At 42.9% G+C, this 127,054-nt stretch overlaps 1 protein-coding gene and 2 non-coding genes across 4 annotated transcripts; 2 read left to right on the top strand and 1 right to left on the bottom strand.

Annotated features, from left to right (window-relative positions):
* The first annotated feature begins 18,831 nt into the window (after positions 1 to 18,831).
* Positions 18,832 to 18,903, top strand: TRNAF-AAA (transfer RNA phenylalanine (anticodon AAA)). Its single transcript has one exon. It is a non-coding gene; the product is annotated as a tRNA-Phe (tRNA).
* Positions 18,904 to 36,290: 17,387 nt separating this feature from the next.
* GNPTAB (N-acetylglucosamine-1-phosphate transferase subunits alpha and beta) lies at positions 36,291 to 120,404 on the top strand. Of its 2 annotated transcripts, none has more exons than XM_005898601.3 (21): positions 36,291 to 36,668; positions 68,448 to 68,533; positions 76,638 to 76,757; positions 77,806 to 77,847; positions 80,346 to 80,551; positions 88,469 to 88,533; positions 88,802 to 88,936; positions 96,018 to 96,179; positions 96,773 to 96,952; positions 97,172 to 97,342; positions 98,727 to 98,850; positions 99,880 to 100,083; positions 100,730 to 101,811; positions 103,870 to 104,069; positions 104,289 to 104,508; positions 105,174 to 105,287; positions 108,395 to 108,480; positions 108,727 to 108,825; positions 112,443 to 112,610; positions 114,587 to 114,677; positions 119,011 to 120,404. In XM_005898601.3, exons 1-21 carry the CDS (start codon positions 36,552 to 36,554, stop codon positions 119,086 to 119,088), a joined length of 3,750 nt encoding a protein of 1,249 aa, XP_005898663.2. In that variant the 5' UTR covers positions 36,291 to 36,551; the 3' UTR covers positions 119,089 to 120,404. The 2 variants fall into 2 exon arrangements, with proteins under 2 accessions (XP_005898663.2, XP_070226355.1); XM_070370254.1 differs by having other exon boundaries at positions 36,291 to 36,601.
* On the bottom strand, positions 44,980 to 45,052 carry TRNAG-UCC (transfer RNA glycine (anticodon UCC)). The gene has a single exon. It is a non-coding gene; the product is annotated as a tRNA-Gly (tRNA).
* Positions 120,405 to 127,054: the final 6,650 nt, after the last annotated feature.

Consider the following 127,054-nt stretch of genomic DNA (forward strand, 5'->3'; position numbering starts at 1 on the left):
TTAATAAATATTTTGGAATAATTTTAGATTATGGGAACGTTACAAAGATAGCACGGAGCAGGAATTTAAATCAAGGGAAAAAAAAAAAAAAAACAAATAGTCCACATGGTCATTTATTGAAGTCAATAAAGATCTCTTAAAGAAACACGCCTCTTTATCTAGTGTGTGGCTGGTAATATGTTTATCTCAGATGGTGATCCTTGGATGCCTTGGTGACCAAATCTTAAGTCAGGGGACTTCCCTGGAAGTCCAGTGGTTAAGACTCTGCACTTCCACTCTAGGGGCATGGGTTCAACTCCTGGTTGGGGAATGAAGATCCTGCATGCCGAGTGGCAATGGGCAAAAAAAAAAAAAAAAAAGAATCAAGCTCTTGCATCACAAAAAAAAAAAAAATGGTCAGGGCTTACAATACACACCAGCACAAAATAAATGGTTAATAAATGTTTTTGAAAAAATGTGTACTGATGAATGCTTGATACTAGTTTAATACTGTTACCCAGAGAACCTGGTCTTTATACAGTCGTACATACTATCAGGACATTAACGACTCCTAAGAGACACTACTTCCATAAGCCTCTTATCCTCATCCATCAGAGGGCAGACAGAATGAAAACCACAATCACAGAAAACTAGTCAAACTGATCACATGGACCACAGCCTTGTTGAACTCAATGAAACTATAAGCCATGCCATGTAGGGCCACCCAAGATGGTCGGGTCATGGTGGAGAGGTCTGACAAAACATGGTCCACTGGAGAAGGGAATGGTAAACCACTTCAGTATTCTTGCCTTGAGAACTCCATGAACAGTATGAAAAGGCAAAAAGATATGACACTGAAAGATGAACTCCCAAGGTTGGTAGGTGTCCAATATGCTCCTAGAAAAGAGTGGAGAAATAACTCCAGAAAGAACGAAGAAATGGAGCCAAAGTGAAAAATGCCCAGTTGTAGATGTGACTGGTGATGGAAGAAAAGTTTGATGCTGTAAAGAACACTATTGCATAGGAACCTGGAATGTTAGGTCCACAAATCAAGGTAAATTAGAAGTGATCAAACAGGAGATGGTAAGAGTGAACATTAACATTTTAGGAATCAGTGAAAATAGACTGGACTGGGTGAATTTAATTCAGATGACCATTTTATCTACTACTGTGGGCAAGAATACCTTAGAAGAAATGGAGTAGTCTTCATAGCCTACAAAATAGTCTGAAATGCAGTACTTGGATGCAGTCTCAAAAATGACAGAATGATCTCTGTTCGTTTCCAAGGCAAGCCATTCAATATCACAGTAATCCAAATCTATGCCCTGACCAGTAATGCTGAAGAAGCTGAAGTTGAACAGTTCTATGAACCCCTACAAGACCTTCTAGAACTAACACCCCCCAAAAGATGTCCTTTTCATCATAGGGGACTGGAATAGAAAAGTAGGAAGTCAAGAGATACCTGGAGTAACAGGCAAATTTGGCCTTGGAGTACGAAATGAAGCAGGGAAAAGGCTAACAGAGTTTTGCCAGGAGAACACACTGGTCATAGCAAACACCCTCTTCCAACAACACAAGAGAAGACAGACTTATCAGACACACACATGGACATCACCAGATGGTCAATTCCAAAATCAGATTGATTATATTCTTTGCAGCCAAAGATGAAGAAGCTCTATACAGTCAGCATAAAACAAGACCGGCTCAGATCATGAACTCCTTATTGCCAAATTCAGACTTAAATTGAAGAAAGTAGGGAAAACCATGAGACCATTCAGGTATGACCTAAGTCAAATCCCTTACGATTATACAGTGGAAGTGACAAATAGATTCAAGGGATTAGGTCTGATATGCAGAGTGCCTGAAGAACTGTGGTCAGAGGTTAGTGAAGCTGTACAGGAGGCAGTGCTCAAGGCCATTCCCAAGAAAAAGAAATGCAAAAAGGCAAAATGGTTGTCTGAGAAGGCCTTGCAAATAGCTGAAAACAGAAGAGAAGCAAAAGCAAAGGAGAAAAGGAAAGATACACCCATCTGAATACAAAGTTCCAAAGAATAGCAAGGAGAGATAAGAAAGCCTTCCTCAGTGATCAATGCAAAGAAATAGAGGAAAACAATAGAATAGCAAAGACTAGAGATCTCTTCAAGAAAATTAGAGATACCAAGGGAACATTTCCTGCAAACATGGGCACAATAAAGGACAGAAATGGTATGGACCTAACAGAAGCAGAAGATATTAAGAAGAGGTGGCAAGAATAGACAGAAGAACTATACAAAAAAAGATCTTCTTGACCCAGATAACCATGATGGTGTGATCACTCACCTAGAGCCAGACATCCTGGAACGCGAAGTCAAAGGGCCATGGGAAGAATCACTACGAACAAAGCTAGTGGAGGTGTGGAATTCCAGTTGAGCTATTTCAAATCCTGAAAAGATGATGCTGAGAAAGTGCTGCACTCAATATGCCAGTAAATTTGGAAAACTCAACAGTGGCCACAGGACTGGAAAAGGTCAGTTTTCATTCCAATCCCTAAGAAAGGCAATACCAAAGAATGCTCAAACCATGCACAACTGCACTCAGCTCACACTCTGGTAAAGTAATGCTCAACATTCTCCAAGCCAGGCTTCAACAGTATGTGAGCCATTAACTTCCAGATGTTCAAGCTGGTTTTAGAAAAGGCAGAGGAACCAGAGATCAAATTGCCAACATCTGCTGGATCATTGAAAAAGCAAAAGAATACCAGAAAAACATCTATTTCTGCTTTATTGATTATGTCAAAGCCTTTGACTGTGTGGATCACAACAAACTGTGGAAAATTCTTCAGGAGATGGGACTACCAGAGCACCTGACCTGCCTCCTGAGAAATTTGTATGCAGGTCAGGAAGCAACAGTTAGAACTGGACATGGAACAACAGACTGGTTCCAAATTGGGAAAGGAGTACATCAAGGCTGTATATTGTCACCCTACTTATTTAACTTGTATACAGAGTACATCATGCGAAATGCCAGGCTGGATGAAGCACATTCTGGAATCAAGACTGCTGGCAGAAATATCAATAACCTCAAATATGCAGATGACACCACCCTTATGACAGAAAGAGAAGAACTTAAAAGCTTCTTGATGAAAGTGAAAGAAGAGTGTGAAAAAGTTGGCTTAAAACTCAACATTCAAAAAATGAAGATTATGGTATCCGGTCCCATCACTTCATGGCAAACAGATAGGGAAACAGTGGAAACAGTGACAGACTTTATTTTCTGGGGCTCCAAAATCACTGCAGATGGTGACTGCAGTCTTGAAATTCAAAGATGCTTGCTCCTTGAAAAAAAAGCTATGACCAACCTAGACAGCATATTCAAAAGCAGAGACATTACTTTGCCAACAAAGGTCCGTCTAGTCAAAGCTATGGTTTTTCCAGTGGTCATGTATGAATGTTAGAGTTGGACTGTAAAGAAAATTGAGTGCTGAAGAATTGATGCTTTTGAACTGTGGTGTTGGAGAAGACTCTTGAGAGTCCCTTGGACAGCAAGGAGATCAAACCAGTCCATCCTAAAGGAGATCAGTCCGGAATATTCATTGGAAGGACTGATGCTGAAGCTAAAACTCCAATACTCTGGCCACCTGATGCAAAGAACTGACTCCTTGGAAAAGACCCTGATGCTGGGAAAGATTGAAGGCAGGAGGAGAAGGGGATAACAGAGGATAAGATGGTTGGATGGCATCACCGACTTGATGGACATGAGTTTGAGTAAACTCTGGGAGTTGGTGATGGACAGGGAAGCCTGGTGTGCTGCAGTCCATGGGGTCACAAAGAGTCGGACATGACTGAGTGACTGAACTGAACTGAAGAGGTACTACTATCCCCATATCACTAAATGCCGAGATGGGAAAGTCTCAGTAAAGGTTTAGAAATTCTGGTTACTCAAAGAGAGAGAAGCCAGAGCCCTTTGTGGGAGTGATATCTGCTCATTACAAGTTACTACAGGTTTGGGCAGTGGAACCAGAAACTTCATCAGTTTCATCATACTTCCTAACAGGTATTTTTAGGCTTCCAGACATAGAGAAGAAAGAATTTGAGAAATTTGGGGATTTCCGTTACAACAAAGAGAGTGAGAATTTCTTAAAAATTTTAAGTCTTTTTTTTCCCTCCTTCCTCTTATGAATAGTTTCTAAATTAATTTACAAATATAGGAACTCATATGATCTGACTTTCTCAAGTTCAGTTCAGTTCAGTCGCTCAGTCATGTCCCACTCTTTGCGACCCCATGAATCTCAGCACGCCAGGCCCCTGTCCATCACCATCTCCTGGAGTTCACTCAGACTCACGTCCATCGAGTTGGTGATGCCATCCAGCCATCTCATCCTCTGTCGTCCCCTTCTCCTCCTGCCCCCAATCCCTCCCAGCATCAGAGTCTTTTCCAGTCAGTCAGTTCTTCGCATGAGGCGGCCAAAGTACTGGAGTTTCAGGTTCAGCATCATTCCTTGCAATGAACACCCAGGACTGATCTCCTTTAGAACGGACTGGTTGGATCTCCTTGCTGTCCAAGGGACTCTCAAGAGTCTTCTCCAACTCCACAGTTCAAAAGCATCAATTCTTGGGCACTCAGCTTTCTTTATAGTCCAACTCTCACATCCATACATGACTACTGGAAAAACCATAGCTTTGACTAGATAGATCTTTGTTGGTAAAGTAATGTCTCACCTTTTTAATATGCTGTCTAGGTTGGTCATAACTTTTCTTCTAAGGAGTAAGCGTCTTTTAATTTCATGGCTGCAATCACCATCTGCAGTGATTTTGGAGCCCCCAAAAATAAAGTCTGACACTGTTTCCACTGTTTCCCCATCTATTTCCCATGAATGGGACCAGATGCCATGATCTTCATTTTCTGAATGTTGAGCTTTAAGCCAACTTTTTCACTCTCCTCTTTCACTTTCATCAAGAGGCTTTTTAGTTCCTCTTCACTTTTTGCCATAAAGGTGGTGTCATCTGCATATCTGAGGTTATTGATATTTCTCCCAGCAATCTTGATTCCAACTTGTGCTTCTTCCAGCCCAGTGTTTCTCATGATGTACTCTTCATATAAGTTAAATAAGCAGGTGACAATATTTCTCAAGTTGGTTAGTCTTAAATATTTACTTCAATAGTCCTACATAGATTTTTCTTAGGAGGTGTAGTTTGTGCTTTAGTTGTCATAATCTATGAAAAACTAAGGTATATGCTCATGTTTACTATGATCTCATGAATTTATTCTTGTACATAGTAAAGATATTATAGGAAAGGGGGGAAAAGATTTTGTCAAAGCTATTCTGCTTTTGATAGTCTGACATGAATTGGACAAGATTTGAAAATGGCTAGGATAATAGAAGAAATACTAGGACAGCAAACAGTTGTGTGCCTCCCACTCATTTGAATAAAAAAAAAAATGTAATTTCTCTTTTTTTGGCTATAACATATAGCTTTTGGGATCTTAATTCCCTGACCTGGGGTTGAACCTTGGCCCACAGCAGTGAAAAGTATCGAGTCCAAACAAGTGGACTGCCAGGAAATTCCCCAAATGTAATTTTTTGAAGAAGACAGTCCTTTAACAATTATTTTACTTACTAAGCTGGTAAAGAGTCCACCTGCAATATGGGAGACCTGAGTTTGATCCCTGGGTTGGGAAGATCCCATGGAGAAGGGTCAGGCTACCCACTCCAGTATTCTGGCCTGGAGAATTCCATGGACTGTATAGTCCAGGGAGTAGCAAATAGTCAGACACGACTGAGCGACTTTAGCTTACTCACTCAATGTCTTATTAAAGAACCAGTCACTCAAGATTTGTGGTTAATTCATTCAACATTGATTAAAGATGTACAAGTTGTCAGACATGCTTTGAGATTAATGATACATATAGTGAACTCTCAGTACCTGAAATTAATTATTTGGTGTTCAAATAAACTTGTTTTGCTTAGGGGGAAGAAAAGTGGTCCTGTGTGACTGGAACACATGAAGATAAGGCTGGGAGATCCTGGGATGACAGTGTGAGGGGATTTGCATCAACATGGTAAAGTGATTGAATATAACATGGAAAAAAAACTTTAAGAAAAAGGAGAAAGTTTATGAGTAGGATGGTTTATTCTTTGTGGTGAAACTCCTGCAGGCCTTGGGTGAATGGACTCCAGATAGTAGTGGGGATTAAGGACAGGTTGGTTCTTTTAGGAAATGCTAACCAGAAGAACTATACTAGAAATGTCTTAATGACCCAGATAACCATGCTGGTGTGGTCTCTCATCTAGAGCCAGAAATCCTGGAGTGTGATGTCAAGTGGGCCTTAGGAAGCATTACTTCAAACAAAGCTAGAAGAGGTGACAAAATCCTACCTGAGCTATTTAAAATCCTAAAAGATGGTGCTGTTAAAGTGCAGCGTTCAATATGTCAGCAAATTTGGAAAACTCAGTAGTGGCCACAGGACTGGAAAAGGTCAGTTTTCGTTCCAATCCCTAAGAAAAGCAATGCCAAAGAATGCTCAAACTACACACAACTGCACTCAGCTCACACACTAGTAAAGTAATGCTCAAAATTCTCCAAGCCAGGCTTCAACTGTATGTGAGCCATGAACTTCCAGATGTTCAAGCTGGTTTTAGAAAAGGCAGAGGAACCAGAGATCAAATTGCCAACATCTGCTGGATCATCAAAAAAGCAAAAGAATACCAGAAAAACATCTATTTCTGCTTTATTGATTATGCCAAAGCCTTTGACTGTGTGGATCACAACAAACTGTGGAAAATTCTTCAAGAGATGGGACTACCAGAGCACCTGACCTGCCTCCTGAGAAATCTGTATGCAGGTCAGGAAGCAACAGTTAGAACTGGACATGGAACAACAGACTGGTTCCAAATTGGGAAAGGAGTACGTCAAGGCTGTATATTGTCACCCTGCTTATTTAACTTGTATACAATGTACATTATGCAAAATGCCAGGCTGGATGAAGCACATTCTGGAATCAAGACTGCCGGGAGAAATATCAATAACCTCAGATATGCAGATGACACCACCCTTATGGCAGAAAGCGAAGAACTAAAGAGCCTCTTGATGGAAATGAAAGAAGAGTGTGAAAAAATTGGCTTAAAACTCAACATTCAAAAAACGCAGATGGTATCTGGTCCCAACACTTCATGGCAAATAGATGGGGAAACAATGGAAACAGTGACAGACGTTATTTTCTTGGGCTCCAAAATCACTGCAGATGGTGACTGCAGCCTTGAAATTCAAAGATGCTTGCTCCTTGGAAGAAAAGCTATGACCAACCTAGACAGCATATTCAAAAGGTGAGACATTACTTTACCAACAAAGATCTATCTAGTCAAAGCTATGGTTTTTCCAGTAGTCATGTATGGATGTGAGAGTTGGACTATAAAGAAAGCTGAGCATTGAAGAACCGATGCTTTTGAACTGTGGTGTTGGAAAAGACTCTTGAGAGTCCCTTGGAATGCAAGGAGATCCAACCAGTCCATCCTAAAGGAAATCAGTCTTGAATATTCATTGGAAGAACTGATGCTGAAGCTGAAACTCCAATACTCTGGCCACCTAATGCGAAGAGCTGACTCATTGGAAAATACCCTTTTGCTGGGAATGATTGAAGGTGGGAGGAGAAGGGGATGACAGAGGATGAGATGGTTGGATGGCCTCAGTGACTCAATGGACACGAGTCTGAGTAAACTCCGGTAGTTGGTGATGGATAGGGAGGCCTGGCGTGCTGCAGTCCATGGGGTCACAAAGAGTTGGACACAACTGGGCGACTGAACTGAACTGAACTAAACTGAACTGGTGCAGAATACAGCATGCGAAATGCCAGGCTGGATGAAGCACAAGCTGAAATCCAGGTTGCTAGGAGAAATATCAACAACTTCAGATTTGCTGATACCACTTTAATGGCAAAAATTGAAGAGGAACTAAAGAGCCTCTTGATGAGGGTGAAAGAGGAGAGTGAAAAATCTGGCTTGAAACTCAAAATTTGGAAAACTAAGATCATGGCATCCAGTCCCATCACTCCATGGCAAATAGATGGGGAAAAAGCAGGAGCAGTGATAGATGTCATTTTCTTGGGCTCCAAAATCACTGCAGATGATGACTGCAGCCATGAAATTAAAAGAAGCTTGCTCATTGAAAGGAAAACTATGACAAACTTAGACAGCATATTGAAAAACAGAGACATAACTTTGCCAACAAAGGTTCATATAGTCAAAGCTATAGTTTTCTAATAGTCATGTGTGGATGTGAGAGTTGGACCATAAAGAAGGCTGAGCACTGAAGAATTGATGCTTTTGAACTGTGGTGCTGAAGTAGACTCTTGAGAGTATTTTGGACTACAAGGAGATCAAACCAGTCAATCCTAAAAGAAATCAACCCTTAAAATTCATTGGAAGGACAGTTGCTGAAGCTGGAGCTCCAATACTTTGGCCAGCTGATGTGAAGAGCTGACTCATTGGAAAATACCCTGATGCTGGGAAAGATTGAAGCCAAAAGGAGAAGAGGGCAGTAGAGGATAAGATGGTTAAATAATATCACTGACAAAGGACATGAATTTGAGCAAACTCCAGGAGATAGTGCAGGACAGAGGGGCCTGGTATGCTACAGTCCATGGGGTGACAGAATTGGACATGACCTAGTGATTGAACAACAACCTAAGGTAGTGGATTGTAGATGGAGAAAAAGATTTGGTGGCCAATTGAGTGAATGAAATAAGAGAAAAGAACTGAAGATGAAAAGGAGTTGATTTCCTGCTTAAGAGGCTCAGTGCCTATGAATCATGAATTGAGCCAGGAAACAGCAGTATAATTTTGAGTTTGGTTTTAGGTACAACAACAGTTTAATGATTAGTTTAAGATGCTCCAGGAGGATTTCCCTAGTGGTTCCGTGGTTAAGAATCCACCTGCCAATGCAGGGAACATGGGTTCCATCCCTGGTTCAGGAACTAAGATCCCACATGCCTTGGGGGCAACTAAGCCCATGTGCTACAACTACTGAAGCCCTCCTGCCCTAGAGCCTGTGCCCCACATCAAGAGAAGCCACCGCAATCAGAAGCCCATGTGCTGCAACGAAGAGCAGCCATAGCTAGAGAAAGCCTACATGCAGCGATGAAGATGCTGCACAGCCAAAATTAAATAAATAAATATATATTTTATATATATATATATATATATATTTTTTTTTTTTAAAGGATGCTTCTAGGAAACCTAGGCCTACTAGGTAGGTAGCTGGAAACTGACTTAGTTGGTATCAGTGGACTGAGGCTGGGTGGCAAGAGCAGTACACTATTGAAATAGGTGAGATCACCAAGGGAGTAAATGACTCTGTGACACCAAGCACAAGAAGAAAAAGGATTGATTTGGGCAGATAAACTGTCAATGAACGTCTATCTCTATGAGAGAAATTTCAGACGTGTGGTACGAACGGAAGTTTGACTGCATTGAACTGAAAGTAGTAGGTTTATATTTCAGATTCTCAGATGATAGAGAGAAGTACTTGAATACAAAACGGGAAGATGTTCACATTGATGGGTTAGGACAGAATTCAGTCTGAGGGAGAATTTGAAGACTAATTAGCAGAGGAAGTAAGTGATGAGACGAGGTCTTGGTGGAGGAGGAGAAAATGAATAGGAGCAAAAGTATATTTCATTTCCAGAAATTGTTTGAGTTTCTCGGTTTCTGTCATGTAATTTCTGAGCCTGTGCTTAGATTGGGCCTATTGAAACCACGCACCTCATCTCAGATGGGACTGGATCTCAGCCAAAACTCAGAGTGGGACTTGAACCCAAGACTTGGAGTCCTCACTGCTGGACTCCCAGGGAATTCCCACGAACCCATCGTCTTTTAATTAAAATCTCACATATAGTCTCAGGAGTTAATGAAGCTTAGGTTCTTCATGTCTCAAAGGACAGAGTGATAAGAAGTAGATTTATTGAGAGAGATACACATTCCATGGATAGTGTGGGTCATTTCAGAAGCTGAGAGGCCCTCAAGTATGGGTGGTTAGGTTTTATGGGCTGAGTAATTTAATAGGCTAGCGAATGGGAGGATTATTCCAACTATTTTGGGGAATAGGTGGGGATTTCCAGGAAATTAGAAATTCACTGCTCATTTTTTGGCCTTTTATGGTTAAGACTTGGACACAACTGAGCAATTGAACTAAACTAAACTGATGTTTGGACTGTCTTGGGATCTGTGGGTGTGGCATTTAGTATACACTAAAGCATTACAATGAGCATATAATGGGCTTCCTAGGTGGCGCTGGTGGTAAAGAAAGAGAGAAAGTGAAGTCTCTCAGTCGTGTCCTACTCTTTGCCACCCCATGGACTGTAGCCTACCAGGCTCCTCCGGCCATCGGATTTTTCCAGGCAAGAGTACTGGAGTGGGTTGCCATTAGAATCTGCCTGCCAATTCAGGAGATGGAAAAGATACACGGGTTCGATCCCTGGGTCAGGAAGGTTGGAGAGAGCATGGCAGCCCACTCCAGTATTGTTGCCTGGAGAATCTCATGGACAGAAGAGCCTGGTGGGCTACAGCCCATGGAGTCACAAAGAGTTAGACGTGACTGAAGCGACTTAGCATGCACAGGCATATAAGGAGGCTCAAAGTCTACTGGAATTCGAATCTGCCACCATCTTGGGCTATAGTGGTTCTAACCAGTTTTCGTGTGTCCTTGAAGGAAGAAACAGACAGAGCTGGACTCCATCTTAGTCCAGGCTGCGAACTTTAGGTTACACACATGGTCACCCTCCCAATGGACTCTGAACTTTGTGCCTGGTGTCTATAGAAATGGCATACCAATAGAAAACCAGACCCCCCAGATAAAAGGCCTCAGGACTTGTACCTGGAGTCTGTTGCCTAAAAGTATATGCTAATTATCTCTGTAACAGAACAAAGTGATGGATTCCATTATGTTTATCTGGATATGACCACAGGCCTATTGATAAATATTCACTGTTTGTCTAGGCTTATGACACATGAATCATGGGTTAACTTTGATCATATCTCTCTTTTACCTTGTCCAGACTAGTTTCAAGGAATTTGGGGAGGTGGGTTTGAGTAAGTACACTTAGGGTGTATAAGGTTTTCACAAAAACTGCTCACAGTCCTTGGCTAAGAGGAGACTCTGTGTTGGGCCCGCCGGTATAATAAACTGCACTCCACTATCTGCATCATCCTTCTGAGTGAGTTTGTTTCCTGGAACGCGTGGCTACAACATTTGGTGCATTGGCCGGGAAACTCCTCACTTTGAGGAGACAAGTCCCATTGGGACTACTCCAAGGCCTTGCGGCTTGAATCTTCTAGAGGGGGGAAGGTGCCTCACCCTTCTGGAAGGATTCGGCTTCTCAATGCCCATACCTTTCACGTTAGCAGGTAGTGGATGGCAGCAGGGGAACTGAGCACTCAGGTGAGGAGGAACCCACCCGGCAGGGTGGAAGAAGGGGCCTGATCACCCCCCTGGGAGGGACTAGAAGGGGCACGGCCCCACAGGAGCCTGGAATAGGCAGGCAGCAGCGATTGCTTGGTACACAGGTTGACAAGCATATTAGGGTTTAGGAAGGAAATTTGTGAAGGTCATTTAGGAGGTGTGTCCACGCCATTTTGGGGAAATTATTACCAAGCAATCGCCAGGGGGTTTTTTAGGAGTAGAAACTTGGTCCTTGTGTGCTTGTATTCTACCCTCCCCCAGGAAGTGCCCTATCTGCTGCGAAACACCCAATCCCTCAAACTAGTTAAGGTAGAAAGAAAAAAAAAAAAGTATATCAGTACTTTTTGTACGAATTGGCTTTCCAGGAGAAGCCTGGGACGTGGGGTATCTAATTCATCTGTGTTTTTATCCTCATCCAATTAAGCCTGCCAGGACAAGAAAGACATCTAAAACATCAACGAGAAGGAAATCTTACAGGATCCAGAGGGGGAAAAACGCCCCCCGCCACTGTACTGGATGATGATCCCACCAACCAACGCTCCTGCGGTGCCGAGAGCTTCCCCACAGGGAACTGACCAGAGGCCAGTAAGCCTCCCAGAGCCTCCACTTTCACCAGTCCTCCCGACAGCCCCACAGGTTGTAGAGCCACCATTCTGGCAAGCTCTGACCTTAGTTGAAGGGGCAATAGGCTACAACCCACCGGATTCAACCGCTGCTGATGTCATACGCCCCAAGCTCTAGCCTCCGCTCCCAGTAAGTACTACCGTACAAGGGGAGGGAGACATTGGAATTAAGCAGAGACTGCACTCTGCCAGAGAGCTGGAAGGAAAGGCACCACTACAGATGCTTCTTAGAGAAGTCCAACAACCTCCGGTGCAAGGGGAGGATGGTAATTACCATCAAGCTCCTGTAGCCTTTCTCATCAACTGACATACTAAATTGGCAAAAGCATACCCCCGCTTCCTCAGAAGAGCCACGAGGTATGACTAGATTGATGGAAACCATCTTTTGCACCCATCGACCAACATGGGATGATGTCATTCAATTATTGACATCTCTCTTCAGTACTGAGGAGAGGCCCACCTTCTGGGTGGGCACTGACTTATTTGCTCTCTCTCTCAATACCTTCCCTGGCCCCCCACCCCCACCCCCACCCCACCGTCAAGATGAGCTGCATGAGCCTCCAAAGGAAAAACCAGGTGGACCGGAAGAACTTGAAAGAGAGCTAACTCAATTATTCCCCGAGGTCTGAGGGGAAGACAACCTCCCCACCCCCCAGGGGCTGGCTAAACATCAAGCCCTAGTGATAATAGAACTCAAGTCAGGCGCCATTCCGATAAGAAAATGCCAATACCCGCTACAGATAGAGGCCCGGGTTGGCATACTACCCCACATCAATAGATTGAAACAAGCGGGCATTCTAGTAGAGTGCCAGTCAGCTTGGAATACACCCATCCTGCCAGTCTAAAAGGAAGGAAGACAGGATTATAGGCCTGTACAGGATCTCAGGCTAGTCAACCAGGCTACTGTGACTTTACACCCCACTGTTCCAAACCCCTATACCTTACTTAGTCTCCTCCCACCGAGAACTAAAGTTTATACTTGCCTAGATCTCAAGGATGCCTTCTTCTGTATATGCCTCGCCCCAGCGTCACAACCCATCTTTGCCTTTGAATGGGAAGGTCCAGTTGGGGGCACCAAGCAACAGCTCACCTGGACTTGTCTCCCACAAGGGTTTAAGAACTCCCCAACTATTTTGGGGGAAGCCTTGGCTTCTGACCTGGGCTCATTCCATTCAGAAGAGTATGGATGTTGGCTCCTACAATACATGGATGACCTGCTACTGGCTGCCGAGACCAAGGAAAAATGCTGGGAAGGAATGAAAGCACTGCTCCAACTGCTGATGGAAGCAGGTTACTGGGTGTCAAAGAAGAAGGCACAGATCTGCAAGGAGGAGGTAAGGTATCTGGGGTTTGTTTTGAAGAAGGGCACAAGGTTATTAGACCAGTCCAGAAAAGAGGTGATCCTGAGAATCCCAACACCTAAGACTCATCAGCAGGTCCAGGAGTTTTTGGGAGCTACTGGGTTTTGCAGAATTTGGATTCCAGGATATTCCCAAATGTCCCAGCCTTTATATGAATGCCTGACAGGGCCTGAGGAAAATCCACTAAATTGGACTGAAAAACAACAAAAAGCCTTTGATGAACTAAGGTTGGCAGTTATATCAGCCCCCACTTTAGGGCTGCCAGACCTTGCCAAGCCATGTACTCAATATGTAACTGAAAAGGACAAAACAGCAATGGAGTGTTAACTCAGATTGTGGGAACGCGGGACAGACCTGTAGCCCGTCTCTCAAGCCAGCTTGGCAATTTCGCCACCAGGTGGCCTGGATGCCGGCAAGCAATTGCCGAAGTTGCCCTACTAGTACGAAGAGCTACTAAACTGACTTTAGGCCAAGATCTGGTGGTAAGAGTCCCACATGAGGCCAACACACTCTTACAAGGAGATCCCCACAAATGGCTATCAAACTCCCAGATTATTCAATATCAAGGGCTGTTACGTGAAAACCCTAACCTCCAGTATTGAGCCTTGCCAGACTTTAAACCCAGCCACACTCCTTCCAGTAGGAGAGGGTGGACCTTCTCATGACTGTGGGGAAGTCTTGGAAGACATCCACACTAGCAGACCCAACCTCCGAGAGCAACCTATTCCGGACCCTGATTGGGTCCTATATACTCATGGCACTGGCCTGATAAAACAAGGACAGTGCCTGTCGGGTTACACTATAGTCACAGAAAAGACTATCATCGAGGCTGGCTCCTTGCCACAGCACTGGTCTGCTCAACGAGCTGAGTTATGGGCCTTGATTTGAGCACTCCAGCTGTCAAAAAGCAAGAGAGTAAATATTTTCACCGACTCCAGGTATGCTTTTGCCACACTACATGTACACGGGCTCTGTATAAGGAGAGAGGCCTCTTGACAGCTGGGGGAAAAGATATCAAAAATAAGGAAGAAATTCTGACCCTATTAGATGCTGTCTGGGAACCAGAAAAGGTTGCAGTCATACACTGCTGAGGACATCAAAAGGAGGATACCCCCCAGGTTTGGGGAAACAGATTGGCAGATAAGACTGCTAAACAAGTAGCTGAGGGCATGGGGATAACAAGTGAGGCCCCTATTAAAGCGCTCGTATTGGCAGAACTGCCTGAGCTAGCATTGGACTCTCCAAAATACACTGAAGCCCAAAACCAACTAGCCAAAGCGGAAGGGTCTATTAAGACTGAAAAGGGATGGTGGGAATTGCCAAGTGGCAAATTACTGGTACCAGAGGAGCTGGCACGCACTCTGGTAAGCCAAACACACCAAGCGACCCACCTACGCCATGATAAACTGGAAGAGCTAATTCGAAAATATTTTTTGGTTCCTTGCCTCTCTTCCCTATGCAGAACAGAATCTCAGAACTGCACTGCCTGCTTACAGGCCAATGCTGCCTCTTGGCACAGACAGAAACCTCCAGAGATTCAACTAAAAGGCACGCTGCTCTTTGAACACCTGGAAGTAGACTTCACTGAAATGAAACATTGCCAACACTACCATTACCTGCTGGTCATGGTATGTACATTCTTGGGATGGGTAGAAACTTTTCCTACCTGGACTGAAAGAGCATCAGAAGTAGCCCCGTGCTTGCTTAGGGAGATAGTCCCCAGATTTGGATTTCCTACCAGCATTGGATCAGACAATGGCCCGGCTTTCATAGCTGATTTAGTACAACAAGTAAGTAAAACTTTAAACATCAAATGGAAACTACACGTTACATAGAGACCCCAGAGTTCTGGGATGGTGGAACGGACCAACCGGACACTTAAAGAGACACTCTCCAAGTGGATCATAGAGACTGACTGCTCCTGGGTGGACTTACTTCTGATGGCTTTACTCAGACTCAGAGTGACCCCATGGTCCCATGGCTACTCTCCATACGAAATTGTATATGAGAGACCCCCTCCCATAATAAAACAACCAATTTGCCTCAGGTAAGGGGGGATGGGATTTCACAGCAGATGGAGCAGTTCAGTTCAGTTCAGTCGCTCAGTCGTGTCTGACTCTTTGCGACCCCATGAATCGCAGCATGCCAGGCCTCCCTGTCCATCACCAACTCCCAGAGCAGTTAGGTAAGGTAATTAGTCAGGTAACTAAGTTTGTACAAGAAAGAGTGCCATTCCCCTTGGGGGAACAGATTCATGAGTTTATGCCTGGTGACTAAGTATGGGTCAAAGATTGGAGGCATGATTCACTAGCCCCTCAGTGGAAGGGTCCTTATATTGTTATTCTAACTACCCCTACTGCAGTTAAAGTTGCAGGTATTGTCCCTTGGATCCATCATACAAGGGTGAAGAGAGCATACCATGCAGACCCAGAAAATGCTGAGTGGACTATGCAGAGGGACCCCACTGGCCCTCAAGAGACTAAGGTCATCCTTAAGAAGAAGAAAGAAAAGAAGATCCCAGATGAGCCCCTTCAGGAGGAAGCCGCACAATCAACTCCTGCTATTTGGCCTCATCAACGTGAGTTTGAATTTAACTTCCATTTCAACTCAAGACGATGTTTTCATCTCATGAGCACATTCCTACACAGACTTCCACAACACTTCCAACTGCTGGGTATGTGGGGCTATGCCTCTGTCAGTGATTGATGGACTTCCTTGGTGGGTGTCACCGCTCTGCTAAGGAGATTTTAAACCACTCTGCTCTTTTCTGGGATGACAAAGAGACTTTCCTCTCTCTTGTCAATCATAACCTCTCCTTGCTCTCTTGGTGTAAGCTACATCTATAGTCAATAGACTCGGGTCATAGGGTTACATTTGATATAAATGCCAATGTAACAAAAGCCTAACCTACAACAAGCCCCAGTAAATCTACTTTATTTACATGCTAGGCGGACAAGATCTGTGTTTCAATGGTATGAGTATATTGCTGCCTTATTCGTATCCTCTATAGGGACCACAGATATTATGATTAAAGTAGAGGCCTTGACTAATTTCACAAAACAGGCCCTCCTAGATAGAACAAAAGCCATCCAAGCCTTAAATGAAGAGCAAATCCAAATGAGAAAAGTGGTAATTCAAAATAGCATGGCTTTGGCCATAGTCCCAGCTGTCTCAAGGAGAGACCTGTGCTATTAAGGTTGAATGTTGTGTATGCATTCCTGCCTTATCTGGCAATGTATCAACTGCGTTAGATGACATGAAAAACCAGGTAAAAGCAATGTGAAATGAAAACATTCCTTTCTGGACTTCGGTCCTATCTTGGGTGAAGGGCGATTGGTGGAAAACTATATTTACCATTGTTATAGTTGCCTTGATAGTTCTGCTTTGTGGACCCTGAATTTTACAATGTATTATGAACTTTGTAACCCAAAGGTTGATGTCATTCTCCCAAACTGGGGGTCGGAGAGCCAGGGTGCAACATATCCCTATGAATGATGCTCATAATATGAGTTAAGAGCATCAAGAGCGGGAATGAAGGAGGAAACAGACAGCGCTGGACTCCATCTTAGGCCAGGCTGAGAACATTAGGCTAAACACATGGTCACCCTCCCAGTGGACTCTGAACTTTGTGCCCGGTGTCTATAGAAATGGCATACCAATGGAAAACCAGACCCCCCGGATAAAAGAGCCTCGGGACTTGTACTTGGACTCTCTGTTGCCTGAAAGAATATACTAATTATTTCTGTAACAGAACAAAGTGGTAAACTCCATTATGTTTATCTGGATATGACCATAGGTCTATTGATAAATATCCACTGTTTATCTAGTCTTGTGACACAGGAATCATTTGATCCTATCTCTCTTTTACCTTGCCCAGACTAGTTTCAAGGAATTTGGGGAGGTGAGTTTGAACAAGTACACTTAGGGTATGTAACATTTTCACAAAAACTGGTCAGGGTCCTTGGCTAAGAGGAGACTCTGCCTTGGGCCCACCAGTGTAGTAAACTGCACTCCACTACTAGAAAGAGTATCAGACTTTATTTTTGGGGGCTCCAAAATCACTGCAGATGGTGACTGCAGCCATGAAATTAAAAGACGCTTACTCCTTGGAAGGAAAGTTATGACCAACCTAGATAGCATATTCAAAAGCAGAGACATTACTTTGACAACAAAGGTCCATCTAGTCAAGGCTATGGTTTTTCCAGTGGTCATGTATGGATGTGAAAGTTGGGCTGTGAAGAAAGCTGAGCACTGAAAAATTGATGCTTTTGAACTGTGGTGTTGGAGAAGACTCTTGAGAGTCCCTTGGACTGCAAGGAGATCCAACCAGTCCATTCTAAAGGAGAACAGTCCTGGGTGTTCTTTGGAAGGAGTGATGCTAAAGTTGAAACTCCAGTACTTTGGCCACCCCATGTGAAGAGTTGACTCATTGGAAAAGACTCTGATGCTGGGAGGGATTGGGGGCAGGAGGAGAAGGGACGACAGAGGATGAGATGGCTGGATGGCATCACCGACTTGATGGACATGAGTTTGGGTGAACTCCGGGAGTTGGTGATGGACAGGGAGGCCTGGTGTGCTGCAATTCATGGGGTTGCAAAGAGTCGGACGTGACTGAGATTGAACTGAACTGATCTGCATTGTCCTTCTGAGTGAGTTTGTTTCCTGGAATGTGTGGCTACAACATCCTCAACAGTTATGTCATTCTTTTAAAGATTGTGTCTTCGCATACACACACACACACAGACCTCATTTCAATATCATCCAGGGGTTCCTTCTGTTGCCCAAGGCAAGCCCCATGCACAGTGAGGCCAAAGGAACTGAAACATTGGGAGTTTGGAGTAGAGAAAGGTTTGCTGCAGGGTCAAGCAACAAAAACCTCAAACTCTTGGTTTTGGGGGAGAAGTGTTCATAGGTACAATTTGAAGTTAGGGCTCCTGGGTGATTTATTTCTGATTGGATGGTAGTAACAGGGCTGTGGCTCCAGGGATCTTGTGCTCAACCTAAAGTTACCATCCTCCACCTGAGTGGAGGCTTTAGTTCTTCAGAAGAGCTCAAAGATATTATTATGTATATCCCTTCAGGAGGAAACCAGACCTACACCAAGGCTTCACCATTCTTTTTGGACTGCTCCTCCTCTGTTCCTGCATTCCCTCACTTTCCTGCTTAGTAACTCCTGTTTGAATCTGCCCTTTAGTACTCGGAGAAGGTCTAGGAGGCCTAAACCTTTTTTCCTAAGAACCACAACAACAAAAGAAACAGGGGACATAGAAAGGATTTGAATCCTGCTTGGTTTCATAATTTCCAAATTGAAGATTTCAATTGTTCTTACTCTATAAGGTTAAACTAGTTAATATTTTTAAAGTACTTAAAACAATGTCAAGGTTATAGTCAGACACATAGGAAATACTACTTTATTGTTATAATAGTAATTGACCTTCCCTGGTGGCTCAGATGGTAAAGCGTCTGCCTAAAATGCAGGAGACCCGGGTTCGATCCCTGGGTTGGGAAGATCCCCTGGAGAAGGAAATGGCAACCCACTCCAGTATTCTTGCCTGGAAAATCCCATGGATGGAGGAGATTGGTTGGCTACTGTCCATGGGGTCGCAAAGAGTCAGACACGACTGAGCGACTTCACTATTCACTATAATAATAATTATCAGTATTTTGTTGAAATTTTATTATACTGGGGCTTCCCTGGTAACTCAGTGGTAAAGAATCTGCCTCCCAATGCAGGAGACATGGGTTCAATCCCTGAATTGGGAAGATCCCCTGGAAAAGGAAATGGCAAGCCACTCAAATATTCTTGCCTGGGAAATCTCATGGACAGAGGAGCCTTGTAGGCTACATAGTCCATGGAGTTGCAAAAGAGTCGGACACAACTTAACAGCTAAACAACAATAAGTTATTATTACTAGCTTTGTTATTATCATTACTGTAAGCAGATAGGTTAGGGAGTCCCCAGAGAAAGAGAACAAAGTGTTGACTAAAAAAGATGCACAACATGAGAGTTACGAGTTAAGCTTGTTCCAAAGAGGTAGTGGGGGAAGGTCAATATATATGATTTTGGTGAAGAGGGAGTTCAATGTAATCAAGCCCTTCTTTTATAAAAGGTTTTCTGCAATCACAAGGAGCGGATGTCACCATGAAAGGATTTAGTGCTTTTCTAGATAAGAGGAGATGCCAGACTTGGATATGAAATCAGCTCCTGAAAATATCTAACTATCTAAAAACCTATTCCACCAGTTTGCCTGGAGCACAGAATGCCTCACTCTTCACTCTGAACTCCCTTCAGAGCATGTCAAAGGTCAAGAGCTGCAACAGCACAGGGTTCACTCTCTGCAGAGGCAGACGGCAAATGCTATTGGAAAGTGCCGATTTGCAGTTGACACAAGAATGGCTTTCTTGACATAAGAGAAGCCATTTCAGCCTAAGCCATATTTTTAAAAATTTATTTTAGGCTCTGCTGAGGCTTCATCAGGACTTCCCAGGTGGTGGATCTTCATTGCTGAATGCAGGTTTTCTCTAGTTGCAGTGCATGGGCTTCTAACTGCAGTGGTTTCTCTTGTGGAGTATTGGCTCTAGGGCTCGGGCTTCAGTAGTTATGGTGCCTGGGCTTAGTTGTCCTGTGGCATATGGAATCTTCCCAGACCAGGGATGGATCCCATGTCCCCTGAATTGGCAGGCAGAGTCTTAACCACTGGACCATCAGGGAAGTCCTAAATGTAATTTAATGGTGAAGTGTTTAGGGATGATGTATACTGATCTCTGCAACTTATTTTATTTATTTTATTTTTATTTTATTTATTTATTTTTTTAACTTTACAATATTGTATTGGTTTTGCCATATATCAACATGAATCTGCCACAGGTTTATTTTAAAAAAAAAAAAAAAGGATAAATGAATGGATATTGACATAACTGTTTGAATAGATATGTGAAAAAAGCAAGTAAGGCACTATGTTAATAGTATTGTAGAATTTTAGGAACTAGATGAGAAGGTGGAGGATATGTATTGTACTTTCAACAATAAAAGCTTCAACTTTTAAAAAAAATAATTAAAATCTGAAAAAAACAATCGTCTGGAAAAATATGCATCCTGTTGTTAACAAGGGTTACCCCTTGAGATTGGAAACAGGGCTTTGGAGGGAAGGAAGTCTTTAACTTCTTACCTTATTCAGTTATTGTTTTTATTTTTATGAGCATGAATTGTTTTGGAACAATAAATTTAAAGGTCAATTTGTGGGAATTCGCTGATAGAATAATAAACATCTAAAAAATAGATAAGTCAAAAACGAAGGTCAATATGCAAAACATACAAACAAAAAAGTAAGATGAAACATTCACAGAGAAAAGAAATTGTACCAGAGCTATAGGAGATTTTGTCTTCTTTGACCTACTAAAAACATAATACTTTTATAATAAGAAAACCAAACTAAGATTTACTTAAAAACAAAAAGATATTAAAATTCATAGAAATAGGGACTTCCCTGGTGGTCTGGTCTAGTGGTTAAGAATCTTTAGAATTCATCTTTCAAGATGGTAACGATGACCATATATGCAAGACAGCAAAAGAGACACAGATGTAAACAATAGACTTTAGGACTCTGTGGGAGAAGGCGAGGGTGGGATGATTTGAAAGAATAGCATTGACACATATATTACCATATGTGAAATAGATCGCCAGTCCAGGTTCAATGCATGAGACAGGGCGCTCAGGGCCAGTGCACTGGGATGACCCTGAGGGATGAGATGGGGAGGGAGGTGGGGGGAGGGGTTCAGGATGGGTGACACATGTACACCCATGGCTGATTCATGTGAATGTATGGCAAAAAACACTACAATATTGTAAAGTAATTAGCCTCCAATTAAGATAAATTAATTCATTAAAAAAAAAAAGAGTTCATCTTTCAGTGAAGGGGATATGGGTTCAATCCCTGGTCGGAATCCAAGATCCTGCATGCTACTATCAACTACAAATTGGCACTTACCAAGAGCATTGCCAATGACTGAACAACAATGGCATTTGCCATCTGCCTCTATGGAGATAGAACCCCATGCAGCTATAACTGTTGACCTTCAACAACCCCTGTGGGAGCTCAGGGAGGAGTGAGGCACTCTGTGCTCCAGGGAATCTTGTGGGACAGGTCTTTAGGTAGTTGGATGTTTTTAGGAACAGATTTTATGATCTCAATCCTTGCATCTCCTCATATCTAGTTCAGTTCAGTTCACGTTCACTCGCTCAGTATGAATCTTGCAACCCCATGGACTGCAGCACACTAGGCTTCCCTGTCCATCACCAACTCCTGGAGCTTGCTCAAACTCATGTCCATCAAGTTCATGATGCCATCCAACCATCTCATCCTCTATGTCCCCTTTTCCTCCTGCCTTTAACCTTTCCCAGCATCAGGGTCTTTTCTAATGAGTCAGTTCTTTGCATCAGGTAGTCAGATTTTGGAGCTTCAGCTTCAGCATCAGTGTTTCCAATGAATACTCAGGATTGAGTTCCTTTAGGATTGACTGGTTGGATCTCCTTGCAGTCCAAGGGACTCTCAAGAGTCTTTTCCAACACCACAATTCAAAAGCATCAATTCTTCAGTGCTCAGCCTTCTTTATGGTCCAACTCTCACATCCACACATGACTACTAAAAAAAACTATAACTTTGACTATATGGACCTTTGTTGGCAAAGTAATGTCTCTGCTTTTTAATATGCTATTTAGGTTTGTCATAACTTTTCTTCCAAGAAGCAAGCATCTTTTAATTTCATGGCTGCAGTCAATCACTACATCTGCAGTGATTTTATAATCAGATTGATTATATTCTTTGCAGCCAAAGATGGAGAAGCTCTATACAGTCAGCAAAAACAAGACCAGGAGCTGACTATGGCTCAGATCATGAACTCTTTATTGCCAAATTCAGGCTTAAATTGAAGAAAGTAGGGAAACCCACGAGACCATTCAGGTATGACCTAAATCAAATCCCTTATGATTATACAGTGGAAGTGACAAATAGATTCAAGGGATTAGGTCTGATAGACAGAGTGCCTGAAAAACTATGAAGGGAGGTTCGTGGCATTGTATACGAGGTGGTGATCAAAACCACCCCATGAAAAAAGAAATGCAAAAAGGCAAAATGGATTGTATGAGAAGGCCCTACAAATAGCTGAGAAAAGAAGTTAAGTGAAAGGCAAAGGAAAAAAGGAAAGATATATCCATCTGAATGCAGAATTCCAAAGTACTGACTTGATTAATGATTAAGAAAATGCAGAAACAAAGGAAAAGCAGTTGAGCAAGAAAAGCAAGAATATTGGAATGCAGACTTCCCTGGTGGTTGAGTGGCTATGACTCTGCACTCCCAAAGTAGGAGGCCTGGGTTCGATCCCTGGTCAGGGAACTAAATCCCATAAGCCACAAGATCCCACATTCTGAGACAAAGACCTGGTGCATCCAAAAAAGAAAAAAAAGGAATACTAGAGTGGGTTGCCATTTCCTCCTCCAGGGCATATTCCCAACCCAGGAATTGAACCCACATCTCCTGTGAGCCATTCAGGAAGCCTGAGCCTCAGTATACTCTCACTGTAACACATCAGCAAACTAAAGTGACACCCACCAGGGCCCTGACAGTTCTGAGGCCGAGTGAAAATGAAAGCATTAGTCTCTCAGTCGTGTCTGACTTTGTTGTTGTTATCGTGTTGGTCACTCAGTCTTGTCCAACCCTTGGCAACCCCATGAACTGTAGCCCTTCAGGCTCCTTTGTCCATGGAATTCTCCAGGCAACAAAGAAACCGTTTACTAAAGATTGGGACTTGAACCCACGTGCTGGGACTCAAACCCAGCCAAAACCCTGACTGGGACTTGAATCCACGTGGCTGGTACTCAAACCCAGCCAAAACTCACAGTATCTAGTCTCAGGACCTAATGAAGCTCAGGTTCTTGATGTCTCATCGCAGAAAGAATTCCATGAGAGACAAAGTGATAGGTTCAGTTCAGTTCAGTTCAGTTGCTCAGTTGTGTCTGACCCTTTGCAACCCCATGAATCGCAGCACGCCAGGCCTCCCTGTCCATCACCAACTCCCAGAGTTCACCCAAACTCATGTCCATCGAGTCGATGATGCCATCCAGCCATCTTATCCTCTGTCGTCCCCTTCTCCTCCTGCCCCCAATCCCTCCCAGCATCAGAATCTTTTCCAATGAGTCAACTCTTTGAGTGAGGTGGCCAAAGTATTGGAGTTTCAGCTTTAGCATCAGTCCTTCCAAAGTAAGAAGTGGATTTATTCAGATACAGAGAGAAGCACACTCCACAGAGAAAGTGTGGGCTATCACAGAGGGCAAGTGTGGCCCTGAAGTTTGGCGTGATTGGTTTTTATAGACTGGGTAATTTCATATGCTAACAAGTGGGAGGATTATTGCAACTATTTTGGGGACTTGAACCCATGAGGCTGGGACAGAGGATGAGATGGTTGGATGGCATTACCAACTCGATGGACATGAGTTTGAGCAAGCTTTGGGAGTTGGTGATGGACAGGGAAGCCTGGCATGCTGCAGTCCAAAGGGTCACAAAGAGTTGGACATGACTGAGCAACTGAACTGAACTGATTTTTGGGAAGGGGTGGATATTTCCAGGATTTGGGCCATCACCCACTCCCTGTTCTTAACAATCCCTTGGAACTGTCATGGCACCTCTGGGTGTGTCATTTCACTTGCTGATCAAGGATCAAGGTCTACTCTCCCATCTTGGTCCCATTCTTGGTTTATTTTGTGTCCTTGGGCTATGTCATTCTTTCAAAAGTTGTGCCCTACCCCTTCCCCTCCTGTTATAAGAATATTGGAGTGGGTAGTCATTTCCTTCTCCAGGGGATCATCCTGAACCAGGGATAGAACCCGGGTCTCTTGCATTGCAGGCTGATTCTTTCCTGTCTGAGCCACAAGGGTTTCCCTGAGGGCAACTATCACAGATCAAAAAGTGGGTGGTGGCCCAATTCCTGGAAATCTCAGCCTCTTCCCTGAAATAGTTGGAATAATCCTCCATTTATTAGCCTATGAAATTACCCAGCCCATAAAAACTAACCATGGGACTTCCCTGGTGGTCCAGTGGTTAAGACTCTGAGCTCCCAACAGAGGGGGCATGGGTTCAATCCCTGGTTAGGGAACTAAGATCCCCCATGCTGCATGTCCAATAAATAAATAAAATAAAACACTAAAAAAAAACAATAACAAAACAAATCTAACCATACCAGGGCTTCCCTAAAGGCTCAGTGTGCTAATGCAGGAGACACGGGTTCAAACCCTGATCTGGGAAGCTCCCACATGCCAAGAGGTCACTAAGCCCACACATTACAACTTGAAGCCCACACTATACAGTCTGTTCGCTACAAGAGAAGCCACTGCAATGAGAAGCCCGAGCACTGCAACTAGGGAGTAACCCCATTCGCCACAACTAGAGAAAGCCTGTGTGCAGCAAGGACGACCCAGTGCAGCCAAAAATAAAATAAAATAATAAAATTATTGGGAAAAAAAACTAACCACACCGTATTTTGGCTCCACTCTTGATGTCTAAGACGGCTCACACTCTATGGAGTGTGTTTCTCTAAATAAATACACTTTCTACCTGTTACTTTGTGATGAAACGCCAAGAACTTGAGCTTGGACTTCCCTAGTGGTTCAGTGGATAAGAATCTGCCCACCAACGAGGGGACTCAGGTTCAATCCCTGGTCTGGGAAGATTCCACAAGCCTTGAAACAACTAAGCCCGTGTGCCACAACTACTGAGCCCACTTGCTGCAACCACTGAAGCCCTGGAAGTTAGAGCCTGTGCTCCACAAGAGAAGCCACCACAATGAGAAGCCACAACAAACAGTCCCAACTTTCCGCAGCTATAGAAAAGCCAGCACAGCCAATAAATAAATAAATATTTTAAAAAGAAAAAAAAAGAGAACCTGAACTTCAGTAAGTACTGAAGCCTGGTGTGTGATCTCAGTTAAAAGACCATGGGTTTTGCCCGGGTTTGTGTCCCAATCTGAGATGCATGGTTTCAGTTGCTCCTGAAAGGCTATAGATAAATAGATACACAGATATATAGAACAATCTGATGCATATCCTGGAGTTGTTTTATGGACACCAGGACCCTCCTTGAATAGAAACTGCTAACCAGACTTGCTGGAACCAGAAAGTTGAGGATTGAGGTTTCAGAAATATTATCTTGTTACCTCACCACCACGGCTTCCCAGGTGGCGCTAGTGGCAAAGAACCCGCCTGCCAATGCAGGACAAGGAAGAGATGCAAGTTTGATCCCTGGATTGGGAAGATCCCTGGAAATAGGAAATGCAACCCACTCCTGTATTCTTGCCTGGAAAATTCTATGGACAGAGGAGCCTGGCAAGCTGCAGCCTATGGGGTTGCAAAGTGTCAGACATGACTGAGTACATGGAATAAGTATGTAACATGTGGTCTCTACCTCACTACCACCAACAATTAGAAGAATGTCCACAAGCTGATCACGCACCCTGCAACCTTCACTCTAATGTTGCCTTTAAAAACCATTGCCAACAGGGAGTACCTGGTCTCCTTTCCTGATGTCCTGCAAAATAAACTGTCTATAGTTTATTGTTGTAGTTTATAACTACAACCCAGAGTCAGTAGATTGGCTTTGTGCATACTGGGTGAGTGAAACTGAATTCTGTTCAGTAACAAAATGGGTCGAGTGTTTGTTCTCAAAATCTGTAATTTGGACAAAGGATTTAGGCAAGTTTTAGGCCCATGTCTGAGTCATTCATTTATTCTTTTTATAAACATTTCCTGAATGCCTACTCTAACAGAAACCTGATGGGCATGAAGAAGGTTTGAAGGAATATAGAGAGTAGAAGTGAAACTGAAAGTGTTAGTCACTCAGTTGTGTTTGACTCTTTGAGATCCCATGATCTGCAGCCTTCCAGGCTCCTCTGTCCATGGAATTTTCCAAGCAAGAATACTTGAGTGGGTAGCCATGCCCTTGTTGAGGGGATCTTCCAGACCAAGGGATGGAACCCGGGTCTCCTGCGTTGCAGGCAGTAGACCCTGCCCGCCACCCCCCCCAAAAAAAAGGTACTATCTTGTTCAAAAGAAAAATACACATGTGAGAATTACAATAAAATCATGATGCACTATTGAGTACCATAAAACCATGGAATCTCACATTTAGGCAGCATCTTAACCATTGTTTGATTCGACCTCATGAGGTGGCTAATGTCAAATAAGGAACAGAGAATTTGCAAGCAGGAGAGATCGCTGACTGAGGGTCAGAGTGATTTCTGAGGTGCTGGCCTGGGAGACTATGAGAATAGTGTACCATTGACAGAGGCACAGGAGGTGAAACAGGGAGGTGATGTAGGCGCTATGATGACATCTGTTCTAGACACTGCATGTGGAGGAACAATAGGATGTTATGTTGACTATTCTCCATTTGCTCCCAGATTCATTTCCATATCTTTTGCTGACCCCATAAAGGTCTTTCTTTCCCCAGACTCTTGTAGCTTCTGCCTGACTAGCTGCATCTGTTCTGATAGTATCTGCATCTCTAATCCATGACTGCAGCTCCTTTGAGCAGGTCCCCCTTCACAGCTTCACTTCTCACCAGATTCTGAGGACACCATTTCCTTGAAGATGTTGTTAAACACCTCCTTTCTTCTTAGATATTTCCTTAGGGATATTATAGTATTATAATATGCTATAGAAAAAAAATGGAAAAGGAGAAGAGCAGAGGGCAGAGATCTAGTCCATGTGATCTGAACCACCTAGAGAGGACAGGAGAATACCACCCAAAAAAGGAAATTATCAAAGACATTTGAAGGGAATTCCTTGGTGGTCCAGTGGTTAGGACTCTGGTTCAATCCCTGGTTGGAGAACTAGAATCTCACAAATCTGTGGCACTTGGCAAATTAAAAAAAAATACTTCATAAGTATCAGGGAAGTATTCTGTTATGAACATCAAAGTAAGACAACATTTCAAGAAGGAGGTTATTTGGGAATTCCCTGGCTGTTCAGTCATTAGGACTCGATGCTTACACTGTCACGGGCCCATGTTAGATCCCTGGCTAGGAAACTAAGATCTCACGTGGTACAGCCAAAGAAGGGGATTATTGAAGCTATTACTATATGGTGCAGAAAGGTAAGGTGAAGACGAATAAGAAAACACTTCTGGATGTGTCAAGATTCATTATTTCAGTGATATTTTATTGTTTCAGAGGGCAGTTTTAATAGCAGCAAGGATAGAAATCAGGTTGTCAAAGGTTAAAAAGAGAATCCAATTTAAGAATTGGTAAGGGGGACTTCCCTGGTGGTCCAGTGGTTAGGAATCTGCCTGCCTATGCAGGGGACATAGGTTTGATCGCTGGTCCAGGAAGATCCCACATGCCTCAGGGCATTCAGGCCCGTGTGCCACAACCACTGAGCCCACACTTTCGGGACTGACAAGAGAAGCCACTGCAGTGAGAAGTCCGTGCACCACAGCTACAGAGTAGCTCCCACTCGCCACAACTAAAGAAAGTCCAAGCACAGCAACGAAGACTCAGTACAGCCAAATAGAAATAAATAAATGAAAGTAAAATTTAAAAAAGAATTGGCAAGGGATTGGAATTGACATTTCGTCAAAGAAGACACACAAATAACTAACAAAGATCTGAGAAGATGCTAACATCATTAGTCATTAGGGAAATGCAAAGGAAGTACAAATCAAAAGTGTACTGAGTGACCATAATTAAAACAAGAGACCATGCGGCGTGTTGGAGAGAATGAAAGAAAACTGGAATCCTCTTGCTTAGATCCTGGGAAAGGAAAATTTGTATGCCCATTTTGGAAAATGGTTTGGGAATTTTTTCAAATGTCAACGTAAACTTACCACATAAGTCAGCAAGCCCATGCCTTTATATTTACCCAAGAGAAATGAAAACATAAGTCCATCTGAAGACATGTATGTGCATTGTTCATAGCAGCATTACAAATAATTAGATGCAATCCTAAAAACAAAGCAAAACAAATAATTAGACCCAATGCAGAAATGATTCAAATGTCCATGCATGCACATGTGCTGTCATTTCAGTCATGTCTGACTCTTTGGAACCCTGGGGACTGTAACCCACCAGGCTCCTCTGTCCATGGGATTCTCCGGGCAAGAATACTGGAGTCAGTTGCCATTGCCTCCAGCAGGTGATCTTCCCGACCCAGGGATCAAACCTGAGTCTCTTATGTCTCCTGCATTTTCAGGCAGTTTCTTTACCACTAGTACCACCTGGGAAGCCCTTCAAATGATCAGTGAATGGATAAACAAAACATGGTCCTGGAATACAATTGAATACTGTTCAGAATGGCAAACAAAGTCCAAGATTTTTTTTTTTTTTGCTGCTGTTCGTGGCTTGCAGGATCAACTTTAGTTCCCTGATTATGCAGTTTCCTGTACCCTCACATTGAAAGTGCAGGAGTCCTAACTGCTGGATCACCAGGGAATCCTCAAGAGAATTTTAGAGTAATGAAACTATTACAAATGCTAATTCTGGATTACCATAATGGTTGAACAACTCATAAATTTACTTAAATAATTGTTGACCTAAAATGGCTCAATTTTATGGTATGTAAATTATCCCTCTATAAAGCTGTTTTTTTTTTTTTAAATAATGTTAACTAGATAATATTCTAGGAAATCAAGGCAAAAGAAATCCCATCAGCAGATGAATGGATAAGAAAGCTGTGGTACATATACACAATGGAGTATTACTCAGCCATTAAAAAGAATACATTTGAATCAGTTCTTATGAGGTGGATGAAACTGGAGCCTATTATACAGAGTGAAGTAAGCCAGAAGGAAAAACATAAATACAGTATACTAACGCATATATATGGAATTTAGAAAGATGGTAACAATAACCCGGTGTACGAGACAGCAAAAGAGACACTGATGTATAGAACAGTCTTATGGACTCTGTGGGAGAGGGAGAGGGTGGGAAGATTTGGGAGAATGACATTGAAACATGTAAAATATCATGTAAGAAATGAGTTGCCAGTCCAGGTTCGATGCACGATACTGGATGCTTGGGGCTAGTGCGCTGGGATGACCCAGAGGGATGGTATGGGGAGGGAGGAGGGTTCAGGATGGGGAACACATGTATACCTGTGGTGGATTCATTTTGATATTTGGCAAAACTAATACAATTATGTAAAGTTTAAAAATAAAATAAAATAAAAAAAAAAAAAAGGCAAAAGAATTAGGGCAATAAATGGATACAGAAACCAAAACATTGTTCCATGATTGCTCAACAGACACTGGCTTTGACCCATAACTTTTTAAAAAAATGTGATCATTCTTATCTTTTTAAATTAAACATTCTTTTTTTGTTTATTTATTTATTTTTTGAGCACACCACATGGCTTGTGGGGGTCTTAATTCCCTCATCAGGGATTGAATCCACAGCTCGGCAATGAAAGAGTGGAGTCTTAACCACTGGGCCCCCAAGGAATTCCCAAGATCTATAACTGTTTATTTAATATTATTAGAGAGAAATTTGTCTTAATATAAAATAATGTTTCATTTTTTAAAAAAGGAATGTTCCTAGCTTATCTAGAAGAACTTCTCAGAATTAATTAGCAACAAATCTGCACATAGTGAAGTGAAAATAAAGCCAAGAAGAATAACTTAACTATCCAATTTAGATCAGTATGAGGTGGGATGGGAGACATGAACAAGACTAGCCCTATCTCATCTCAACTGAGGACCCAAAGAGGATACCAGCTTAGGGAGGAATAGAACTGTCTACATTGCAAGGGAAGGAGCTCAGAATGCAGCTTTTAGAAATTTTTTTTTTTTTTTTTGGTCACAGGAGGCATGTGGAATTTTAGTTCCCCAACCAGGGATCAAACCCATGCCCTTTGTATTGGAAGAACATAGTTTTAACCACTGGACCACCAAGGAAGTCCTAGAAATTTGTTTTGTTTTGTTATACATACAGTTTACAGTGAAGCAATAGAGCAAACCCTGCAGCTAGTTTGTACATGATGATAGAAAAGAAAGACAAAAGAAAATGGATTTTCTATTTCATGAGTTTCCCTCTATTCACACATAATGCTAATCATTATTAACTCGTTCCCTTTGTACCCTCTTGGCAGTCTTACCATAGTTATCTCCTAACCCTCTTGGCCTGAAATGTCAGAGGCAACCGTTATATTGCCTTCTACTGTGACATTTGCACTTTTTACTTATTTTTTAATTTTTTAAATATTTATTTGTTTATTTGGCTACATCGGGTCTTAGTTGTGGCATGTAGGCTTAGTTCCCCTGTGGCACGTGGGATCTTAACTCCCTGATCAGGGATCAAAACTTCATCCCCTGCATTGGAAGGTGGATTCTTTTTTTTTTTAGGTAATAAGTGGATTTATTTAGAGAGGAACACACTCCACAGAGGGCTTCGATGGTTGCTCAGCTGGTTAAGAATCTTCCTGCAATGCAGGAGACCCTGATTTGCTTCCTGGGTCAGGAAGAGTCCCTGGAGAAGGACATGGCAACCCATTCCAGTATTCTTGCCTGGAGAATCCCCATGGAAAGAGGAGCCTGGGCGGCTACAGTCCATGGGGTTCCAAAAAGTCAGCATGACTGAGTAACTAAGCGCACACACACGTGCACACACACACACACACACACACACACACTCCACAGAAAGAGTATGGCCATCACAGGCAAGAGTGGCTGGAAGGTGAATTCTTAACCACTGGACCACCAGGGAAGTCCAATATTTGCACTTTAAATAAACTGCCAGTAACTCTGAAATTTGGTGCCCATAATTTGGCATCAGTTGGATTTATACTGTTCCTAAACATTGGTTATAGTGACTATAATAAATTTAGAACCTTGCCAAAGCTTTGTAGCAAACTATCAGAGTACTCCTGACAGTTTTCTTGAAGGCAGGCTGTGCATGATAGAAAATTCTTCCTATTTAATTATGTATGTAACATGCAATAAATTAGATAATCAGGGTTTACATATTATCAAATACATACATTGAGTGCTCATTACTTTGGCTATATGGAGGAGAAAACCAGAAAACAATTTTTTAAAGATTGTGGAGATCAGAAAGTTCCAAAAGCGTGGGAATCAGGAAATGACACAACTTTCAAACAGAAGGGTAGGATTAAATTTTGCAAATAGATTCTGCAAAGTATATCATGGTGGGCTTGATAATGATCTTGGGAAATTGTTGGAACCTCTAGTTAAATGGATGGCTCATGAGAACTTAAATGGGGGAGTGTAGGAGCCAGGATACAGAGAGAAAGAGAGAGAAGAAGGGTAATACACATTCTTTTGGAGCAAACCTGAAACTCGCAAAAATTGACCATGTACTAGGCAACAAAGGAAGTCTATGAATTCCAGGGTGTCAACATCATATAGAATACAATTCTTTTGTTTTGGTCAAATTATTATTTGTAGACTAAAGAATTTATTCATTGATTTAAACAGAAAAGGATTCAGCTGGTTCATCCATGAACAATCAGGAGAGTTGAACAAAAAGAGACTTTAGGTTGAATTTGCAAGTAAGTGCTCCCCAACTCTGAGCTGAACTGAGCTCCAAGGGAGTTATGGATTCTGCCACGGTGGGCAAGGGAAGAGCAGACCAGGATGTCTGCTACAGAGTCAAGAAGCCACTTCCAGCAATGCTGGCTTCAGAACCACATCACATCTCCAAACGTCTCACTAGCAAAAAAACGGGGTTCCCTTTCCCCAGCTTCTTATCCCATGTCACTGCCAGATTAAAATGTTCTGTGAATTCACTTTACTAAAAGAATCTAAACTACACCCAGAACCCTAGTTTCAGGGATGTGCTGGTTAACAGTGGGTGCCTCTCAGCTCCAAATTTATCCGCTCAGAACTGTCTGTGTGTTAATGGACTTGAACTAAGCATTTCTCTTTCGTAGTGAGTGTGATCCTAAACCTTACCAGTAGAGGGCGGTGGAGGGCTATTGCAGGGAGGAAGGGGGCGCTTTCTGAGTCCAGCGTGTGGTTTTCTTTTCTTTTTTTTTTTTTCAGCGTGTGGTTTTCGCTTTTTTCTTCCACGTCCTGCGTGGTGGGTTAGTGTACCAGTGTGTGGAGATACAGTGCTGCTCTGCCCCAGCCATGCACGCCCAGAGAACCCAGGTTACCACCTTAGCCTCGGTCTGGAACCGAGCCCCAAGCCTCAGTGTACATCTGCATTTCATGTAGACGTTCATGGGATGAAGTAAAATTCGTACTTGAAGCTTATAGTTTTGGGACATTAATGGAAAACAGTAAACACTAAAAATAAAAATTGATCTAAGTATTACATTTGAGAAACCAGCTGAAGAAGCAACGAAGAAGGGAATTCCTTGGTGGTCCAGGAGTTAGCACTCTGCTTCCACTGAGGAGGTCCCTGGCAGAGAACTAAAATGCCCCACTGGCGTACTCTGAAGAAGAAGAAGGAAAAAAAAAAAAAAAGAGCAAGGGAGTAAATTAAGAGAATAAGAGGAAAGGAAATTACAAAGATAAAGGCACAAATCAATGAAATATAAGACCACACAAAAATAGAGAGAATGAGCCAAAGCATAAGGGAAAAAAATTATTTAGCAAAAAGTTGAGACAGTACAAAGTAACAAACAAAATGACACAAAGAGTAAATAACAATAAACATGACAGAGATTTAGAAACCTAGATGCTGCTGCTGCTAAGTCACTTCAGTCGTGTCCGACTCTTTGTGACCCTTCTGCATTGCAGACAGATTCTTTACCATCTGAGCCACACAGGGAATGCTAAGGGTAGGGATATAGTTATGAATAAGATAAGCCAGTCTCCTGCCTTTATGATGTCTATATTGCAGAGAGGTGTGTGTGTGTGTGCGCTCGCGTGCGCGCGCTAGTCACTGTCATGTCCGACTCTTTGCGACCCTGTAGCCCACCAGGCTCCTTTGTCCAGGGGATTTTCCAGGCAAGAATACTAGAGTGGGTTGCCATTCCCTTCTCCAGGGGATCTTCCCAATGCAGGGATCGAATCCAGGTCTCCTGCATTGTAGGCAGATTCTTCACCACCTGAGCCACCAGGGAAGCCCCATTTATGTGATAACTATGTGTATCTGTTTATACATGATATATTTGCATTCACAAAAAAATAAGCAGTGGGCCATGTTATGTTTTGGCTCTTGGAATTCTATCAGAAGCAATGATATTTCTTAATAATTTGCTTTAGTTATTATTTTGCAAAAATAAATAAAAGCTGTCTTGGCTTTCTTTTTTAGAAAAAAAAAAGAAAGGCATGAGGTCACTTACAATAGACTTGTGTTTTATGAACACACACTGTTTATCTTGAAAGGTAGAAGCAGGGGACAAAATTAAAGTATGTTTTCTGACAAAAAGCAAGCTTTTCTTTCTTTTTATTTTATTTTATTTTTAACAACCAAGCTTTTCAAGCCTAAAGCTGAAAAGTACAAGTATTTCATAATGTTAACATTTTTATCTTTTTACCTTGAGTAAAGCAAGGACTAAGCTAAATATAGACATATCAGGAGTTATTTCAAGTTTGCTTAAATCAACTTATTAAAGCTCTCTGTTTAGGGTCATTTTCTTATCAAGCTCAAGGTATGCCTTCAAGTACACCATGTCTATATTCGAGGTTTATATTTTGCAAGCCCAGGGCAAGAGGCTCTTCATTGTGTAGGATTGTTTGATTTGGTTGTTCATTTTTCATCAAGACTGAGCAAAAGGTGACTCAGAGATAGATGGTGTTTAGGTGCCCAACACTTAAAGCATTCTTGTTTCCTGAGTTTCAAACTCATTGAGAATATGGTGTAAGATACAGACAGATGGAGATGGATGCATCGGCTTTAGTGCTGATACAGTTAATTGAAGAATGTTTTCACCTCTTCGAACCAGCGAGCAGCTAATATTTTCTCTCTAAGTGAAATACACTTTCTAGGCCCAGGCCCAGGCTGGGCCCCAGCTGCTCCTATGGTTGGCAGATAGTGGATGAGAACTTCTGTCTCTGGCAGACAAGCTCAATTTCTTGCAACCTTGCCAGTCAGGTACCTCCCTCCTCTCTTGGGATGAGGGGTGGAAAGAGACACCAGGAGTGTTAATAAAATGTAGAAAGAGAAAACTGTGTGTCCTGATAGGAAATATTGTTGTTTCAAACCCCTTGAGACTTAAGTCCTCTGGTTTTATCCAGTTAACCCTAAAGGAAATCAACCCTGAATATTCATTGGAAGGACTGATGCTGAAGTTGAAGCTCCAATACTTTGGCCACCTGATGCGAAAGAGCCGACTCATTGGAAGAGACCCTGATGCTGGGGGAAATTGAGGGCAGGAGGAGAAGGGCATGACAGAGGATGAGATGGTTGCACAGCATCAATGGACATGAGTTTGAGAAAACTGCAGAAGATGGTAAAGGACAGGGAAACCTGCATTCCACGGGGGTGAAAAGAACTGGACACGACTGAGCGACTGAACAACGACAACACTGTTCACAGGCTTCCCAGGTGACTCAGTGGTAAAGAATCCACCTGGTAATGCATGAGCCACAGGAGACTCAGGTTCAATTTCTGGGTCTGGAAGATCCCCTTGAGTAGGAAATGGCAACCTACTCCAGTATTCTTGCTTGGGAAATCCCAAGGACAGAGGAGCCTGGTGGGCTACAGTCTGTGGGGTTGCAGAGTCAGACACAACTGAGCATGCATGCATGGATACTGTCCACACCCCCTCTTCTACCTGAAGGCTCTCTTAAAAATCATCTGGTGCCAAAGTAGAAATAACTGACCTCCTTCGTATGGGTTCCCATCCAATACATGGCACAACGTCTGTTGTAACAACGTTTTTGTTTTTTAAAATAGTATTTAGTGGTTTCTGTGTTTATCTTCCCAACTAGACTCTCTCTGGGAACAGTGGCCAGATCTAGTTCATTTCTGACTGTTTTTTTGGCCCTGCCTGAACAACAACAACGTGGGGGCCTGGGAGATCTTAGTTTCCCAACCAGGGATATAGACCTAGGCCACTGCAGTGGAAGGGAGGAGTCCTAATCACTGGACAGCCAGGGAATTCCCTCTAGTTCATTTTTGAATACCTGACACCAAGCACCCTGCCAGACACTGGACACTAAATACATATTTAATAAATAGATGAATGAATGAATGAATTTTTAGCACATTTAGTGGTGTTGGAGAAGGCTCTTGAGAGTTCCTTGGACTGCAAGGAGATCCAACCATTCCATCCTAAAGGAGATCTGTCCTGGGTGTTCATTGCAAAGACTGATGTTGAAGCCGAAACTCCAATACTATGGCCACCTGATGCGAAGAGCTGACTCATTTGAAAAGACCCTGATGCTGGGAAAGATTGAGAGCAGGAGAAGGGGCTGACAGAGAATGAGATGGTTGGATGGCATCACCAACTCGATGGACATGGGTTTGGTGGACTCCGGGAGCTGGTGATGGACAGGGAAGCCTGGAGTGCAGCGGTTCATGGGGGTCGCAAAGAGTCGGATACGACTGAGCGAATGAACTGAACTGAACTGAGTCCTTCAAATTCCTCTTTCAAAAATACGGTTAGATAGCAGGAGGGGAAGAGATCTATAACAGCGTCTCCTCTTGGCGTTGTGAAAAACCATGATTTGCCAATTATTGTAAATGCAGGAAGGGTTTTGTGCATAAAAACACTGGTGCCAGTGCAGCACTGTCTAGGGCACGGCCTCCTTACGAGGCCTGTCCTGTCCGGTTGCCGGCACAACTCAGTTTCAAGGATCCCTGCCAGGCCCGAAGAGCGCACCGCGCACGCGTAGTCACGGGGGCTCGCGCAGGTCCTCCGCCCCTCCGCCCTCCAGGTGGCGCTGCCGGCCCGTTCGCCGCCGCCGCCGCCGCCGCCGCCGCCGCCGTCTCTAGCCCGGCTAGACTGGGGCGGCGCCGGCTGCCTTGGGGGCCGCGCGACCGCCTCCGCCGCTAGGAGGGCGTGGGTTCCTAGCTCCCGGAAGCGGCGGCCGCGGCGTGGAGCCGAGCGGGCGTCGGTCCCCGGAGCGGCAATGCGCGGCGGCCGGAGGCTGTGACCTGAGCGCGGCGGCCCTGCGGGGGCCGCGGAATGGCGGCTCGTTGAGGCGGCAGCGGCGGCGTCTCCGACTCCCCGGGCACGGCGCGGCGTGGCGGCGGCCAGGGTGATGCTGCTCAAGCTCTTGCAGAGACAGACCTATACCTGCCTGTCCCACAGGTATGGGCTCTACGTCTGTTTCGTGGGCGTCGTTGTCACCATCGTCTCCGCCTTCCAGTTCGGAGAGGTGAGTAGCGGCGCGGGAGCCCTTCACAGGGCTCCCGGGACCGGCACGACCGCGCGGTGTCCCGGCCCCGGCGCGCTGCACTCTTGCCTCCCCATCCTCCCTGTAGACACAGGGATGAGCCCAGCGCCTGCCCTTCCCTCCGGGGCGCCGCCAGCTCAGACAGAGCACCTCTCCGGGCTGCGGCTTCAACATCTGGGGTCCAGATCTCGCCTCCCGACGGTTTGGGAGATCCGCGCTCCTTCTGCGGAATCCCTTTTCCTCCAGGTGCCTTCAGCAGGGACCCCGAGTCATTTGACTTTCTCCCTAAGGCCTTGTTCTGCACGCAGCCCCCCTCCCGGGACCCAGAGTTCCTAAATTTTACCGAATTCTCAGTCCTTGCCCCTCCTGCGGCTTCCTCCTCTAGTGTCACTATTATAACCTTTTCCCTTTACAGAGGCGCTTTATATTCTTAATCCCGTTTCTTCCCGGATCTCAAAACTTTGTCCAAGAGGGGTGTTTTCTTGGCCCGTGAATTTGCTGTGGGGAGAGTGTACTGGCCCCAAATTTGAAGGACTTACACGTGAAAGGTTTTTTTTTTTCCCCTTACATTTTTGCTCTCTTATTTGAGACAGCTTAATCTGTTAACCTTTAGAGGCTGTACTGGTAGATGTACATACACCGGTGTGGGAGCGCCCCTGACAGCTCCTGCTCTTCTCTATCATGAGATAGCTGAGGCTAGGGCTCCTTCATGTGACCATGACGCCCTTAACCATCTTGGACTCCAGCACCCGATCTCTTGGGAACCAGCACAAGCCTTCAGGTCACGGGATATGCTAATAACTTAGATTCGGGATCACACTAGCCCAACCTTTCCTAATCTGCTCACAGTTGATATTGCATAAAGTAACTCGGTATGACTGTAAACCCCAGAGGGTCCAAGCAACAGGTTTGGCAGGTTGAAACACCCAGGTTTAATAGATTTTGTGCCCCTCTGGATATGGACTTTAAACATTTTCTTGAGTGAAACAGCCCTTTGGTTGAGGTTGGATAGTTATTTCATGATTGACCATCCAATATAGTATTCTTTGTTGTAAACAAATGTGTAGGAGACTATGAGTAGGTGAGAACTGAAAGTGTACCTGGATGTGATTTTAGAGAACACCCCATTTTAAAATGTGGCCGTAGCAACTGGAAGAAAGTTGTGTTTTTAGGTTGTTATAAATCCATCTCTTTGTTTTAATATATATATATATTGGGGGGTGGGTGGGTGGGTAAGAGGTTGCAAAACGTTTTAAAATGAACAGAGTGCTGTTCAGAAATGCCACATTATACATTTGCTATGTACACAGAATATATGTACATTTCCAGCATGAAGTCTGGACTCCTGCTGGATTCTGGGCTCCATAAGAGAGGGTGCAGTCTTTAACCGGTGTGACCAGGCGCTGTGCCAGGTAATGCCAGAGTATACAGTCTAAATATTTGTCTGATGAATGAATAAATTATATGGGACAATTTCCAGGTTTTCAGTTTTAGTATTTCTTGGTCTAGGGGCTGATGAAAATAAGTCTTATTAAGTAAGGGTTGAGAAAGCGACCCAGACCTCTAAGTGTGAAATACGTACCTAATATTATACCACCTGCTGTTCTGTTTTGCTTCATGTATTGCATTTTAATACAGTGATCGTATGTGTACCTCGTTGTGTCCTATTGCTGATAGAAGATTTGTAAGGCGAGTGCAGAGAAAAAGAGAGTGAGTCGGGCAGTCAGGCAAGAAAAGGAAATGTATTAGAGGGAAAAGAGAGGGTGACTGGCTCTTAAGGAGAACCAGCGTTCTCCCTTTCGGACAGAGTCCTCCTTATACCCCACCAATGAAAAAGTCTCTGAAGGGATGGTCACAGAGCCGGAGGTCTGGAATCTGGTGGTCTTGCAGCTTTGAGAAGATAAGCGCCAGTGAGATAACGGGATGCCATTTGGGCAGTTTGGTTAGTCCCACAGATCACTGTGATTTTATTCTTTGTGCAAGGTCGACATAAAGAGCCATCTTATCAATGAGACCCCATGTAGGCCCTATCATTCCAGCCTTTTGATTTAGGATAAGGGCTGAAGGTCAGTCATCTGTAACTGCTTCCTGCAGGACAGGGGCTTCCTGGGGGTAAGGTAAGAAAAGGCTGGAATGCGGGTCAAGAGGATTTGTGTGGGGTCAAAGTATTTGATAATCCGAATGAGTTAGAAGTAGCTCTAGGATAGTTCAGTTGGTAAAGGCTTGTAAGTGGTCCTGAAGAAATTTTGAAAAAAGACGCATTAAACATGGGCTGAAAGTTAGAATAAGGGTAAGGAGAAGGAGAGGGCCTAGAAAAGGTAGGACCCAGGGCATCCAATTCCAATTGCTTACCCAGTTTTCCCATGAATTACTGAGGTGTTGGCCTATTCTCAAGGCCCTGTTTGTCAAATTTGTTGCTGCTTCCTTTACAACGCCTGATTTATTGGTGGAGAAACAGCAGGCTTCCTCCAAAAATAGGCATAGTGAGTGAAGTCACTCAGTCGTGTCCGACTCGTTGCAACCCCATGGACTATAGCCTACCAGGCTCCTCTGTTGGATTTTCCAGGAATTAGTACTGGAGTGGATTGCCATTTCCTTCTCCAGGGTATCTTCCCGACCCAGGGATCGAACCCGGGTCTCCTACATTGTAGACAGACGCTTTACTGTCTGAGCCACCAGGGAAGTCCAAAAATAGGCATAACCCTCCTTTTTCTGCTGTGAGAAGGTCTAATCCTCTTCTGTTTTGGAGGACCACAGCTACCAGGGAATCTAGCTGGTTTTGGATAGTGATGAGGCTGTTAGCTATTTCTTCTAGGCTGTCAGTGAGGTCTTTAAAAAGGCTTTGGTAGTAATTAAAAGAGGTTGTGAGTCCTGCGGTCCCTCTCCCAATCCCAGTGGCTATTCCTAAACCAATTAATAGAGGAATGAATTGAATTGCCCATTTGGGTCAGTTATGAGTTAGTGGGATAGGAAGGGTCTGATTGTTAGGAGCAATAGAAATATCTGGGGCCAGATATACCAGGGTGCATGTTCCTGTCTGGTTAGTGGGAAGACATAAATAAGTAGTGGTTCCACATAAGAAAAATATCCCAGGAGTAAGAAGACAACGGCTGAAATCAATAGCAAATAGGAGTCTTTCTGGGAAATTATTAGTAGTCTCCAAAACTGACAGCAAACTCACCAGTGTAGCCCCTGCAAGAGGAGTATTTACACCATATGCAGAAGGGAGTCTCCCTGAGAAAGTAAGCGAATGTCCTGCAGTTCCTGAGACATGATAGACAGATCAGCCTGAAGGGAAGGAGAGATGTGAAGTACCATTACAGAGGTGTGGCAGTATAGTTCCTAGCTGGGGGCAAGAATTGTTCATAGAGTTTTGTCTGGAAAAACAGAAAGGAGCCTGTTGTAGACCAATGTCAGAAGTGGTGGGTGTTAAGGAGCAGTAACCAGGCTAGAGGGTGGGCTTGGGATAGTAATTGAGGCTTTGAATTTTGAGAGAAGGTCTCTCCCAAGAATAGGAGTGGGGCATTTTGGGAGTATGAGAAAAGGATGGGAAAATGGGTTATCTTGAAGTGTGCAAGGTAGAGGCTCGGTTATTTGTCGTGTAGATATTAAACTGTCAACCCCCATAACAGAGACCTGAGACCTTGGTTTTTCTGGAGTAGGCAGGCATAGGAGACTGAGTGGCCCCCGCATCAATGAGAAAGGAGATTGGCTTACCTGCCACTGTTTAAGAGTTACCCTGGGCTCCGTAGAGGTGATGAGAGTCGGGGTCTAGGGCCCTGGGTACCTTCAGTCTAAAGTGGAGAGTCCGAGAAGGCTGGGCAGAGCTGGGTTGGAGGACTCCTGCCCAGGACCAGGAGGAGGGATCCCTGAAGGGGGATTTGGGCAGTCGACCTTCCAATATCCCTTTATGCCACAGCTGGGACATGGACCTGGAGGGGCCCTTGGCTTTAGGAATGAGCGGCCCCAGTGGCCTTCTTTGCCACATTTGAAGCAGGGCCCAGGTGGCTTCCTTTCTTTGTTGATTGATGAGGCTTGGAGCCATGTAGAGCAGTGGCTAAAAGGTGGTATTTGGCCTGATCTCGTTGGGCCTTCTCTAGCTTTGCCTGTTCTTCCCGATTATTGAAAATCTTAAAAGCTAAATTTAAAAGGTCTCGTTGAGGGGTTTGAGGGCCTTCTGCCTTTTTTAGTTTCTTTCAGATATCTGGGGATGACTGGGAGATAAAATGGGTATTAAGGACAATGGTGCCCCCTGCTGAAGTGGGGTCTAATTTTGTATATTTTTGTAGCACTTCCATTAACCTGGCTAAAAATTGTGCTGAGTTTTCATCTAGCCCTTGAGTTATTTCCTGGAGCTGATCAAAGTTGATGGCTTTATGCCCTGCCTTTTGAAGGCACACAATGAGGCAAGCAACCATGTGATTACCGGCTGCTCGTCCAGGTGTCCCTGCCTGATAGTCCCAGTTGGGATCTTCTGGGGACAAATGTCGCCCCTACAGGCCCAGTGTCACCTGTCCTGTGTATCTCATCAGCACGCGCCTGAGAGGCTTCCTTCTCTTCTGGGAGACGAGTGGAGGAAAGGATGATGCAAATATCATGCCAGGTTAAGTCATAAGACTGGGTAAGATGCTTGAATTCTTTTAGATAATTATCTGGGTCTGAGGAGAAGGAGCCAAGACGCTTTTCAATCTGAGATAGGTTGGTAAGGGAGAATGGGATGTGAACCCAGCAATGCTTTCTGCTCCAGCTACTTCCTGTAAAGGCGGGGTCGGGGGAGGGCAGGGGAAGGAGTGGGGTCCTGGGTGAAGTTTCCTATTTTAAAGTTGTTCAGACTGGGTACTGGGAGGGCGTCTAGGGAGGTCAGGGTAAAGCCTTGGGACCCTCAGGGTAGAGGGTGGGGCTGAGGTCTTAGAGCTTATCTCAGGCCCGGGCTAGAGAGTGGGGTTGGGAGCTGTGACTTGAGAAAGAGGGAGGGAGGCACGTAAGGTGGAGGTTGTGGAACTGGATCTGGAGTGGCTGCAAGGGGGTTGGGAGCGATAGGAGGTGGGCTGTGGTCCGAAGGGTTGAAGGAGGAAGAAAAGTCTGAACAGGGATCGGGACACATTGTATTAGGAGGATGTGGCCCAGAGTGGGCTAGGTGTATCTGAGAAGTAGGACAGAATTCACAGAGAGAGGGTCAAGAGCCAAGAGCAAAGCAAGACTGAACATAAGGGATTTCTAACCACTTGCCATTGTGGCAGCAGAAGTTATCGAGGTCCCATGCTGCTGCTGCTGCTAAGTTGCTTCAGTCGTGTGCAACCCCATGGACTGCAGCCCACCAGGCTTCTCTGTCCATGGGATTCTCCAGGCAAGAACACTGGAGTGGGTTGCCATTTCCTTCTCCAATGCATGAAAGTGGAAAGTGAAAGTGAAGTCGCTCAGTCGTGTCTGACTCTTAGCGACCCCATGGACTGCAGCCTACCAGGCTCCACCATCCATGGGATTTTCCAGGCAAGAGTACTGGAGTGGGGTGCCATTGCCTTCTCCCATCGAGGTCCCATAGAGTATTATAATCAAGAGTTCCATTTCTGGCCATTGGGACCTGTTATCAAGTCTGTATTCTGGCCAAACAGTGTTAGAATAGTAAATAAGTCTTTTTGGTCTTATCTCCCCGTGGAAGCCTGAAGCTTTTAGGTTTCGGAGTAGGCATCCTAGAGGAGTAGGTTTTGAGGGCTGGGATTGAGAATTTCCCATTGCAGCCGAATAGGGAGCTAAGACAAAGGCAAGAGAAAGCAAGGAGAAAGGTCCGAGAGAAAAGGTTTCCCCCTTCTCAGGACTTTCTCAGAGAGTAATAATAGTCTGCTTTGAAACGGGTGTTCCCTATTTCAAAGTCAGACGGGGTGCAAGGCCGAGGGCCGTGGGGATCCTTCCCACCTAGTGCTGGGGCTTGGAAAAGAGGCGCAAAAGAGGATCTGAGGGAACGGGATTTCACTCACCCTTGTAACCGATGGATGAAATGTGGGCCGGTGTGTGTGTGGGCCAGTCCAGCAAGGCAAGTGGAGAGTCCTGTCCAGGAGCTCATCTCAGTTTTCTCGGCAAGGTCCAAGGGAGGGGACCACTCAGTTGCGGTGGATCCTCCCTCCTGGGTTCCGGCACCAGAATGTAAAGCGAGTGCAGAGAAAAAGAGAGCAAGCCAGGCAGTCAGGCAAGAAAAGGAAATGTATTAGAGGGCAAAGAGAGGGTGACTGGCTCTTAAGGAGAACCAGCGTTCTCCCTTTCTGACGGAGTCCTTCTTATACCCCACCAATGAAAAAGTCTCTGAAGGGATGGTCACATAGCCAGAGGTCTGGAATCTGGTGGTCTTGCAGCTTTGAGAAGATAAGCACCAGTGAGATAACAGGATGCCATTGGGCAATTTGGTCAGTCTCACAGACCATCTTTTTTTGGGTGTTAGTTCTAAAAGGTCTTGTAGGTCTTCATAGAACCGTTCAACTTCAGTTTCTTCAGTGTTACTGGTCAGGGCATAGACTTGGATTACCATGATATTAAATGGTTTGTCTTGGAAACGAACAGAGATCATTCTGTCGTTTTGAGATTGCATCCAAGTACTGCATTTTGGACTCTTTAGTTGAGTATGATGGCTACTCCTGAACTGAACTGAACACAGATCATTGTGATTTTATTCTTCGTTTGCAAGGTGGACATAACTAGCCATCTTATCAATGAGACTCCATGTGGGCCCTATCAAGATTATTTTGGCCTGAGTACTTTTAAATTTTGTGTGTTCCACACCTGGTTATTTATTTACCAAAAGAAAGTCTATAAATGGCCATAGATCTTAAAGTTTGGAACTCTTAAGCTTGTGTCTGTGGTTTCTCAAATAGCCTGTGCTATCCCTTGTATGATCTTCAAAAGGATACTTAACCTTTCCAATCTTCAGCTTCCTCATCTTTAAAAAGGAGGCAGAATCACTTTGTTCATAGAGTTCATGCATGCGTGCTAGGTCGCTTCAGTCGTGTCTGACTCTTTGTGACCCCATGGACTGTAGCCTGCCAGGCTTCTCTGTCCACGGGATTCTCCAGGCGTGAATACTGCCTGGAGTGGGTTCCCATGCCCTCTTCCAGGGGATCTTCCTGACCCAAGGATCGAACCCCTGTCTCTTCCTTCTCCTGCATTGGCAGGCAGGTCAGGTTCTTTACCACTAGCGCCTGGGAATAGTGAGGATCAAATAAGTCATGTCTGCAAAAGACCTTTCAGTTCCTGGCACATGACAGGCTCTCATTAAGTGGTAGAACTACAGCTGCTGTTTTTATTGTCACCAACTATCTTATGCCCTTAGTACTTAATTTGAAACAGATCTTTGAAGTAGAATACACTCATAATACAGTTAATGGTGGTGGTGGTTTAGTCTCTCAGTCGTGACTCTGTGACCCCTTGGACTGTAGCCCACCAGGCGCCTCTGTCCATGGGATTTCCCAAGCAAGGAGACTGGTGTTGGTTACCATTTGCTTCTGCAGGGGATAGTCCCAACCTAGGGATCAAACCCACCTCTCCTGCTTAGCAGATTCTTTACCACTGAGCCACCTGGAAAGCCAATACAATTAATATTGCCAACTTAATAATAGCTTCACCAATTGTAATGGATAGAAGGATGAAGAAGATCATTGTTAATTATGAACTCATCACTTTTTCTCTCTTAGGGTAAGTGGTATTGGCTGCTACCTTTCGATAAGCCATTTGTACACTCGTCCAAATTTTTAGGAAGAAAAATGGAATTGAGGAAAGGAAGTATTAAAAGCATATATGTATGTTTTCCCTTTGAGTCAGGTACTTTCTAGAGAGACCTTGGGAACTCTGATTGAACAAAAGCAGAACCCAATCCAAACCCACAGGGAGGGCCCTCTGGATAGGTACCAATGTCCACTGAAGTGCATTGCCTTCAGTGATGGTAGCAGGTAAACTAGTTGATCTGGGCAAGACCTGTGGCCTCTGGGAGCCTCAGTTTCCTCACGTATAAATGAATGATTATCCCTTTTAGCTCAGAGACTTCTGATTTTAAATGTTTGTCCTCTGTTGATATTGTGTAGACTATTTTTTGGACCATGGGACACGACTGAGCGACTTCACTTTTACTTTTCACTTTCACTTTTCACTTACATGCATTGGAGAAGGAAATGGCAACCCACTCCAGTGTTCTTGCCTGGAGAATCCCAGGGGCGGGGGAGCCTGGTGGGCTACCGTCTATGGGGTCGCACAGAGTCGGACACGACTGAAGTGACTTAGCAGCAGCAGCAGGTGGCATGTGGGATCTTAGTTCCCTGACCAGGGATCAAACCTGTGCCTCCTGCAGTGGAAGTGCAGAGTCTTAACCACTGGACCACCAGGGAAGTCCCTGTGTAGACTTTAACACTTGCTTTTGAAGTAAAAGATGTTATTTTAGGGTCATCATTATTATTTAGTACATTTTATATGCAAATCCACAATCCCATATCTGAAAATTCTACTGAATTACCTCAGTATCTTTTAGAATGAAACGTGTGAGTATTCACAGTCAGTGAGGAAAGTAAAGACTATAAATAGCTTCAAGTCAGTTTAGATCGGGTTTTGCCACCAAATGAGGTCAGGTCAGGTTTTGCTGCCAAATAAAGATCTACAGTGTTGAGAGCTTTTTGGATTTTCAGATTGTGAATAAAGGGTTGTAGATCATCTCTGGGTATGTGAGTGTCAGCGTGCATGCATGTGTATAAAATATATCACTTCCTTTATGTGTTTGAGGAAGTGATATATTCCTAAGTATGGAAACAAAGAAGTATCCGAAAATGAACTTCAATGAGCAAGTCAGACAAGTTCAGATAGAATCTGCCCGTGTGGGGCAGTAACTTTTCCCTGGCCTCTCTCCTCTTTTGTTCACCTGCCTTCTTATTTTGAATTAGTTAGATACTGTTCAGTGAAAAAGAAGACTGAAAACTGGGTCCAACTCCAGTTTCTCATACTGGCTTAGTTTCAAGAAAGAAATTAGTTGTTTGTATTTGATTAGCTCCCTCATTAAACAGATACATTTTGATTGTATTCTTTGCCAAAAGCAAGAAGTAGGTGAAGTTATAGGAACCTGGCCTGAGAACTGGGAGGCAGCCTCTGGCCTGCTTCTAGCTCCACCATAAACTGACCCTCAGTGGTATTGCTTTGTGTAGATTCCTTTTGGGGGTGGAGAAGACTTTCATTATTAAAAACGGTTTAAAATTTCTAGACTGGATTTCTGACACCCGCATTTTTTCTTTAATGTTCTGTGAATTTACATTTATGGGGAAGCATGAATTATAATGTAATGGAGTTTGTGCTACAGAAAAAATGCCAGTGGCTGCATTGAGCTTCTTTTTTTGGCCATGCCACAGGGTTGCAGGATCTTAGTTCCCTGACCAGGGATTGAATCTGTGCTTGGCAGCGAAAGCACAGAATCCTAACACTGGATGGCCACGAAATTCCCATACTGAGCCTCTTTAAATGGTATCTTTTGTGGGGCGGGTTGGAAGAGATACATACTCTTGCTGTCAAAGCAGATACCTTGTCATTTTTCCCTGCTGTATTCTTAGCACCTCAAAAGTGCTTGGTACCTAGTAGGTGCTAAATGCTTGATGGGTGAATGAATGAATTGGGGTGATCTTAAGCAACATCTCTTGAAGCTCATTTTCAGAAAAGGTAAGTTTTCTATTCTGATGCAGATCGTCTGTACTTGCCTTTTATTTCTCAGACATGATTGTTCAAGTTGTACCCTGCATGGTGGAAAATACTGTCAGATATGAAGAATTTTGTACAGCTCATCCTTGGCCATTTTTGTCAGGTTGAGATGAGGCCATGATACACCTATGAGTAACAGTACAAGAGAGCAGGTAATTGAAAGCCTGAGTAGGTACACAACAATGGCCTAGAAAATCAGAGGAGGGGAAGAGGATTGTGGGTCGAAACATTCTAGGGGAAGTTGAGACTGTTACAAGGAGGTGGGAGCCTTTTCTTTTTGAATTATTAGGGGTTTAAAAATGTCACTGGTATTAGCCAGCAGCACTTGGTTGCAAGTGAGAGAATCCCACCTCAGACCTGGGTTAGGAAAAAATTATAAAAAAATTTTTTTTATAATTGAAAAATATAGGGTGAAATTTCTGTATTTTCAGGATCAGATCGAGGTGCTCGAATGTTATCATCAGTACTCTTTGTTCCTGCTCTGCAGGGTTTAGTGAGTCTAGTTCTGACAGGCCTTCCCCGTATGGGAGCCAAGGTTGCTGGCAGCAACTCCAGCAGCTAGTCTTCCAATTTAGTAACCTTCCTCATCAGTGCCAGCTAGACCCAGGACGGCCTGCCTCGCCGGGGAGTGGGTGCCCTTGTGCCCTCGTTAACCACCTGGATCATCCCTGGGGCTCTGGTTATAGGTGGGACTGTCAGTTTCAACTAAACCAGGTGAAGTGAGAGGGGCTCCCCAGAGGGAGATGAGGAGGCTGCTGTCAAAACAGCGCCAGAGCAGCAACGTCCTAGCCTGGCTGATGGCCTTTAGCCCTTTACCTTGTTTAGGAAGATGTGAAAGTGGGTTGTTTCCGTTTTTCATTTTTAATGTCATGTTGTTAAATTACCTTGTTTTTCATTTTTAATATCATGTTGTTATTATCTGTGAAACTTGTGTTCTTGGGTGGGCATAGTAATGTGGAGTTTTGTTAAACACAGTGCAGTGTGCCCTCATAATCTTTTAGTAACGATTCAATATATATTTTTAGTGGGTAATAGTTGTATTCAATTTGATTGACTTTTGAAGTCTAAATAGTGTTGACCTTATTTGACATTAAGTAGGAAATTAAGAGAGAAAAACTTAACCCAACCTTTTTGCAGCATCTGTCACCCCCTGCATATAGAAATGCTCACTCCCTCTTTCTTCAAGAAGACCACCCCCCTTCTCCGCCGACGCCCGTTCTCCTTCTCCACTCACTGTTCTTTCTCAGGCTTTAATGCTGGGTCTCCCCAGGGTTTGCTCCTTGGCCGTCTTATCCTGGGCGGAGTTGTCATGTTTCAGACCCCCATCCTGATGCTTGTGACTCTGTTACCAAGTTCAGGCTTGCTCTGCTCACCACTTGATAGGCCAGTGAATCTGAGAGACAAGCTGTTGAGGCAAGGAATACGACTTTATTTGGAAAGCTGCCGACTGAGAAGATGGCAGACTCAAAATAACCATCTTGTTGGGGTCTGGATGCGGGTTCTTTTACAGAGCCAGAGAGAGAGAAGCAATGGGGAACTGAAGTCAAAAGGCAGAATAGGGAGGGAGAGGCAGGGAGGAAGTGAAGTGGAAAGGGTCTTCAGTCTTGCAAAACATCTCAAGGAAGTGCCAGTCTACGGACAGGGATGTGTTAATCTTTTCTTTTTTTGTGGCCATTCACAGGTGGGCGGGGTCAGATTTATCTCTTTGTGAGTTGAACAAAGGCACTCTAACAGCCAGGCCCAGGGGCAGGGTCCTTTGAGACAGGCCTTTATGATTATAATAACAGCAGCAACTAAAAGCAAGTCAAAGAAACACTTTCCAACATGGAGTCAGAATTGGCTTCTTCCTGTAACAGCTCCCTGTCTCCAGTGCCTTGCTGCCAGGCCCGGCTGCATCCCTCCTTCTGGCTGCCTGCAGCCGTGTCCCAGCCATGTCCCTGTACCTCCCTGTGACACAGGGTGCTTCCTCCTCCTGGTGCTTTCTCCTCACTGCCTCCAGACATGACTGCAGAATAAGCCTTTAAATGATGTGGGATTCTTCTGGCTCGTGAGCTTTCTCGGAACATAGAGGAAGAACTTGCTCCAAGACCTCAACAAACCTTTCCAGGAACTGACCTCAGTTGGATCATAGAGCTACCCCTAACAGATACCTTGGAAGAAGGAAGAGATTGCTTTTTGACCCATCTGATTCCTCCTGTGAAGTGGGGGCCCATCTCCTGAAGATCTGTTATGAGAAGGTGGAATTCCACTGGGAAAGAATAGTTCTTTGTCTCTGGGGGCTCCTGACTGTGACTGTTGTGTTGGTGAGCACAGCCAGTGGGTATCTTTATCTCCCACTTGCCCTTTCCTGTAGGGTTAGCTCTGCCTCTGCCCCTGGATGAGACCTCTGGTGGGCCTAACTCAGCCTGCTCTTCTCTCACTCGTAAGTAAGAAAAAGTCCTGTGGTTGCTTCAGGTGACAAAACATAGTGTTAGGTCAGCATTAAAAGCCTGCAGTCACATGTCCAAACAGACCTTTGAGCCTGTTGAAGTTGAAGCTTCTTGCCTGCCTGGCCCAGGCCTGCTCCAGGTAGAAAGCCAACGACTGAAGAAGGCAGTTTGGCCATGGTGGGTTGTTTTTCTCTTTCTGTCCAGGAACCGGTTTCTGGGTTAGAGGACTGGGATGAAGGACAGGAAATGAGGGCTGGAAAGCCCTTCCTAAACAGGTATTGTTGCTTTGGGATTTGCTGGTGTCAAAGCTCATTCTCTTTCAAGTGCTTTCAAAGGCGTACTTTAGAGACCCCACCCTGATCACCGTCACTTGCTTTTATTCTGCTGAGAGCTAATGTCCTTTTCTTTGGGCTTGTTGCTTGCTCCTTCCTCAGCCCCAGGAATCTGGCAACACTGTGGCCTTATCTCAGGGGACCTGCTGCTCTAGGGGACCACAGACCTGGTCTAAAGTGACCCTCCGCAGTACTCTCTTGTACATGGCCCATATCTCTTGTACAAGAGACCTTCATCCTTTGTAAGAGAGGAAAGATGCCTTTTTTCTCTCCTTTCCTCAGTTCTCAGTCCTGTAACAAAAGACGGATCAGCAAGAGAAAAGCATACACATTTATTTTAGGTAAGGTTTACATGACATTGGAGCCTTCATAAGGAAATGAAGACTGAAGAAGCAGTTAAACCCGAGTGACTTAACGCTAGGTTTGACAAAGAGTAGAGAGTAGCGGGAAAATGCGATAGGACAAAAAAGGGTATGAGCTCTGAGACACGTGGACTGTTCATTCAGATTCCTTGTGGCATCCCTCTGTCTTTGGAGATAAGGGTTTCTCCTTCCTGTGTAGAGAGGGTCCCTCTCAAGTTTTATGATCTGCTTCAGGGGAAGGTCAGAAAATCCTTTTTATCTGCTGTTTCTCAGCTTCCTTCAGCTTGAAGTACTCAGTTTGCCAAGGTGCCATATTTTGAGGTAGCCCTTTCTGATCTCTGAAGGGGCTTCCCTGATAGCTCAGTTGGTAAAGAATCCGCCTGCAATGCAGGAAACCTGGGTTCCATCCCTGGGTTGGGAAGATCCCCTGGAGAAGGGAAAGGCTACCCCCTCCAGTATTCTGGCCTGGAGAATTCCATGGACTGTATAGTCTATGGGGTCGCACTGAGTCAGACACGACTGAGCAACTTTCACTTTCTGATCTCAGATGTGAGGCAAATGTTGCAGCCACCCAACTGCATGAACCGGAGGTTGCCACCTTTGGTGATCCTAATTGAGTCTATGGGAAAGAGGTTTCTGTGCCTGTTCGTTAGATGAGGTGGAGCAGGATTAACAGAATGCCAGCAGCTTCTGAAAGCTGTCCTCTGAACCCTGCTGCAGTGATTTGGATGACTTTTCAACCACCTCCTTAGGAAACTTGGAATCTTGGTCCTGCACATCACTTGGGAATATGGTATCTGGTATTCTGGTGCCTTAGAAGAGATGTGTTTAGATGTACAACTTCTCAGTGCTGGTACCAACTGACTGAACTTGCCCAGGAGATGAAACTTATTTGCCGTCTCTGCACTCAGTGTTCTGGGCTCAAAGATGTTATCTTTTGTTATTTTGGAATCCCTGTGCCCCAGCAAAGCACTTAAATCATTCATTTAGTTAGGAAGATTTCTGTTGAAGCACGGTGCCAGGCCCCTGGGTATAGAGCAGTGAACAAAACCCCCAGGTTCCTGCAGACAAGGAGTTTATATCCTGGTTGTGCAGTAAGACATTAAATGCGATTTATTTACAATTGCGAAAAGTGCTAGAAGGGGAGATTATTGTGAGAGAGACCCTCAGGAGAACCTACCCTGCAGTGGCTGGGTCAGGAGAAGCTTTCTTGATGTCATTGGAGCTCAGAAGGGTCAGAATTACTGAGGCAGAGGACCGAGGTGAGCAAGTCTGCTCTAGGCCATTGGTTCTTAGCTGGGAATGATGTTGCTGCCTCACCCCCACCCTCTGAGGCATTTGGCAAAGTCTGGAGGTATTTTGGGTTGTCCTGACCGGGGCATGTAGCGAGTAGAGGCTAGAGATGTTGATAACACTCTACAATGCACAGGACAGCTTCCCCCAACCCTCCCCACCCCAAGCAAAGATGGTCCAGCCCCAAACATTGGTTGTGTCCCACCTTGGAAACAGCACAAAGGTCTTGAAGTTAGCGAAGGCCCATGAGGCTGGAGAGCAAGAGGAAGTGTGATCTAGGGGAGGTTGGTGCAGTGGGTAGTGCCCTGTTGCCAGCCCTTGGTAGATACCATTCAAGGTTACGTACTGTGCACTGGCATCTAAGGAGTGGAGGCCAGGGATGCTGCCTGGGATCCTGTCCATTACCGGATGTCCATTACGGGATGCTGGACATCCTGTAATGGACAGGACAATCCCCACAGCAAAGAGTTGTCAGGCCCTACATGTCATAGTGCCGAAGTTGGGAGAGCCTGAGTTAGAGGGAATAAGAACAGGGCAGTCAGTCAGGGGCCTTGGACTCGGTTGGTGGAGGGCAGATAGAGAGGAGTGGACAGATTTGAGAGATTTGGGAGGCAGAATCATCTGGCCTTTATGTTTCCTTACGTGCCAGACACTCCACTGATACCTTGGGATATAACTAAGCAAGACAGACAAGTTCATTTGTCCTCACATACCCTAATTATAGGTACTCGGTGAATATTGGTTGAATGAATATTTACAAGTATTTATTTTTGCTCACTGATTGTGATTGAGCCTGTGAGGAAAGGTTCTTTAAAAGTGATGCCTCAAGTATATGTGGCATCTTGCATAGTGCCTGGTGCAGGGTGCTCAGTAAATGCTAATTAAAAGCCAAGTGCCACATCCTAGCGCTGTTGTTCCCTTGACTACAATGCTCTCAGTAAGACAGCAGGGGACCTACCTTCTGAGCTGACGTCCAAGGTCACACTGGAGAGAATATTAATCTCTTCTTAGAGTAGAAAAGTTCAAGTGATTTCTTTACCCGAGTATGCTTTATAGTGGTTGATATGAAACCATAGGGTGCAAGTGCCATATTAGTTTAATACAGCCTGCACTTTACAGTAACATATGTTATTTTAGTTCCTTATGAAATGTAACAAACAAGTGTAGCTGTGATTGGTGAGGTATATTCATAATATATCGTTTTAAGTCCTTACCGTCTTTAGATGACTTCAGTCTCGTGATCCACATGCAGTATCTTTAGCAGGTGATTAGTCAGCCTGCGTGTGATTCATACATACACTAAATTAAGCAAGGGAAAAAATGATCTTTCAGAAATGTTACATCTAAGTCACCCCTGTGCTGGGGGAGGGTGTGATTTTGTGATCAGACAAAATGAATTCTGTGATCAGACTAAAAACTGTGTTGTGCCCTTTAAAATTGCTTCCTAAAATTGTTTCTTCTTTTAGGTTCTAGTTTATCCCCCCTTCATTACCTCTTTCCATTAACTTCATTTCTGTTTCTTGACTAATTATAAATTGGATAAAGTTTCTTTACCAAATTTTCCTGAGTCCATTCACTCAGCAGAGATCAGTGGAGGTACTCACCCTGGGCTTGGTACTGTACTGCCTAAAGACACAAAGATGGTTCCTTTTCTTTTTTGCTGTTGAGGACCTAACTGTCCAGTCAAGCCAAACAAACAAACTTAAGATGCATTGTGATAAATTAAGTCGAAGAGCGAGGCCTGGGTGTCAGGGGAAGTTTTTCATCTGAGCTTAATTGTGAAGGAGATGGCTGAGGGAAGAAAGGGGAGCCCCCTTGCTACTCCCCAGCCCCCTTGTAAGTGAAGGAAGCTCGGGGTGTAAAGATGTGGGGTGAGAGGTAACTCTCACCTTCTAGAACAGAAGTGGTTCTTGTGGTGACCCAAGGACGAAAGAGCAGATAAAACCAAGGAGGGTCTTGGAATGCAGGAACAGAAAAACCAGACCCTTATCGTCCTTCCCTCCCCCATGTGGTAATTATTAATGGATTTCAGGTTCTCCTGAGCAGTGTAACTTGTCTCCCCTCCTACCCCATAGGGAGAAGATATTTGCCTTACTCTTCCACCCCCCACCTAGTATATGTGCCTCATCCAATCAGCAATGACCTACAAGACCCCTATCCCACTCGTTGTATCCTGGGTATAAAAGTGGACTAAGGACCCCTGTTCAATGTCAGTTCTCCCTTGAGCTGGCCCACTGTTCTAACAGCGTCTCCCAGTCTTATTTCCCTCCTCTCTGTCTCATGTCTGGAAACTCTTTTCCAACCTGCGCCTGGACCATGACAGTTCTGAAGGGTCGTAGAGCGTACCTGGGAGTGATGCTGGAGAGGCAGGCAGTGGCTGGTTTAGAACTTGCCTGTAGAGTGACTCCAAAGAATTTGGATTCCTCCTGAAGAAAATGGGGACCATTCAAACGGTTGTAAGCAATAGAGCCATGAGTCAGATCTGTGTTTAAAACGGTTGTTCTGAGGTAACACGGATGGTGAATTGCTGGCAGGCTGAGAGCTGGGAGCTGGAAACTGTGGGACGTAATAGGGATCCAGGAGATCCTGCCACACTGGGTGTGGTGTGCAGAGTCAGCGGGCTTTGTATGTCGACTTTTTAAATTATTTATTTTTGGCTGCACTGGGTCTTTGTTGCTGCACACAAACTTTTCTCTAGTTGAGGTGAGCAGGGGCTACTCCAGTTGCGGTGCACGGGCTTCTCGTTGTGGTGGCTTCTCTTATTGAGGAGCACAGGCTCTAGGGCCAGCGGGCTCCAGTGGTTGTGAACATGGGCTTAGTTGCCCCAAGGCATGTGGGATTGCACCCCTGTCCCCTGCGTTGGCAGGTGGGTTATTAACCACCGGACCAAGTTGGCTTAAAATGAAAATCATTCCTTCTCTGGGATGTGCAGATCGGAGGGGAGTTGGCTTCTCTAGGTTGGGCTTGGTTGGCTCTGCTCCACATATCTTTCATCCTCCTGGGACCAGTGGGCCAGCCTGGGCATGTTCTTCTCAGGGCAGTGTGAAAGGCACAAAAACCAGGCAGATACTCCCAAACCTACCTGAGGCTGAGACGCAGAATGGGGGCACTCACCTTCTTTTATTCCTTGAACACATCAGATTTGTGTCCCACTTAGGACCTTGGCACTGTTGTCAGCCTGTGGAGCACTGTCCACAGACCCCCATGTTCCACATGTCTCAGCTCAGAAACTCCTTCTTGGATGGGCCTTTCCCACCACCCAGCCTAGAGCGGCCTCTTTTCCTAGGTCACTGCTGTTTATAGTCCCATGTTCTTCTTTTTTAAAATAGTACTTAGTTTCAGTCTGAAAATGTTTATGTGTGTATTTAATGTCTCATCTCTCTCTCTCTGCTCTCTAGTATGTAGGCTCTGTGGGAGGAGGGTTTCTGTCTTATTCACCACTGTATCCTCAGCCCCTGGAATAGAGCCTGGCACTAAGAGGTGGAATGCAGAGAGATTCTTTCTTCCTAGTATCTAAACATGGAAAGGTCCCCTGAGTGATCAGTGTGCAAAGTGAACCTTAATGGAAAATATATAGGTTTAGTTGATATTAGTTGATATGTAATTATGTTAGGGATCTTCAGAGAAATGAAACCAGTAGGATGTATGTATGTATATATGTACATGCATGCTCGTGGGCACGTGTGTGTGTGTGTATGGAAATAGACTTATTATATGGAATTGACTCACAGGATTGTGGAGGCTGACAGGTCTCCAGGATCTGCATTAGCAAAACTGGAGACCCAGGAGAGCCAGGGATGTAGCTCCAGTCCAAGTCCAAAAGACCCAGGAACCAGAGAAGCCAATGGTGTAGTTCCTACCTGAAAGCTGGCTGCACAGAGACCCAGGGAGAGCTGATGTTTCAGTTCAAGTTCGAAGGCAGGAAAACTGGTGTTATGGCTCAATGCACTCAGATCAGAGGATATTCTCTCATACTCAGCTTTTTTGTTCTATTTAGGCTATCAACTGATTAGATGAGGTTCATCTACATTAGGAAGGAGGGCAAGCTGCTTTACTAGTCTAATTTCACCTGAAAATACCCTAGTTGAAGTTTCTTTCTATTCCTAATTTGCTGAGGTTTTTATTTATTTTAAATAAAAAATGGGTTTTGAATTTTGTCAAATACTCTTCCTATATATATTGATAGGATCATAAGATTTTTCTTCTTTTACCTATGAATATGATGGATTACATTAATTGATTTTCAGATGTTGAACCAGCATTCAAAAACATGTATCTAGAATAAATCCCACTTGGTTATATTATATGATTCTTTTTCTGCATTGTTAGATTTTATTTCATAACAGATTTTCACATCTATATTCTTGAAAGTTATCAGTTTGTAGTTTTCCTTATAGAATGAATTAGAAGGTATTCACGCTGGTTCTGTTTTTCTGGAAGAAATTGTAGAGAATTGGTGTCATTTCTTCCTTGAATGTTTGGTAGAATTCACCAGTGAACCCATCTGGGCCTGTTGCTTTCTGATTTGGAAGGTTATTACTTATTGATTCAAATTATTTAATAAGTAGAGGCTATTTAGATTATATATTTCTCCTTGTTTGAGCTTTGGTAGATTGTATCTTTCAAGTATTTGGTCCATTTCATCTAAGTTATCAAGTCTATGATCATAGAATTGTTCATAATGTTCCTTTATTACTCCTTTGGGAGGAGTATTGTAGTGATTTCCAAAATCGTGTGGTAAAGCACAAACAACAAAATTTGCATTTTAATGATTTTTAAAATTATTTGTTTGGCTGCACAGGGTCTTAGTTGCAGTAGATCTAGTTCCCTGACCTGGGATCACACAGGCCACCTGGATTGGGAGTCTGGAGTCTTAGCCACTGAACCACCAGGGAAGTCCCATTTAAATAATTTTTAAGTGTATCAACAACTCCATGGCATTAATTACATTTACTTTGTTGTGTAATTGTTACCACTGTCTGTTTGCAAAAGGTATCCAGGACCCCAAACAGAAACTTGGTAGTGAGTAGTAACTCTGGATTCTCCCCTTGGGCCCTGGTAACCTTTAGTCACTTCCTGTCTTTATGGATTTGCCTATTCTGGACATTTCATGTAATGGATATTTCATACACTATTTGTCTTTTCTTGTTCTGGAGTTTCTGCCTGTTTTTCAGTGTTTCTGAGAGGATGAGAAATTGGAGTTGCCACTCTGCTGTTTTGCTGAGATTCTGTTCCAGGATGATAGTTTTGGTTGTTGTTTTTTTCACATAATATTTTATCAGACATTTCACCATTTAACTAGTCTGTATGTTCCATAAAGGAAGACCTTTTGTTTTGGTTGTTGCTGTGTGTCAGAATTTGGAATGGTGCCACATAATATCCACTTATTGACTGAATTAAGTTACTAATTTTTAGCAGTTTAAGACCTGCATAATTTTTAATAGCTTCGTAATATTTGTGTGACTGTACCTTAACTTACTTACCCAATTACCTATTAATTATTAAAACTATCTTCAGGTTTTATTTATATAAGTAATAGTGATTATCATCATATTTATACAGAAGTCTCTGGGTACACCTATGTTGATTATCCTGGCACGTATTTCTAGAAGTGGAATTAGCCACAACAAAAGACAGGAGCATTTCTTTGTTCATTTGAATCATATTGCTAATTGCTCCTCAGGAAAGGGTTTTTTAAATGACTTAACAGCCGTTTAAGTGGCACCCCACTCCAGTACTCTTGCCTGGAAAATCCCATGGACGGAGGAGTCTGGTGGGTTGCAGTCCATGGGGTCGCTAAGAGTCGGACACGACTGAGTGACTTCACTTTCACTTTTCACTTTCATGCATTGGAGAAGGCAATGGCACCCCACTCCAGTACTCTTGCCTGGAAAATCCCGTGGACGGAGGAGCCTGGTGGGCTGCAGTCCATGGGGTCGCTAAGAGTCGGACACGACTGAGTGACTTCACTTTCACTTTCACAGCTATTTAAAAATATATAACCTTCTTGCCTAATTTATGACTTCTTTGCAAAGCAAACTCATAAAAAGAGAACTCTGCTTGGTGAATTTTAAAAAATGTTTTTATCCAAGTAACAGTATGAGATTAAAATTCAGTTGTTGGTGGAGGTGAGTTGCAGTAAGCACCACAAGCAGATATTTTGTAAAACTTCTTGTCTCATTTCACTAAACTTTTTTAGGACAATTAAATTTTACCAAAATAAAGAGGTAAAACTTAGTTTAACTAATTTTGACTTCTTGTTATAATAGAAATATTTACCAGGTTCAACTACACTTTTATGTATACTTTGGATATATTTTTCACATGATATATTGTAATTGTTTCATATTTGTCTCCCTAATAGGCTGTGAGACCCTTGAAGGACTAAATATGTTCAGTGTTCTTTCATTGTACTACCTTATATTTCCTTTAGTACTTTGTAGTTATTAGAATAGATGGATTTATATCAGGTCACTTGATTTTTTTATAATACCTTTTGGGATAAGGGATTATTATTTTAATTTTACATTTGGAACTTACAGGGCTATAAGTGTCTTGTCTAAAATCACAAAACTGGGGGCTGAGGTCCAGGCCTCCTTTTGTGACCAGAACTTAATCTTTTAAGGAATGAAAAGCTGCAGTGCTGTCCAAGAGAACATTGTGCCGTGTGGAAATGGTCAGTAATTGTGAGCTGTCCAGTGCAGTAGCCACTGACTACCTGTGGCTGGTGGGCACTTGAAGTATGTCTAGTGTGACTAATGTGGTGAGTTTTAAATTCAACTTAGTCTTAATTTAAATAACTATGCTTGGCCAGCGGGGATACCATTTTTTTGGACAGTGCAGGTCTAAACTCCTAGGTAGAGTAACTGTTTGCAAGGACATGCTAGCAGGGCACTGGGTTTAAAGTGCCCCCCACCACCCCCCTAACCCCCCCGTACAATTCTGTGATCCTGTAACCTCTGAACTGTAAGACAAGTGAACCTGCATGTATGTACCCAGGAAGTTGGTTTGAATACTCCTGAAACCATCTTTGGTATAGTTATTTTTTTTCCCCCTTTTACTTTTATTCATGTGTGGTTGAGGAGATTATTTTTTGCCGTTTAGATAAAACTTTTTATAGTAAAGTGTACTGTCAAAGGTTTAACGTTCTTAATTCTGTGTTTTATTTAGTTTTTAAATAGTGGATCTTCTTAATTTATTTGACTGTGTCCGGGCTTTGTTGTGGCATGCAGGATCTTCCTGCAGCACCTGGACTCTATTTGAGGTGCACGGGCTAAGTTCCATGGTATATGGGATCTTAGTTCTCCAACCAGGGATCAAACCCACGTCCCCTGCATTCCAGGAAGGATTCTTAACCATTGGACCACCTGGGACAGGCAAAGACTTAATTCTGTGTTTTAATACAGTTCCTTTATTATTTTGTCTCCTCTCCCCTCAGTGGCAGTCCTTTCTCTTTGTTTCTTTTTTTGTTGTTGTTCTTAGTTCCCTGACCAGGGAGTTGAACCCAGCCCCTTGGCAGTGAAAGCTGAATCCTGACCACTGGACCACCAGGGAGTTCCCTCTCTTTGCTCCTTTAGTCCCTTAAAAATCTCAGCTTTCTCTGCCAGGAAAAGGAAAGAGATTTTGTTAAGCTATTATGTTGAACCCTGTCCTTGATTATTCCTTTTCTCCAACAGTAATCTATTTTCACCTGTGTTCATTTAAAAGCTGAACAGTAAATATTCATAAATCATTTCATGCAAGTCAATGATTAATCCTTAACAGGATGTCTGCTCCCTGAGAACGAGCCCTGTTTCCCATTTTGTGCCCTTTAAAATGGTCAACAAATGTGTGTTGTGTGTCTAATTATGTGAAGAATTCACAAAAGGTAGAAGTGGTCTAGGAAAGTATCTTTGAATTTAATTAATGTTTGAGTAAATAGTGGTCATGCGTCTTGGGCTTAGATCATTTCCAGTATGTGAAAAAGGAAAACTACTCCAGTTACTAAAACCACTCCAGTTATTTTAATAACCATTCAATGCCTAATATGAAATGGGTTAATCTCTTGTTTTAGCCACTTTGTGTTGAGAAATGAGATCAATTGACTGTGTCCTCCCAAAATCTACAAGCTGAAACTTTATTCCCAGTGTGATGGTATTAGAAGGTGAGGACTTTGGTGATTAAGTCATGAGGGTGGAGCCCCTATGTGTGGGATTAGTGCCCTTATACAACAAACCCCAGAGAGCTCCCTTGCCCCTTCCAACATGTGAGATGACAGAGCATGAAGACAGCTATCTGTGGACCAGGAAGCAGGCCCTCACCAAACAACAGTCTGCCAGCACCTTAACCTTAATCTTCCCAGTCTCCAGAACCTTGAGAAATTGCTGTTGTTTGTGAGCCACCCAGCCTGTAGTATTCTGTCAGAGAAGCTCTAATGGACTGAGGCAGGAAAATGAGCGTGTTTCATCAAATGTGATTAGAAAACGGCTGCTGGTGATGAGCAGATTGGACTTTCTGATTGGTATCAAAGGAGAAGGTTGATTACTGGAAGAAAAAAAAATAGAACTTAGAATATCTCTTAAGTTATCTTGGTCTCTCATTTAGCACCTGTTAACACAAAGTATATTTGGTTCTCAGAAACTGTGAAGAACTTGCAATTTAGGAATATTATAAACTTTTGATGTGGTTATCAATGTATGAAAATCTCTGTCAGAGTTACTTAGAGTTCTTGCTGTTTGAGATTGGAGGGTCTCAGCATCTTAAGTTTTATAAGATCACATGTCACATTTCTACACTTCAAATGCTGAGAAGGGGACATGTGTTTTAATGGAGAGAGTTTTGCACCCTTGTGTGCTGTCATTTCTGTACCTCCGGCCTTTAGCTTTTACCTTGACTCTTTGGGACTGGATCTGAAAGCAGGAAGTTCTGATGGGAAACCATGGAGCGGTAAGCTGTTCTAAGGTGTTTCGCCTTATAAAACTAGTAGCCATAATCACTCATTCTAGAAAGTTTTATTGATTTTGTGCCAGGCACTGTGCAGGGTTGTGGGACTAAAAACAGAGAGAGATCAAGTTCCTGGATTTGAGTTGCTCGCAAAGGTGTAGACAGATATTTAAACAAGTGAACAGCTTATACTGTATGTGGCATGTAAATGCTGTCTCTAAGAGACCTGCGAGCAGTTGGCAGGAGTATTGTGCAGCTCTGTTGGATTTGCATGTTTCATCAAAACAATCTTGTGAACTAGGTGCTGTTGATATCCTCATTCTATAGGAGAAAAAGTTGAAAATGGAGAAGTGCCCTGGATTTTATTATTAAAGGCCAGATTTAAACTCATGTCTTCTGATTGTAAATCTTATGGTCCTTGCACTGTATACCAGTTCCCTTCTTAAAAATTACTTCCCTCCTCCTCTTTTTAAAAAAGGTTTATTTTTATTTATTTGGGTGCACTGAGCCTTAGTTGCTGCATTTGGGATCTTTAATCATGGCATGTGGGATCTAGTTCCCTTGACCAGGGATCAAACCAGTTTCTCTGTATTGGGAGCTCAGAGTCTTAGCCACTGGACCACCAGGGAAGTCCCCCTTCTTCCTTTCCTTAACTGGGAAACCCCCAAAGGATTACAGAGCTGGCACTTCATTCTCTATGATCCTACCACACACGTGCATTCAGTCCTCTTACGGGACCATCAAAGTCATCAGCAAAAGTGTGCACCAGTTTTAAAACTGAAGAAAATCTTACCAACTGAAAATTTTAGCATTTGTGGGCAAAAACCAGCTAAAGGACTATTAGACATTCTACAAATGTTAAGGAGAAACACAACTTTTATTATGTGACTTGTGGTTATTTATAAACATGCTGCTGCTGCTGCTGCTGCTGCTAAGTCGCTTCAGTCGTATCCGACTCTGTGCGACCCCATAGACGGCAGCCCACCAGGCTCTCTGTCCCTGGGATTCTCCAGGCAAGAACCCTGGAGTGGGTTGCCATTTCCTTCTCCAGTGCATGCAAGTGAAAAGTGAAAGTGAAGTCGCTCAGTCGTGTCTGACTCCCAGCAGTCAGACATGGGCTGCAGCCTACCAGGCCCCTCCGTCCATGGGATTTTCTAGGCAAGAGTACTGGTGTGGGTTGCCATTGCCTTCTCCGTATAAACATGCTAGGGAAACAGTTTTGGGCCATCAAATTACAGATGGTAAACATACCAGTCTCAACCGGTTAAATGACCACATTCATGAATGTGTATTTGACAAAGCTGGCTCTGTGTAAATAAGCATCGGTGGGGCAGCCGGGTAACAGCTGGGCAACGCTGAGAGAGCCTGGGCCAAGCTAAACAGGAACATGGGCTACAGCCTTGGGTTGATTAAATCTCAGCACCACCGCACACACTGCTTCTTGGCCTGGAGCATCTCTTTGGGTCACTGTAGTCCCTGCCTCACAGTTGGTACCTTGTTTCAGGGATTCCAGAGGGAGGGCATGGTGGCACGATGGAGCTTGTGAGTGTGTGTGCACGCCCTTTCTCCTCTGCGGTCAGCACTCAGACTCACTTTGGCTGCCATTTTGTAAAACTAACCAGCAATTGATCTTGAATACCTTGGATGCCATGATTATTAAAATGAAGTCTTAAAAGTGAAAAACATTTTGGATTAGTAGAATAAACTACCTTTAGATGATTTTTAGATAAATTATTAATAATACATTGTTTATGTGTTATTTCAGAGCTCATGTAGTATTTCAGAGCTCATGCAGTATTTTAATAAATAGCATTTTAGTTTATCATGTCTTAAATTTTTACCAATGAACTACCGTTAGTAACAGAGAAAAGTACTCTGAGAAGAATAATGTAGGGGTGTGTGTGTCTGTGTGTGGAATAGCTCAAAATGGCAAGTAGGACATTTTTTGAAGGTTAGTGTTGTATCTTGTATTTTTATCAGATGAGTTTCCCATAAAATTTTTGCATTGCTACCAACATAATGTTTCAAATGTCTTGCCATTATAAAAATGTTGTTCAGGAAGTTACGCTTGCTTCCCCTTGTTGGCCTTTCATATCTATGTGCCTGTCATTGGTTTGGTGCTGTTTGATATCAAAGGTGGAACCCATATCTCCTTCTCTGGGAATTGCAAGTCCAGGTGGACGGACCAGTTGTCCACTGGGCACAGCAGGCTCCCTATACCTTTTATTAGCCCATGTCATGGGAGAATCACCGTCCTGCTCTAGCAGCACAGTGGATTGATGAAATAGATTAAGTACGTAGTTCCTAGTTGAGGAAGGTGAGGCCCACACATTTGTAGCTTACCCAGCATTTCGCAGCTCCCAAGCCAGAGAGCAGGGCGGTTCTCTTAGGAGTCTCCCAAGTTCTCAGATCCAGCCTTCTCTTACATCACTTCTGCAGTAGCTAGGTAATATTTACTAAGAAGAAAATGGTATATAATGTGCTGGAAATGAGTTTATAGTTAACAGAACTGTAAGTCATTCTCTCCCCTCAAGCAGTTTGGCCTGTCAAGATGCTAACATGGGATGAAAGGCAAGTAGCAATAAAGAAGCTAAATGACGCAAGGCCAGAGGTTTTACAAGGCAGTGGGCAACCGATTTCCAAATAAGTGATAGAGCTAGAAGTTATTCAGTTCTGAGAAGGAAGCATTCAGATTGGGCTAAGAATACAGAAAGGCTTTGCGCCAGAACAGAGGCTTGATTTTACGGTAGTCAGTGTTTCTGTAACCTATTTGTCTTTTGTTTACTGCTAATAATTGCTGAAAACTATCTAATTCCATGTGTAAGCCTTTTTTTTTTTTTGGCTTCCTTGTTGTTTGGAAGGTGTTCATATTTTTACAGTTTACCCTAGGAACAAACAATTTTATAATTGCACAAATTTCTACTCTTGACAGTATTAAGAAAATAATTTGACGCTAACCCTTAGATGAATTTTATTTGATTTACAAGTTTCCTTTTTTCATTTCTCATAGAGCATAATACTCATTCATCTAAAAAAGTTTGGAAAGATTTTCATAATAATGTTTAGTTGACAGGAATAGCAGAAAGGGAAATGGTTATGATGGAAGAGAATCAAGTTCAAATGTTGATGGGCTTAGGACCAAGGACAGAAGACCCAGAGAGGAGGTGAGGACAGGAAGAGACCCAGTGTCCTTATGGAGCTGACATGTGGACATAGGAGGACACTCTGATAGCCACACCGTTGGGTGCCTCCTTAAGTCTAGACTTTTAGGAACGGCAGGGATTTCTAAAACAGTTTGGTCAGGCCCCCTTCATTATACAGATGAAGGAGTAGCCAAAAAGGCTAAATAACTTGCTCAGAGTTATTCATGTGCTTCCCAGGGCATGCTAGTGGTAAAAAACCCCACCTGCCAATGCAGGAGACCAAAGAGTCGCAGGCTTGATCCCTGGGTTGGGAAGATCCCCTGGAGGAGGGCATGGCAACCCATTCCAGTCTTCTTTGCCTAGAAAACCCCATGGACAGAGGAGCCTGGGGTGCTGTGGTTCCTAGGGTTGCAAAGAGTTGGACGTGACTGAAGCAGCTTAACACACATGCATGCAAAGGTCACTCAAAGTGACAGAGCTGGGATGAAAACCTGCATCCCAAGTAATAACCCAGCATTCCTTCTGTCTCCCCCAAGGTCTAAGAGTAGAGAACTCTGCACTAGAAGAGTGTTCCTAAATGTGTTAGAGAAGGACACTTCGCTGTTGCTGTTCTTTCCAACACACTAGAGTGGTTTGGAGATGGTGAGATTAGTTTATCTGATGAAGGAAGGCATGTTATGTTCACATCAGCACATCAGCATTGCCCAGACATTGGTGAAGCTCGTGCTCTCTGCTGTTTTCTCCCCACCTTCCAGGTGGTCCTACTAACTGAGGACAATTATATTGAGCTTTATTTTTTCGTGGCTTATTTTACAAGAAAAATAGATATACTGGTTGTCCTTTTGCAAGCTACTGAGGAATATTGATGGAGAATCACTTCCTTTTGAGCTCATAAGCTGATACGGATAAATACAATTGTATTACTGAATATAGATACGTAGTCTGTTATATATTTAGCAAAACAGATGGCATTTCTTAGCTATGTGCCTGTCATTGGTTCGGTGCTGTTCAATATCAAAGGTAGAGCTCATTTCTCCTCCTTTGGGAATCAGCAAGTCCAGGTGGACAGGCCAGTTGTATGCACTTACAACCTCAAGTATACCATGACTAAAGTGGGACTCTCGAACCCCACCAGCTCTCATCCCCTCTATACTTGCTCCTCCCATGTCATTAAATGGCCCTAGTCTGTGTTCAATTACTCATTCTGCTGCTGCTGCTGTTGCTGCTAAGTCGCTTCAGTTGTGTCCGACTCTGTGCGACCCCATAGACAGCAGCCCACCAGGCTCTGCTGTCCCTGGGATTCTCCAGGCAAGAACACTGGAGTGGGTTGCCATTTCCTTCTCCAATGCGTGAAAGTGAAAAGTGAAAATGAAGTCGCTCAGTAAGTGTCCGACTCTTTGTGACCCCATGGACTGCAGCCTACCAGGCTCCTCCATCCATGGGATTTTCCAGGCAAGAGTACTGGAGTGGGGTGCCATTGCTAGAAATGCTGAAAACCTATCGATCGCCTTGATTCTCTTCTCCTTCACTCCCCTCTCCCATCTGGGAGCAGATCCCTCTACCATTCCTTGTTTCCCAGTTGAACTGCTGACAGACTTCCGTTCATCCTTTAAGACTCTGCTAACGCTGGAATCAAGATTGCCGGGAGAAATATTAATAACCTCAGATATGCAGATGACACCACCCTTATGGCAGAAAGTGAAGAGGAACTAAAAAGCCTCTTGATGAAAGTGAAAGTGGGAGTGAAAAAGTTGGCTTAAAGCTCAACATTCAGAAAACGAAGATCATGGCATCCAGTCCCATCACTTCATGGGAAGTAGATGGGGAAACAGTGGAAACAGTGTCACACTTTGTTTTTTTGGGCTCCAAAATCACTGCAGATGGTGACTGTAGCTGTGAAATTAAAAGATGCTTAGTCCTTGGAAGGAAAGTTATGACCAACCTAGATAGCATATTCAAAAGCAGAGACATTACTTTGCCAACAAAGGTCCATCTAGTCAAGGCTATGGTTTTTCCAGTGGTCATGTATGGATGTGAGAGTTGGACTGTGAAGAAGGCTGAGCACCGAAGAATTGATGCTTTTGAACTGTGGTGTTGGAGAAGACTCTTGAGAGTCCCTTGGACTGCAAGGAGATCCAACCAGTCCATTCTGAAGGAGATCAGCCCTGGGTGTTCTTTGGAAGGAATGATGCTAAAGCTGAAACTCCAGTACTTTGTCCACCTCATGTGAAGAGTTGACTCATTGGAAAAGACTCTGATGCTGGGAGGGATTGGGGGCAAGAGGAGAAGGGGATGACAGAGGATGGGATGGCTGGATGGCATCACTGACTCAATGGATGTGAGTCTGAGTGAACTCTGGGAGTTGGTGATGGACAGGGAGGCCTGGTGTGCTGCAATTCATGGGGTTGCAAAGAGTTGGACACGACTGAGCAACTGAACTGAACTGAACTGAACTGAACGTTGCTTCTAAAGGGCAGTCTTTCCCGGTGTCTTCCTGAAAAGAGTGAGGTGCTCCTTCAGTGCAGCTGTAGCCTGCAATAAAGTTCTTTATTAAAAATAATCAACTGTAATTCCTTGAAGTCAGGTAACTTAGCTTAATTCTCTTTGTAAATATGGTACCAGGCACATTAAACTCAACACACTTTAAAATTAGTTGTTTTATTTATTTTTTGATTTTTTATTCTTCTAAAAATTTTTTTGGGCTGTGCTGTGCAGCATTCAGCATCTTAGTTCCCACATCTGGGGTTGAACCTATGCTCCCTGCGGCGGCAGTGCGGAGCCTTGACTAGCTAGACTGCCAGGGAAGTCCCTAAAATCAGTTGTTTTTAAATCAGTGGTTTGAGTGGGAGAGTTATTAATTTGTGGTGTTTATGAAACATCCCAGTGAAGTGATGTTGTAAAGGTAGGCAGAGGCCAGGTCTTGAAAAGTCTGAATGCCAGAAAAAGAAGCTAGTAGCAGTTGTAGCTCATTTGGGTCCACAGGGCCTTCAGTGTAGCCAGCTGTTGTCATATGACTGCATTCTGGCCAATAAAAATGGAAGGTGTACATGCAGCTTCTGAAAGTCTCCTTAAAAGAGGGGCTTGTCTTCCCTCGCTCTCCTCTTCTGTTGGCTGGAGTGATATCTAAGTGACCAGGGCCCCCACAGTCATCTTAGTGTATCAAGGCCACATCCTAGGGTTGGTAGAGCAGGACCCCAGAAGAAGCCTTGGCAAGAGCGAAGGCCTTCCCGGAAGAGGAGCAGAATGAAAGGGCACATTAAAAGGTCAGATAGATGGGATTGAGCTGGCAAAGGAGACTGAAAAGGAGCCACCAGAACGGTGGGTGGAAAACCAAGAAAGTGATTCAAGAAGGAGGCACTGAGTGACGCTGCCAGCTGAGTAAGATCGCAGCCAGGAAATTGTCATGGGGTTTGACGAAGTGGAAGCCTTGGTAGGGCAGTGAAGTGGTGAGAGCAAAAGTGGTGCTGGAGTGGCTGGAGGGTGGGTAGGAGAAGTCTCTCTGAAGATAGCTGCCCTTAAAGAGACAGAAAGTTCAGAGTAGAGTGACTAAGATGGAGGGGGTTTGGAGGGGAGGGAACGTTTCCCTGAGATGCTGGAATATGCTGATATGCTAATGGGAATAATCCTATTGAAAGGGAAAGAGAAAGAAGACAAGGTCTTGAGAAGATGAGTTGATGAGATCCAGACAGAGATTGAGTGTTTGCAAGGATGGGGGACACTTTCTCTGTCGTAAAGGGAGTGAAGAAGAAACTGGGGCACGTGTGTAGGTAGGTTTATAGATTTGGGGTGCACGCATGAGGGAGCTTTTATCTAAAGCTTTCCATTTTCTCCTGAAATGTTGAGCAAGGTCAGCTGAAACCTCCACAGGTTGTGAGGTCACCATCCCCCATATCTTGTCCATCTCTTCTGTTGTAACTCGTGTTCTGTGCTGTGAAAAGTTCCCCGTGTTTTAGATGGATCATGTGGCTGCCTTGAAGTCCTCCAGTGCCCCTGTTTCCCACGGCACACATGGCAGGTCCCCTTCAGGGGACCCTTCCCCAGCCCCATCTCTCTTTAGGTACTCTGTGCTCCAGCCAAAGCCACCGGAACAGTTGCCCTCAAACGACCCCCATTGCTGCCTCTCAACCTTTGAACATGCCCTCCTGGCACTGACCTTTTCTCCCTACCTGGTGGACTTGTTCTCCAGGACCCAGTCCTCATATCACAATGCACTAAATCCCTTTGACTCCCCTCCCCCTTCCACAGGCCAGAAGCTGTAGCTTTTATTTACATAATTATATAAGTATCCTTTTGAATTTTTTTTTTAATTTTATTTTTTGGCCTTGCCACACGGTATGTGGGATCTTAGTCCCCCAGCCAGGAATCAAACCCATGGACCCCCTGCATTGGAAGCACAGTCTTAGCCACTGGACCACCAGGGCAGTCCCGAACTATCCTTGTACTGTAGCTCATTCATTTGGATGGAGCACAGTATAGGGCAGGCACTGAGTGAATGGATGAATTTTGATTGCTTTACCTGTTTCTTTTGCAATTCTTTATTTAAAAAAATTTTTATTGAAATATAGTTGATTTACAATGTTAATTTCTACTGTACAGCAAAGTGATTCAGTTATACATATGTATACATATGCATTCTTCTTCTAAAAATTCTTTTCCATTTTGGTTTATCATAGATATTGACAATAGTTCCCGGTACTATACAGTAAAACTTTGTTGTTTACCTGTTCTATTTATATGCTCTAACCCAAATTCCCACTCCATCTCTCTCCCACCCCCTCCCTGGTATATATATAAAACTGCATTTTTTTTTTATCCATGCATCTGTTAATGGATATTAGATTGTTTCCAGTCTTGGCTATTGTAAATAGTGCTGTTGTGCATGTATATTTTTGAATTATATTTTTGTCTGGATATGTGCCCAGGAGTGGGATTGCTGGATCATATGGCAGTTCTATTTTTAGTTTTTTGAGGAACCTCCTTGTTTTTTTGAGGAATCTACTCTTTTCCATAGTGGCTGCACCAACTTAGATTCCCACCAGCAGTGTGGGAGGGTTCACCTTTCTCCACACTCTGCCAAGCATTTGTTATTTGTAGTCTTCTTAATGATGGCCATTCTGACTGTGCGAGGTGGTATCTCATTGTAGTTTTAATTTGCATTTCTCTAATAATTAGCAGTGTTGAACATCTTTTCATGTGCCTGTCGGCCATCTGTATGTCTTCTTTGGAGGAATGTCTATTTAGTTCTGCCTATTTTTCAATTGGATTGTTTGTTTTTTGTTGTTGAGTTGCATGAACTGTTTATATATTTTGGCAATTAAGCCCTTGTTGGTCACATCATTTGTAGATACTTTCTCCATGTCCATAGTTTATCTTTTTATTTTGTTTATGGTTTTCTTTGCTATGCAGAAACTTGTAAGTTTAGGTCCCAATTGTTTATTTTTACTTTTATTTCTATTGCCTTGGGTGTCCTTTAGCAATCCTTAATGAAATTAAGATGAAATGAAAGTTATATACTCTCAATATTTGATGCAAAGTAAACATTGTTTCTTTTTCTTTCTTTCCCTAGGTGGTTCTGGAATGGAGCCGGGATCAATACCATGTTTTGTTTGATTCCTACAGAGACAACATTGCTGGGAAGTCCTTTCAGAATCGGTGAGAAGAGACCACTTTTGGAGAGTAGCTTATTTGGGCTCAAATGATAAGTTGTGAAATCACCCATGCTTTATATGGAACAGTTGAAGGGGCCTTTCCAAGTTGTAGATATGATTTAGCTTGTCACACGTGAAGGAACCTTGTAATCCAACCTCACGTTTCTAGGGATGACAAATTTAAGTCTCAAAGAGCAATCCTGCCTTGCTGAGTATTGAGTACTTTAAGTTATATGAGCTCACTCTGTCCTTGACCCAGTTCTGTGAGGTAAAGATAATTCCATCCCCCTAGGATGAGAAAGCCAGATGGCTACTCTGTAGCCAGTTCCAAGCCCCAGCCAGTTTGCCCATCACTGTGTTCATAACCAGGGCATCTGCTGTGGCATCCACCAGGACCCTCACACGCCCCTGTGGTCACCACACCTTGCTGCCTCGCTATGGGGAGGAGCAAAGCACCTCACACGTGGGGTCTTTTTCTCCTTAAGGCCAAGCTTCTTGGTGCAGCCACTCCTGAATGCTGCCTTCACCCTTCCTCTTCCTTGGAGATTTCTTCCTGCCTCATGAGGCAGACCTCAGAGTGCAAGCAATCTTTTCCAACATCCTCCTTTCCTCTCGCAGCTAAAGTGAATCACACAGGCTCTTTTCCTGTTTTGCCTGTAAAACTGTTACTTACATTGTTTTATATCATAAAAGCAATATATGTCTGTGGTTGAAAACAGTTCAAGCAGTACAGAAAAGTAGAAAGGAAAGCCTATCTCTGTCTCATTCTGAATTTCCCCTGACCCAGAGCAACCATGGCAAATGAATTTTTGTTTTGGATTCTTCTGGTGTCTGTCCTTTTAACCTAAAAAAAAAAAAAGAATGGAAAACAGAATTGTCTCCTTTTTGGCTTACTTTATGCAGTATCTGTTGACTCCTTTCCATTGTAATGGTACAAGGCTAGTCACTGTAGGGCATGGAGCAGGGGTGACCAGAAACAAACATGGGGTAGCCAATAAAGCACGTTACCCTCTTAGAAGACAATTATGTAACTATCAAAGACCGTAATCAGAAATTTCCCTAGGTCCTGACTGTTTATTTTCCCTGGAGAATAAACTCCATGAGTCCTTCTCTTTACCTTCACTGAACCAGAAAACCTAGTAAAAGTATAACTAGTAATTGGTGTTGATTGGTGCACTCGAACATTTTCTGGGAGTGCCTCTAGACTACATCAGCAATTTATACGAAGCTCTTGTTTCTGTTTAGAATTACTGCCTGGCGCCTCCATCCACTTGTTAGGAGTACCTATGTGGTTCCTATCAAATAAGTAGTTTTTATAAAAAGCTATGCCAATTAGTTCTAGACATATGCACTATTATAGTCCCGAACATCTCAGCAAGGAAGGGCTGTGGGATCCCTTGAGTTCACTTAAATCTTTACTGTTTAGTCCTTAAAGCATCCTGTGTATGAGTGGCATCCCTGAATTTGCTCCTTCAATTAAGGTTGAATCTTTGAGCCCTACTCTGTTTTAGATGCTGAGATCTGACTCTCTACTGTAAAGCATTTTGCAGTTACGTAGGGGAGATAGCTTATCAACAAGTACCTGAGGAAGTAGGGAAACTCTAAATCTTTCTCTTAGGAGCTCTTAAAATAGCAGTTTCCAAAGACACAGGGGGTGGGGGGCAGTGAGGAGGGGGGCAGTGGAACCAAAGCTACTTTTATGACAACACTGAGGTGTTATTTGCCTTTTTTATTGCGTTGACATTTGCACTCATCGTGTGAAAGCCATGGTGGGTAAAATTGCAACACCATCACCATTGATCTGCAGGAGTCAGAAAAATGCTGAGTTTGCTTAAGAGTGTTCCTGAAACGTCAATTTGATTATATCTTGGCCCTGTGAGTACACATTTTTTTAATGTTGCGTGTGATGCAATGGAAAGCACACTGCAAGCACCACATGGTGCCTGTCTTGAGGAAAAGCCCTCATGCAGTTGTTTTGAGTTGCAACCTGAACTTGGTTTATTTCATGGATCACCATTGTTATTACTTGAAAGGACACATGGCAGGGTCAGTACTCAGGCTTGGTTATATTTGGCAGGTATTTTCTTTGCAGTGAACAAAGCAATCCTGTGTTTTAAGGGAAAGAAACAAAGTCATTATTGCCAATGATAAAATTTGAGCTTTCAAGTGAAATTAGAATTTAAGAAAACTTGTTTCCACCCCTGTGAGCCTAACATTTCACATTATTATATAAAGACTTCTTTGATTAGATTTGCAGCATTATCCAAGAAAATCACATTTGTTAATATTATGTAAGAAAATTAAGGAAATACGTCACCATGTGGCTGAGCTGCATAACTCAGTAAGCTTTTGTTTTCCAGATAGCCAATGTATTGATGTTATAGAATTTTACACAGATAAAAAAGCCGTTCAGTGTGCAAGAAAGACCAATGAATTTTAATGTAAAAGCACAAAAAGTTCATTAATATGGTTTCAGATTATACATTGCAGCTGATTTTTAAGAAACTACCACTTACTTTGGTGTGGTATCAAATAATATCCACCACTATTTGAAAAGGCTATTAAAATACCCCTTCCCTTTCCAACTGCGTGTCTGTAAGCCTGAGTTTTCTTCAACCCAAACAACATCTGGGAACAGATTGAATACTGAAGATTGAGATGCTTCCTTGCTTCTCCTAAGTCATTAAAGAGATGTGGAGAAATGTAAAGCAACGCCTCTCACTGAATTTTTGTTTTGTTTTTTGAAAAATACTACTGTTTTCATTTAAAACAGCACGTGAAGGGATTTACTGTTGTTTTAAAATGAATTAATATTTTTTGAAAGTCTGACTAACTTTTGAAAATGGCAAGTGTGGGTATTTACAAACTATAAACAAGCTTTGGGGCTTCTTAAGAATTTTTGAGTGTAAAGTGTCTGGACCCTAAAAAGTTTGAAAATCATTCCTTAACATAGCAGTTCTCAAGCTTCAGTGTGCAGCAGAATTCCACAGAGGGCTTGACAAAATGGAGTTTCTCCCCACCTCCAGAGTTTATGCATCTGTAGGTCTCAGGGGTACAGAGAATTTTCATGTCTTAAAAAGTTCACTGGTGATACTGAAACTCCTGGTTTGGTGACCACACTACGAGAACTGTTGCAGTAACGGATTCGTAATGAGACATAATTTTCCTACTTCTCCAGTTTTTATTATAAAACAACGCTGATTGTCCTAAGCAAAGCTCACTGTGGCTGTCTTTTTCATCCCAGCATTTGTGAGCACTCAGCCTCCTCTGTCTGATGCTGTGCTGCATGCTGATGGTGCCTCTCAGCCTTGACAGAGCCTCAAAGCTTTTAGAAGGAAAACTAGCTCACACAATCTAGATACTGAGGTCAGCTCTCTTAATCATGTTCTCTTTCTAAAGAGTATGTGTGTGTTCTCAGTATTTCTTCTTATAATTTTGTTGTTGTTTGGTTGCTAACTGTGACCCCCAAGGACGGTAGCCCATGATGCTCCTCTGTCCGTGGGATTTCCCAGGCAAGAATACTGAAGTAGGTTGCCATTTCCTTCTCCAGGGGATCTTCCTGATCCAGGGCTCAAACCTGAGTCTCCTGTATTGCAGGCGGATTCTTTACTGCTGAGGAACTAGGGAAGCCCCTCCTAATTTTAGGTTGCATTAAAATGTAGTTTGATTTTTATGCAGGGATATTTCAAAATTACCTAATTTTGATGATGACAATAAAAGGTAATATTACATGGATGTTGATGGTTGGATAGCTCTCCAATTCAGGGAACATGAACTTCGGCAAACTCTGGCAGATAGTGAGGGACAGGGAGGCCTGGTGTGCTGCAGTCCATGGAATTGCAAAGAGTCAGACATGACTTAGCAACTGAAGAAAAACACCATAACATCATATGTTCTAGTATGTTTTTAAATAGCCATAATTTTTATAGGAAGTTTTCAGTGTTTTGCTAGTGTTTCTGCATGTCTTTTTAATGTTGTCCCTGAATGAAGAAAAAAAAAAATCCCATTCTATATGCCAGTATCAAGTGAATATATAAATTATGTACTGCTACTAATTGTGAGGTATTAAATTAGGGGCTCAGTTTTGTCATCTCTAAAATGCAGATATTAGATTAAGTGTAAAATCTCTTCCAGCTTTGGTTCTCAGATGCTATTTATGTTCTAAGTTTTCTTCTCTGCTTTATGGAATGTAGAACCAAGGGACTATTAAGTGCCTTCATATTCATTTAAACTAAAGTGATTAAAATAAGAGTGGTATCACTGTTACCACGGCTTTGGTTCTGAATCATAGATCACTTACTTAGTCTTCAGCTCTAAGATAAAGGCTTCCTTCTCATCTGGAGACTAAGATAGTGGTCTGTGGTTAGAATGAAAGCCTCAGACTCACTGTGACCATGTCTAAGAAGTAGAAAAACAACTGACTCACTGCCCAGGGGCAGATCACAGGATCTTCTCAGGGTTGTCAGTTTAACACCAGAGAGTTAGGTTGATCATGTAATACAGTCTTACTAGAAGAGCCAGGACGTAAATGCATTATATATTTAATGTTGCTTTCCTTGGTTGAGCTTGTAGAGATAATCTGTTGACTATTAAAACAATCTTTAATAGCAGATAGTTACTTGTACAGGAAAACTTTGGAATGTGCATATTTCTCCTTCCTTTTTAAAAGCCTTTCTAAAATATGTCACTTAAGTGGGATTTTTGTTGTTGTTAATTGGTCTGTACGTAGACCACAAGATCCCCTGGAAGAGGAAATGGCAACCCAATCCAGTATTCTTGCCTGGAGAATCCCATGGACGGAGGAGCCTGGTGGGCTACAGTCCACGGGGTCACAAAGAGTCGGACACGACTGAGTGACTTAACTTTCACTAACTTTGACTTAGACTACCTGTGACCTAACTTACATGTGGGTAATGTGAAGCATTTTTTTTTAATAGAAGAGACAACTGTTTATGTTGAGGGAATGAACTGATAGTTATTTAGACAGTAAATACATATTAAACCCCACTGTGTCTCAGGCACTATTCCTAGGCACATAGTATTGAACAGGAGGAACTCATTGACCTCACACAGAAGTGATATTTTAGTGGGGGAGGCTTTTATTTATTTATTTTAATTAAAAACTGTGAACTGTAATCTACATAAAAGTCAGTAGTTCTCAAAGTGGGTTTCTGGACCAGCAGCATTGGCATTACCTGGGAACTTGTTAGGAATGCAGTTTCTGGGGCCCCCAATCCAGACCTAGTCAATGAGAGACTCTGTAGATGGAGCCTAGCCACCTGTCCAGCAAGTCCTATAGGTGCTTCTGATGTCTGCTGACATTCGGAACATCCATATAGAAACATGCAGAAGAAGATCAAGAGAAAGTAGTGTTTGCATATCATGACAGTAGGGAGAGAGAGCCTGAGAGTGTATGGGAAAGAGAGGAAGGAATTAATGAAGATGGGCACAGAATGTGTGACACCCATTTCTGCCTTAGAGCTGCTCAGTGTAGTGGAAGACAGAAAAATAGCACAACCAGTATGCTAAGGACTCCTTGGAGAGTGGAGTACAGTGGAAGCTGCCTGTTAAACGGTACATTTTCTTTGTGAGAGGTGAGGGAAGAGGGCGTTTGGGGAATGAGGAAGTAGTTAAAAGAAGCAGGAAAGAAAGGATATTCTAAGCAGAGGAAGTGTGTTCAAAGGTACAGAAGCCTGCAAGCTCTTCCCTGTTTGGGTAAGGGCATATAGCTCGCACGTCTGGGGCACGAGGTATGGATTATGAAGTTTAGATTTCATTCTGCAGGCAGTGATGCACCTTGATGGGAGGACTCGTAGATGTTCAGCTGTCACTTGTGCCTGAGTATGAGGTGGTTGATTCCACATTTTTCCCCATGAAACTCTGGGTCCCCTGGTACCTCTTTGACTCTTGTCTCTTCTTAGGTTCTTCCCTTTGCTCTTGTTTGTCTGTCACACTGTTTGTGTGTATCACACTGGCCTCTCATTCTTTAACCATGCCAGATAAGCAGCTGCATCAGGGCCTTTGCACAGGACATTTCCCTTCTCTGGGCTCTACTTGCCCAGTTGCCCACATGGCGGCTTCCTCACTTTCTTTACCTCTTTGCTGAAATGCCAACCTTTTCAGTAAGGCCATCTCTGATCTCCCTATTTAAAACTGACTCCACCCTGCCACACGTAAGACCTAGACACACTGTATATCCCCCTTTTCTGCTCCATAACATTGAATATCATCTGACTTCATTTATTTGGTTTATTTCCTGTCTTCACCTTTCTAGAATGTAGGCTTCATGAAGGCATGCATTTTGGTCTGTGCTGAGTCCCCAGCACTTAGAACAGTGCCTGGCACGGCATATACTAGCACTCTGGAGATAGTTCTTCAATCAGTGGATAAATACTTCTTTCATCCAGTCATCTCATCTTCTTTTAAGCTAGAAGTGATTATCACTCTATTTTCTTCCTTCCATAATTTGAATGATTTATCCCCCAAACAGCATTATTTCTCCCTGAGATTATTAACCTGTGGCCAAAACAGATTGTTAAACATTTTAGTCTTTGGAGCCCTTTGTGCGCTGGGGGCCCGATCCTGTGCCTGACCTGTGAGGAAGACAAAAAGGAGGGTAAACTTGGGTCCTTGGCCTAAAAATAGAACAACCCCCCTCACACCCCCTAAAAAAAATAACCCTGAAAGTGTAGTGTTCCTTGGAAAAGATCAAACCTGAAACAGAATCATCCAAAATATGTCTTATATTACCATGAGCTCTGTAGTATAGTTCCAGAGCAGGCACTGAAAGATGGGTAGGATCTTGGTAAGCTGATGAAGGAAAGGAGGAAAAAACTTTTTAGCAGGGATTAAATCTGAGATGGAGCTTAGGACAGTCAGGGATTAAAAGCCTGCCTGACATTTGGGCTTCCCTGGTGGCTCAGATGGTAAAGAATCTGCCTGCAATGTGGAAGACCTGGGTTCGATCCCTGGGTTGGGAAGATCCCCTGGAGAAGGGAATGGCTACCCACTCCAATATTCTTACCTGGAGAATTCCATGAACAGAGGAGCCTGGCAGGCTACAGTCCCTGGGGTCGAAAAGAGTAGGACATGACTGACTAACTTTCACTTCACTGACTCCTAAGGTCAGGGGTATGATAGATAGTAAGGGAAAAATCGAGCAGGTTTGGGAAGGTCTTCTATGCTAGTGTCTCAAGTAAGTCATCAAGCTCCTACCTGCCAGGCACAAATCCTAGTCTGCAGGGTACTTTAGGGAACAAAGCAGATGCGATTCCTGCTGCCCTGGAGCTTACATTCTAGGGGAGGCACAGATGAATTACCAGTATATGTAGCATGTCAATTATTTAATATGTTAGGAGATTACTGCTATAAAAAAGAAAAAAACAGAGTCCAGCAAACAAGATTGGGAGGGGCCCAGCTTGGTGGCAACAGAGAATGGGAAGTCTATAGCATTAAATGGGTAGGTCTTCGTTGTGGAAAGTGAAAGTCGCTCAGTTGTGTCCGACTCTTTTTGACCCTGTGGCCTATACAGTCCATGGAATTCTTCAGGCCAGAATACTGGAGTGGGTAGCCTTTCCCTTCTCCAGGGCATCTACCCAACCCAGGGATCGAACCCAGGTCTCCCGCATTGCAGGCAGATTCTTTACCAGCTGAGCCACAAGAGAAGCCCCAACATTGTGGACTGCTGGCTGACTTTTTGGGGGTCATTTTGTTTAAGCTTCTAATTTCTTTTCTGTGTTTGGCTGCATTTGTATCCCAGCTTCCTCATTTGCTAAACTGAGAAAGTAGCAGTTTGAGCTTCTAAGACCTCCTCTACAGTCTTAAAATGGAAAGGACAGCAGCCTCTTTACAGGGTGGTTGTGATGATCAAATGATGCAAAACTACATCAAGTGTCTAGTAGAATACAGCTCACAGAGAAGGTCCTCAGTAAATATTACTGCCCAAGCCCCAGTTTCAGAACATGCAAGTTTATGATATGCACCATGGTTGGATTACCTTTTTGTTGATATTCTTCCATAACCTCTGAGATTAATTCCTGTATGCTCTTCGTATTCCCAAATATATTGGAAAAATGAGTATAAGCCGGAGGACTTATGGGTTTCCCTAGGCTCTGTCTGCCCATGCCGATCGACGTGGTTTACACCTGGGTGAATGGCACAGATCTTGAACTGCTGAAAGAACTGCAGCAAGTCAGAGAACAGATGGAGGAGGAGCAGAAGGCAATGAGGTAAAACCGATTGGATTGTTAGAGAACAAAACACAGCACGTTCTACAGTTATAAGTAACAGTACATTTCAGAAGGTAAGACGATGGCTCACACTGTTGTTCAAATAAGAGTCTGCATCTCAAGTTCATGCCGTTAGAGGATTCTGGCAGTCATGTGTCCGACCCTTGTTTCTTGGTGCCCAACGAGGACTTAGCCACTTTGGCGAGATCTTGGCCTCACCCTGCCAGGTGGCCACTGTCTCATGAACGTGGTGCTGTAGGTCTCTGAGGGCCTAAAGGTGGAGGAGCCACCCAAGGGAGCCCCGGTCTTCCTCCTCATTTAGCCTGAGTCCCAGGTGTGATAGTTTCATGAAGTGAGGTTTTGTTATTCAAGACAGCTAGATTAGTCCCTTGAAAATAAAACAGACCTGCAGACATAACTTTTCTTCCATTTGATAAAGGTAGTAAAAAGTATATTTGTTACCCTTTTTAATATCAAACAGTACACTATGGAATTAGAAACCTGGGTAGTTGTTTTAATGGAATTTTAATTATTTTATTTACTTTATCTGGGAAAAATACAGTGGGTTTCTGGAGAACCTTCTGAACCAGGGGTCTGGCTGATGTAATTTCCCCTTTGATTCCTCAGGAGTATTTATTGGGAGTTCCCCTATTCATTTCTTTGTAAATGTTATGGGTGCACCCCAGTTTCAGGTCTTTGGCCCTGTTATACTGCAACACATTTGTCTGTCTCTCTCTCTGTTCTCTCTGTGCATGAAAATGACTTTGATAGCCTCGTACCAGTTTTACTAGTAAAATGTAAAAGCTTATGTTTTAAGTAAATTTTCCTGGTTACTATGGATGGGACATGATAATATTTGTTGATCGTATCCTATTAAAATGTAGAATTTATTATGCATAAATATTACACACAGTACAGTACTTCTTAACCTACTGGTTGGTCCTTGTGAAGTAACCAGGAAAATCAATGTTGTTAAGTTCCCTCCTATTCTCATTTAAGGCTAACACTTGTCCATGCGTGTGTAATGAAATCTGTTTCCTTTCACTAGAGATATCCTTGGGAAGAACACAACAGAACCAACCAAGAAGAGGTAAGCATTTTGATTTTCCTCTCAGGAGTGAAAATCAAAGGAGTGAAGTGAAATGTCCAGATTTTTCTCCCTTGCTTTTGTTGGCTACACAGTATTTTTTATTTTACTGTGTTGCTCCTTTTCAGTCACTCTTCTGCAGTCATTCTTCCCTAAATTAAGTGCATACATCAGATGAGAACACAAAGGCAGAGTTGATTGAGGGCTCTGATTATTCTTGTTGTAGGTAACCAAAGCGTTATCGTCTGTAGATGCATTAGGTAACGTTTTTCTTCTTTGCCCTTTCTATTCATCAGTCTTGATGTGCTATTCTCTTGGTCCATTCAAATCTGACTTATACTGTTTTCATTTATAGAATCTATGTCCATTGTTTAATTATGTGTTCAATGTATATTTCCTTATCTTTAAAAGCCAACATAATCATATGTCTTACATCTAAGGATTTGGGAAGGAGATTTAACCCAATGACAAGAATCAGATTATTTCTCATTGGAATCATACCTGACACTAAATAGGCCCTTAACACAAGACTGTCTCACGAACAAGCGGAAATCTGGTAACTGCCACTTGCCCACTGAACCATCAGACTTAAAATAGAAGAGTTATTCTTAGAAGTGATCCAGAAGTGCCTTCTGAATCACCTCTTAATGTTAATTATGCTTATTTATTTATAAATATCTATTACTAATACTGTTATTTTTAAATGACTTTTAAATTAAAGCTGTGATGCGACATTACAGAAAGGTTAAGAGGAAAGAAAAGAACAAGCTCACATAATTCTATGGCCCTCACTCCACAATTATGATCATTTTCTTATTTCCTTTTCATGCACATTTTTATAGTAAACAATTTCTAATCTGTACAGTTTTGTATTCTATTTTTTGTTTTATGTAATCATACATATTTCTATGTTATCGTACTACTTCTTACTTATCCATTTTAATGCTGCTCTGCTGCTAAGTCACTTCAGTTGTGTCCGACTCTGTGGGACTCCATAGACGGCAGCCCACGAGGCTCCCCTGTCCCTGGGATTCTCCAGGCAAGAACACTGGAGTGGGTTGCCATTGCCTTCTCCAACGCAGGAAAGTGAAAAGTGAAAGCGAAGTCGCTGAGTCTTGTCCGACTCTTAGCGACCCCATGGACTGTGGCCCACCAGGCTCCTCCATCCATGGGATTTTCCAGGCAAGAGTACTGGAGTGGGGTGCCATTGCCTTCTCCGTATCCATTTTAATAGTTATATAATATTCCATAAAGTATACTATAATTTGCTAAATGTTGGGAACCTGCTGTATTTTCATTATTGATGCTATATGTGGGTCTGTGGCATTTTCTGTGTGTGGGTTTGTTTACTTTTCCTGTTTTTGTTTCTTTTCTACTTGGACTACATTCCTGGACATAAACTACTTAGGAAGAAGCATGTGTGTGTTTTCATGGGTCTGATGGAAGTATGGGTGGGTGTGTGTGTGTGTGTGTGTGTGTGTATGTTAGTCACTCAGTCTTGTCTGACTCTTTGTGACCCTATGGACTGTAGCCCACTAGGCTTCTCTGTCCATGGAGTTCTCCAGGCAAGAACACTGGAGTGGGTTGCCATTCCCTTCTCCAGGGTATCTTTCTGACCCAGATATCTGACCCAGGGATCTGACCCTGCATTGCAGGCAGATTCTTTACCATCTGAGCCACCAGGGAAGCCCATAGGTATACATGATATATGTGTATATGTTAGCAAATTGCTTTTGCAAAGAGGAAATGGGGAATTCATCTGGAGGGACACTGCAGAGTTTGAGAAGGGTAAGCACGCTACACTTGGACGAACATTGCCTCTTCATATTTTGAGGGGTGCTAATTTAATAAGCTAAAGGTCATCGTTTTCTTTGCATTTCTTTGACCATTGATGAGGTTGCACAATTTCATGTATTGTTTATTAACTGGTCATAGCTCCTACCTTCTGAATTCTGTTCCATTGACTGTTATTCTAGGTATTTCTTATGTTTAGGCAGGAATATTTCATGTAAATTCATCTCACCTTGTCACATTTGCTTTTGTTTGCATTGTGTCCTGTTATATTCAGTGTACAGAGTTGTATTCTAGTTGGAATTGGTAAACTGTATCTGATGACATTGTTAACCAGAATTTATCTACTTCCTTATCTGTCTAATAATGGGCTTTACTGGAGTTACAGATGATATTGAAAACAATAGTAATGAAATGCTTAATTTCTTGTACACCTTTGAGTTAGTAAACTTTGTGGCAGTCTTATTTTATTAATAGGAGTTTGAAAGCTTTATCTTTTGAGTTGTACTTGTTTAATAGTTTTCTACCATACTTGCTAACTTACTAAATTTTTATATTCTTGAAATAGAACTCCTTGTTTATTGAGCATTTATGATTTTTAAATAAAACACAGAAGAAACGTCTATAAGATTTAGTAGTAACCAGTGGGCTTCTCAGCGTTGTTCACATTTTTCAAGCACGTAGTTGTGAGTATGTCCCTGTCTTTCCAGTGAGAAGCCTCTGGAGTGTTTGCTGACGCACTGCATTAAGGTGCCAATGCTTGTCCTGGACCCAGCCCTGCCCACCAACGTCACACTGAAGGACCTGCCATCTCTTTATCCTTCTTTTCATTCTGCCAGTGATGTGTTCAACGTTGCAAAACCAAAAAACCCTTCCACTAACGTCTCAGTTGTTGTTTTCGACACTACTAAGAGCGGTAAGATTTTCTTGTGGGTGTTATAAAGTCTTGATATCATTGGATGCTGGGATAACAAAAGTTTGAATGGAACAGAATTGATTAAGTTTTTAAAAAATGCCTGATAAATTAAAAATATAACAAGGGAAGTAGAAGAGCTGCCACTGTATTTCAGAAAGGGGTTATATATTTTTCATTCTATGTAATACACATGCCAGCCTGAATGCTGAGGTCAGGTCCTAAAACCTGGAACTCACATTTACTGTATTCTCTTGGCTCTGAGTTATTCTAGAAGCTTTTTTTTTTTTTAAACCATATAATTCCTCAGCGAGGTTGTCTTCTGCAGCTTGGACTGACCATACTTGGAGCATTCATGCTGAATGTTCTGAAACGTCTGGTTATGCAGTAGATTTGGCCAGATAATATCAGTAAATCTGTAATTCTTCCATAAAACCTGCACCCACATCCTTAGAGATCCCGTCCTCCCATCTGGCCACTGAGCTGCTGAGCCCCACGCCTGTGTCTCCTTCAGTAATCCTTCCTCTTGTCTCCTTCCTTGGCACTGAGCCACTCTCTCTGGAACCTCTGCTTTCACTTGTGTAAGATGAAAGCTGTCTTATTCCTTTTACAGTTCTGTTCTTAAGTTCTCATTCTTTCAAGGTTGTACCTCCCAGCTTAAATCTTTGGAACTATCTTTGACCTGTTCTTACTCTAATCAGTAATCAGCCGCATCCTATGAACTGCTTTTTTTTGCAAGGATCTTATCTTTCATACTTAATCAGATTTCCTCTACACCCGACCAAATTTCTTCACTCAGTTCCAGTAATAGAGTCTGGTCTGCTCTGTCTGCCTCTAAAGTTCTTCTCAGATCTGTCCAGCACATAACTGATAAAATCAGCATTTTCTAATCTGTTTATAGTTGCTCTCTCTTTGGAGAGAATAATAGTAGTATGTATTTGTTTTTTACATGGATACAAACCCTCTTGCTGGTGATCCAGATCAAGGTTTAATTGCCTTGGTCCTGCCCGTCATCCCTTGCTTCGCAGGCCTCCTTGCATCTCCTCACAACTGTCAGTGTCTTCACACACAGATATGGGGTTGCCTGTCCCATTCTTCTTCCTCTCCCAGCCCATCTCCTGTTCTTCGTGTGTGTGTGTGTGTGTGTGTGTGTGTGTGTGTGTTTGGCTGTGCCATATGGCTTGTGGGATCTTAGTTCCCTGACCAGGGATCGAACCCTGGCCCTCGGCACTGAAAGCACAGAGTCCTAACCACTGGACCACCAGGGAATTCCCGCCATCTCCTGTTCTTTCCAGCCCCATCTCCAGTTCTGTCTCCATGAGGATCCTGGACTAGTACATTCACAATGATTTTATTTTTCTGTATCCCTGTAGTACTTGTAATCTAACTCACAACTTAGTTTTTGACTGCATAGGAGTTTATGGGGTTCTCATCTAATTTCTTCAGAGCAGAAACCTCCTCACCAGTTTGTGTACTGAACAGTGTCTAACATAGTGCTCATTTCCTGGGACTTATTATTTGTGATTTGAAAGGTCCAAGTGCAGACATCTCCCCCTTCACATTACCAACCTGTTTCTGAACTATTTTGTACAGAAACTTATTTTTTAAATTTATGCTATATTTTTTAAATATATAGGGAAATTAAAAGGATAATTTTTGACAAATTTAACAAGTTATATGATTTATTGTTTGGCTGAGTTTAGCTTTCAGTTCAGTTCAATTATGTCCAACTCTTTGTGACCCCATGGACTGTAGCACCCCAGGCTTCCCTGTCCATCACCAACTCCCAGAGCATACTCAAACTCATGTCCATCAAGTCAGTGATGCCATTCAACCATCTCATCCTCTGTCAGCCCCTTCTCCTGCCTTCAGTCTTTCCCAGCATCAGGGTCTTTTCCAATGAGTCAGTTCTTCACATCAGGTGGCCAAAGTATTGGAGTTTCAGCTTCAGCATCAGTCCTTCTAGTGAATATTCAGGACTGATTTCCTTTAGGATAGACTGGTTGGATCTCCTTGCAGTCCAAGGGACTCTTAAGAGTCTTCTCCAGCACCACAGTTCAAAAGCATCAATTCTTGAGCACACAGCTTTTTTTATAGTCTAACTCTCACATCCATACATGACTACTGGAAAAACCATAGCTTTGACTAGACAGACCTTTGTTGGCAAAGTAATGTCTCTGCTTTTAAATATGCTGTCTAGGTTGATCATGGCTTTCCTTCCAATGAACAAGTGTCTTTTAATTTCATGGCTGCAGTCACCACCTGCAGTGATTTTGGAGCTAAAAAAAAAATACAGTCTCTCACTGTTTCTATTTTCTCCCCATTTGTTTGCCATGAAGTGATTGGACTGGATGCCATAATCTTAGTTTTCCTAACATTGAGTTTTAAGCCAACTTTTTCACTCTCCTCTTTCACTTTTATCAAGAGGCTCTTTAGTTCTTTGTTTTCTGCCATAAGGGTGGTGTCATCTGCATACCTGAGGTTATTGATATTTCTCCCGGCAATCTTGATTCTAGCTTGTGCTTCATCCAGCCCGGTATTTCACATGATGTACTACAGGGTGACAGTTTGCAACCTTGACATACTCCTTTCCCAATTTGGAACTGGTCTGTTGTTCCATATCCAGTTCTAACTGTTGCTTCTTGACCCGCATACAGATTTCTCAGGAGGCAGGTCAGGTGATCTGGTATTCCCATCTCTTTAAGAATTTTCCACAATTTGTTGTGATCCACACAGTTAAAGGCTTTGGAGTAGTCAATAAAGCAGAAGTAGATTTTTTTTTGTACCTTGCTTGCTTTTTCAATGATCCAGTGGATATTGGCAATTTACTCTGATAACACTTCACCGGAAGAGAAAAAGGAATGATATTATGTTAGCAATTATAACTCAGTTATAAAGTCTATGGAGAGAATCTTGGGTTTTCCTCTACTCATTTTATGATGTGTCAAAGATGTAAAAGATTGTAAAGTTTGGGGTTTCCCTGGCAGTCCAGTGGTTAAGACTCCACACTTCCAATGCAGGGGGTGTGGGTTTGATCACTGGTCAGGGAACTCAGGTCCCACACGTGGCCAAAAAAAAGGATTGTAAAGTGTGATATAGGTAAGATTCGTAGTAAGTAATAGTCTCTTAAACACTGGTTTTTAATTTCCACTTGGGTTTTTATTTGACTGTCCTGCTTATCACATTGACTCATTTAGTAAATATTTGTTGAGCCACTGCTCTGACTTGATTGTTGTTTTAGGCAAACAGCAGAGGAAAAAAGGGCACATTCCTACCTTCATGTAGCTTCCATTTTTAGTAGGCCACAAACTCACTCTTTTATCATGCTTAAGTATCTAGATCATGGATAGCAGAATTGTTTTGTAAAGGACCAGGTAGTAAATAGTTTAGGCTTTGTGGGCTAAGAGGCAAAATGCCAGATATCATGTAGGTATTTGTATAAACATTCAGCCGTTTAAAAATGTTAACATTGTTTTTAGATTGGGGCCATGCTGAATCCAGTAGTGGCTAGATTTTGGACCATGGACTGCCAAACCCTGATCTAGATTAAGAAATTGTAGCCATGTTTGGCATTTTAAAGATAATCTTATTTAACCTCTTTCCAGTTAATCATTGAGATCTGGTTTTTTTTTTTTTCCTTCTGAAATGTGTCATTTCTGCCCTCTCCTGATCACCCTACCACTTCTGTTGTGTCCTTGACTGCCGATTGGACAGGACTTCAGCAGTCACACAGTCCAGCCCTGCAGCCAAGACCCGCATCTCCTCAGCAAAATGGGTTTTCCAGTCAAGCTTATCTCCTTTGATGTTTAGGAAATGAATTTCCTCCGGTGACAACTGATTCTGCCTCTGGACTACATTGATTTTTATGAGGAACTACAAAGTGCTTCCTTATAGCTTTCTCACACTGGTTCAGTTTGTACCCTTGGGATCCTATGGAGCTAATCCCTGTCCTGTGTAACATTTCCTCTTCTTCCTTTAGCTGTCTCTTAGGTACTTGACCGCACCCTAGTTTGCTCCTCTCAGAAGAAACTTTAGTTTCTATTACCTTTAAAGTGTTTCAGCTAGAGTTGAACATTATTCCAGTGTGGTTCAGTCTTCAAAGAGACTGGGACTGTTTCTTCACTGTTTATCAAGTGCATACTATATGCCAGATGCAGAAGTGAACAGATGGACAGAAATCTCTGCCCTCATCAAATTTACATCTTGGCACAGGGATCAGACAACTGATACAGCATACAGGTTAAATCCTATAGTTTGTAGATGAATGCTGTAGAGAAAAATAGAACAGGGGAAATTGGGGGAGGGGGGTAGGGCAGACTCCCCGAGAAGGTGATTTTTAATGAAAATTTGAAGGAGGTGAGAGAGCCTGCCACATGAGTATGTGGGCAAGCAGTGCTTCTCCATATATTCCCTATATACAAGGTAAGTGGAATAGCCAGTGGAAAGCCCCTAAGGCAGGAGTCTGTCTGACATGTTCGAAGAAGAGCAGGGAGGCCAGTGTGGCTAGGATAGAGTGAACAAGGAGGAGAGAGCAAGAGATGAGCCCAGAGAAGTAACAGGTACCAAATGGTACAGGCTGAGGTTAGCCATGACAGGCTTTTGCTTTTAAATCAGAGTGTGTTGAGGAATCAATCATTGAAGGGTTTTGTGATCTGACTTATGTTCCAGAAGAATCAGTCTGGCTGCTATAGTGGGAATAGACTGAGGAGGGGCAAAGGTTGTAATAATTGAGGTAAGAAGGAAAGGGGCTTGGATTAGTGTGGTGGTGAGAAGTGGTTAGAGTCTGGACATTTTGAAGGCCAACTCAATAGGGTTTCCTGATGGGTTGGTGTTGGGGAATATCACCCTTCTTATTCTAAGCCCTCTCCTGCTTAGAAGCACAGCATTAGGAGGAAATTCAGTATGGCCTTAGCATTACCGACTCATCCTGAACTCACTGTCGACTAAAACTCCTCTAAGTCTTTTTTAAAAACTTACATTTACTAACTCAAATACCCATTTTATTTAATTTTTTTTATTTTGATTTTTATTCAAAGATTCCTTTTAACTTATACTTGGTTTTGTTTTGTTGCCCAGTTAAAGATCTTACCTTTACTTGTAGGAGACTTTATTTTGCTAGATTTGACTGATGGCTCTAAACAGTCAAGGACTTTGGAGAACCCTTGGTCTGTTACCAAGGTAACAGCTTCTCTGTTGGCTTCCTGTAAGCCCACACATTTCACAAGCATCACTTCTGTATCTTCCAAAACCTTGATGGATTGTTGAATAAGACAGAACCTATAGCAGACCTCCAAAACCCCTCTCTAGGTTGACTGTAGCTTTTATAATTTTATACTCTCTGGTCAGAATTGGTTATAACGTGCCTAACTTGAGATCTAGTCTCTGTTAGACACATAAAGATGACATGAGGTGGTGTTTAGCTGCCTTCCTGAGATTATGAACAAATACATATTGTGCAGCTCTGCTAATTGTCTGATCGACCAGTATTGTTGTTCAGTTGCTAAGTCATGTTTGACTCTTTGTGACCCCATGGACTGCAGCACGCCAGGCTTCCCTGTCCGTCATCAACTCCCGGAGGTTGCTCGAACTCGTGTCCATCGAGTCAGTGATGCCATCCAATCATCTCATCCTCTGTCGCCCTCTTCTCCTCCTGCCTTCAATCTTTCCCAGCATCAGGGTCTTTTCCAATGAGTCAGCTCTTTGCATCCTGTGGCCAAAGCATTAGCGCTTCAGCTTCAGTATGAGTCCTTCCCGTGAGTATTTAGGGTTGATTTCTTTTAGGATTGACTGGTTTTATCTCCTTGCAGTCCAAGGGACTCTCAAGAGTCTTCTCCAGCACCACAATTTGAAAGCATCAATTCTGTGGTGGTCAACCTTTTTTATGATTCAATGCTCACATCCATACATGACTACTGGAAAAATCATAGCTTTGACTATATGGACCTTTGTCAGCAAAGTGATATCTCTACTTTTTAATATGCTGTCTAGATTTGTCATAGCTTTCCTTCCAAAGAGCAAGCGTCTTTTAATTTCATGGCTGCAGTCACCATCCGCAGTGATTTTGGAGCCAAAGAAAATAAAATCTGTCACTGTTTCCACTTTTCCTCTGTGTGTTTGACATGAAATGATCTACCAGTATAGAATCCACCTTATCAACGGGGAGAGACAGATGGGGACAGAGTGAGATGTGTATCTGATAAATTTATCCGTAATGAACTCATGCTGTTAGCACTCAGTGCTTCCATTAAAGATAAACAGTATATTGTGAAGACTTTCTCCAGTACTCACCAACTATATTTTTATGGTACATTTGAGACTCTTCCCCAGGGTTGACATCCATCTTGCAGGGTATAATCTGTAGACCCTGCTTTCTGTGTCTGTTTTGAGAATGAGAATTACAGCCTTCTGATCTCTCCTGTTTTCCAAGCTCCCCAAATGTCAGCAGGTTTGCTGATTTCATTTGTCCCCATCACTTGACACCTGTCTCCTGGTAGGCACACATCATCACTTTCCTTGCTTGTGCATGCTTAGTTGCTCAGTCATGTATGACTCTTGGCGACCTCACAGACTGTAGCCTGCCAGGCTCCTCTGTCCAGGGGATTTCCAAGGCAAGAATACTGGAATGGGTTGCCATTTCCTAGTCCAGGGGATTATCCCGACTCAGGGATTGAACCCAGGTCTCCTATGTTAGCAGGCGATTCTTTACCACTGCACCACCTGGGAAGCCTGTCACCCTCCCTGCTGCGTCGCTTCAGTCGTGTCCGACTCTGTGCGACCCCATAGACGGCAGCCCACCAGGCTCCCCCGTCCCTGGGACCCTCCAAGCAAGAACACTGGAGTGGGTTGCCATTTCCTTCTCCAATGCGTGAAAGTGAAAAGTGAAAGTGAAGTCGCTCAGTCGTGTCCAACTCTTAGCGACCCCAGGGACTGCAGCCCTCCAGGCTCCTCCGTCCATGGGATTTTCCAGGCAAGAGTACTGGAATGGGGTGCCATTGCCTTCTCCTATCATCCTCCCTACCCCCAACTTAATTTGCTCTAATCACATTACCTGATAAATCACAGGAGTTCACTGTGACTCTGGGGGAATCCCCAGGACCTACAGTGGCTCTCCACCATCCATCTATCAATAATGCCACTGGCTTGGCTTTCAAGGGCCCCTTCTGGTTGCCCTCTTTTCCTTGTACCCACCACTCCCAAATGTTTTACTCTGGTCAATCAATTTTATTTTTTAAATGAAACTTGTCGATGTTTGATGTTTGGTCCTACCTCTGTGATTCCTGTCAATCTTTCATTTCTGTTTCCTCTGCACACAGGAGCCTCTCCTTCAGTACTGCAGAATTACAGTGGGTTACAGTAGCTCCCCTTTTATTGGATGGGTTAATTTTGTCTCCCCCAACTACCTTTTCTTTGAGACCATGTGTTATACTGGTTTCAGTTCAGTCGCTCAGTCGTGTCCGACTCTTTGTAACCCCATGGACTTCAGCACACTTCCCTGTCCATCACCAACTCCTGGAAGCTACTCAAACTCACGTCCATCGAGTCGGTGATGCCATCCAATCATCTCATCCTCTGTCAGCCCCTTCTCCTCCTGCCCTCAATCTTTCCCAGCATCGGGGTCTTTTCAAATGAGTCAGCTCTTCACATCAGGTCCTTCCAATGAATATTCAGGATTGATCTCCTTTAGGATGGACTGGTTGGATTTCTTTGCAGTCCAAGGGACTCTCAAGAGTCTTCTCCAGCACCACAGTTCAAAAGCATCAATTCTTGGGCGCTCAGCTTTCTTTATGGTCCAACTCCCACATCCATACGTGGCCACTGGAGAATTTGGCAGCTCTCAAAATGCCTTGTACAGTGTCCTGCCAGACATCATGGTTAAGTATTCACTAAAATCATGCTTGTTTATTGTATTCTCTGTTGTAGTTGAAGATGCCCAGGCTGGAATGTTTAAAGGAAACAGCAGACAGACAGTTTGGAGGGGCTATTTGGTATGTTACTTCAAATTAGCTGTGTTTTTGCAATCCATTAGAATAAAAGTGTGAGAAATCAAGCTGTTTTACTTTGAGAGGCTTTTTAATGTTTACTTTTCCTCTAAGCCTAGCTTTCCAGTACTAGTATTGATTTAAATAATCATACCATTCTTGTTTTGAAGTTTGTGTGATGCAGTAATAGATCTTTCCTAGTTTTCTCAGCTGTAAGTTTTCACCAGCCTTATGATGTGGAAAGTGAGCTGTGTTTTTCCTGTTCTTATTTTAGACAACAGATAAGGAAGTCCCTGGGCTAGTGCTAATGCAAGATTTGGCTTTCCTGAGTGGATTTCCACCGACATTCAAGGAAACAAATCAACTAAAAGCAAAACTGCCAGAAAATCTTTCTTCTAAAATAAAACTGGTAAGAGCTTAGAAAATAGAGCAACTAGTATAGCACATCCCGTGTAACGAATGCCTCTTCTTGGCAGCCCCTTCCGTTATATTAATAGTATAGCTGACAACAAGAAGCAGAGAGGGGGAATTCCCTGGTGGTCCAGTGGTTAGGACTCTGCTTTTACTGTTGAGGGTGCAGGTTCAATCCCTGGTTGGGGAACTAAGATTCGATAAACCAAGTGGCATGGCCAAAAAATAAACCAAAAAACCCAAATGAAGCAAAGAGGTTCTCCATTCTGTCACATATGCTGTCGTGAAGACAGCTTTTTATTTGTAGAAGATTCTGGGGTTTTTTTACTCTTAATTTTACTCTTTTTACTCTTAATTCCAAATTTTAGGAGTCTGACTTGGATTGTAGGTTTCCCAGGCAGAATAAGGATTCATTTGTTTAACAAAGGAGCGTCTGTGTGGGTCAGGTGCTGTTATAGCTGCTGAGAATGTAGTAGTGGACAGAAGTCCTGGTGGCAGTGTGAGCGTGGAAGGAGGTGGTGGGGGAGGTCCAGCACGTGTTTGTAAGTACACTAGTCCCCAACCTGGACCTTCCACTCACATAGGGGAATGCTGCAGATACTTGGAAATTTGAGCCCTTCATTCCTTAATAGCTAGCTGAGCCACAAACATATATAGTACTTATACATGTTAACTCTTCACACTTGAACACCGAGCCCATCCGTTCGAGTTGACCTTGGAGGCTGTGACATGTGTTAACCCTTCTTGTCCTTAGAGCCATGTGTCTGATTGATGTAGGGCACAGTTTGTGTGGGTGTACCGTCCTTTCGACCTTCTGTCAGGACGCCTGCTGTTCTGTCAGCAGTTGCCTGGGCTGTACAGTATGAATGCTTCCTCCCTCAGCATGGAAGGGCATACAGGTCTTGGTTTAGAATTTGCTAGGCTCCACTCTTCCTGATTTTACAAAGAAATGTTCTCTAAATTCTGCCACAGTTTTTAGCTTCCTGCTTCTTCCCTCTGTCTCCTGTTGATGCCATTTAACAATGGGAGGTGAAGGGATGGAGGTGGAGGTGGTGGCGGGGAGAGCTGTGACTCTGGGGTTGTTGAGTTTACGTCTTGTCTGTGTTTTCTATCTGCCTGTCCAAGTTCCCTTTCTTTCCTTTCCCCTTAAGTGTTTCACTGTTTTAAGGTACTTTGTATTACCTTTGTAAATACCTTGGTAATATGAATGACATTTCTGTCTTTTCTTCATATTATCCCCCATAATTTTCTTTCTGGTACCTGGAAATACGGTAATGCCCAGCCCAATGAGGGTTGAATTATTTCTTAATCTGTAGTTTTTTCTTAAAATAAATATATTCCTCCTTCCCCTGAATTATTTTTAGTATTGATTTGGGCAGATAAAACCATAGATCAGCATTTATTCCGCTTCTTGGCTTCCTGCTGCTGCTGCTGCTAAGTCGCTTCAGTCGTGTCCCACTCTGTACAGCCCCATGGACGGCAGCCCACCAGGCTCCACTGTCCCTGGGATTCTCCAGGCAAGAACACTGGAGTGGGTTGCCATTTCCTTCTCCAGTGCAGGAAAGTGAAAAGTGAAAGTGAAGTCGCTCAGTCGTGTCCGACTCTTTGCGACCCCATGGATTGCAGCCCACCAGGCTCCTCCATCCATGGGATTTTCTAGGCAAGAGTACTGGAGTGGGGTGCCATAGCTGTTAGTTGTACCGGTGTAGACTTAGTGTCTGTACTTTTGACCAGGGAATCTGCTGCTAGGTGGGCGTGGCCTGCCAAAAGATCCAAGTCGTGGTCACCTCTTTGGTAGGCTGGTTTGGGGCAGTGTGGAGTGGTGAGTGCCAGGAGAGGCAGGGAGGAGCAGGACTTGAACTAGGCAGTAGAACCCCAGGCTCTGTCCACGGGGACACCCCCTCCTCCGCCATTCACCCGGCTGGAGGTTGATCTGGATTCCCCAGACCTGTTGTTGCGGAGACTGGCACCTCCTGGGGAATCCAGTCAGGTGTACACAGTATTTATTGCAGCTCATTGTCACAGTGCTAGCACCTGTGATTGGCTTCAGGTATAAGGGCTTCTGATTTTTGGAGGCTCAAGAAAAAATGAGAAAGAGGAAGCACAGAAAGATGGTGGTGTCAGCATTCAAGCCTGGTTCTCCAAGGCACTGTCTTTCCTTGGGTCCTACTTCCTGATTCTATTACGGGCACCCTGAGAATGAAGTTTCCAACCACTGGGTTCCCAGTTTAGCACTGATTAAACACCTGCTATGTGCCAGGGACTGTGCCAAGGATAACTGAGTGAAACCAGCCCAGCCACTGCTGCCACAGCCCAACAAGACATTCAGGTTCCACAAGGGCCTTGGCAGAGGTGCCAGTGATGAGAATGGTTCCAGAACCATCTGAGAAACCCTCAGCCTGACCCAGTGACTTACTAGCTCCTGGAGGACATAGAAGGAAAAATGAAAGGGGAAGTGGATGTTAACCAGTGAAGATGGACATAGTGACATTAACCACACTCAGAGCTTCATGGGAGAAGTAAGATTTGGGGAAGGAAACTGAAAGCTCAGTTTGGGGTAATACATTGGAGGTGCCCTGTGGCACGTGGGAGGAAGGCCTGAGACGTTGGTTCCTGTTCAGGACCTGAACGGCTGAACCACTGTGCCTTCCCAGGACCCTCCAGGTGGCTTTTGCTAAGGCTCGTGACCTCCAAAGCCACCTAGGGCTCAGTTCTGTCCCAGAGACCCTGGGCGGGCTGCGAGCATCTCAGGACAGGTACTGCCTGCCCATTTGTACCCTAGTGATCATCTCTGGGCTTGGCATTTAGGGGGCCTTGTTGAGAATGAGCAAGAAGCAAGACTCTGATACCCGCCATATACAGTGTCCTGGGATGTAAAGGGAACCGTTTTAGTGGAGTCATTATTCAACGGAGTCTTTTAGTTTTTTGATGTCATGATTTTATACATCCAACAACTTGGCCTTCATCATCGTGTTTAGTGAAAAACAAGGTAAGATTCCCTTCTTACCCCCGTCAGGGAAAGTGGGAGTTAGTTGAAAATGGTTTTGTTTGCAAGGTGATAGATACGAATTCATGAAAATTCTTCTGTGGACTGTAATCTTACAAATCAAGCAGTCTTCTCTATTGAAAAATTTCTAGTTTGAGATACTGGGTTGGCCAAAAATTTTGTTTGGGTTTCTCTATAACATCTTAGGGCTTCCCTGGTGGGCTCAGATGGTAGAGAATCTGCCTGCAATGGGGGAGACCCAGGTTTGACCCCTGGCTGGGGAAGATCCCCAGGAGAAGGGAATGGCTACCCATTCCAGTATTCTTGCCTGAAGAATCCTATCATCTTAACAGAAAAATGCAAATGAACTTTTTACCCAATACCTTGAGATGTGAGTCCTTTTGTGATCTGATTAATTACCCTCTAATTTTGCTGTAGAATTTTTTTTTTATGTGATGGACACAGAATTCAACTTTTGAGAAATCAGGTTATCATGGTCTTTTAAAAAAATTTTATTTTATACTAGCATATATGGGCTGCCATCTCTGGGGTTGCACAGAGTCAGACACGACTGAAGCGACTTAGCAGCAGCAGCAGCAGCAGCAGCATATATCCATGGTCTTTACTTTCAGCTTTCTCTAAATCATTTTCTTTTTGGACGTTTTCATTCATGGTGAATTTTTCATTTGTTTTCTTGGGTTTTGTTTTTGTTCACTTCAACATATGTTAGAGCAGGCAGAAGATCTTCCCCAAGCTGTCAAGTGCATTCTCACTTTTGGTTGAATTAAGTGATGCTGGTTGCTGCGTGGGCGTGCAGAAATGGAGGACATGCACTTGTCCTCAGGCTGTTTTGGAGGCAATATATTTGTATATGTAGTGGTCAAGTAGCAAAACAGGATAGTATGGGGTTAGCTATCAAGGATGAGCTGGCATTTTGGAGACAAGAAAGAAAGATCTGCATGGATCAGAGACAAGTTTCCAAAGAGAAGGAGGCTACATGTGATCCTCGAAGGCTGATCAGTTATTGATAATTTGTTTCTGCAGGAAGGACAGTTGGGCAAGGTGGGAACAGCTTACTGTCTGACTTGGACTCTGACCCCTCAAACCTCTGTTCAAGGCATGACATGTTCAAGGTCATAGTAAATTGTATTAATATTTGTACTAATGCCCCCTTTTCCAGTGCTTTCCCTGAAGCCATCTTGTGAACCTTTTAAAGCATATACAATTTTGTTTGTTTTGCAAACAAAACCATTTTCAGGCACCCTTTATTTTGGTTTTGTTTCTCAAGTGAGCATTCTGGTAGATTAAACACAGGCACCTCTGAAACTGATACAAGTTTTAGAAAACCACCAGGACATACTAAGACCTAGTTGCTTGAGTTCTGTAATTACTAAAAAGAGCTAATTTGTTTTTCAGTGGCATTAGCTGGCACATTTTTGTCCCTAACCTCACACTACCATCTAAAGGTGTATCGGTCACATCATTCTAGATAATGTTATTGTAACAAACATCCTAAAGTGCCAGTGGCTTAAAAAATAGCAAAACTTCATTTCTCAGTCATGTTACATGTCTGGCTATGGGTCTGCAGGAGGTGGGTGTAGAACTTGTTCTGTCTTGTAATTTAAAGAATTAAGACTGACTTGTAATCTCAAGTAAGAAGTTATATATGGAACCAGTTGACCCACAGATTCCCAAGCTAAGAACTCCAGCCTGAGGCACTCACCACACTGTGGTTTCCTTACCGCCTCCTGTCTTCCCTGAAGAGTAATTAAGGCATCTGGGATTAGGGTGCCACCTAGCGGCCAACACAGGACCCTTTACACCACTCAAGACAGTTGACAGAAAATTTTTTTCATACATACAAACGTTCCTTTAAGCTCTTTAGTTTTCATCTCTTTTCCAATTTTCCATCTCTTAGACAAATTCCTGTGAAATTTCAAAGTAGTTTTCTAGAATAAAAGCAGCTTGAGTAGAAGAGATTAATAAAGGGTACTTTCACTTTCATAATTAGGCTTCCCTTGTGGCTCAGCTGATAAAGAATCTGCCTGCAATGAAGGAGACCTGGGTTCGATCCCTGGGTTGGGAAGATCCCCTGGAGAAGGGAAAGGCTACCCACTCCAGTATTCTGGCCTGGAGAATTCCATGGACTATACAGTGCATGGGGTCACAAGGAGTTGGACAGGACTGAGCGATTTTCACTTTCCCAATAAATTTAAACTTAAATTAGGATATTAAAGTACGACGTTTATATATCCTAGAATAGTGATTTTTGCACTCCAGGGAGCCCTGTGAGGTTCTGTGAGTGTCTCTATGGGAGGGGGGCTGGGGGAGGACAGGGAAGCTGTTAGGTACTTAGAACAGACTGAGGACCTTGCCCTGCGTGGCCTGCCTCCAATCCCTCTCCTACAGAGTGAGGCAGAACAGTGGCAGCGGCATGAACAGGCCTGCAGTGAGTGCTTTGTGTATACCAGATACTGTTAGGTGAGAGAAATCGATCAGTAAAGAGGACAGCGTGCGTACACACACACACACACACACACACACACAATTTGCAGTGAGAGTTAGTGTCTACATAATACAAAGGAGAAGAGATATAAATGAAATTCTAACTCTGACCTCTACTTTTGGCCTACATAAACTCAGGAAACTTTGCAGGATGACCTAAATATAGTCATGTAGCATATGCAAAAAAGGGAGAAGGTAATGGCACCCCACTCCAGTCCTCTTGCCTAGAAAATCCCATGGACGGAGGAGCCTGGTAGGCTGCAGTCCATGGGGTCGAGAAGAGTCGGACACAATTGAGCGACTTCACTTTCACTTTTCACTTTCATGCATTGGAGAAGGAAATGGCAAGCCACTCCAGTGTTCTTGCCTGGAGAATCCCAGGGGCGGGGGAGCCTGGTGGCTGCCGTCTATGGGGTCGCACAGAGTCGGACACAACTGAAGCGACTTAGCAGCAGCAGCAGCAGATGCAAAAGCTTTCTCTGTTTTGTTATTTATTTATTTTTTAAAATTTGGCTGCACCTTAGTTGTGGCACCTGAGATCTAGTTCCCTGACCAGGGATCCAACTTGGGCCCCCTGCATTGGGAGCGTAGGGTCTTAGCCACTCGACCACCAGAGAAGTCCCTTGCTCTGTTTTATAAATTAAGAAGGCTAAAAATTAAGAAAGAAATTGACCCTATTAGGAAAGCCAGTTCACCAGTAGGGTGTTGCTGTCCTAGATGAGTGATTTTCAACCCTCTCCCTGCTTTTTCAGTTCTGAAAGCCTCTCTTCACAGGAAATTGTATGATACAGAATTAAAGCAACAACAAAAAAACTTATCAAGGGTGGTGTGGACTCTGGTCGAGGTGGGGAAATGTGCTTGTAAAATGTGTTGATGTGTGTGATGTTCCCTCTTGGATTTATGGTTGCTTTGAAAACACTGCCCCTGAAGGTGGTTTTCCTGAGCAAGCACTTCAAGCAGCCCTGCCAGGACTAGGTGTGGGCACGAGTGCTGCGAGACACCTGCCGGCAGAAGTGCTCTCCACCTGCCACAGTTCCAGCGCCATCACCTGGCAGGACTTCCTCCAGTGTAGGCAGATGGGCGGTATTCTAGAACAGAGGTCACAGACTGGGGACCAGATGTGCTTTGTTTGTATGCATGACAATCCAAACTATATGAGCCACCGTTGAAAACTGGGAGATTTCATGTGATACTAGGGATTCCGGCCTCTCCAGGGATCTGGCTGCCTTTGTCCCTATTGATTAATGGCTGCATTTTCAGATGGGGCCTGAGATGTCCCATTTGTCACAGCCCCCAACTCTCTTGTTTCTAAATAGCTGGTCTGTTGCGTTCATTTGGGAAATGTGTCTGGCCCATGTAGGTTTTCTCTCCACGATACTCGCTTGCTGTTTCAAATATGTATATGAAACTTTGAATCTTTTAAATTATGCAATATATATTTAATGGGTATAATAAACAGCACATAGTTTGGTTAGTACACAATATGTAGTATATATATTATTTGTATTTAAGATCAAGGATCAACTGGGAATTTAAAGATGTCTTGTTGTTCAGTTTTCCCACATGTAACTCTCCTATTATTTTATAGTTGCAGTTGTATTCAGAGGCCAGTGTAGCACTTCTAAAGTTGAATAATCCCAAAGATTTCCAAGAACTGAATAAGCAGACGAAGAAGAATATGACCATCAATGGAAAGGAACTGACCATAAGTCCTGCATATTTATTATGGGATCTGAGTGCCATCAGCCAGGTAAGGAAGGCAGAGATTCTTTTAGAACCCAAACTCAGGGTTTTGATTATTAAAGATTTATAAGTCATTGTATTAGAAGACAGCTTCCCAGGTGGCTCATGGTAAAGAATCTGCCTACCAATGCAGGAGATGTGGGTTCAGTCCCTGAGTTGGGAAATCCCCTGGAAGAGGAAATGACAACCCACTCCAGTATTCTTACCTAGAGAATTCCATGGCCAGAGGAGCCTGGTGGGCTGTGGTCCATGGGGTTGCGGAGAGTTGGACATGAGTGAGCGCACATGTACCTGTTAGAAGGAAGAGGGCTTCCGGAGGAGTGACTTGATTCCCAGTCACTGCCATTGCTTAATACTAACTGAAATGACCCACATTCAGAGCCAAGAACCTTTTCTTTTAAAAGGTGTGTGAAAGAAATGCTGTTTTTATGTTGTTGTTTTAAATATGCTGAGTGTTTTGCATTTTTTTTTAAGTTTAAAAGCTGGATGCAGTCTTTGAAAGTTTGCTGGAGTTCCCTGAGCACAGAGGGGACAGTCGGGGCGGGGGGTAATGTGACTTAGGGGTATTTTCTATCTTTCTGTGCCCCATGCTTTCCTCAGTCTAAGCAAGATGAAGATGTCTCTGCCAGCCGTTTCGAAGATAATGAAGAGCTGAGGTACTCACTGCGATCTATCGAGAGGCACGCACCGTGGGTTCGGAACATTTTCATTGTCACCAACGGGCAGATTCCATCCTGGCTGAACCTCGATAATCCCCGAGTGACGATAGTCACGCACCAGGTAGAGACTTGCCATGTGTTACAAGGCTGCAGTTTCCTGTTCCGTCTTTCCCTTTTCTTTTTCTGGTCCCTCATTTCATCCCCCAATTCTCCGCTCCTCCACTTCCACCTTCCTTTAATCCTTCCGTTCACCTCCCTCCCTAATTTCCCTCCAAAAACAAAACAAAACTCCCTTCTCATTCCCCTTCTTCTGTCTTATTTGTTTTGTGTCTGTTAAAAGGATGTTTTTCGAAATCTGAGCCACTTACCCACCTTCAGTTCACCTGCTATTGAAAGTCACATCCATCGCATTGAAGGGCTGTCCCAGAAGTTCATTTACCTGAATGATGATGTCATGTTCGGGAAGGATGTCTGGCCAGATGATTTCTACAGTCATTCCAAAGGTCAGAAGGTGAGTAGCTAAGAGGTTCCTGGTCTAGGAGTTACTTAGAAGTTGTAGATGGGACATAGGGAAATCAGTATATATATCATATTCAAATTTGTCCACATGAGCAGTTTTGAGTGCTGAGCTCAGGAGAGGTAACGATCAGGGAGTGAGAAAAGTTCCTGCAGCAGGAACCTTGCTTCCTTATGTTCTCAACACCCAAACCCACCCTGTGTATTTTCTGCTACTGCAACAGCAGGAAAAGCAAAATCACTGGGAAACTGTTGTGCTTACCACGTCAGCAAAATGCCCAAGACAAATTTAGCTCAACGTAGTGCTTTAAAGCCATGGATGAAGTGTCACAAGGCAGCCAGTCTCACTCTGGCTTTGAGGGGCAGGATGGAAAAAACTGGTCCTGAGCACAGATGTTACAGGTGTCAGCTGTGTAGGCATCGCCATCCTGGGAGTGAGATGAGCTTGGAAGAGCAAGTGAGAGTTAACCAGATGAAGAAAGCCCTTCCAAGTCGCTGGACTGTGCAAAGATGTAGAGATTTTAAAAGTTTTCAAAAATGTTAGGAAGCAACCATATAACAGGGCAGGGCTTCCCAGGTGACGCAGTGGTAAAAACCTGCCTGCCAACGCAGGAGACACAAGAGATGAGAGTTTTCTCCCTGGCTTGGGAAGATCCCCTGGGTAGGAAATGGCAACCCACTCCAGTATTCTTGCCTGGAAAATTCCATGGACAGAGGAGCCTGTTGGGCTACAGTCCATGGGGTTGCAGAGAGTCTGATACGACTGAGCAACTGAGCACGCACCACGCATGTAGCCTGTCAGCTGTTTTGAAAGCAGAGTTGTTCACAGCTCAAGATGCTATGCTGATTAATTCATCACGACCTCACGTGTGGAGGTGAGGACATTGAGAGGTCATCTGCTCCCCTTTTCAGCCTTGCGATGAGACAATACATGAATCCACTCAGGAGCTGACAACAGCATCACAGAAAAGCAGTGACTTCTTGCACACTTTCTACCTGCACACTTTTGTACTTGGATTTAAGTCTGGCGTATTGCTGCTTTATTTAACAATAGATTATTTATAAGACCATTTGTGAGACTAAACCTGTAAGCTGAGTCTGCTTTCCTCCAGTGACAGAAAAGAGTGACTGTGCCGGCTGAGACCTGTCAGCCGGGCGGGACCAAGAAGCCACTACAGGATGGCCCTTTCTTCAGGCTCCATTTGTTTGATTTTTCTTTTAAAGGAATCCTAGCTTAAGAATAGGGCTTCCCAGATGGCTCAGAGGTTAAAGCATCTGCCTGCAATGTGGGAGACCTGGGTTCAATCCCTGGGTCAGGAAGATCATAATAAGTGTCAGAAGTCAGAAACCACTTTATTTTCTTTCTGGCTTTATCCTAGGTGTATTTGACATGGCCTGTGCCCAACTGTGCTGAGGGCTGCCCAGGATCCTGGATTAAAGACGGCTATTGTGACAAGGCTTGTAATAATTCGGCCTGTGATTGGGACGGTGGTGACTGCTCTGGTGAGGATGTGTTCAGGTGTAACTTGTCTATGTTGTTGGAATTTTTTTCTTTAGCCATCATTCTTGGACCCGTGACCTAGTTTATTCATGTTATCATTGTTGGGGGCATTTTCCCATGTTGACCCTGCACTTGCAAATGCCTTTGATTATTCAAAAATATTAAAATCAGTCCTACCCTTAATTATGTGAGCTCAAGAGCAAGAATCACTCACTCTCACTGGTTTTTGTAGGAGTTCATGGCCAGTGGCTGTCAGCAGATTGCTCCAGGTCAGTGAACGACTAAAGAGACACAGAAGAAATAAATAATCTCATCTCCTTAGCACTTCTTCTTCCTGTCTTGTACACTTATATTTGGACTTGTCGAGGAAATAAGTTTTTACATTTATTTATTGCCTTTCAGTTTATAAAGCATTTAAACTTAGAAAGCATCCTCCATTATCCACTTAAATTTCTCAGCCGCCAGAGGAAAAGAGAGTAGGTGCAGACACTGTCATCTCCCTAGTCCACGTGAGGAAGCAGGTGTGGGAAAGAGAAGAGTGTTGGAAGAAACAAAGCTTTGTGTTTCAGTCAGATCTGTCAGAGGCACTTTTGAAAAATACACACTGCTTCAGGCAGAGAATACAGCCGTGCCAGAGGGCCTGTGCAGCCCCGAGAGCTCGGCCTTTCGTAGAGCCGTGATGCTCGGGCAGGGGGTTGGCGCCTGCATTAGGATGAGCTCTCGTCAGTCCTCAGAGTCACAGTGTTCAGAATCATCTGCTTCTCCGGACACATCTACACGTGTCCCCGGGAGCACATCCAAGGCCTGTACTGGTAGGTTGCACAGCTCTAAGTGCGAAGGCCTGGTCATCCCACACCCAGTTCACTGTCAGGTTGTCTCTTTTTAAGCTACATAAAATCTTCTATTGAAGAACAGGGTGAACCTTTCCTGGTAGAAATTCATGCATCAGTCTTGATTGAGAACTAGGAGCTGTCTTTTTTTCCCGAGATTGTAAGCACCACAGGATCCTCCTCCTCCTCCTCCTCCTCCAGGTAACAGTGGTGCCAGCCGCTATATTGCAGGAGCTGGGGGCACCGGAAGTATCGGAGTCGGACAGCCCTGGCATTTTGGTGCTGGAATGACTGGCGTCTCTTACTGTAATCAAGGATGTGCAAATTCCTGGTTGGCCGATAAGTTCTGTGATCAAGCCTGCAATGTCTTATCCTGTGGGTTCGATGCTGGCGACTGTGGGCAAGGTATATTTACTGCCATAAAAACATATTTAGAATAAGGGGATAACAATCCTTGATAAATAGAGGGGATTTGGGTCACTTTTATTATTTATTCTCTAGGTAGCCCTTTCCCAGCCTGAAATCCAAAGGAATTGTGAGTTACAAGAGGACACAGATCTTTAGAAAGCCATAGACACTGAAGCTGCATCTATTCCTGTTATTGCTCTAGTCTGCTTTTTTTTCTTAACCTAAGCAGATTTATCTTAGTTGAAAATATACAGTGAAGGTTTAATTGGGGAACAATAGAAAGAGACCAGTGGTTGATTAAATAAGCATGGTAGAATACTGGATCTTGTTGCTGGATTATTAATGAAGGTCTTTTGGTCAGAAAGTTCTTTTTTTATAGACGTTGACCATCGGAGTTTGCTGTCCAGAATCGTGTCGTACCTTGGTAGTGAACCAGCCCCAGCATTCCATGTCAGTGATAGTGATAGCTTCAGAAAGTACAAAAGAACCCTAGCCCAATAGCTTTTGTGGTAGAATTTCTGATTATTTTAAAGTCCACTTAAAGTCACTCTTAGAAAGTGAAAACTCAAACCCTAAGAATTAAAGGAAAAGGGGGAAAATGTGTAGTTTTTTTTTAAAGTCATGTTTGTGTTTTTTCCTCTAGATCATTTTCATGAATTGTATAAAGTAACTCTTCTCCCAAACCAGACTCACTATGTTATTCCAAAAGGTGAATGCCTGCCTTATTTCAGCTTTGCAGAAATAGCCAAAAAGGGGATCGAAGGTGCATATAGTGACAACCCAATAATCCGACATGCTTCTATCGCCAATAAGTGGAAAACCATCCACCTCCTAATGCACAGTGGAATGAACGCGACCACAATACATTTTAATCTCACACTTCAAGGTAAAAATGATGAGGAGTTCAAAATCCAGATAGTAGTAGAGGTTGACACGAGGGAGGAGCCCAAACGGAATTCTACGACCCAGAAGGCTTACCAAAGTTCGATGAGCTCCACAACACTTCTTCCAGAGGCAGAAATCTTGTTTGAGGATATCCCTGAAGAAAAACGCTTCCCTAAGGTCAAGAGACATGATGTGAACACAACAAGAAGATTCCAAGTGGAGGTGGAAATTCCACAGGTCAATATTTCACTCCTTCCAAAAGAGACCCAGTTGAGCCTTAATAACTTGGATTTGCAACTAGAACGTGGAGACATCACCATGAAAGGATACAACCTGTCCAAGTCAGCCTTGCTGAGGTCTTTTCTGATGAACCCACAAAATGGACAGTTAACAGTAAATCACCCTCTAACAACAGAGCAAAGAAATGGCGGTTTGGAGGCCCCATTGGCAAAAGAGGCTCACAAAAGCAACTTAGGAACATCTGAAAGACTCCAGGGGTCATCGCCTTTTCCAGCAGTGACAATGACAGTGAACAACCATTCCCAGAGCCAGATTCCACCCCTGGAAGCGAGATTCAGGGCAATAACCGTGACTCCTAAAGTAGGAGGCAGAACTGTGTCAAGAGAAAAGCTTTCATCTCTGACTTTCCCACTGGAAAGCAAGGACACACAGGAAAAGGTAATCACAGGGAAAGAACAAGAGAAAAAAATAGAGGAAAATGCCAACAGTTACCCTGGTGGCAATGAAGTGGTACCTGGAAGAAAACTGCAGCAATACACAGACAGTTACCTGGGCTTTTTGCCATGGGAGAAGAAAAAGTATTTCCAAGATCTGCTTGATGTAAGTTACATGCAGCCTTATTCCTTCCCATGCTCAGGAAAAAAGTAACCTTGTTAGTGGTGGTGATAAAGTAATAGCTACTGTTTATTCAGAACTTCCCTGTGCCCACCACTGAACTCAGCACATGTGGCTAAGTTGCTTTAGTCATGTCCAACTCTTTGTGACCCCATGGACAGTAGCCCACCAGACTCCTCTGTCCATGGGGTTCTCAGGCAAGAATTCTCCTCAGGCAAGAATACTGGAGTGGGTTGCCATTTCCTCCTCCAGGAATCTTCCCAATAATTCTAACAATAAAAACACCTTGTAAGGGTCTCGGCTATTGTTGTCCCCATTTTGCAGTTTCAGAAGCAGCCTTTGTGTGAGTGAGTAAGTCATCAGCCAGGGGCATACCCTGAGTTCCTAGCAGAGCAGTGATGGTATCTTATCTTCACTTGGTATGTTATTTCAAAAACCGATTTTGCATACCTTGTGCAGTCAGATCACATACTTTTCCAATAACGGAAAGCCTGAGACACAGACAAATTCACTAGCTTTCCCTATGTCACAACAGCAGATGAGTGTGAGCTGGTCCTCAGAGTTGGAGCTCTCCCTCCCTTTACCACAGCCTTCACGGTGCCTGGGGGTCCTTTGTGCATCTTGGGAGTGCCATCCCTCTGCTAACATCCAGGAGCGCAGGATGGTCAGTAGGGTCCGTGCTCTTAGAGACTCAAAGAGCAAGCTGGGAGGCCAGAACTGTGGCCGTGTGATAAGGATCCACTGAAGTGTGGGACCTTTGAAAAGTGGGGAGTAGTCAACAGACCGAGGAAAAAACCTTGTGGTCTAGGTTGGGTCATGAATAGAGCACAGCCTGAGCAGACGTTAGGCTGTAGGAGAGTGGTGAAGGGGGTGCAGTTTCATTCCTTTCATTGTCTCCAGGGTGTTTTTTGTCCCTGACACGGTAGCATTTACTAGTGGTTGAGTCCTCACTACCACCACCCTCCTTTTTTCTGAATTGTAGCACTATAAACTTGTGGTAAAAATTGAAGCAATGCAAAAAAAAAACACAAAAAAAGCAATAAAAAAGGAAAAGGCCTCCTCCTCCTCCCTTCCTTAATCTCCTTGAGACAGTCACTATGAATATGTGGCTTGGTGGGTATTCTTCAATTATTTTCCTATAGCTGTATAAACTACATAGTTTGTTTTGGAGTAGTGGAGTTATGCACACACTGCTCTGCAGTCACCTTTGATGTGGTAGTATGTGGGCAAACCGCCCTTGTTTTTTAACAGCTGTAAGTTGTTCCCAGTGTTTTGCAATTACAGATACCTAATGTTGCAATAAATATTCTTGTACATACGTCTAACTCTTGGGGAAGCTTTATTTCTGTAGGTAGAATTGCTGGGTTAAAGGGTCTAGTGTGTATAAAATACGTCCTTTTATGTTGCACCCTTTCCTCCTTTGACAAGCAGTGTGCAAGCCTGCTTGTTTCTCCACAGACTACCCAACAGCAGTTAATATCAATCTATACTCTCATGAGTTTGAGAAAACTCATGAAAACTATTTCATCTTCTGTAAAGTGTGTTCAGGTTCTTTGCCGATATTCTTTGCCCATTCAGTTTCACCTCTTGGTGGTTTTGACAGGGCTCTTTACATTTCATAGTATTAACACTGTTACATGGTGAAACCAATTTTGTATTCTAGCCTGTGTCTTCAAAACTCAAGTCCTTGCTGCTTTGATTTCACCAGTAGAAATAACTTCATATTGAAAGCACTCTCAAATGGACTGTAAATCGATTTTCTAAATGTTGCATTGTAATGGGCTGTGAAATCTCATGGTCAATGACTAGTCCCTGAAGAAAACCCTATAAACAGCTGTTGTCTGCGATACTTTCACTAAACTCGACCAGGTGACCCCTGGTCTTAGGATGCAGAAGGAGACCTGTGTAGTGCTCATTTCATTTTCCCCACACGACAGTGACTAGTTATTTCCATGCTACCTGAAGTAGTACCCCCATCTCTTGTTAACACAGGACCCTTGTGCAGTAAATGTAACACTGTGCTGGGTGGAATTCTCCTTTCAGGAAGAAGAGTCACTGAAGACACAACTGGCCTACTTTACTGACAGCAAGCACACCGGGAGGCAGCTAAAAGACACATTCGCTGATTCCCTCCGATACGTGAACAAAATTCTAAACAGCAAGTTTGGATTCACATCTCGGAAAGTCCCTGCACACATGCCTCACATGATCGACCGAATCGTGATGCAGGAACTGCAAGACATGTAAGTCTCGCTTACGTCTGAATTTTCTGCTTGTGCTCAGAGCCAGGGCAGCTTGAAGTTCACATCCTCTCTCTGCTGCATCTATGGCTCTGACACTTGATAACTAGTGTGGTGAAAGTATTATCTCAGCAGGAGGGAAGTAAGATTCTGATGCCACAAGTGTGGGGTACCATGTATATTGTAAGTATCCAGATCTCACAATGTGTTACATTTGGACAGGTTCCCTGAAGAATTTGACAAGACGTCATTTCACAAAGTGCGCCACTCCGAGGACATGCAGTTTGCCTTCTCTTATTTTTATTATCTCATGAGTGCAGTTCAGCCGCTGAACATATCGCAAGTTTTTGATGAAATTGACACAGACCAATCTGGCATCCTGTCTGACAGAGAAATCCGCACGCTGGCCACCAGAATTCATGACTTGCCTTTAAGTTTGCAGGTATTGTAATTTTATACCCCCCCCCCAATTTTGTGACATTTTAAATGAAACTTTTAAGTTTGATACCTTCTCTTTCCCCTGCATACTTCAGTGTAATGCAAGTACAAGTAAACGAGGGTGTTCACAACTAGTCCATTTTTAATGCCAGGATTAAAATCAGTTTTGAAGTTTGTGTTTCATAGGATGACTTTTTTTAAGACTTTCATTAGGGATTGCTATAGTATTGTGTGGAGAAGAGGCAGACCATAACTGCATAGAAGATTCTCATGACAGGTTCATCCAGGGGCTTCAGATGTGGCTGAGTGGAGCCCTCAGCCAGACCCGTGGTGTTGCAGAGTCCCCTCTGCCTTGGCATCCTCTAGTCCCAGGAGTGGGACACTCAGGAATAAGGGGCACCAAGAGGATTCCAGCTGGAGGACACCCATCTGGTGATCCCCTGGCTCACCTAGTATCAGAGGGGCCTCCCGGTCCTGTACGTTCCACTTTGAGGCAAAGATGAGTTGTTTGTATTGTCTCATTCTGCTCTTTTTAGTGGGTCTTTTAGAATCATACAGTCAAACTCTCTTTGAAGGTAGCACTTACACTTTGGTGACTTTAACATATTTTTAAAACCACAAGCATTACTTGTATGTAGAAGGTTTATGCTTTTATTTTTGCTTTGTTAGGATTTAACAGGTCTGGAACACATGTTAATAAATTGTTCGAAAATGCTTCCTGCTAATATCACTCAGCTAAACAACATCCCACCAACTCAGGAAGCATACTATGATCCGAATCTGGTGAGTGATATGGGTTCATTTATGTAAAACAGAGTCCATCCTTATTGGGTGTTACTATCATTTCTGTACAGCACTTCAAAAACTAGAAGCTGGCTCTCTGTTTATAGGTCTGGTAGAAATCAGTAGCACCAATAATCTATAATAATTTATATTTTTCTTTGGAATATCTTTTTTTCCTCCCTAATGGTTTAAGCTAATATTGAGATTACTTGCTTATGTTCTATAAGCAGACAACCTTTTACTAAGGATGGCAGAAGGTAACCCTGGAGTATACTCATTGCTTAGGAGAGCAATCCTGTTAAACATTAACCAAGGAAATACTCAGGCTTCCCTGATAGCTCAGTGGGTAAAGAATCTGCCTGCAATGCAGGAGACCCCGGTTTGATTCCTAGGTCGGGAAGATCCCCTGGAGAAGAAAAAGGCTACCCACTCCAGTATTCTGGCCTACTCATCAAATTGAACCCCATCTTTCCTCAAAGCTAAGTTGCTTTGATGATGGATCTTACCAGTAGGGTCAGTAGATGATCTGCACACAAATGTATTAGAGTGCCACTTGGCTGAAATGGTTGGAAGACTTTGTTGATTGTAAGAAGCATCCCAGTTTCAAAGAAATGAAAATGTAAAAAAAAAAAAATCTGCATTTAGAATTGATGGAACAAGGATATAATACAGCCATTTATGTGATGCTTACAGTTAATTTTACTCATACACACACACACACACACACACACAAATACACACACATGGAAAAAATGTTTACAAAATAGGTGGTGGGTTAAATCATAGGTAGTTTTCTTTTAAAATCGTATAGTCTTTTGTATCTGGCTTATTTTTTTTTACTGGTAGTTCTTAATATCTTTTTTCACACTAGTATTTTCATATTTTCTGTAATGAATAGATAACTTTCATAATCAAAATAATGTTTTTTCAAACCTAAGTAATTTTTTTGTTTTTTAATTTAAAAAATTCTTTTTGGCCACATAGCATGCAGGATCTTAGTTCCCCAACCAGGCATTGAACCTGTGTCCCCTGTGTTGGGAGCGTGGGAATCTTAACCACTGGACCACAAGGGAAGTCCAAAATAACACATGTTTTTAAAAACTGACCACCTTGCACATGTTCAAGCCCTATAATTATCTGGAGACAAGATGTTTGTAAATGAATGTAGAGAAGAGTAACGTAATCACTCTTCTAATCAGTTACAAGTAACTCTAATAATCAGTTACAAGTCTGATTTCTGAAAGAAGGCAGTCATTCGTTTCGCATTCACTGCACACAGCAGGGATGGTGTGTCTCAGGGCCTAGGGAAGCCCACCCATGACGAGACATGTGAGGGGCACCTTGACAGCTGTTGGAATATGCAGACAAGCTGTACGTATTGCTGGTTGTGTGTTGGTCAGTCCAGCTTATGACATGGGTTGGTGTATAGATATGTGTCACTGAAAGCCAGCTTTCTAAATATTCTAAACTATGAAGTCAATAAAACTGAGGTAAGGTGTAAGACCTGGTGGCAGCCTAAGGGAGTTTGCTTTAGTGGGGTGAACAGGCAAAAATCAGCAGCCAGGGTCTGAGACCAGCTCCGGTTGTGGGCCCTCGGGAGGCCTGGCTGATAACAGATCAGCAGCTTGTCTCGTGAGGCGCAACAGATTCTCTGGGATGTTGGGCCCGTACAGTGAAAAGTGGTCTATAAAACCCAGACTGTTACACACGTTAGTAGTTCTTTACAAGTGTGTTCTTAAAGATTAAAGGCACATTTGTAATCATTGTAGGTGTTTTCCCTGCCTCTTGAGAGAACAGAATCACAGTTGAAAAGAAGAAATTAGGTTGTGTAGACTAAAAGACATTCTTTCAAACAGTGATAGTTTTTTTCTGTTTTCCCCACATTTGGAATTACCCCCAACAAAGCTAATATAATCAACTCTGAATCATCTGGATATCAATATCCTGGTTTAAAAACACCCTTTATTATGTGTCAAGATAACTGAAGTTCTCTCAAAGATCTGGGTACACCCTTTTCCCAGGAGGGGGACAGTGAGCTATGAGTTCCAGGCTGTCCTGATTTGTCCCTTCTGGTATCTTCTTGGTGGGCAATCCCAGAGCATTGACGAGAGGAGGAAGTGTGCTGGGCTCCTAAACCATGTCCCCTCAGCCTGTCCCCCGGACCAGGCCTCTCTGGTCTTCACTGTCCTCAGGACCACCTTGAGATTGTGTTGACAGGTTGCCTTAGAGGCCACTGAAGTCACCCCAGGTGTAGCCTGCCTTGGCACTCACTCCAAACTTGTCTTTTCACCACCTTTTATTTCCACGTCCGTCTTTTAACTTTTCTTTCTTTCCTTCTCTATAAACTTTGGCTTCCTAGTAAGACTGTAGAATTGCCAATCCCCTGTACTTATATAGAACTTACTGAAGCATATTCTTTTCTAAGGAAGATGATCTATGCAGTTATTCGTCTTGCCCTTTTATAGGCATGATGAAAGGTTATTGAGGGATTTTAGCATGTTGGGTTTTTTTTTTTTTTTTTTTTAAGAAATACATACATATTCATTTATTAGCAGAGTATTTTATTATTTTACCAAATAATCTGACATAAGGTTTACAATCAGCAAATATCCTTTGAGTGCTAAGAATTAAGTAGGGGCTGCTTTGCTCACAGTTACAGGTCAGTCTTGAGGCAGATAACTGTTGAGTACAAGCACTAGCGATAGTGGCAGCATTGGCTGACATTACTTGAATGAACTCTTAGCCAGATGTTGACTTCATTTCTGTAATTACCTGTAATTACGCACAGGATAAAGTATTTTCTAATTAGACTATAAGAATGATAGCTTGGCCTATGAGTATTGTTATAGACCAGTCCATTAGTTTGTTAGAAATTCATTTTCTTTCTGAAAAAATTAAAACTTTATTTAAAAAATAGACAATTAGTATGTGGGCCATAGTATGCCAATTTGATTTTTTTTTTTAATATTGCATTAAAATACTCATCTTGATTACTGATTCATCTTGGTTCATCTTTTCATGTGCCCTTAAAACTTGCACTTGAGATGAATGCTTCCCTTGCCTCACCCCAGGCTTTGCCCTGATGTAATGTCTGTGTTTTCTCACAGCCACCAGTCACTAAAAGTCTAGTAACCAACTGTAAACCAGTAACTGATAAAATCCACAAAGCATATAAGGACAAAAACAAATACAGGTAAATACTGTATACATTTTCTCTTTAATTTAAGAATAATTATGAGTGTGGTATTTTCATAATTTTACCATAGTTTATCTATTAACCATCCTTTGAAATTTATATGTGATTTTTCTCTTTAGTAATATGGAAAGATTAAGTCATCCTGAGAATGTTGGTTCTTTAAAGTTTTATAAAACTTTCTTATTGAAATTTTGTTTTACATATTCATATACATATTTACACTCATTATGTTTTGATAATTAGGTTTGAAATCATGGGAGAAGAAGAAATTGCTTTTAAGATGATTCGTACCAATGTTTCTCATGTAGTTGGCCAGTTGGATGATATAAGAAAAAACCCCAGGTACTGTTTTGTTTTGAATTTAGAACATTTTAGGTTCATAGAACAATTGGATAGAATGGACAGAGAATTCCCATAACTTTGAAAATATCTTTAATCATGCAAGTAAACATGAAAAAAAAGGCAGCAGTACTAGAGAGAAAGGAGCGCCTTAGTTTTGTTTGGAGCAGATGGAAACCTCTAATGGTGGTGGTAATGTTTGAATTAAGAGATGGGAATTGTGAGTTGAGATCGGCCCCCCATGCACAGGGATTGGCATGGATATCTCTGAGTCCAGCGACATGACTGTTCAGCGAGGCTGAGGGTTAACTGCGTTGTCGGGGAGGTGAGGCCACATGACTGGGACTCTTAGAAATTTCGATTTTTCTATTTCTTTTATAGTAAAAAAAAAAAATATTTCTGTTACAGAAAATAGATTTCTATTTTTAGAAATAGGGGGTTCCAGAGAAATTGTTGTGATTAGACCTGTCTTTGCAATTCAAAGGAAAGTTCAAATTAGCTTCTGAGGAAAAAGGAATGCTACCATAGTTGTGAAAATTAATCCAGCAAACTGCAGTCATTCTTTGGGAATGAATGAAGTGTTCAGCTTTACATAGCCCTGAAAATTTCCAGCCTCACCTCCAACAGTTGCCCTAGTTTGATAAAATTGGTTAAAATCTGCATTTTGAGTTTTGAATTTCAATGGGAAATAGAAGTAGTTTCTTGAGAAAGGGCCATTGATACGTGAAGTTGAATGTTTTCATCTGAGTCTTTTAAATGCTTTTGGAAGTTTTCAGTTGCCCCCTCATATACATTATGATTTTAATTATACATGATCAGAAGTGTAAAATTTCCAGGCATTTTAAAGCCAGGGAATTTTTCCTTAAAATTTCATTCTCGTTTCTTTTGGGGGGTGGGGGGAGGTATAGAATTTTAAGAAAAATGAAAATGTTTAACACTTACATAGTATACTCATAAAATATTTTATTTCCTACAAAATAACATTTCCCACAAGCTAAAAAAACAAAGTCATAATAATTAAGAACCACCCAGTTGGCAGCTTTTTGTATATGCTCTTCCCTCTGTTCAGAATGCCCTGCTCTAAAACCTTAGGAGCCAGTTTTGATACTTGCTTTTTGCTTCCCCCATCCTGTTAATGTGCTCACTCAGTCATAGGTTATCTGTAGTAAAACCAAGTGAGAACTTAGTGTTTTTAGTTGTACCCTATACGTTCATGTCCTGTGCTAGTTTAAAAGTCATTGGGTGAGCAAATTCACAGACATCTTCATGTAACTTAAAGGGTTCAGGTTTTGCTAAGAAGATCCAAGTCAAGACAGGCTTTTCCAGCATTGTCTGCTAGGCTCAGATCCCTCCCATGGACCTGAACACATTTTATCATTTTAGCTCTTCTGTTTTACTTTTCTGAGGCTCACTTTAAAGTCAGGAGTGGAAAACCTGCCTTCTGATGACTGGTGTTAAGGACAGGTTTATCGAATTAACAGGGAATCTGGGAGAGTATCTGGGCTCTGCTGCCCTCCTTATGTCGCTTCATCCCCAGGGTGGAGGCAGGCCTGCACCACAGTTCTTATGTCCCTGCAGACACAGCCATGTCCTGAGTCAGGTGAGGTTGCCTCCCTTTGAGTCAGTTCACAGGGGCAGAAATACTGAGCAAAGTGCAAGTTCTTTTGGGAAAGAGAGGGAGTGTGTGCTGGGTACCCAACATGGTCTTCTTTGGTTACCCTGTATCCACACATTCTCTTTGTTTCATACCCATACTTTTCTTCTTTACATTTTCCCAGCTGTTGGAAAAATTTTGAAGATACAGAAAGACTGAAAACAATAGTACATTAAACTCAGATTCTTAAATTTTTAGTGTTTTGTTATGTCTGATCTCTCACTTCATCTCTATACAGACTAACACACACACAGGTTTGGTTTTTCCTTTGTTTGCTGGACCATTTGAAAATTAGTTGCAGACAACGATACGCTAATTTACCCTCATTATCATAGCATAGGTCTTTTAAACAAAGTCATTCTCGTTTATACCATAGGACTGTTCACACATATCCAAAAACCTTAATACCAACTAAATAATACCATTGAATAGATGGTCTATACTCAAATTTCCTGAGGTGCCTCCAAAGGCCCTTTTTAGCTGTTCTTTGTTTTTAGTCTAGGAAGCAGTCAGGGCTCCTGCACTGTATCTGGTGGACATAACTCTTTAATATCCCTTAATCAAAAGCATTCCCCAAGTTTAAAGAAGAGATAGGGCCATGAACTTTCACTTACTCATCACTCATCTTCAGTAAGAAGCAACTAGTTGATCTTGTTTCATCTGAACACACCCACTCCTTCACTACTACTTCCCAGTTATTTTAAAATAAATTTCAGTCACTGTATCCTTTTTTTTTTTGTAAAATTTTCAGTATATGTCTCTAAATTAAAAGGATTTTTTGAAAATAACCATAATACCATTATTTATTCCTTAACATGATAACCTATCTGGCCCCTGTACACGTTTTCCCCCCATTGTCTTTTACAAGCGTTTATGTTTTTAACTTTGTTGGCTTGAAATGGTATCAAGTACATTCATTACAATTATGTCTATAGGTTCCCCCATCTCTCTCTCTCTCTCTTTTTAATCCATATGCATTTTTGCATGTGCATTGGTATAGAGCTGTCTGCCAATGCAGGAGACGTAAGAGACACGGGTTCAATCCCTGGGCCAGGAAGATCCCCTGGAGGAAGGCATGGCAACCCACTCCAATATTCTTGCCTGGAGAATGCCATGGACAGAAGAGCCCGGCAGGCTGCAGTCCATGGGGTCACAGAACCCAACACAACTGAAGAAACTTAAAATGCACGCACATGAAGAAATCAGATTACACATTCTGTAGATTTCCTGAACCTTGAACATTTCTTATCGTCTCCCAGTTATCTAATGTGTTCCTGTGTCTTCTGTATTTCCTTTTGGTGGCAGGATCTGAGGACTTTATTATACTTGATAAAATTGTAAAAACAAAATTTAAATGTAATTCAAAAGTGGTGTTATCTCTACCATTTTAATGGGCCCTCAACTTATTGACTTTTGCCTCGAAGGAACTTGAAACAAGTTGGGAAGCACCACTGTAATTTACTTTTTGCTGAAACTCATCATACAGCCTAGTTGGAGACATGTCAATATTAAGAAGTTATCAACCTCATAAAATCTGTAGCTATAAGGAACCATCTCTATCTCAGCTGTCTACATGACTGTTCTTAGTAATGTAATTCTGTCAGTTCAGAGAACTCAGTTGTAGACACTTACTAGTTTTTCCCTGGATGTTAACAGAATGCTTCAGTCAGTTAACACTAAACTGGGCACGTGCCAACCCCAAACAGCAATTAAAATAATGTATTCCTATAGCTAGAAGGCATATTCAAAATTATCTATCATCCCTAGTTCTTTTTGTTTTATAGGAGAGAAATATCTCAGGAAAAATTTTACAGACTGTTATTCCCCAGAGAATCATATCAGTAAATGCCACAACTTGGGACATAAGTCCATTTAAAACATATTCCAAATCCACACTTCTTGTTTTGTTAGGTAAGGATTATCCTCATGAGAACCAATAACAACCCTGGGTCTCTGTTGTCTCCAGGAAGTTTGTCTGTCTGAATGACAACATTGACCACAATCATAAAGATGCCCAGACAGTGAAGGCTGTTCTCAGGGACTTCTACGAATCCATGTTCCCCATCCCATCCCAGTTTGAGCTGCCAAGGGAGTATCGAAACCGTTTCCTTCATATGCATGAGCTGCAGGAATGGTAAGTGTCCATGTTTCAAATACATGTATGTTTTTCTTCTTTAGAGTGATGAAGTTTCTTTACTGTGTTATTTTCTCTAATTTCTTTGTAAAAAGACATGTATAGTTTTTATTGATCTAACTGGTCCAGTACATCTGCTGAGCTTTATTCATCATCATTGCCCTCAGAGTGGCTTCCCTGTTTCTTGAGTACCTGCTGTACAGCCGACACTGTGCTGGGCAGTATGTTTACTCTTTACAATAAAAAGTGCTACTCTGACCACCACAGATGAGATGAGAGTTAGGAATAGAAGTGAGTGATTTTCTCTCGGAGCTGGTTGTTGGTCCTCTTAATGTAGGAAACGGGAGGAAGAACAGTACAGGGCAGGTGCCATTTGGAATCTGTGGCTTGGGTTGGAGACACCCCCTACCAGGCGCTGTGAATGACTCTGGAACTCAGCAGAGGCTGTTAGCATATCTTATAAGCCTTATGTTAAGCATTTATTTAATCTTCATAAAAAATTATTATTTCCAAATTACAGACGAAACCTGCCATACTTCCCCATGCGCCATGCACCCCCAACCCCGCCCCACCTTTATCCTTACTGTCCTCTCATCTAGTCTGATTCCATCCTCAGTGTCTCTTAATGTTGCTTGTTTCCTTCCATCCTCGCTGCCCTCATCCAGCCCTCATTCTTTCCTTTGCCTGGACTAACTGGACTGCCTGCCTCTGGTCACCTGCTTGTGACAGCCATCCTTCAAATAGCCACCCCGATTGTGACACACGTGTGCACACACATATACGCTATATATCATCCCCCTTCCCATTAGAGCATTGTGTCCAACCCACAGTGTGTGGTTTTCCAGAACAACTGCAGTCCACACCCACCTGCTTTTTCTTGGCTGCACATCGCTGTGTCCTCCAGGCCAGACTGGACTCAGCTCTGCAGGGCCTGGGTTTCCCCTCTACTCATGCTCCTCCCCTTTCTCAGCCACAGGCTTTCCTGCCGCACTTCAAGGCTTAAATGAAGTGTCACCATCTGTTTGATGCACTCATTTCACTGTTTCTCTGCAAGACTGCTTTTGATAATAGGTATCTCTGTCCACCTTGTGTGGTGGCTGGTTATCTGCACATCAGCACCTCCCCAGGTTCACAGGTGCTTTAGAGCAGGGACCTCTACTCATCACCTGTCTATCGACAGGAAGTGTTACTGGGTGATTGCATGAATAAATGTGCTGTGCTGTGCTTAGTTGCTCAGTCGTGTCTGATTCTTTGTGACCCCATGGACTGCAGCCCACCAGGCCCCTCTGTCCCTGGGGATTCTCCAGGCAAGAATACTAGAGTGGGTTGCCATGCCCTCCTCCAGGGGATCTTCCCAACCCAGGGACCAAACCCAGGTCTTCCGCATTGCAGGCAGATTCTTTACCGACTGAACCACCAGGGAAGCCCTAATTCAATATGACAGTCAAATTGCACACACTCTAACATCAGTTTGAATAGCAGACATGAAGATCTTAGCTCCAAAAACTTCTTTTAGGGTCAAGAAAGAGCAGGTCCAAGCTCAATACCTATGAGACTTGAGACATGGCCCAAAATTCTGCTTGCAGCTGCCAGGTGATGTGTCCACTAACAGCTGAAGTGCAAGCACTTCACTTGAGCTCTATTAGAGGCATTTTAACGGTCCAGCAGTGTTGAGAGCGGAGGCCAGGTGCTCAAGCCACTGTGTGGTGGTGGCCAGCCTTGCCAAGCTGGCTGGAACTGTTACTGATTCAAATATTTACTGTAACAATGAAAAACCTGAACTCACATGGGAAATGTATAATTATGTTAACGTTTTAGAATTGCCTTCAGACATTGTTTTTGAGTTCCACAACATTGTTTTTGTTAAGCTAGTATAGTTTGCTAAACTAGTAAATACTATATAGTTAGTTTTACTAGCTAATGATAGTTAAACCTTACACAGAACTACATATTTGCTTTCTTTTTTCTATGAACAGGAGGGCGTATCGAGACAAATTGAAGTTCTGGACTCATTGTGTGCTAGCAACATTGATTATGTTTACTGTATTCTCATTTTTTGCTGAACAGGTAAGTTTTATCAATTTTATGTGGATGTCAATTTCTTGGCATCTAATTTTTTTTTTTAAGAAAATGATATAAATTCATAACAAGAAAATGTTTATTTCTGTTATTGGCTTATAGCTCATATGTCAAATATTTCATAATATTCAGGCAGCAGTCATAACTGCCTTTTTTTTTTTTTTTGAGGATTGAACATGTTTATTATGATAGCAATTATCCCTATATTGATTCAAGGAAATCCCTATCAAAATCCCAGCAAACTATTTTGCAGAAATTGACAAATCCATTATAAAATGTACATGGAATTACAAAGAACCTGGAATAATCAAAATACTTTTTTAAAAAAGAAGAATAAAGTTGGAATATTTAGATTTCTTAATTTTAAGAATTACTACAAAACTACAATAATAATAAGAGTTTTATATTGATGAAAAGATAGACACATAAATCAATAAATGGAATAGAGAATTCAGAAATAAACCTATACATACACGATCAAATAATTCTTGACAAAAGTGCCAAAATGATTCACAAGGCAAGAAAAATCTTTTCAATAAGTACTGCCATATCAACTAGGTATAGACATAGGGAAAAAAAAAAATGAATATCAATCCTCATCTCACACCACACACAGATGCTAACACAAAATACTGGATCACAGACCTAAATGTAAGACCTTAAAGTATAAACATTATCAAAAACATATAGGAGAAAACCTTCATGATCTTGTAATAGGCAAAGGCTTTTTAATACTCACAAAGCATAAATTACCAAAGAAAGAAATCGATAGACTGAACTTTTTCAAATTTAAAAGTTTCTGCTCTTCAAAAGCGGAGAAGGCCATGGCAACCCACTCCAGTACTCTTGCCTGGAAAATCCCATGGACGGGGGAGCCTGGTAGGCTGCAGTCCATGGGGTTGCCAAGAGTCGGACACGACTGAGCGACCTCACCTTCACTTTTCACTTTCCTGCATTGGAGAAGGAAATGGCAACCTACTCCAGTGTTCTTGCCTGGAGAATCCCAGGGACGGGGGAGCCTGGTGGGCTGCAGTCCATGGGGTTGCCAAGAGTCGGACACGACTGAGCGACCTCACCTTCACTTTTCACTTTCCTGCATTGGAGAAGGAAATGGCAACCTACTCCAGTGTTCTTGCCTGGAAAATCCCATGGACGGGGGAGCCCGGTAGGCTGCAGTCCATGGGGTTGCCAAGAGTCGGACACGACTGAGCGACCTCACCTTCACTTTTCACTTTCCTGCATTGGAGAAGGAAATGGCAACCTACTCCAGTGTTCTTGCCTGGAGAATCCCAGGGACGGGGGAGCCTGGTGGGCTGCCGTCTCTGGGGTCGCACAGAGTCGGACACGAGTGAAGTGACTTAGCAGCAGCAGCAGCAGCAGCTCTTCAAAAGAAGCAGTTAAATGTGCAAATACAAGAAAATATTTACAATCCATATAAAAGGTCTGTATCCAAAGTATATAAAAAATTCTTATAAATCAATATCAAGACAGCCTACTTTTAAAAGTGGATGAAAGATGTGAACAAGCATTTCACTAAATATGACATTCAAATAGCCAGTAAGCACATGGTAAGGTATTCAACATCATAATTCATCAGGAAAATGAAAATCAAAACCACAGTGAAGTTTTACCCACCCATTAGAATGACTAAAATTTAAAAGCCTGACCATATCTAGTGCTGGAAGGGATGTTGAAACCTGGAACTCTGATACACTGTTGACAGAACGCAAAAGTACAACAGCTTTGGAAAACAATTTGAAATGATCAAACAACCAGCCATTCCACTTTTAGATATTTACCAAAATGAAATGAAAACAAGTGTCTTTGCAAAGGCTTAAACATGTTCACTGCAACTTTTTTGGTAATTGCCCAGAATTAGAATCAACCCAAAAGTCCATCAACAAGTGAATGGGTAAACAAGTTATAGATATAACTGACTTTTTAAAATCTATCTTCTAAACCTATTACCAGTATTCTTTGTTCGTGGAGTTCAGTAAATAGAGCTTTCCAGTTTTAGCCTGAGGTCTACAAGTCAAACTATTGTAAACCAAAAAAACCACCCAGAATCTGCATCTGATACTAATTTTTTGTGGGTCTCCAATCTTCTTTCTTTTAATCTTTCTAAAAGAGCCCACAGTGTCTTGATCTGCAGGCCTCCCCCAGTTCTGCCGGTGGCGCCTGGCTTGCGCGCCAGGCCATCCTCTCCCGTCTACGTTTCTTCCTTGAATTGCTGGCAGTTCTTCCCCAGGCAGGCAAGCACACAGCCTCCTTCACGGGACAGTCTGGAAGTAAGAGGGAGATTTGTGAGGTCAAAAGAGGAATAAGAGAATCCTCTTCAGGCTACAGCAGATGTGAAATTCTCAGAAAGAAGAAGGATTCAAGGAAGAGGGAATAGTGTCAGGCTGTCCTGACCTGTGCCAGGCAGGTGAACCCACCTCGGCCTCCTTCCTGGTGATTCTGGAGTGAGGCTTATCTGGCGGTCACGGTGGGATGTTTTCACTGAGTTTACTTACACTGAGGAGGCAGCGGCGGCCTGAGAACTGAGAGCTTTAGGATAAACACTCCCAGGCTTCCTGCTGTGGATGGAAGGAAACTCAGGAAAGAAAGGTCTGGCAGGCAAGCAGTTTCACCTTTGTCCACCTTCCAGGGAATAGAAACGTCCTCTTGATTGTGTTGCCATTGTTCTTGGCAAGTAAAAATCTTAGGAAGAAATCTTGTGCTGTGCCTGCTTTTAGAAGAGAGTCCAGTGAGGAGCCTGTGGGTCAGCTGTGTGCTGGCTGAAAGGAGCAGCTGGAGGCCGTGGAAGGAACAAGAGGGTCTTTGCTTACTGTTGTTTTTACCAGCAGGAGGAAGGGGAAAGGAAGAATAAATCCCCTCTCCTCCCTGGCACCTTGTTCTTTACCAGCTTGAATCAAATTCCTTACCTTCTCCCATACTCACAAACAAGCCAAGGCTGCTCCTTCCTCTGCCCAGGAATCCAGCTCGTCCAGAACACTGTAGTCCATGCTTGGGCACACCCCGCTCTCACCTCAAGATGGAGGATTAGAAATTGAAACCGTAAAGAACACATTTTTCTCATTGAAACTTTCTTCTAACAGTGGTCAGGTTTTCTATTTCAGATGTATCATGGATAAACTGTTTCTGTTAGAAGTATTTATTCCAAGTTCGAATCTACAAAGTCACAGATGAACTTTTGCATTTCAGCCTATTAATAAACTTGAAAATACAGGTAATGCCCAATGATTGTTGATATGGTTACTAAGTACAGGAAAACAATGATGATAGAACTCTTAGGAAAAAATTAAAATTCTAGCTTACACGTGCTCAGTTCAGTTGTTCAGTCGTGTCTGACTCTTTGTGACCCCATGAATTGCAGCACGCTGGGCCTCCCTGTCCATCACCAACTCCCGGAGTTCACTCAAACTCATGTCCATTGAGTCGATAATGCCATCTAGCCATCTCATCTTCTGTCGTCCCCTTCTCCTCCTGCCCCCAATCCCTCCCAGCACCAGAGTCTTTTCCAATGAGTCAACTCTTCGCATAAGGTGGTCAAAGTATTGGAATTTCAGCTTTAGCATCAGTCCTTCCAAAGAACACCCAGGACTGATCTCCTTTAGAATGGACTGGTTGGATCTCCTTGCAGTCCAAGGGACTCTCAAGAGTCTTCTCCAACACCACAGTTCAAAAGCATCAATTCTTTGGCTCTCAGCTTTCTTTACAGTCCAACTCTCACATCCATACATGATCACTGGAAAAACCATAGCCTTGACTAGATGGACCTTTGTTGGCAAAGTAATGTCTCTGCTTTTGAATATGCTGTCTAGGTTGGTCATAACTTTCCTTCCACGGAGTAAGCGTCTTTTAAATTTCATGGCTGCAGTCACCATCTGCAGTGATTTTGGAGCCCCAAAAAATGAAGTCTGACACTGTTTCCACTGTTTCCCCATCTATTTCCCATGAAGTGATGACACGTGTAGTTGTTTTCAAACCCAGAGACAGTATCTTAATAGGTGAAGAAGAGTCAGTGTCCTTCAGTGGAAAGACTTGACAGACATCTTGAAAATAAATACGTGTGGTAATTGTTATATAAAAATATGTAGTTTTTATAGGTCTTAAAGAAAAAGAAACAGGAATAAATAATTTGAACCATATAAAAAGCCATCAGTTTTGTTTTGAGGGGAGGAATGATGGAGCCACGTTTGCCGTCTGTTCTTTATGTATAGGACTAGGGAAAAGATTAAGGTCATATGACACTCAGCAAGAAAGTTAAAGTTTGTCAACCTGGAGAATTACAATTTATCTTCTGTCTTTCATCCTTTAGTTAATTGCACTTAAGCGGAAGATATTTCCCAGAAGGAGGATACACAAAGAAGCGAGTCCTGATCGAATCAGGGTATAAAAGATCTCCATCAGAAAATCTACCTCAGCATTCACTGAGCATTTGAAAACTCGGCATCAGAGATGTCTTCGTGACGTGATGCTCAGCCAGCTTGGCCTGCAGAAGGGAAAACACCCAGTACAGTACTTCTGGCGTGAACATAGCCTGCTGACCAGGAACTGCTTAGCCCACACAGAGAAGACTTGAGTGTTGAGCAGCTCTGGTTTTACTTCTAAAACATTTGCTCATGGACCTGTCTGTCATTCTTGAAATGAAGTAGCTCACAGATGAGAGACAGAGGTCGCTATGGGAACTGAGCAGCTAGCTAAAATGAGATGCCTAAGCCACCTTGAGTGCTGTTGCTAAGAGTCCCCTGTCTTTTGCATTCCAAAGCTTTTTGTTGTGGTTTTACCTTTTTTTTTTGGGGGTTCTTTTTTTTTTCCCATCTCTCATTTTTAAAGTAGCTACTAAGTTAAGTTATTCTTCCTTTCAAAAACAATGAATTAGGATGTGTAACATGTTTTTATAGATATTATTTAAATAATGCAGCAGTAACACATCCTATTGACAATATCTAAATTATAAATTTTATTAACATTGAAGACTATGTGATCTTAACCTACTTGCCATGACTTATGAACTCAATGACAGACATCTGATATTTGTACTTGTTTTCTTCAGCCCCTAAGAATACTGTGATTTTATGTGGAGACCTGATTACAAAGGGCTAGAGTTAAGTAGCAGAGCTACTTCCTAGATGTAATTATGTTTTGAAGATGTACATATTGAAAAAGAAGTGCCTCATTTTAGAAATGAGTAGTGCTGATGGTACTGGCACATAACAGTGGTGTCTTCTTTTAAATACTCACCAGTATATTCCAGTAGCTGTCTCTCAGTCAGCTTCATGTAATGCAGGGTCAGGAAACTTTTTCTTTAAAATGCCACAGAGAGTAAATACTTGCCGGCCACATGGGTCTGTGTTGCATATTCTTTGTTTAGTTTAGCTTTTGTTTTAATAATCTTTTTAAAATGTCAAAACCATGTCTAACTTGCAGCTGTACAAAACAGGCCATAGGCCATGATACAGAATTAGTATTCTCATGTGTAAGTAAGCTTTGACGTTCAGCCGTGTTTTATGTCATTGTACTGTGGATTTATGAAGACCAGATTCCATGGGTCCTTTTTGAACTCTTGACAGGTATTTTAGATCATGATCTTAACAGTATTCTTTCAAAATGGCATACACATTTTGTAAAAAGAATGTGTAAATAACTTGTGTTTGTGCTGTAAGAGTTACATATTTCAAAAACTGAAGTCTCATAAAAACTTAAATTTTATCTGATGCTTTAATTTTTTTTTTTTTGCAGGTTGCTTGTCCTTTAGTTAGTTTTGATCACAGAGACTCTCCCAATTTTGCATAAAATCCTCTTGATACTGATACAGTATTACGGCATAAAAGATTCAAAGTGCCACTAGACCTAAGGACCAATTCTTTTAACCATAAACCATGGTGCTGGGTAATGTTTGAATGGGAACATTTGATATGGATGGTCAGATGAAAGATACCAAAATGTCGTGATGCTTTAATTTTTAATCTTTGAGGAGTGAGTTTATCTAGATTCAGCAATCATCTGAGTGCTTACATGGCATGTCAGGGGCTTCCCAGGTGGCTCAGTGGTAAAGAATCCGTCTGCAATGCAGGAGACGCAGGTTTGATTCCTGGGTGGGAAAGAACCCCTGGAGAAGAAAATGGCAACTCACTCCAGTATTCTTGCCTGGAAAATCGCAGGGTCAGAGGAGCCTGGTGGACTGTAGTCCATCGGGTTAGAAAAGAGTTGGACATGACTTAGCGACTAAACATTAAGTGGAAGTTAAGTTTCCACAACTGAAATTAAGTGGAAAATGGTGTAAGGACAGGTTGGTAGTATTACTGCCTGGAGAATGTCATTATATGGGGGAAAGTGAAAGTGAAATCTCTCAGTCATGTCTGACTCTTTGCGACCCTTGTAGCCCACCAGGCTCCTCGGTCCATGGGATTCTCCAGGCAAGAATACTGGAGTGGGTAGCCATTTCCTTCTCCAGGGGATCTTCCCAACCCAGGGATCGAACCCAGGTCTCCTGCATTGCAGGCAGACGCTTTAACCTTTGAGCCACCAGGGAAGCCCATATGGGGGAAAATAAGTTCTAAATAGGATTTATGTGGTAAAACTTTAGGGGTTATCTGGGTATCATTGTTAAAGTGAAGAATTCTAGAAAAGTTCAAGAATGAACATTTGGGTGTGATGGAGATTTCTGGTTAGGTGAACATAATCCACACTTTATTTGGAGCTTAATAGATAATGAGATGGATAACAGAATTGCAATATAGAATCATTTACCTAATGATTCAGTAGAATCAGTAGAACAAAGGAACCTCAGAAGTCATGGGCAGTCACGTGTCTTCAAGAATTTTAACAAGAAAGGAAAACCATAGGGCAGTCTACCTCATAAGAATGCCAAATGAAACATTAGAAAATGCAGGTTGGCCAACACTTGAACATCGGTGTAATTCACATCAGTAGGACCAAAAAAGGAAACTGCATGATAATCTTTTTTTAAAGAAAGCACAGTAAAGCAGTTATCCTCCAATTAAAAATTAAAAAAAAAATAAAGCATGGTCCATTGAGACTAAGAAATAATTGAAAGTCTAGCATAATAACTTCCCCATTTATCAATAGTTTTCAACATTTTTGCCAATTTGTTTGCTCTACTATTTTTCTTCATTGGTATATTTTAAAGTAAATCCTAGACTTCCTAGAGACAAGAAGACAGGGGAGGTGAAGGGCTTCTTATCAGTCTAACTGCTCCTCTTTCCCATTTGCCTTGATAATAGCTCTGCTTACTGAACACATTTTATGTGCTAAATGCACAAATCTAACAAGTTGCTTAAGGAAAAGAGGGGTACAGGAGACATACCCTGAAGATCCATGGCTCAGCACTGCCCATCCCTGCCCCTTTCTGCATGTCAGCATTTCTCCCCACAGTGGAGAAGGGGCAGTTCCTGGCCCTCATCTCCCCGAGAGGCAGGAAGCTTCCTCTCTGACTCAGGTAGTGAAAACCCTGGTGGAGATGAGTTACTGTGATTGGCTTACTCTAGGTTCTGTCCATACATCTGTGGCCAGAATATGCAGACTTTTACCAAAAGCAGGGGAGGGGTGTTGGGCTAATAAAAACACACCACTCCAGCTTCATGGAACAGAGATTGGGTACATGTAAACAACCAGGGTTCTAGATTATTGAGTCAAGTTGAAGGCAAGCTGCCATATTTGAAAGCAAGAATACAGTGGACCTTATAATTTTTTCATTATTAAAAGGATTCAAAGAAATGTATGGAAAGCATCAATACATCAATGCAGAATACAGTAGCTGTCCAAAATGGTTCACAGTTAGTCTCAAGTTCTTGATCTTCCTGCTGCCTTTTCCTCCCCTACCCTGGCCACACACATCTCATTTTCCAAAACATGTTGTGCACTTCTATGCCTCTGTTCCCTTATAGATGCTGTTCTTATAGCTTTACCTGTGCTTTCCTTACCTGTTGTACCTCCTTGTACCTCCAGGTTCTGTCACTAATAGCTGATCTACTAAGAAATTTTCTATAAGACTAGCTATGACTATGACTAAAGGAATAAGGGATATAATGTTTAAGCTTTCAAATGACCTTGACAAGGTTCTACAGCCCCACTGACTAAATAAGAGGGAGGGGGATCAAGATGGAGTAAGAAGATGTGGAGCTCACCTCCCCCCACAAACGCCTGAAAAATACATCTATGTGTAGAACAATTCTCATGGAAAACAGAATTGGCAGAATAATTCCTATACACCAAGGATGCAAGAAGGATTCCCACATGGTGGGGTGGTACGAAAAAGAAAGCTTCGGGTAGAGACCTGTTGCCCTGGGATGGGACTCAGAAAGAAGGGGAGGGGTGATCACAAGGGCAGACACATGCCCTGCCTGAGGAGTGAGTGGGTCGAGCCGCAAGCCAGGCATCTCATGCAGAGGAGAGAAGTAGATTAGACTCCACTCCTGAGAAGTACAAGGGCACTGGCTTGTCCCCAGACCCAGTTGTGTCTACCCTAATGGCTGCTGTCTCACCGTGCTCCCCAGTCTAAGCTCAATGACCACCCCAGCCTCTCTCACTCCACACCACCAGTTGGTATTGGGGCTAGGGCAGCCAGGTCCTGGGAAAGGATCTAGGGTGGAGAAGTGGTCCAGGGATTATGGTATGGGCCAGGTAGGTGGAGGCCACTGGCATTTGCTCAAACAGCATCATAGATGCAAGCCACACTTCTGACAGTGGCCCAGCTGCTTCAATTCCCACAACCAGAATACCACAAGCCCCAGCCAAGCGAATGCTCTACCCTGCCCATTCCACACCATAACCTTGCTCTAGATCGGTGACAACCAGAGTCGGGGAGAAGATGCGACCTTAGGCTACATTTGAGCAGAGCTGCAGGCACCTATACAGGCAGCACATGGGGCCTCTGTGAGCTACACTCACTTACATCAGCTGTACCCTCCTTTGGGGCAAAGACCCCAGTGCAGGGAGAAGGAAAAACACACCCTTAAATGGAACATAGCCAGCTCAAGTCTGACCCTCAGGGCACCCACTCCAGTCACTTGGGAACAGACCCCCACCCCTGCCACTGAGCAGAGAGGAAGTCTACCTCATCTGTGCAGGCTCTGGCTCTGCCAACACCAGCCATACTCGCTATCAAGTAGACAGTACAACACTGAGGAAAGGTGTGGCTGGCATCTACGTCAAATCCAGCCCTCACACCAGACACTGGGCACATGAAGTCTACCCAGGGATCCTCTCAAATAAAAACATCCCATCCCAAGACAACAGATAACTGTTTAACCTAAATTCATAGAAATGGACAAAGGTAAGTAAAATGATAAGGCAGAGGGATTACTCCTAAAAGAGTAAGAGAAAACCCCTGAAAAAATAATGCAACAGTGATAATCAGTCTACCACACAATGAATTCAAGATGTTGGTAATAAAAATGCTAACTGAATTAGGAGAATCAATCTAAATACAGATAATTTTAACAAGAAACTGGAAACTTAAAGCTTAATAAAAAACAGATAATTCAATTTCTGGGATAAAAAGCACTCAAAGTAATGATAGACAACTAAATAATGCACAAGAACACATAAGTGATCTGGAAGATTGAATAATGGAAATCACCTAATTGAAACAGCCAGCTGAAAGGCACAGATTAAAAAAAAAACCATAGCAACATAAAGAGATCTATGCTGCTGCTACTGCTGCTAAGTCGCTTCAGTCCTGTCCGACTCCGTGCGACCCCATAGACGGCAGCCCACCAGGCCCCACTGTCCCTGGGATTCTCCAGGCAAGAACACTGGAGTGGGTTGCTATTTCCTTCTCCAATGCATGAAAGTGAAAAGTGAAAGTGAAGTCACTCAGTCATGTCCGACTCAGATAACCCCATGGACTGCAGCCTACCAGGCTCCTCCGTCCATGGGATTTTCCAGGCAAGAGTACTGGAGTGGGGTGCCATTGCCTTCTCCTTAAGAGAGATCTATAGGATAGTATAAAATATGCCAATATCCACATTATAAAGTGAAAGTGAAGTCACTCAGTCATGTCCGACTCTTTGCGACCCCATGGGCAGTAGCCTGTACCAGGCTCCTCCATCCATGGGATTTTCTAGGCAAGAGTACTGGAGTGGGTTGCCATTAAGAGAGATGGAAATTGAAAATGTATTTGAAGAACTTTTGAAGAAATTTTGAAAAATTCCCAAACCTAAAGAAGGAAACATATTTAGGTACAAAAAGCACAGCGGGTCCCCCAAAAGATGAACTCGAACAGACCCACACCAAGACATATCATAATTTAAATGGCAAAAGTTAAAGAGAATTCTAAAGGCAGCAAGAGAGTAAGAGAGGCATACACAATGAAAGTCACTTAAGGCCATCAGCTGATTATTCTGCAGAAACTTTGAAGGTCAGAAGAGAGTAACAAAACATTCAAAGTCTAAAACGGAAAAATCTGCAACAAGAATACTCTACCCTGCAAGATTATCATTTAGGATAGATGGAGAGATAAAGAATTTCTCAGACAGGCAAAAACAAAGTAGTCAGCAATATTGAGCCTACCCCGAAAGAAGTGTTGAAGGGTCTTCTCTGAAAGGGAAAAAAATCCTAATAGGAAAGACATATATGTAGTAAGGATTGAAGACCACTTAAATAAGTCAGTACATAGATTTAAACATTTTTAAAAATCAAAAAGCAACTATACAATAAACTGTAAAGGGATAAGCATGAAGATATAAAATATGATATGAAAAACAAAACATGGAGGAAGGGAATAGAAACTAGATCTTTTACGGACTTATCATAATAAGTGAAGTAAGAAAGGGAAAGACAAATACCATATGATATTCACTTATATGTGGAATCTAAAATATGACACAAATGAACCAATATAAAACAAACAGACTTACAGGTGTCAAAACTAAACAATGAGATTAGCACATTCTCTTACACCATATACAAAAATGAAATGGTTTAAAAGCCTAAATGCGAAGCCTGAAACCATAAAACTCCTAAAAAAGAACATAGACAACTCCTAAAAGCAACACTGTCTGTGCCTTGTGGCATGCGTGATCTTAGCTCCCTGCTGCTGCTGCTAAGTCACTTCAGTCATGTCCGACTCTGTGCGACCCCATAGATGGCAGCCCACCAGGCTCCCCCATCCCTGGGATTCTCCAGGCAAGAACACTGGAGTGGGTTGCCATGTCCTTCTCCAAGGCATGAAAGTGAAAAGTGAAAGTGAAGTCGCTCAGTCGTGTCCGACTCTTAGCGACCCCATGGACTGCAGCCCACCAGGCTCCTCTGTCCATGGGATTTTCCAGGCAAGAGTACTGGAGTGGGGTGCCATCGCCCTGACCAGGGATCAAACCCTAGTCCCCTGCCTTGGAAGCAAGGAGTCTTAACCACTGGACCACTGGGGAAGTCTCAGGCAGAACACTCTGACATAAACTGTAGCTCTGTTATCTTGGATCAGTCTCCTAAGGCAAAAGAAGTGAAAGCAAAACCAAACAAACTTTTGCACAGCCAAGGAAACCATTCAAAATTGAACAGGAGAGAATGTTTGCAAATGATGTAACTGACAAAAGGTCAGTATCCAAAATATATACTATCAAAAAAATAAACAATCTAATCAAGAAAATGGGAAGATATGAATAGACATTTTTCCAAAGAAGACATACAGATTACCAATAGGCACATGAAAAAATGCTCAACATCACTAATTATTCAGATCAGATCGGTTGCTCAGTCGTGTCCGACTCTTTGCGACCCCATGAATCGCAGCACGCCAAGGCCTCCCTGTCCATCACCAACTCCCAGAGTTTACTGAGACTCACATCCATTGAGTCAGTGATGCCATCCAGCCATCTCATCCTCTGTCGTCCCCTTCTCCTCCTGCCCCCAATTCCTCCCAGCATCAGAGTCTTTTCCAATGAGTCAACTCTTCACATGAGGTGGCCAAAGTACTGGAGTTTCACCTTTAGCATCATTCCTTCCAAAGAAATCCCAGGGCTGATCTCCTTCAGAATGGACTGGTTGGATCTCCTTGCAGTCCAAGGGACTCTCAAGAGTCTTCTCCAACACCACAGTTCAAAAGCATCAATTCTTCGGTGCTCAGCCTTTTTCACAGTCCAACTCTCACATCCATACATGACCACAGAAAAAACCATAGCCTTGACTAGACGAACCTTTGTTGGCAAAGTAATGTCTCTGCTTTTGAATATGCTATCTAGGTTAGTCATAACTTTCCTTCCAACGAGTAAGCGTCTTTTAATTAGAGAAATGCAAATCAAAAGCACAATGAGATATCTCCTCATACCTGTCAGAATAGCTATCGAAAAGTCTACAAATAACAAAATTTTGATTTTTGAGAAAAGGGAGCCCTCATACAC

Source organism: Bos mutus, chromosome 5 (genome assembly GCF_027580195.1).
Source record: "Bos mutus isolate GX-2022 chromosome 5, NWIPB_WYAK_1.1, whole genome shotgun sequence".
NCBI classification, from domain to species: Eukaryota; Metazoa; Chordata; class Mammalia; order Artiodactyla; family Bovidae; genus Bos; species Bos mutus.

Bases quoted from the DNA above. Each gene is read 5' to 3' on its own strand.
- GNPTAB (XM_005898601.3), top strand. From the start codon at position 36,552: ATGCTGCTCAAGCTCTTGCAGAGACAGACCTATACCTGCCTGTCCCAC. The intron at 104,509-105,173 runs GTATTGTAATTT...TTGCTTTGTTAG, and splicing joins ACTTGCCTTTAAGTTTGCAG to GATTTAACAGGTCTGGAACA. The intron at 105,288-108,394 runs GTGAGTGATATG...GTTTTCTCACAG, and splicing joins CATACTATGATCCGAATCTG to CCACCAGTCACTAAAAGTCT.